This window comes from Solanum dulcamara, chromosome 2 (genome assembly GCF_947179165.1).
Source record: "Solanum dulcamara chromosome 2, daSolDulc1.2, whole genome shotgun sequence".
In the NCBI taxonomy this organism is placed as follows: Eukaryota; Viridiplantae; Streptophyta; class Magnoliopsida; order Solanales; family Solanaceae; genus Solanum; species Solanum dulcamara.
Genome location: NC_077238.1, coordinates 44,021,697 through 44,165,875, shown reverse-complemented (window position 1 = coordinate 44,165,875; position 144,179 = coordinate 44,021,697). Strand labels below are relative to the sequence as shown.

At 36.6% G+C, this 144,179-nt stretch overlaps 1 protein-coding gene, 1 long non-coding RNA gene, 1 other non-coding gene and 2 pseudogenes across 8 annotated transcripts; 3 read left to right on the top strand and 2 right to left on the bottom strand.

The window, feature by feature from the left end:
• Positions 1–25,609: 25,609 nt before the first annotated feature.
• Positions 25,610–125,400, bottom strand: LOC129880536 (uncharacterized). Of its 6 annotated transcripts, none has more exons than XM_055954615.1 (7): positions 125,190–125,400; positions 111,890–111,958; positions 102,176–102,241; positions 71,653–71,716; positions 56,263–56,354; positions 36,087–36,152; positions 25,610–25,895 (listed from the first exon to the last, which is right to left on the bottom strand). In XM_055954615.1, the coding sequence occupies exons 2-7, from the start codon at positions 111,890–111,892 to the stop codon at positions 25,713–25,715; spliced, it is 474 nt and encodes a 157-aa protein (XP_055810590.1). In that variant the 5' UTR covers positions 111,893–111,958; positions 125,190–125,400; the 3' UTR covers positions 25,610–25,712. The 6 variants fall into 6 exon arrangements, 5 of the variants coding, with proteins under 5 accessions (XP_055810590.1, XP_055810591.1, XP_055810592.1 ...); XM_055954616.1 differs by lacking the exon at positions 36,087–36,152 and adding an exon at positions 30,873–30,935; XM_055954617.1 differs by lacking the exon at positions 102,176–102,241 and having other exon boundaries at positions 125,190–125,398.
• On the top strand, positions 45,923–46,044 carry LOC129881329 (5S ribosomal RNA; annotated as a pseudogene).
• LOC129881269 (5S ribosomal RNA) lies at positions 50,366–50,487 on the top strand (annotated as a pseudogene).
• Positions 122,376–122,506, bottom strand: LOC129881194 (U6atac minor spliceosomal RNA). The gene has a single exon (XR_008765528.1). It is a non-coding gene; the product is annotated as a U6atac minor spliceosomal RNA (small nuclear RNA).
• A 406-nt stretch (positions 125,401–125,806) lies between the features above and the next one.
• LOC129876082 (uncharacterized) lies at positions 125,807–128,706 on the top strand. The gene is made up of 3 exons (XR_008763303.1): positions 125,807–126,042; positions 126,122–126,184; positions 128,622–128,706. It is a non-coding gene; the product is annotated as an uncharacterized LOC129876082 (long non-coding RNA).
• Positions 128,707–144,179: the final 15,473 nt, after the last annotated feature.

Genomic DNA, 144,179 nt, shown 5'->3' with positions numbered 1-144,179 from the left:
TTGAGCTAGAAGGAAGGAAATAACTCTACTAGGGTATGAACCGCCAGCACCCTTCCACTCAATCCTTGAGACACTAAGCATCGCTAAGATAACAACCTTAGTATAATGGTCAAGAATCACACAATAAAGAGAGAGCCAATCCATATCCAATATAACATCAAAATCTATCATCCCTAAGATAATTATGTCTACCCAAGTGTCGGACCCTGCTAAAGAAAGAAGACAAGATTGATACACTCGATCCACCACTAAAGGCTCACCCACGGGTATAAAAACATATATAGGCACATGCATACGATCACATATAAAATCAAACCTAGAAGCAAAGTAAGTAGACACATAACAGAAGGTAGACCCTGGATCAAATAACACTAGCGCAGATCGATGACAAATAGGGACGATACCTATGATGAAAACATTTAAAGCCTCAGCCTTGGGTCTCCCCTGAAAAGCATAACACTGGGCACCTCTTCCACCTCCAGTTTGAATAATGCCTCTACCTCTACGTGGAATAATAACACCACTATCGGAAGCCCCGCCACCTCTACATGTCTAACCTCTACCTTGACCTTTGGCTAGAGATGCCGCATATCTATTCAAAATAGTTGAATAAATATGATGGAGTCCTGAATAAGTCTGCAAGAGGCACTAATGGATAATGTGGCCTATATGTCTATACTCAAAACAAGCCCTCAATATGGATAACTACTGCTGCACTCTAAATGAACTACCATGGCCACCTTGTCTAGAACTATAAGACCCAGTGGGCATCTACCTATTATCAGCAGTTGGCTTAGATCTATGTATGGGCCTATGTCGTTGGGATGAACCTCCACCTTTGTGTGAACCCCTGCATCTAAATGAGGTGCTAGAAATATTATACTCCATACTCTTGTACATTAGAATATTTTTTTTATAAAAGGTTTCCATGTGATCCATGAAGTTCGGTGTGAGTAGTGATGGTTAGAAATAGGTTTAGAGGGATTTGGAAGGAGTTGTGGGCCAAATAATGAGTCATGGTAATCAACCTACTTACGTAAGCTACTAACTTGGATAGCTTACATAATTAAGCTACTTGAGTACATATCGAGCTTAAATAGCAAGGATTACTAGGTTATTAAAGTGAAATGAGATTACAAACCCATGAAAAAAGAGTAAGTAGGTGATGTACCTACTCAGAGTAAGTAGGTGATGCACCTACTAAGATGGACCCCACCTCACCATATGGCAGCACCTAGGTGGGTGCATGGGCCGAGGTGGACACCTACGAGTTGGACACGTATCACCCTTAGGGGATGACACATGTCACTCTCAGAGGGGGGGGGGGGGTATATATATCAACTAATGACTAAGGGTTTCATTATCATCTTCTACACTTAGAAATTTGGAGAAAAATAAAGAGAAAGAAAGAGAGAGAGCTACAGTAAGAGCTAGCAGCAAGGTAAGACTCGAATTTTGATCCATAAATTAATTATTTAAGGTATTGTTCAATCAAGTGAAGGTGTTTAACAATGTAAATTAATTATTGGGGTAGCAAGAAAGTTCAACGAGAAGTCCATCAATTTTCAGTCGGGTTATGGAGCCAAGTTGCTAAGGTAGGGTTTCTTCCTTTCAAATTAGAGTTAATGATGTTGTAATGGAAAGATTACTTGTATAAAAAAAGGTTGGAGGTGGGAGAATTACACAATTATTGTTGACGTTGTAAATGGACAGAATTGAGGTCGTTCTAGTTAGATTAAAGATTGGTTAGTATTATCGTTACTATGGTTTTGTATTTGGAGGTAAGTTGTATATGTTGAAGGGATGGAAATGTGGTTATAAATGAGTATAAGTATTGCTGTTTGTTGCCACGTTATGCTCCTTTTCATGTGGTTGTGATTTTACTAAATAAGAATTGAAAACCGTATTTTGATGTTGTAGTTTTGGGTAGGCTGTTTGGAACTTGTTTTGAATAATGTTGACGTAGTTTTATTGTGTATGGATGGTGGTTGTTGTTGTTGGTATGGCTGTGCTAATCGAAGGGTAATTGGATGTTCAGATAGGGCGAGTTATAAGGGAAATGCTGCCCGATTTCCATTAACTTCTCAACTAATCAATATACTAGTCGAGAAGTATGAACGAGGAAATGATTCCTAAGGATAATTGGTTGTAGATTTAGAAGCTAGAAAGTCAAAAGTTATTAATACTAGTATTACTTTCGTGCTACATAGGTTCAACGGGTAATGAAGCAAGCTTGGTTACGGTTGATCCATAAAAGGTATGTAAAGCTATCCCTTCTTTCTTTTGGCATGTATTTGACATAAGTGATGAATGATATGAGCTTGAGGGTAATTCTATTCATAAATGGCGAGTGTAGTTCACGATCCTTATTTACTTCTTGATGTTAGAAATCTTACAATATTTGAGCTATTACCTCTCAAGTCTTCTATACGTTGGAAAGTAGTCAGTATGTAAAGCCTATCCCTTTTTTTCTTTTGGCATGTCTTAACTATAAGTGATATATGATACGAGCTTTGGGGGTAAGTCCATTCATAAGCTCCGAGTATGATTCATGACTCTTATTCACTTATTGACGGTAAAACTCTTAAAGTAGTTGAGATACTGCCTTGAGCCTTTTATATGTTGAATAGTAATTGGATGTATAAACTTCTATTCTTAAAGACTCTACAATGACAAATATGTCTAATTCCATAAGCTGTTTAGCATTGTCTTGATAAATGTCTATGATTCCTGAGGCTCAATTTGATACGATCCCTAATGACATTTAGAGGGTACTTGAGATGATTACTACCTTGATCTTCAAGTGATGATTCGCTTGATTAATCTATTGAGTCTCAAATGATGATTTAATTTGCATATGGTTACAACCTACTCTGCTCGTGCATACTATAACACATCTTTCACCGAGTCCCGGGCCGAGTATGTTATTATGCACAACTTTACTATATCTTCACCGAGTCCCATAATGGGTTGGGTACGGTATAATATATGTATATGATGATATGATGATGCATTTTCATAGTTATGGCACCGAGTCCCATAATAGGCTGGGTATGGTATAAGTGTACACTACATCTTCACCGATTCCCTCATTAAAGGGCCGAGTATAGTATATATATGCATATGATGAAATAATGATGTATTTGTAACACCGAGTCCCATAACGGGTCGGATACGGTATGTGATGGTGATATATATGACTTCATTTCTAAGATTTAGGTATAATAATTTGTTAATTGTTATACTTGTCTCCTGCATCCCTATTTCAGCTGTAATCTCCTTATGGTATTATATGCTTTATATACTCAATACGTATTTCGTGCTGACCCCTTTTTTTGTGGGGCTATGTTTCATGCCTGCAGGTACAGACACATGTTTTGGGGATCCGCCAGCTTAGGCTTCCCACTCAGCCATTTTGGAGTGCTCCATTGTACTGGAGCCTAGCTTATTGGTATTAATATTTTTGATGTATACATTCATTCATTCAAGGGTACGGCGGGGGCCCTATCCCAACAAATGATACCATTGATACTCTTAGAGGTCTGTAGATATGTGTATGTGGGTTGTATGTAAGTTTTGTTCAGCTGTATCTATACGATGTATTGCAAATATTAATATGAGATGTCATACTTATCGGCTTGCGTGTCCCATCATGAGATGATTAGTGACAACTCCTCAAGGGACAAATGATAGAGATGTATTTATATAAAGAGTCATGACCCATTGAAGTTCTTATGTATGTTATCATATTGTCCGTAGTTCAGTTTAACTATATCTGATAAGTATGTATACGGGGGTCCAGGTCGTACCCCAGTCGCGGCCTATAGGGTTGAGTCGTGAAAAGAAAACTGACTGAAAGTACAAGCCTTCTTGGGGTCCCCAAACTCCTCTCGAATCATCAATTCTGCCTCCTTAGCGATGCTCACTATGGATTGGAAGGAGACTCTCTCATGGAATAATCTAAACACATAGGACCTAATGGAGAAAGTCAATCCTATAACAAACCTACGGAATCTCTCCGCCTCATCTAAAACCAAAGCCATAACATGCCGAGAAAACTGACAGAAATATGCCTCATACTCAGTTATAGCCATGCCACCTTAAACCTCAATTGTCTCTCCTCACCATGCACTAAGGGATGAAGCGATCCTAAACAGCATTGGAGAATGCATCCTATTTTATCAGAGGGGATCCAACTAGTTTAGACCTCACATAAGTCCTCCACCACTCCCTAGTGGGTCCACAAATCTGGAGTGCAATAAAAATAACACCATGGGCATCAACCATACTCACCGCCTCTAGCATCTCATGGCATAAAGTCAAGAAGTTGTGAGCATTCTCACTCTTACCACCATAAAATCGGGGTGGTTTCATCTTCTAAAACCTCTCATAACAGTGCTGATCGTCCAATGTCAGGACTACCTCAGGAGCAACCTGTACACCGACAACTGGTTTGGGCACTGTTGGTGATTGACCTACTTGATCATGAATAAGCAGACCCTGAGAAAGGCCCTCTAATACACCCAACACCCTTATAAAAGTATCCTAAAGTGAGGGAGCTGCATGCTCAAGAGGGGCCTGGTCCTCTCCAACCTCCAACCGTGGCTCTAGAGAAGCCTCTTTAGCACGCCCTCTAGCTGGTGCCGCTCCTCAAGCACGACAAGTCATGGTTGTGCGAAGCAAAGTCACACAGGTATCGGATAGTTCACATGCTCTTTGGAATAGAATAGACACAGTCAATATAAAAAGAAAAATAAATATAAGTTTCAAATATCTTTGTATCTCAAATAGAAGAAAGCATAAATAAAAATGGACAAGGGAGATCTTTGGGAACTACCTCTCAAAGTCACCTCGAAGGCTTGGTGGATTAGGAATACTCAAACTCACTGTCTAAGCTCAGAACCTACACAATTGTAGAAGAAAGGAGTGAGTACCAAATAATGCGATACTCAACAAGTCAACAAACAAAGCTAGGAAAAACTAATAGAATACATGAACTCCTTTCATCCCAACCGAACCTCCATAACTCCAACCTGCACAGAAAATCAGCTCGACCTAGACTTCATAATACACAATTCAAAAATATTCCACAATCATAGTTAAGTCATCACAAGACAGAAATCTCAAGTATCACACGAATCAAACACAAGAGTCAATACACCACAACAAGGATGCTCATGCACAATCAATGATCAAGGATCATTACATTCATCGGCAATAACCTCAACATCACACTCTCATCAAAAATAATCTCGGCATCATACTCTCATCGAAAATGACTTCGGCATCACACTCCCACTGAAAATGACCTCAGTATCATATTCTCACGGGAAATGATTTTGGCATCACACTCTCATCGGAAATGACCTCGATATCACACTCTCATAGATAATGACCTCGGCATCACCTTCTTACTGAAATGACCTCAGCATCACACATGTCCAACTCATCACAGTGTCCAAGAATAAAATGCAATTCGACATGTTCACACAACAATGAGAAAATGACAAGTTCAAGCAATTTACAGTCACAATGGGTTTATCAATGCAAATCATAAGATCCACATCAATTTCAATATCAAGCATTTCACACTTTCCAATTACAACCATAGCAACACATTGCCTTTTTATTAACCATGTTCATTTATTAAGATCACCTCATGTGAATAAATTACCCATCACTTCATTCCCATTACTTCCCAGCGCATACAAGAAAGAAAATTTGAGGATTCTTAAGATTTACATAGTTTTAGAAGTTCACTTGCTTTAGTCAAATCACGATTCAATCAACCACTGGAGCTTTACCCTTCTAAGTAGTATCTGAAATACCACAATCTTATCAAAAAATGATTCACAATAAGATTCCAGAACTAACGACATTAAATTCACAAAATTTAAGTAAAAAAACAACTCAAAATTACGATCCTAGAAATGAGGTTCAATTTTGAAAATTTTACATCAAAACATTCCTTAAAGCATTTGGAATCCATTAGAGAAAATCATTTCAAAAATGGAGTTGAATTCAAATCATAATTACCATTTTTCATTTTAAAACCCAAGTTCTTGAAAACCTCCAATTTGACACTAAAAATCTCAATTTTTGATGTTAAACTCACGTTAGATACAGGGAATTAAAGTTTTTTGGGTCAAAGACACTTACCCAATCAATTCACAACAAAATCCCCTTCAAAATCGTCCCAAGAGGTGTTCCAAAAATTAAAGTAGTGAAAATGGGATTTAACTTCGAAATTAGTTCCAAAACCACCTTATGATGTTGCAATCGTGACCACTGTTCGCTTAAGTGAACCCCGCAAAGGGTTGACCCTCAATTTTGCGATGGGGCCTCTCTTAAGTGATGGTTGCTTTTGCGATCGGCCCCTCGCAATCACAAGGTCTGCAGCATCAATGAATTATAGCAAAACAACACATAGCACAAAATTACAAAATGGACCCTCAAAATTTGTTCCGAATCTTATACACATAAATCATATATGATACCCTACTAAAGTCTACATTTCAGACTCAATGAAATTGTCAAAATTCAAATTTGAGGTGATCTTGACCCCAAACTCGTTTAGTCACAACTAAACTAACTTAAGGTTCAAAAACACCAAAACAGACTCGGGACATCTGAAAATTCAACCAAGACCTCACCTAGACCTAAAATTACCTCTCAAATATAGTGGAATCATTGGAAATCTATTAAGAGCTTCCAAACTTTGGATGTTGATCAAAGTCAACTCATAAGTCAAAATCTCAACAATTTTCATTTTATGACCTCTTATAACCCCAAATCTGATTTCAACAACTCTCCTAGACCAATTTCATCATTTTGAAGTTGATGGAATCCATGGTATTCTATTTCAAGACTCAAAACTCTAAAATTCACTAAAAACCACTATTTCACAACTTAAGCTTTTTAAAATTTCAAAACTTCCAAACATCACGACTTTTTAAAGAATTTTCAAAACCAACATCACAAACCAATCAAATATGACTCAAAGAAACTATCGAGAGAGGTAGAATGAATTTTTATGAAAATTTTTAAAAATGACCTTCAGGGTAATTATAGGTTGTTGTCTATTTTATTGATTGTTTGCGGGTTGTTTCGCTGTTGCTCGTCAATCTCTATTCCTTTTCACTCGTTTAGCATTTTACCTTGAGTTTTCTTATTTTTTTGTGGTCATTTTCTTGATTTGTTTATGTCTTGCCTCGATGTTCTGGGTAGCATATAATTTAGTTAGTCAATCTTGTTCCTTTCTTTTCTCTCTTGTTGTTTTCCTCTGCCATTTAAATTAAAATTTGTACTGCACATAGTTATATTTAGCAGATTAAGATTTGCCAATCTTTGTTCCCTTTTATTTTATTTTGTTCATTGTTATAGTTCTATCATTCTTGTCTTTGTTATTAATTCCTTTTTGTCCATTTCAAAGTTATGTTGTTATACGATTTTGATTTAGTAGTCTGTTGTTGTTCTTGATTTAGAGCTGAAGTTTTGTTAGAATCTTATAGTTTTAATTTTTTCATTTATGTTGATTGCTTTATTTCTTGCATATCTTTGTTGCTATATTAGTTGACTTTATGGTCGACCATATTACTGAATATAGTGGTAGATATTATTGCTCGATTATTTGAACTAGTTAGAGTATTTTGATTTAGGGTCTATTTGAAAAACCATCCTGGTAATTGAATTTGGTGTAATTATACCGTCTGATTTGTTTGGTTGGACAAATAATTATTTGGAATTGGGTATAATTGGCAGGGTGTAATTACACTCTTCAATTCACAGGGGGAGGCTGTGAACGGCTAGTAATCACATGGTGTAATTATAAGTTGATTACTTTTGAATTTATTTCTTTTATTTCAATTTTTATTTTATTATTATTATTTTTTTTAATTTTTATTATTATAACATTTTTAAAAATATATATTTTATTTTATAATATTTATTTTCATTTTCTTCTCATTCTCAACCCTTACTTCAGCTGATTCCATGCAATTTTTCATATTTTTTTAAAATTTAATTATTCTATGTTTGCTTTTTTCATTATCATGATTTTATTAGTACTCTGATTTTTAAGTTAAAGTTGAATTCATTTTTAATAAAGTTAGAAACTTATATTTTTTTAAAATCATATTTATGTACGTTATGTTGAAATTTGACATACGAGTATTATGTTAAATTTTTATTTTTAATTTAGAACTTATGTTATATTTTTAGTTTCATTTCTTTTGTAGTATTGACTTGATATTTCATATTACAAGCCATTTATTTTTTAATTAGATTTGATAGATTATCTTTTTGTCAATTATTTTTATAACTTTACTATGATATTATATTTATAATATTTAATATTTTGTCAAACATGCATTTTATGATGTTCGTATAAATCTTGTATTTTTAATTTTTATGATTAATTTAATAAAAATATATTAATTTAAAAAATATAAATTGATTTTTTATAATATTAGTCAAGAACATATGTTTATTAATTAAAATATTTTTAAAAGAAAATATATATCTTAAATATTTAATTTAATATTATTTATAAATATTCATATTTGTCTAATATAAATTTTTAATTTTAGATAATTAACTTTTATTTTGAAAATTTAATACAATCTTGTAATTACACTTGTGCAATCAAACAACACACTTATAATCAAATTGTGATAAACAAACATGTCAGAGTAATTTCTAGATTGTGGAATTACTAGCCTAATAATTACTATCCTAGTAATTACGCCAATTTCAATTAACATGTGACTTTCCAAATAGACCCTTAGTATTCTTGTTTCATTTTTTGTTCGTGGTTTATTGTTCCTATGTAACTGTAATTTAGTCATTCCCTGTATTTTTTTAGCATTTTGATAACTATTTGTTGTACATTTTATTATTTCATCTATTGGTCGTGAAACATTGTTTTGTTTCTGGAATCGAGTTGTTGTTTGAGTTTCTTTACCAATGGTTGTTCATGTTCTTTATTTAATTCATGTTATTGCATTAGATTGGAATATTTACTTCCTTTTGTACCTCCGCTTTATTGATTCCTGCCTTTAATTGTATTTTAGACTCTCCGCTGGCTGTAGTGTAAATCTTGACTAGTTTTATTTATTTGTTTTAGTAGCTCTAGTGATAGATGGTAGACTAGGATCATGTTCTTGGATAAGGTCTCAATCAGAGTCGGGGTCAAGGTCAAGATCAAGATCAAGATCAAGGTCAGGGGCATAGGTCAGGGGTGGTAAGTGGGTTACGAGAGCTTTGAGGCTAAGAATTGGATCCTGGAATATAGGGCTGTTAACGGGGAAGACCATTGATGAGCTAGTAAAAATTCTCAAGAAGAGGAGGATTAATATAGCTTATGTCTAGAAAACCAAATAGGTAGGAACTAAGGCTAATGATATAAATGGGTACAAGTTGTGGTACTCGAGAGGTGTGAGGAATAGGAGTAGAGTAGGCATTCTAGTAGATAGAGATTTAAGAGAGCAAGTGGTAGAGGTCAACAATAGGATCATTGCAGCTAAATTAGTCATTGGAGGATTCTTGAAAATTATTAGCGCTTACACGTTCCAAATGGGCTTGGATGATGAGGACAAGAAGTGCTTTTGGGAGGATTTGATGAGGTGGTAAAAGGTATATCACTCATGAAAAAGCTTTTTTTAAGATGATATTTTATTGGACACATTGGGTTAACCCTGAGGAGTTATGACAATGTATATGAAGGTTTTGGTTGCGGGGATAAGAATGTAGGAGGAGTTTGATATGGGTGTATTTATGCATTCAAACACCATATTTTATCCACATTTTAGCTAAGTTTTGAGTATAATTCATGAATATCCTTGTGTTTATTGAATATATGTTGTGATAAGATAATAGATATGATTAAGATGGATTCAAGCCAAAATCTACAAGAAAAGGTCCAAAGGATGGATTGGAACACTAAGTGAAGTGGCTTGGACTAAACGCAGCCAAGAGAAGGCTAAGATGGAGTCGGTGGCGCGAGGTTGGGTTCATCACCGGGTCAAGCGGACTTAAGACTCCGACCTTACTATTATAAATATGTCTTTTTATGACATATTTAGGCTTATGCATTATTCTGAAGGATCACTAATTAGGCTTATAGATTACAATTCTGTAATACCCCAGGTGTTTATAGGGATCCTTCCCATATGGCTTTATCTACTTCATATCCTTCTTGTATTATCTCTATGTTCATAAATTCTTCTTGTTCTATTTCTATGGTGCTTTTTGTTTCACTATCATCTAGTTCTTTTTGACTTGTATAATTTTAATCAGTGAATCTAATTAAAGTTTCTCCTCTAGAACTAGTATACATTAAATGAGTCTCTGGTGCAAATACTTTTGGTTTGCTTAGTTTGTCTAAGTTTCATTCTAATCCTGCGTATTTTTCTGGGTTTATCTTAGTTGGCTTTATTAATTTTATTCCTTTGTTTCCCATTACTTCAACTACATCGTTTACTTGAAGTTTAAACTTTGTATTACTACTTAAAGTCATTTTTTCTATGAAACCTATGCACATTAGTAAATTATTTCCATTATTCATTTCTTTGCATTCTTTGGTTTGGATTCCTATTTTAATATATTTTTTGAATTCTTTTAGGTTCAGTAGCTGGAGTTGTTCCCTAGAAAGGGCTCGCACTAGTTGAGCTGGTTGCTTTCATTAATTTTTTACGACTGATTATGGATAATATGTCTTCATTTTCTTCATTATCAGAAAGTGTAGAAGTATATTGTGATTCTTCGGTTCTATATGCTAAATTATCATTTCCATCTTTAATTCTCTAAAATATTCTATTGTCTCAATTATATCCATTTTGCCTCCTTTACATCCTTTGCATTTAAAAATTATATAACTATTTTCTTTATATAGCCATTTTGCTTTCCCTATGGCTTTGTCTACTTCGTATCCTTCTTGTATTATCTCTATGTTCATAAATTCTTCTTGTTCTTTTTCTATGGTGCTTTCTATTTCACTAGCATCTAGTTCTTTTTGACTTATATAATTATAATCAGTGAATCTAATTGAAGTTTGTCCTCTAGAACTAGTATACATTAAATAAATCTCTGGTGCAAATATTTTTGGTTTGCTTAGTTTGTCTAAGTTCCATTCTAGTCTTGCGTATTCTTCTGGGTTTATCTTAATTGACTTTATTAATTTTATTCCTTTGTTTTCTATTACTTTAACTACATCGTTTACTTGAAGTTTAAACTTTGTATTACTACTTAAAGTCATTTTCCCTATGAAACCTATGCACATTAGTAAATTATTTCCATTATTCATTTCTTCGTATCCTTTGGTCTGGATTCCTATTTTAATATGTGTTTTGAATTCTTTTAGATTCATTAAGAAATCTGGGTTGCTATAAAATATTCCTCCATTATTTATCATATCTACTTCTATTAATCCTATTATAGATTTGTTTAAGTCTGACCATCTATCTTCATATATATTCATTGATTTGTTCCCCCTCTATGCTAATGAATCTCATTCGAGGACGAATGTTTCCAAGGGGGAGATATTGTAATGCCTTGAGAACTTTCATGTCAAGACCCGAACCATCTTTCATAGGCGTATAGGCTTGAACCCAACGACTTCTAATTTCATATATGAGTTAGGATCAATTTCTAAGTAATTGAAGTGTGTTGGATGTGTTTAGGGGTCATAAGGGATCTCTAACACCAAGCCAAGTCCAAAGAATTCCCATCGATTAAATTTCCGGAATGAGTTCGTGTAAGGGTCAACTTCAAACGACCATATCTCCTGGAATATAATGATCTGGGTGGACCACGACTTACCAAATTAAAGGTCTTTGAGTCTTCTTTCCAACGGCACCAAGATTGCAATTTTTGGAGTTTGGAGTCAAATGTTATGACCATTTTACTACATACTAGTACTGCAGGGATTTCAGGCCTGGGCGACCACTGCAGGATTTTTAGGCCTGGCGCTCCAGTGGCGCGACGCGCCACTATAGCGCCAGAAAACAGCCTTAGTAGTTTGGTCTATGGCGCGACGCGCCAGTATTAGGTTGCAGGGTTTTTAAGCCCATTTTTGCTTGGCGCTGCAGTGGCACGACGCGCCACTATAGCGCCAGCAGGGTCTTAGCCCATTTTCCAGATTTTTAAGGGGCATTTCGGCCTTTCCTTGTGTGTTACCCAAAGTGAGGTCGTTTTGAGAGGAAAAATCACCTAGTAAGAGACTCCTAAGCCTCCTTTTCTCATTTACTCTCACTCACACTCTAAGAACAAAAGCCCTAACCTCCCAAGTACTCTCAAGCCTTCTTCCTCCATCTCCAAGAAGATCAAGCCTCCATTCATTTTCAAGTTTTTCATTCAAGAGTTGACTCCTCAAGGTATGTGAGCTTCCATCCATGGGTCCTTCTACCCATGGAGTCCAAAAGTTCCTTTCAAAATTTATATTGAAATTTTAAGGGTGAATCTTCATGGGATTTTATATGATGATTTTAAATGCATAGATTATGGCGTAATTTGAGTTTATTTACCTATATTGATGTATTTTGACTCTCAATTGCATGAATTGAATGATTTACTAATGTGCCTGTATGAAGGCTTGAAGGAGGGTTTTAAATATGAATGGTGGATTATTTTGAGATGTTTTAAATTGATGCATTTCATCATTCTCTTGCTTGCAATAATTCTTCAAAATACATTTAAAGGTTTTATGAAGAAATTCCACCTAGTTTGCCTCATGATTAAAGTAAAGTGAAATAGAGTTGAATTGGAAGTTTATGAAGCAAATGCCCATGATTAAGGGAGTCTTGAGAAATGATTGAATGATGATGAAAGGGCTTTAAGCCAAAGAAGGGGTTCAACGTGAAGGGATAATTCTCACATAGTTGAATTAAATGAAATGTTTAATGAGCTATTCCACCGGAAATGATTTGATGTCTAAAGTTATACAATGCTTATGTTATTATAATATATATATATATATATATATAAATGTTATTCCGTGGGATTTGACCTAGCACCGAATGTAGCATGTAGATGGGAACTCGACCTAAGGGGTCCTTAAGTAAAGTCTCATGTTGCATTAACTATGTGCCACCATAGGAGCCCTTGTCGGCTAGGCCCTTGTAGCCACCAAATGTTAAATAAATGAATGTAAATTGAATGGAGTTCTACCCGGCAAGTAGACTCCCCGTGCCAACGTAGGGGGTTATGTTGGATTCCATGTAATAGCTCGCATGGTCTTAAATGTCGGTTATGGTCACTTCCCCACAAAAAAATAAATATTTTAAGGTTTCCTATGATGATGTTCAATGCATGCATTCACTCATGCATATTGATTTCTCATGTCCCTCTTATGTTCTTCATTTCATAGCATACTCATATACTTAGTACATTCAAAGTACTAACGCATACTTTTGCCTACATGATATCACCATGTAGGAACCGACGCCGCTCCTCGATCTCTTCCACGTGGCTAACTCTTATTAGTTGAAGATTTGCTAGTGGTGAGTTCCCATGTTTCGGGGACAACATCCCTTTTATTCTAAGCTTTGGTTATGTAGAATAGTAAGACTTTATTTAAAGCATTTCGTGACACATTTATTGAGGATGAGCTAGGGACATGTCTTAGCCCCCGCCAAGTCTATTAGTAGAGGTATGTTTGGACATAAATGGATAAATGTTTTTATTTCCGCTTATTATTATTTATCTTTACTAATGAAATGCTTAATGAATGCTAAGAGGCTCGAGTGAGGTACCTTCGGGTGTCTCATTCACCGTGTCGCGTCTAGGCTCTAGGCTCGGGTCATGACAAACTTGGTGTCAGAGCACAAGGTTTTGAAATGATCCTCGGAGTCCAACATACCGCGTCAAATAGGGTCTTGTTCATGGTTGTGAAGCGCGCCACAATTATGAATGGGAGGCTATGAGACGTTTAGGAAAGTTTTTCACTTCTTTCAAATTCATGTCGTGCCTCAGAGTGTCCTAAGCCTTCCTATAACTAACAACCTGTTTCGTGTTTCTTTAGATGATGCCTTGTGGAAGACCACCTCAAAGGGCAAGGGTACCACCCTGAAGGGCAAGGGTTGACGATGAGGACCAACCTCCTCCGGTTCCGGATATCCCATATTATGAGGAAGGGGTGTCCCATGCCGAGTTCCGAAACGTCATCACATTATTGGCTCAAGCTATGGCCAACCAAGGGCATCAACGTGTTCCCCCTCCCCAAGTACAAAATACGGCCACTAGGATTCGGGAGTTTCAGAGGATGAATCCACTGGATTTTGATGGTTCTAAAATAGATGAGAACGCTATGGAGTTCATTGAGAAGGTGTATCGGATTGTGGCAATCTTGGGTGCCCCATCAAATGAAAAGGCCGAACTAGCAGCCTATCAACTCAAGGGTGTGGATGGAGTGTGGCACGAGCAATGGGTTGTGGAGAGAGGTAAGGAAGTTGGGCCGATTGAATGGGAAGAGTTCAAAGGTGCTTTCTTAGACCGTTTCTTTCCATTGGAGTTGAGGGAGGCCAAGGTCCAATAGTTCATCAACCTCCGACAAGTAAGCATGAGTGTGAGGGAATATGCCCTCAAATTTACAAGGTTGTCCAAATATGCTCCCTTCATGGTCTCCGACTCCCGCGCAAGGATGAGTAAGTTTGTTTCTGGTGTTTCAAGCTTGGTGTCCAAAGAGTGCAAAATGGCCATGTTGGTCAAGGAGATGGACATCTCTCGGTTAATGACTTATGCCGAACAAATCGAAGAAGAGAAGTTGAGGGAAAGGTCTAGAGGGTTCAAAAGGGTTAGAGTGGATGGTGGAGGGTTCAACCCTCAAAGGTCTGGTCATGGTGGCATTAGCAAGGGCCAAGGCAGTCAACGATTCTTGGGGCAAGGTTCTACAAATGCCCCCACTCCCAAATTCAACAAAGACAAGGGTCCTAACTTAATGACCCCAAGAGACAACATTGGTACCTAAGCTTTTCCCTCATGTGGGAAGTGTGGGAAGGCCCACAAAGGGGAGTGCTTGGCGGGCTCAAATGCGTGCTTCAAATGCGGCAAGCCAGGTCATCATGCTCGGGATTGTAGAAGTGGTGGTGGTGGTAGGCCTCAAGGCCAAGTTGCTCATGGCCAACAAGCTCAAGGAAGTGGACAACGCACCAACCGTTTCTATGCATTGCAAGGGAGGCAAGGAGTTGAGGTGGCCCCAAATGTTGTTACCGGTATGTTAAAGGTCTTTACTTTTGATGTATATGCATTGTTGGATCCCGGTGCAAACTTGTCATTTGTTACCCCATTTTTAGCAAATAGGTTTGATATGTCACCCGAAATGTTATTAGAGCCTTATTTGGTGTCTACCCCCGTGGGTGAATCGGTTATTGCTAGGAAGGTCTATAGGGGTTGTCCCGTGTCTGTTTTTCATAAAGTTATTCCTTGTGATCTCATTGAGCTTGATATGATAGATTTCGATGTCATCCTTGGGATGGATTGGTTACATGCATCTTATGCTTCCATAGATTGTAGGACTCGTCGAGTCAAGTTCCAATTTCCTAAGGAGTCCGTTATTGAATGGGAGGGCCATGATTTGGTGGTGAAGGGTAGGTTCATTTCTTATCTTAAGGCTCGAAAAATGATTTCTAAGGGTTGTATTTACCACATTGTGAGGGTGAGGGATGTCGACTCCAAAAGTCCTCCTCTTGAGTCGGTTACCATAGTCAATGAGTTCCCCGATGTCTTTCCTGATGACCTTCCCGGTGTCCCTCCCGAAAGGGAAGTTGATTTTGGTATCGATCTCCTCCCCAACACCCAACCTATCTCTATTCCTCCTTATCGGATGGCCCCAGCAGAACTGAAAGAGTTAAAGGAACAGTTAAAGGACTTGTTAGAAAAAGGGTTCATAAGGCCCAGTATTTCACCGTGGGGTGCTCCTGTGCTATTTGTAAGGAAGAATGATGGGTCGCTTCGCATGTGCATAGACTACCGGCAATTAAATAAGGTAACTATTAAGAACAAATACCCAATTCCTAGAATAGATGACTTGTTCGATCAATTGCAAGGAGCAAGTCACTTCTCCAAGATTGACCTTCGATCCGGCTATCACCAACTAAAGGTGAGAGAGTGTGACATTCCCAAAATGGCCTTTCGAACAAGGTATGGTCACTTCGAGTTTGTGGTGATGAGTTTTGGGTTGACGAATGCGCCGGCGGTTTTTATGGACCTAATGAATAGAGTGTTCAAGCCCTACCTTGATACTTTTGTTGTAGTCTTCATCGACGATATTTTGATTTACTCTTGAGGTGAGGAAGAACATAAGAATCACTTGAGGGTTTTACTTCAAACGTTGAGGGATAGACAATTGTTTGCAAAATTTAGTAAGTGTGAATTTTGGTTGAAGGAGGTGGCATTTCTTGGTCACGTAGTGTCCGGTGATGGAATCCAGGTTGATCCTAAGAAAATGGAGGTTGTGAAGAATTGGCCTAGACCATTGTCTCCTTCGGACATTAGGAGCTTCTTAGGTCTAGCCGGATACTATAGAAGGTTCGTCGAAGGGATTTCTTCTATCTCATCTCCTATGACGAAACTGACCCAAAAGAAAGCGGAATTCATATGGACGAATGAGTGTGAAAAGAGTTTCCAAACCTTGAAAGATCGACTTACCTCCGCTCCTATTTTGACTCTACCGAAAGGATTAGAAGGGTTTGTGGTTTATTGTGATGCTTCAAAAATTGGTTTGGGTTGTGTCTTAATGCAAAATGGCAAGGTCGTAGCCTATGCTTCTAGGCAATTGAAGGTGCATAAGCGTAACTACCCTACCCATGACCTTGAATTGGCGGCCGTTGTTTTTGCTTTGAAGATTTGGCGGCATTACCTCTATGGGGTGCATGTGGATGTGTATACCGATCATAAAAGTCTTCAATACGTGTTCACCCAAAAGGACCTTAATCTAAGATAAAGAAGGTGGCTAGAACTCCTCAAGGACTATGACATGAGTATGCATTACCATCCGGGTAAAGCTAATGTGGTTGCCGATGCACTTAGTAGAGTGTCTGTGGGGAGCGTGGCCCATGTTAATGAAGGGAAGAGGGAGTTGGTGAAAGATGTTCACCGGTTGGCTAGATTAGGGGTGAAGTTATGTGGTACCAATAATGGTGGCATGGTTGTTCAAAATGGGTCCGAATCCTCTTTGGTGGTGGATGTTAAGTCAACTCAAGATCTTGACCCGACGTTTGTTGAATTAAAGAAGTTGGTGAAGGAAAAGAAGGTAGGGGTCTTTTCCCAATGGGGGGATGGGGTGCTATACTACCAAGGTCGATTATGTGTTCCAGATGTGGATGGCATAAGGAGCTTGATTTTGAAGGAGGCCCACAATTCTTCATACTCAATTCATCCCGGTTCGACGAAAATGTACCAAGACTTAAAAGAATTTTATTGGTGGGGTGGGATGAAGAAAGACATAGCGAGGTTCGTGTCTGAATGTCCGAATTGCCAACAAGTGAATGACGAACATCAAAGGCCGGGTGGCCTAGCCCAAGACATTGAAATTCCTACTTGGAAGTGAGAAGATGTGAATATGGATTTTGTAGTGGGTTTGCCTCATACCCGGAAGCGTCATGATTCGATTTGGGTAATTGTTGATAGGATGACTAAGTCGACTCACTTCCTACCGGTTAAAACTTCTTATAGTGCCGAAGACTATGCGAAGTTGTATATTCGGGAGTTGGTAAGGTTGCATGGTGTGCCGTTGTCCATTATTTCGGATCGTGCTACCCAATTTACTTCTCACTTTTGGAGATCATTTCAAAAGGGCCTCGGTACTAAGGTAAGGTTGAGCACTGCATTCCATCCTCAAACAGATAGACAAGCCGAAAGGACAATTCAAACACTAGAAGATATGTTAAGGGCTTGCGTGTTGGAGTTCAAAGGGAATTGGGATGATCATCTACCGCTCATCGAGTTTTCCTATAATAATAGTTACCACTCAAGTATTGAAATGGCGCCATTTGAAGCTTTGTATGGGAGACGGTGTAGATCTCCGGTTGGTTGGTTTGATGTAGGTGAGATGACCTTGTTGGGCCCCGATTTGGTACTTGATGCTATAAAGAAGGTGAAGCTCATTAGAGAAAGGTTGAAAACGGCGCAAAGTCGTCAAAAATCATATTCCGACACCAGAAGAAGGGATCTTGAGTTTAATGTGGATGACTGGGTGTATTTAAAGGTTTCACCCATGAAGAGTGTGGTTCGATTTGGTAAGAAAGGAAAATTGAGCCCTAGGTATGTAGGGCCATATAAAATCTTACGGCGCGTTGGCAAAGTTGCTTACGAGTTGGAGTTACCATTGGAAATGGCCATGGTTCACCCAGTGTTCCATGTGTCCATGTTGAGAAAATGTGTGGGTGATCCTAATTCTATTGTTCCTTTGGAAGTAGTGAATGTTGAAGAAAACTTGACCTATGAAGAGGTCCCGATTGAAATTTTAGACCGGCAAATTAAGAGGTTGAGGAATAAAGAGGTTGCATCTGTTAAAGTCCTTTGGAGGAATCAACAAGTTGAAAGCGCTACATGGGAAGCGGAAACAGATATGATGAAACGTTATCCTCACCTTTTCCATTCTACTCAAGTCTAAGGTACTAAGTTACTCACACTCAATGTTTAAGACTTCTATAATACGGTTCGTTTGAGTCCTCATATTGCATGTTCATGAAGTTGAATTTTAAAGTTATGTTTTATGCTTAAATTTAATGATTTCATGGTTGATGCATTTCAAGTGTCATTGTATATATGTTGGGCTGCTAGTCCTCGTGCCAATTCCCCCTCTATGCTAATAAATCTCATTCGAGGACGAATGTTTCCAAGGGGGAGATATTGTAATGCCTTGAGAACTTTCATGTCAAGACCCGAACCATCCTTTATAGGCATATAGGCTTGAACCCAACGACTTCTAATTTCATATATGAGTTAGGATCAATTTCTAAGTAATTGAAGTGTGTTGGATGTGTTTAGGGGTCATAAGGGATCTCTAACACCAAGCCAAGTCTAAAGAATTCCCATCGACTAAGTTTCCGGAATGAGTTCGTGTAAGGGTCAACTTCAAACTACCATATCTCCTGGAATATAATGATATGGGTGGACCACGACTTACCAAATTAAAGGTCTTTGAGTCTTCTTTCCAACGGCACCAAGATTGCAATTTTTGGAGTTCGGAGTCAAAAGTTATGAACATTTTACTACATACTAGTACTGCAGGGATTTCAGGCCTGGGCGACCACTGTAGGATTTTTAGGCCTGGCGCTCCAGTGGCGCGACGCGCCACTATAGCGCCAGAAAATAGCCTCAGTAGTTTGGTCTATGGCGCAACGTGCCACTATTAGGTTGCAGGGTTTTTAAGCCCATTTTTTCTTGGCGCTGCAGTGGCGCGACGCGCCACTATAGCGCCAGCAGGGTCTTAGCCCATTTTCCAGATTTTTAAGGGGCATTTCGGCCTTTCCTTGTGTGTTACCCAAAGTGAGGTCGTTTTGAGAGGAAAAATCACCTAGTAAGAGACTCCTAAGCCTCCTTTTCTCATTTACTCTCACTCACACTCTAAGAACAAAAGCCCTAACCTCCCAAGTACTCTCAAGCCTTCTTCCTCCATCTCCAAGAAGATCAAGCCTCCATTCATTTTCAAGTTTTTCATTCAAGAGTTGACTCCTCAAGGTATGTGAGCTTCCATCCATGGGTCCTTCTACCCATGGAGTCCAAAAGTTCCTTTCAAAATTTATATTGAAATTTTAAGGGTGAATCTTCATGGGATTTTATATGATGATTTTAAATGCATAGATTATGGCGTAATTTGAGTTTATTTACCTATATTGATGTATTTTGACTCTCAATTGCATGAATTGAATGATTTACTAATGTGCCTCTATGAAGGCTTGAAGGAGGGTTTTAAATATGAATGGTGGATTATTTTGAGACGTTTTAAATTGATGCATTTCATCATTCTCTTGCTTGCAATAATTCTTCAAAATACATTTAAAGGTTTTATGAAGAAATTCCACCTAGTTTTCCTCATGATTAAAGTAAAGTGAAATAGAGTTGAATTGGAAGTTTATGAAGCAAATGACCATGATTAAGGGAGTCTTGAGAAATGATTGAATGATGATGAAAGGGCTTTAAGCCAAAGAAGGGATTCAACGTGAAGGGATAATTCTCACATAGTTGAATCAAATGAAATGTTTAATGAGCTATTCCACCGGAAATGATTTGATGTCTAAAGTTATACAATGCTTATGTTATTATGAGATATATATATATATATATATATAAATGTTATTCCGTGGGATTTGACCTAGCACCGAATGTAGCATGTAGATGGGGACTCGATCTAAGGGGTCCTTAAGTAAAGTCTCATGTTGCATTAACTATGTGCCACCATAGGAGCCCTTGTCGGCTAGGCCCTTGTAGCCACCAAATGTTAAATAAATGAATGTAAATTGAATGGAGTTCTACCCGGCAAGTAGACTCCCTATGCCAACGTAGGGGGTTATGTTGTATTCCATGTAATAGCTCGCATGGTCTTAAATGTCGGTTATTGTCACTTACCCACAAAAAAATAAATATTTTAAGGTTTCCTATGATGATGTTCAATGCATGCATTCACTCATGCATATTGATTTCTCATATCCCTCTTATGTTCTTCATTTCATAGCATACCACATACTTAGTACATTCAAAGTACTAACGCATACTTTGGCCTACATGATATCACCATGTAGGAACCGACGCCGCTCCTCGATCTCCTCCACGTGGCTAACTCTTATTAGTTGAAGATTTGCTAGTGGTGAGTTCCCATGTTTCGGGGACAACATCCCTTTTATTCTAAGCTTTGGTTATGTAGAATAGTAAGACTTTATTTAAAGCATTTCATGACACTTATATTAAGGGTGAGCTAGGGACATGTCTTAGCCCCCGTCAAGTCTATTAGTAGAGGTATGCTTAGACATAAATGGATAAATGTTTTTATTTCCGCTTATTATTATTTATCGTTACTAATGAAATGCTTAATGAATGCTAAGAGGCTCGAGTGAGGTACCTTCGGGTGTCTCATTCGCCGTGTCGCATCTAGGCCCTAGGATCGGGTCGTGACAAGATCTTTGTGAACATTCTCAGGTTTAAGTTACCTATCTAAAGTCAAGTTAAGTTTTCAAGTTTATTTAGAAAGTATATGAGAACTTGTGAGACATTTACACATTATAAGAAAGTGATTACGAGATTATCAGAATAAGAGTACGCAAAAGCCAAGATTAGGTAAATTGTTATGGCATATTGTGTGCATTCAAAGTTCATATCATACACGACATGTTATAATGAAATCTGAGCTATAGTCGGAGGAAAGGGGGCCTATTTTCCCAGAAGACTATATAAATTGTACAGATGGCCACAAGTTGGCAATATGATACCAATTAGCTATCGGAAGAGACCGCTATTGCTAGCAGTTTGTTGGTATATCATGCATGCACCTATATATATGTATTCACTACATATAATTACACGAGCATACCATGCATATTTGATTATTATGAGGTCAAATGTCGGCTATTGAGGCTATCAGAGTTTTAGTTTCAAGTGGTATCTCTTTTACCTTTTTTATTACAACTATTTATGATTCCACTTTCCATCTTATATATCAGTAAATTTTTATTCGTATTAACGTGTCATTGCCTGGGAACTCTGCATTCGTGCTGCAGGTTTAGACAAAGTCCCGATCAGTCTTGCAATAGGGGTGTTGTCTCAAGTGAGGGTTGAAAAGCTCCGTTCTTCCTGGAGTTGTTGGTTGTCTGTAGGTTTTTCGTTCTTGAGTTTTATATATAATTGTTGGAATCCTAGGGAATTTTCCCAACCATTTGAGTTGTATAATTTGTAGAGACTTGTGGACATACTCTATTGGGTCTTCTCAGCTTTCATTTATAGCCTTGTCGGCTTATTATATTTATGGCTTCAATTACAGCCTTGTCGTCTTGCTAGTTCTTTATTAATTAAGTTGGCCTTGTCGTTCATTCATTATGTCTTTGATGTTGTTGTGACCTCGCCTGTCTAATATCTCTTTTCAGTAAGTTATTGTGGCGGCCTAGTCGCCCCTCAATATTTCCTTTCCATTATGTTTCAGTGGCTAAATCAGTTAAATAGGGTACCAAATGCCCGTTGCGCCCCCTAGTTTGGGGTGTGACAAACTCATAGGTTTTACTTTCTTAGAGTTTAATTACAATGTTTAGTAGATTATTATAAAACAAACAAGGTTCTCTTGCAAGAGCTGCATTAATCAAAGTTTTGTTTACTTTCATCTATATTAATGTTCTTTAGTAGTTTAACTTATAATATTTATTGTTACCGCTAGTTATGAGTAGCTAAAATCATAACTAATAAGGTTATGGAACTTAGATTAGGGATGATGATAATAAATTATTTACAATAATATCTTCTTATGAAACGGTGATCATTGTGTATTAAGGTCCTTTCATAAAGATTATTTTCTGAAATGGTTGACAACATTAAGAACTTGCACATATTATAACTTTCTTGACAAAAGAAAATACAATTAGGAGAAATGATCATTAATAGGGATTTAGGACTACCAAACCCCATCTAATAGCTTAAGCTCAAGAGAGGACAGTTAACCTGAGGCTTTTGATGAATTAACAAATTAATTCTACACCCAAGTGCTAGCAAGGACTTAGGGTAATATTCTCTTAATTGGGTCAATAGGCTTTATGAGACTTATAGATTCATCAATTTTGCATAATGAATCCATTTGAATGAGTTGATAGCACAGTATCTTTTTGAGTTTCAATATCTAAGAACTTTAACCCTAGTTCATTTTTTATTGATTAAAATCCAAGTGATTAAATTAGTTAGTAATTTTCTATAATAAAACCCCCAATTTTCCAATAATAGTTACAAATTAGAATTTCAATAGCAAGCTATAAAGATCTCTAACAAGGTTCTCTATGGGATCTGACCTTAACCAATTGGGTTACAATATTTTGTAATCAACTGCTTTAATTAAGTAAAATAGTGTAGTTTGGGTGACATTAAAATTTTAGCATCATTGCAGGAGAGCGTAGTTTAGAGTTTTATAATTTATAAAATTCATTAAGTAGCTATTATTTTTGTTTACAAATTACACTGGATGTTGTTTTTGTCCATAGATGGGATTTCCAAAGTTTTTCCCAATTCTAGGAGTTAAGAATCTCTCTTGGTTCCAATTGACCTAGGAATATAGAAAGAACACTTAGGCGACGAAGGTTAAATTTTGCAATAAATGACAAGAACGGTCCTATGTTGGTAGTTGAGGTTGCCACCACAACAGATGCTATACAAGTGGGCCATGTTAGGGCCATTAGACCTCCACACTGATTGAAAATACAGCTTTCAACATCACCAACACGATGTTGCACTTATTGGGCATGAAAGTATTGTTCAATGGTCTACTTTTTGAAGACCTCAACAAACATCTTAAAAATTTTGCTGGGGTGTGTCTAGCTTATAATATCTGAAGTATCTCTCAAGAAAGACTCAGAATGAAGTTGCTTACATTTTCTCTGATAGTAGAGCAACTACATGGCTTGGAGAGTTACCAAAAACATGCATCACTACTTGGGCAGAGCTTATAAGTACATTCTTAGGGAGGTTCTTTCCCCTCAAGAAGATATATCCAGCTTAGGGATGATATCAACAAATTCAGACAAGTGCTAGGTGAAGCACTACATGAGGTTCTCAAATTTAAAATGAAAGTAGTTTAGTGTCCAGATCACATGCTATCAGATGAAATATTTCTAGAAAGCTTTTGCAAATCTCTAGATGTAATCAACAAGTCCGTGGCCAATAATGATGTAGAGGGTTCACTGATGGACCATACTTATGAGGAGGCCAATGCTATGCTTGATCAGCTGACTAAGACAAACAGATCTTGGCAGTGCATAGAAGCTAAGGTGGTTAGTAGTGCATCAAGCAAAAGTTGTCAAAAGAAGAGATAAGCCATGAAGAGACTAAAAAAGAAAGGATTGCACAGTTGATGACACAAATAGAATTATTAATTAAGCATATGATGGGCTCCCCAACGCAGAAAGTAAATGTGGTGGCTTCAATTGATCAAAGATACTGGTATGAGGACAGTCTCCAATATTATGAAGATGCTCACTATTTGGGACGCCAATGGAAAAGTTCTCAGCCTACTTCAAAGTCCCTGCTTAGGGGGCTTATTGGAGCAAGGCTATGAGAACTAAGCTTGGAACTGGGGGCAACATCAACACAGATAAGGGAAAAAGAGTCTTCAGAAGAAGGGTTGTACAACCACAAGTTTCTTTCCAAGGCAAACCCCATATCTACCCAACTAGATCCAAATGGAGGATATGTTATCCCATGTATTGACAAAGGTAGAATCAACAAATATTAACATACACCAGATTCACAATTATGTAGAAAGTATGGGAAAGATGGTGAACGCACACTCGACAACCATCAAGTAGATAGAAACTTAAATAGACCACATATCAACATCAATGGATCAGATAATGAATGACAAACATCCAAACAATCATAATAATAATAATAAGTGCATGGTGGTAACCACTAGAGGTGAACAAATGAGTGGAAGTGATATAGTGGTGACTTGTGGTATAACTCAAAGAATTCAACCATACGCTAACCAACTCCAAATGATGAGAGAAGTGCCATAAAGGGGAAAAACATTGATATTGAATCGTGAGAAAGCGAAGAAGAAGAACAACAAAGTGAAGCATCTCATGAGAAAGAAGAGAAGGCCTTCCCAGAAAAAAATGCTCTAGTAATACTTATGCTAAAGCCAAAATGTCCCCCCTTCCCACAAAGGTTGATGAAGAAGAAAGAAGATGAGAAGTTCAAGAAATTTGTATCCATACTAAAACAACTATCAGTTAACATCCTATTAGTGGAGGCTCTTGAACAAATGTCAGGCTATGTATAAGACCCCTAAAGTTCGAAAGTTGGAAAATGGAGTTTAAAAGAAGATTCTCAAAAAATTTCAACTTTTTGCACTAGGTAGGATTCACGGGGCCCTTTTGACGAGTTGTAGAGCTTACCATGAGCCATGAAAGGCACTGTGGTAGAAGGGAAAAAGGGGGAAGGGTTCACAAAAGGGTATACAGACTGTGGCTTTGCCCGTGGACTTGACCCCTCAAACCCTTAAAATTGTTGAGTTCCAAGAAGACCTTTTTACGGGACGTTGAAGGTTTCACGGACCGTAATAAGGTCCATATAGGAGAAGTAGTTGGTCCCTAAGGATAGGCCCACTCCATGACTGGTTCCACGATGTGTGGAAAGTTTCACGGACCATAGTGATCTCCGTGGGAGTTGACCCCTCCAGTAAGTTTTTGACCCTCTATTTCATGACCATCACCATGGACCGTGGTGGCCTTGACAATTGTCACGATCTAATTTTTTAAGTCATGATGGCACTTAATATAAACCCACCAGTAGGTAAGTCTAAGCCCACAGTCCGGAACTATAGGCAACAGACCATCACAAGTGAAAAAAAGCGAATAATAATAATAGTAATAATAAGAGAAGAAGAATGAGAAAAATACACCAATATAACTCCCAAGACCTGATATCAGTCGGTAGTCGAGCTACTAAACTAAATAAGGAAGTACAAGGTTTATACAAATACGATAATAGTACAACCATCTTTGAATACAAAATAAATACTAGTCCAATTAAAACAGAGGGAGATAGGCAACTCCAATTGTCAAGAGCTCACCCAAGTCTCCAAAAATCCAAGAGTTTCTCTGTATGATATCCAAATCAGTAGTGAAAACCCATACTTTGATTTGCAAGGTGAGAAAGTATAGTATGAGTACCAACAAGTGGCACTCAATAGGCATTAGCCGAATGAGCTCCTAATATAAAGCAAGTATAAAGAACATGTAAGCAAGGATTATATATCATAAGTAACTATAAGAATAACACGGAAACCTGCAATAAAAAACATCTAATACAAGGAAAGGAGAAGATAGGAAACTAATGATAAACCAGAGGACGTACGTGGTGGCACCAGCCCAGAACCTAAACACGACAACACTCTATGAAAGAGGACAACTAAGTGACAACCTACTAACACAAGTACCAATAAAAGTAAACACAGATATCACATAAAAGCCCAAAGGACCGTATTAACTAAATCCCTGCTAAAAAAGGTTAGATAAATAAGAACAAGGGAAATAACTATCTTCAAACAAGAGACCACCCTTTATACAACTACAAGTTCGCAAATAGTCAGATAATACCTTCCGAGACCCTGTGTGCCTCAGAGGTTCACTCACAAGAAGGTATACCCACAAGGCATCCCATACTACCGACATATACAAATAACTATACTCGTGATATGCAATGCATATATGAATGAGTGTTATGCAATAAAACCAGTTGTGCCATTAGTGCCAAGTGCCTCATACCCAGATATATATATTTACTTCTAGTCACGGCTAAGAAATAGGACACATGCTCCTCTCTAGGATCGCCACGGGGGATCAGAAATGCCCTTATATACCTGCCGAGTCCTGTTCTAGGTCTTATATCAATACAAATATCAATTTGTATATTTGATCATAAAAAATCCGCTCTATCACGGTGACCAGAGATAAATAGTCAAATCAGTATAAAAAGGGTCGGGATCTCTCTTTGACAGAATTAATACAAGAAAATGAGCGCATCCTCGATGCCTCCAGTCCACTGTAAATTGTAGTACTAAAGGTAGTACTACCCCTATTTAGAAAATCCGTATAAAATAGTATGGGTTACAACCCAACTTCCTCAAATCAATACCAACAACCAATGCATGTACCGGGGTCGACTATATCCGTGAGAAAATAAGGATCCAAAGCAATGCATGCCATTACTAGCACCCAAACAACATGCAAAATCACATACAATAATGATGCCACAAGTACCTTACCCTCTAGAGCATAGAAATAGGACTAACACATACAACTGACCTCTAGGGCTCAAATTTACTCCTCTAACTCAACAACAAGACCCAAAAGGGAACTCAACCTTAATTAGGTAACAAAAAGGAGGATATGAGGAAACATGTCCTCAGTTAGTCAATTAATAGCTCCATATTCAACCAAAGTACAACGTCGAGAGTACAAATATAACTAGCCCCGCCAAACTACAACAAGAAAGCATAAAGGATTCTAACTCTAAATCCAGAAATAGGGCCCAAGAGTAATTCACAAATCTAATCAGGTGGAACACGTAAGACCCCAGAAACTTAGAAAGTCTTAAAACAAGGATCAAAAGAGGAAATATCAGAAAGTTATAGAAACCGGCACCAGGGGTTGACTTCTTAGTAGAACCCAGATGAATCGACTATCGAGAACTATGAGCCTCATTCAATATCAAGTCTCATAAACTATCTATATTAGGCACACACAAATGACCTTGATAACGAAGTACACCATCTCTCCCTTAGAAGAATGCTTCAATGGCTTTATCGGTAACTGACTTCTTTAACTCAACCAACATTAGATCATGGTATTTTTTGGCCTTAACATCTCCCACAAGAGATGATTCCGAACCATTATGAATAAGAACACCTCCATCATCGGAGTCAACCAACCGCCACTAATTTAAGATCATGGGTTGGATAATTCCATTCATGCACCTTAAGTTGTGTGGAAGCATCAACTATTACCTTACCATATTGCATCATAACACAACTAATACCCACCGTTGAAGCATCACAATAAATAGAAAAACCATCAGACTAGGAGTGGTAGTGAGATGATCTTTCAACTCTTCTCATAAGCCATCGACTATTGAAACTTTACCTTCTTTTGAGTCAACTTTTTCAAAGATGATGAAATTAAGGAAAACCCTTCCACACTCTCCTATAATATCTGGCTAAGCCCAAGAAACTTCTAATATTCGAAGGGGACAATGGTCTAGGCCAATTCTTCACTGCTTCAGTTTTCTTAGGATCAACCATAATCCTTTTAATGGACACAATATGATCAAGAAAAGCCACCTCCCTTAGCCAAAACTCATACTTGTTGAACTTGGAAAATAATTGCTTGTCCTTGAGAGTTTGCAACATAATCCTCAAGTGATTAGCATTCTCTTCCTCATCCGAGAGAAAACCAAAATATCATCAATGAACATAATTACAAACATATCCAAATATTATTTGAACACCCTATTCATCAAGTCCATGAATTCTGCAGGGGCATTGGTCAAGCCAAACGACATAACTAAGACCTAATAATGGCCATACCTTATTCAAAATGTCATCTTGGGAATATCACACACCCTCACCCTTAGTTGTTGGTAACCGGAATGGACATCGATCTTAGAGAAGTAACTTACCTCTTGCAATTAGTCAAACAAATCATCTATCCTCAAAATTAGGTATTTATTCTTGATGGTTACTTTGTTCAATTACTAGTAGTCTATGCACATACGTAGCGAACCATCCTTCTTTCTAACAAACAAAATGGGTGCACCCCATGGGGATATACTTGATCGAATAAAACCCTTGTCTAACAAGTCTTTCAATTGTTCCTTTAACTCTTTTAGTTTCGCCGGTGCCATTTAGTAAGGAGGAATAGAAATGGGTTGAGTACCCGAAAGAAGGTCTACGCCAAAGTCAATTTCCCTTTCGGGAGGAACACTGGGTAGATCATTGGGAAATACATCTAAAAACTCATTTACAATAGAGACCGACTCTAGAGTAGGGGATTCAAAAATTTCATGCCTAACCCTCACAAGATGATAGATGCAAACCCTGAAAATCATTTTTCGAGCTTTAAGGCACAAAATAAATTGACCTTTAAAGCCATTATATGATTGTCTCATTGGGAAATTGGAATTTAACCACTCGGGTTCTACAAATAATAGAAGCATAACATGTTATAGCCAATCCATACCAAGGATAACATCAAAATCGGTCATCTCAAGCTCAGCTACATCACATAGAGCAACTTTATCGATAATCAAAATTGGACAACTTCTATAGACTCTTTTAGCCATAATAGACTCACCTATTGGAGTAAAACGGAAAAAGGCTCTAAAATATTTCAGGGCTAATATCAAATCTCATGGCCATATAAGGGGAAAAAAGACAAATTTTCACCCAAATCAAGTAAGGCATAAACATCATAGTGAAAGACCCATAACATACCGGTAACAATATCGGGAGTCTTCTCCACCTCCAGCCTACCATGAAGCGCATCAAACCGGTTGTTGCATTGACCACCCTTTGGTTGCATTTGGGCACCTTGAACAGCTTGGCCTTGAGGACAACCATCTTTGGCCTTACACTCTTTATCATGATGGCCCGACTTACCACATTGGTAGCACACATTCAAACTCTCTAAATACTCACCCTTATGGTTGTTGCCACACTTCTTGCATGCAGGGGTAACTTGGCCAATAGGAGCACTTCTTTGAGGATAGGGTTGGTCACCCTATCCTTGTCAAACCTTGGAATAGTGATATTTGAGGATCCTTGGCTGGAGTACCTTTGGATAAAATAAGGATGTCCTCCACCTTTGTACTTACCATGAGAGAATTCACCCTCAACGGTCCTTGACCTCTTGGACTCCGTAGTTTTCTCCTTTAGCTTCTCACTCTCTATTTGATCCGCATAGGTCATAAGTCTAGAGATGTCCATCTCTCGAATTAACATAGTCGTCTTTCACTCCTTTGAGACCATATCCAATACACCCGACATAAACTTGCTCATACGAACTCTTGAGTCGACAGCCATGAATGAATCATATTACGATAATTGGATGAACTTGAGGGCATACTCTCTCACAGTCATTCCACCTTGATTAAGGTTGATGAACTCTTGTACCTTGTCCTTACTAAACTCTAATGGGAAGAAGCAATCAAGAAACACCCCTTTGAACTCATCCCAAGTCACGAGATCCGCCTCTCTAGGCCTCTCACTTTTCCATTGATCAAACCAAATTTAAGCAACGCCCTTCAATTGATATGTAGCCAACATCGCCTTCTCAATCGGGCTAACCCCTATAATATCCACAACCTTATGAATTCTATCAATGAACTCTTGTGGATCCTTTTCCTCCTTGGAAGCCCAAAACTCCAGAGGATTCATCCACGTGAAATCATGAACTCTTATCACCATTGTACCCATTTTTGGGTTCACGAAAGCAACCACTTCAAGATTGGCTTGAGCTGTAACGGCTTGAGCATATACTTAGAAGGCCGCTCAGAACTAGGAATTGGAGTCTTGATCATTCAAGGGATCATGTGTAGCTTGTTTCTCCTCTTAAACTATATTCCTTCTAGCGGGGTATCTTCATGGAGGCATTTTCTGAAAATCGCAAAGACCTAGCATTAGAGGAAAAGACTTAACCGCTCTACCGTATGACATAGATCATGAAAGAAGTGAGATTTTCCTAAGACATTTTATAGCCTCCTATTCATAGTTATGGAGCTTCACACCAATGGATAGGACTCTACTTAATGTGACATGTTAGACTCCCCAAGACTCTTCTAAACCATGTGCTTTAATACAAAGTTTGTCATGACCCAAACTAGGGCTAAGACATAGCATGGTAATCGCGATGTGAGGGACCCCAAGCAAGGCATTTTAACATACATCGTATACATAAGGTAAAGAAACATAGTAAGATAAGTAGAAGTAAAAGCTCAAGGGAATGGGTCTAAGGGATAGAAGTACTCAAATCGACGTCCAAATGGACTACATCAAAACATTGTCTAAACATTCTTCAAGTATAGTGTTTGATGGGGGATTAGGCCAAGCTCCTAGCTCACCCAAACAATAGAAGAAAAGTTAAGTAAATAATGAGAATGAAAGTCATGTCCTCGATAGAATAAGGACTCACCAACTCCTTGATATCTAAAACAACTTTAGCCACGAAGAGGATAACTGTGAGTGTCATCTGTCCCTATATTATGATATAATGTAGGCAAAGTATGTGTTAGTACATGGAAGGAACTAAGTATGTGAAATATGCATGAACAAGTAAAAAAACATGAACAATATGCCATAAGATGCATGACCAATCATAATGAACATGCATAAGGCTTAAAAGCATTTGAGAACATATGAAAACTCATGGTCGATGCATATCATAAAACTTTATCGTAAAACTCATAGTTTAACTTTCAAGATAAGACCTTTAACTGACATCTTAAGACCATGTGAGCTATGACATGGAATCCGATGGAACCCTCACCGAGAAAGGGGAGGCTACCTTGCCAGGGTATACTCCGTCATGGTACTCAACTCAACTCAACTATGCTATGTATGGATCCACTAGTTAGGCCATGAAGGTAATCCTATATGGGCAATGTAGTTTGGGACTTTAGGTTGCTACTAGGATTCCTTTGGATAACTAACTGCGTTACCGAACCGAACCCTACCTAGAAGTCCTCTTGTTGCTTAGTCAATATCTCAAAGAAAACTCATAAAAATATAATCATAACATAATAGGTAAAGATAGTAATTACCTATCAATCCATCTTTATAAAACATATTAGGAGTAGCTCATTACCTTTAGTGATTCATAGAAATCCATAATTTTGTGAGAATTGTCCTTATCACTATCTTTGAACATGATTCTGTGAGGATTGTACTTATCACACCATGATAACTTTCTATGATCATAATTTATCATCATAATAACTTTCATCATTAAATTAGAATCTCAACTTTAAATAATGAAAACTTTATTTAAACAACATTGAACTCATAATCAACTCATGAAAATCATCTTTAACTTCATAATCATAACTTGGAAATAGCTTTATGCATGGGCATTCATAATCATGCAATTCATATGACAACATCCTTGTAAAGATCATTGATAATCATCTAAAATGAAAGTGAAACATCCCAATGCAATTCATCAAATCTAGGGTTAATAAACCAATCAAGATTTAAGGAAACTTGAGAAAAATTTGGGATTCCATAGATGAAAGGAACCCATGGATCAATCCCCACATACCTTAAGTGAATTCACTTAGAATTGAAGAACAAACCTTGAAGAAATCTAAAACCCTAGCTTGAAACTTGGAGAGGAACCTTGAGAGAATTGAGTTCTTGCCTTAGGAGAATTTAGAATGAGGGAAATTTCAAAGAATTTGGTAGATATAGGCTTGAACTTAGCCATAGTTCTGTCTAGCTTCATTGAACTGAACTTGGGAAATGACATAATTACCCTTCATTAAAAACTCAGACTTAGCCCAATGAATTGACTCTATGAGTCGTAATGAAGATGACAAGTCATCAAGATGACTCATTCTCCAGGCTTTGGAAAATTCTAAAAAATCAAGCCTCTGAAGTTTGCAAATGAGTGGTTTCTAGACTCATCTTCACGACTATGAGTCATTATTTGGACTCGTCCTATAAGTGTTGAACCCTACAATCTTTGGACTCACGATTCGTGTCTACGATAATCTAGAAGACTATGAGTCATCATCTTGACTCATCTTATAGGCCTAAAAACCTGCCAGTTCATTAGCCTCTGAAGTTTGATTACGAGTCCACCTTACAACTCGTCAACAGGATGACGACTCATCCTGTTGAGTTATAAGAACTCCTTTAGAAACTTGCCCTGAAGAAGTCCAAGGCAACCTCTACGACTCTCTTCTATGAGTCATCGGAACCTCTACGAATCGTAAAGTGGGTCGTAGATATGAAATTTATTCCTTTTTTGAGGTGTATTTTTTGTTCTAACTTTCCAACTTCTGGGGTCTTACACAAACCAACTTCCAATTCCTCTATTTTGATACTAACTTTCACCCAACAAGAACAAATTCAACTGAACACAATAGGCTAATACGAGATAAACCAAAGCCATACATATACCTTAGAATTAGGCGATTAACAGACATGAGAAGATGTTTAATAACTCCAAAGTCGAATTCTTTGCTTTATACTCCAAACTCAAGACTTTTTAGCCATCTTGGGTATTCTACCCATCCTAAACCACAGTAACAACTTCCAACACCATTTGAACATTTCCCAAATAACAACAAAGGACATGCAAACACCACCTGAACATTGAAGTACGTCAAGAACTCAAAATAAGCAACTCAGCCCGGGGCACAAGCCTAAAATTCTAACCCAATAACTCCTAAAACCAATAATTTGAGCCTGAAATCTATCTTCCAAGATGAATAGGCTGCTCCAAGGGACAACCAAATCCATGGGTAGAAAAAAACCACGCTGAGACCCACTTTAATGCCATTCTGTTGCCAATGAAATTTCTAGAAAGCTAAACCAATATGAGAATCTAACCCAAAAGCAATAAAAAATTAATGCCATGAGTCCATGCACCACTCCCCGAGTATAAATACAAGCTAACCATCCTAATCCATGAGTAACTGAGTTGACAGGTAGTGAATAAACATCTTGACCCCTCAAAAGCAACCCAAATAAAGCTGAACCACCATAAGGAACACTGTCAGCTAATCACAATGACACACACTATCCTCGCACCTTGAACAAGAAATCAGGAGATAATCCCATGAATTACTTTAAGACCATCTTGAGGCTGAGGCTTCTAAGAGAAATTCCACTCATCTATGGAAGCCAATGTTTGAATTAGTCAAAGCACACCACAATAGAATACCCAAATCAATAATCTGACCCTTTGAACCATCGACACACCCGCTGTAGTTTACTGGTAAGACCAAGGCAGAACACGAAATCACCAAGATTGAAAGTAGTCCTGGTTGTAAGGTAAAACAAGCTTGTGAATAAAATTTCCAAAAAATTATTGACTAATAACCTCAAAGTCCAATAATCACAAGAGCAAACCAAGGCAATTCTGATAAATCATGACTCATCCATATGAATTCTTTCACCCCATAATGACCCATTTTTACTAGTTAGTTGTCGTTCACAAGCATAAGTAGACAACCATTTCCATGAACCCACTAGAACCCCTTTTACATGACGTTTCAAGCAAAAACATCACTATACTTAGAATAAACAAAGACAATTCCAGTCCTTGCCTTCCACACTTAAACATAGCCATATGACACCACATCACACAACCAACTGAACTGATAACTTAAACCATCCAACTTACCATGAAGAGACAACCCAGTTAATCGAAAGGAATAGGCTTTAACTTTGCCACCCTAGGAACTAAAAATAGAAGGTCAAACAAAGAAAGAATCGATGAATGAGATCTATGATAGACCTCATGGGCCACAACTACTGACATACCTTTCTCTCGGCACCAACCTCACACCAGCTAAGCTCACTTGGGGGGAGGGGAACTAGGAAGGGGGAAGGACTAAACCAAGAAAACTCTAGAATAGCTAAGCAAAAATCTACCAGAGCAATCAACTAAGCTCAACACCCACAAGGTATAATTCTACCATTAACACAACATAATATCAAAACTAAATAATCCACTACTAAAAGAAATCACCTACGAAAGATAAGCACATACACATAAATCCAAGTAAAGCTATCATAGCAAACAATAGACAAGTAATCAGGCTAAGTAAGAACACTCATATATGTCCAAGTAAAGTAGTTAGTTACCAGAGTTACAAGATGAATCTAACAAGTCAAGTAATCACCGATGGGTATGAAGACCCTAACACCCAAGCACTACAAGCAAGATAGGTCCTAGAAACAAAATTTGCACATATTCAATTGGTACCTAGAGCCTCGTCCTCTGTCTGACATGCAGAAGCATGGGATGAAATGCACCTGACCCCAAACTCTACACATATACCACTAACTACAACACTTGGGGCACCACCTCTAACTGAGTCCTTGGGCCCTATGAGCCCTATTATGTTGAGCTTATCGCTTGCGATGTGTGACTACAGGACAATCCCTAGCCAAATATCCTGAATCATTGCATGTATAACACCTCCTACTAAGTGCAACCAGCTGAGATGACCTGGCCAGTATAAAATGAACCCCATAATCTGAATGCTCAGAAGGAATAATTTTAGAAGTCTATCATGAACTCTGTCCACTGTGGGTATAATATAGGACCACCTAGAACCTGAGGTACTCCTGCCATGGGTCTGGTAGGTCTAGAGTAAGGCTGACTCTCACTAAGATGATGCCTACCTCAAAGCAAGGTGCTACTTTACTACGTTAACGGTGGGATCTCTTATCTCCACCTTTATAAGTCTCCATACATGCAACTCTATAGGCCTCACAAAACTGACCACCTGGGGAAAGGTAGACCCAATTGCTATCAAATTTTGTGATGCTGTCCACTCTAGAAACTCCATCACATACTTAGAGACTGATAAAGGACTCTACTGAGGACCTATAAGTCCAACCTAGGTTGCAAACTGCTCGGTGCACCCAAAACTACTCCTTTCTACCATGTATGCTTATTGGGATACAGGATCTCTAATGCTGGATCCAAAGGAGCTGAGCCATTACTCCATGGTTAGCCAATATATGAGCTAGCATAGTGATAGCGGTCCAAAACTCCTTATTAGTTACTTGATCGGGAAGAGGACCATTAGCTTGAGTGATTTGTCTTCTCGGAGGCATGTTCTGAAAAATCGTAAAGAATAATCATTAGGAGGAAAGGTCTTAGAGTACTACTCTACCGCACGACATGGATCATGAAAGAAGTGAGAATTTCCTAAGACGCCTCATAGCCTCCTACTCATAAGTGTGGTGTGCTTCACACCTATGAATAAGACTTTACTTGACGCGGCATGTTGGACACCCTAGGACACTTGGAAAACCTTGTGCTCTGATACCAAGTTTGTCACGACCCAGCCTAGGGCCTAGTCATAACACGATGATCAAAATACTGAAGGGCTCCAACCAAGCCTCTTGTATATATTATAAGTATACATAAGGTATTATATAAAAGCAGAAGCATCACAAGAGAGTCTAAAATCTTGAATAGAAATATGAAAATGTCTTATGACAACATAGACTCAAACATATGTCCAACTAGATGCCTCTAAATATGAGTATGGGCGGGGGCTAAGACATGTCCATATCTCCCCCTCAATATACAACATAAGCAAAATTCTTTTGAAAAGAAAATAGTAACCAACATAAAACTAGTCCCCGGTCAATAAGGACTCACCACAACACCATCAAATAGAGGATGCCTACTAGTTACGTGGACGATTAGGATCTTCAACCTCAACCCCTATATTATGAGACAATGTAGGCAAAAAGTATGCATTAGTACGTTGGAATATACTAAGTATGTGGGGCAATGCAATGCATGAGAAACCATATTTGTAACAATGACCATTTAAATTAGCATGTTAGCAGAAATAGTCAAAAATCATAAGTAGTCTTTAAGAAAGATCAATGCATCATAACTATAAGAGTATCATGTAAATTAAAAGATAGGATTAGTCATTTAAAACATAAAGAAAAGTACATATGTGGGATAGGAACCATAACCGACAATAAGACCATGCGAGCTATAACATGGAATCCGATGATACCCACATCGAGAAGGAGGAGACTACTTTGCTAAGGTAGACTCCTAATCATGAACATGTGCTATTTGTGGATCCACTATCTAGGCCAAAAATATAATCCTACGGTGGCACGTAGTTATGAGACAAGAGACTTTATATAAGGACCCCTTGCTTTGAGCCCCCACCTCAAGTTCACATTCGGTGCTAAATCAAATCCCAAGGAATACATACATAACATAAGATCTTAAATTTTATATATCATAGTCATGATCATAGGTTTAAAATCATAGAATAGCTCATTTTCATAACATAAGTGAAATGCGGGTATTGTCCTTCCACATTACAAATCATACATACATAGAAATAATTCATGCTTGGAAATTAGGGTAAAACTTGAATGCATAATCAATTTGAATGAGATTCATAATAATACCCTTGAAATCATTAAATAAAAGTTCTCATAGAATATAACTTGAAAACTCATGATAATAGCTTATACTTGAAATTAGGGTATGACATGAATGCATGATCAATTTACTTGAAAATCATGAAATTGACTTGAAAACATGCATGATCATAAACTTTATATTAGCCCATACATAATTCATATAGATAACATCCTTTAGAAGTATAAATCAAAATACTTATAATTTACATCATGAACCCTAGAAATCAAAATAAGAGAATTTATGGGAAAACTCTTCAATTTAATTCAATAACCATTAATTTATATCAAAATAGACTCATGATCATACTTTAAATCAAAATTCATGCAATTGGAATAGAGATCACAAAACCCATAAAACACCATACTTTAATTTGATAGAAAACCTTGAGAAATTGATTGAGCTTCATAGATGAAAGGATCCACGAATCAATACCCACATACCTTGAGTGAGAACACTAATTAATTTGGAAGACTTGAGAATTTTGATGGAGAAATTGAGTGAATTTGCTTGAAGTCTTCAATGGAAACCCTTGAGAGCCTTTTTGTAGAGAGAGAAATATTTGATAGCTGAATTATAGAAGAATGAATAGAATTAGAGGTTTAAGTTAATTTATAGAGTTGAATTAGGTCCTAAAAATGTCTAGGTTCATTAACTAATAATTTATAAAAAGTCTAAAACGCCCCTTAAAAAATCTTAATTCGGCCGGAAGACCTTCCCAGGTCCGCGACGCGGTCCTGTCGCGGGCCACATTATTTTGTGGTTTCTTCGAAAATCTTTCTTCCGTTCTACGGGTCCTAAAAATCCATCGAGACCATTTTCCCGCAGGTTTTAACTCTCTAATCGATATTTCAAAGTCGAATTTTCCAAAAAGATTAAGGATAATGCGTTACATGAGCGACCTATTTTCAAGGCATTCTTAAGGTATTTTGTGGGCATTTTTGAGGGGTGTTAAAGAGAAAATAGGAAACAAATGAGGAACCAAAGGACGTACCTAGTGGCACCAGCCAGAACCTTAACCCGACAACACTATATAAAGGAGGACAACTAAGTGACAACCTACTAACACAAGTAAACACATATATCACATAAAGGCCCAAAGAACCGTATCAACTAAATCCTTACACAAAAAAATTAGATAAATAAGAACAAGGGCAGTTACTACCTTCAAACAAGAGACCACCTTTTATACCGCCACAACTTCGTAAATAGTCAAATAATACCTCTCCCAAGCCCTGTATGCCCAAGAGGTTCACTCACAAGCAGGTAAACCTGAACGGCATCCCATACTACCAATAGGTACAAACAACTATGCTGGTGATAGGCAATACATATATGAATGACAGTTATGCAATAAAACCAGTAGTGACATCAACGCCAAGTCCCTCATACCAAAATATATACACGTACTTCCAATCCCGGCCAGAAAGTAGGACCCATGCGACTCTCTGGGATCGCCATGAGGGGCTCAGGAACACCTCTAGGTCTTATATCTATATAAATATCAATATGCATATCCAATCATCAAAAATTTGCTTTGTTATGATGATCAGAGATAAATTGTCAAATTAGCATAGAAAGGGTCAGGAACTCTCTCCAATCGAACCAATATAAGAAAATGAGTGCATCCTCGATGCCTCTAGTCCACTGTAAATAGTAGTAATAAAGGTAGTATGACCCCTATTTAGAAAATCCATATAAAATAGTGTGGGTTACAACCCAACTTCCTCAAATTAATGCTAAGAACCAATGCATACATCGAGGTCGACTACATCTGTGAGAAAATAAGGATCTAATACAATGCATGCCATCACCAATACCCAAACAACATACACAATCACATACAATAACGAAGCCACAAGCATCTTACCCTCTAGAGTACAAAATCAGGACTAACATATACAACTGACCTCTATCCAATGCCTAGGGCTCAAATCTACTCCTCTAACTCAATAGCAAGACCAAAAAGTGAACTAAACCTTAACTGGGTAACAATGAGGAGAATATGAGAAAATAGGTGCTCAACTAGTCCATCAATAGCTCCAGATTCAACCAAAGTACAACCTTAAGAGTGTAAATACAACTAGCCCCGCCAAAATGTAACTAAAAACATAAAGGATTCTACCTCTAAATCTAAAAATGGGGCCCAAAAGTAATTCACAAGCCTAATCAGGTGAGAACCACTACACCATGGCTCTAAAATAGGTGCTACAATAGCGAAGGAAACTAATTCTTGAAATTCCCACCAACAATGGCTACATCAACTAAGGATCAACCCAAACTCAATTCTAAGGTATAATTCCTCCAAGAACCACAAACATTGCACAAGCAAACTAAAATAGGCTAATCAAGGCCAAACTAAGGCATGATCCATAATCTTACCAACTAGACTGGAAGTCTCATAAAGGCAACCTAGCCTAAGGCTCATACCAGGAAAAAGAAACAAGAAACTAGGAATCGAGCCTGACCCATCGCATATAATCCAAACCACAAACAATTTTTACTATACAACAACTCATAAAGATCAATCAAAAGAAAGAAGACCGTAGCCTACCTCGAAGCTAAACACGCGTGCTCCAAGTCCACTTTTCGATAACTTTTTACTCCAAAAACAACTCCAATTGCCTCCACACTTTCAAAATATTGATCATATTGTTAATATGAATGTTTTGGGGCTAAAATTGTATTCTTTAGAGATGGACCCAAAATTAGGTCAAAAAGAGATTGTGGGACCTGTAATGAGAACCCCAAAATCACCTCTATAAAAAAAATTAAATGCATTATTGAGTTGTATCCCAAAATGGGGGCATAACTTGTTGCTCAAAATGAGAGAAATAAGTCCAACAATAAATTTGACCATGAAAGCTTGAAGCTAAGTTAGGGAAGACCCTTTAGAGCGGAAATTACCTCAAACCACCTTCTTGCATGTTTCCCCGAAATACTAACATGTAGCAAAGATCAATATGAACCTACCAGACTTAGAATCTATAAAATTGGAGCTCTATAGCTCTCAAAATCATAATAAGAGGGAATGGGGTCGGGGCTGTTTGCATTTGGTCTTAAATTAAAAGACCAGACAAATGCTCTACGCGAACGCAGAGGAAAAGGTCACGAACATAGACGCTAAGTCCTTAATGCTCCACAAATATGGCAGGGCCACCAAGAACATGGAGAAAAGAGCCATTAGGGTCCGTGAACGCAGAGGGAAGAGCCATTAGGCTCCGCGAAAGTGACAGGTACCTCGCAAATGTGGAGGCCAATCCCTTAGGACTTCTTAAATGCGGCCCCATGTCTGTGAATATAGAGGATAAGGCCCATAGATTCTCTAAAAATGGCCCTTGTTGCATGAAAGCGAAGAGTAAAATGGGCCTACATCAGATTTTGCTACAATTTTTGATTTGTCAAAGTCTAAAGTCTCCGACGAAGTGCTTGAGATTCTTTTTGTATCCCATACGCACTAACGAACTATGATACCTCACCAAATTCAACACTCCATACTCAACGATGCAGTCAAATTTTCCATCCAAGGTCATCTTAAAAAAAGTGGGTCCCACACCCTTGCACTATTTTTACTAATTTTACAAGGAGGCTCGAAATGAGACCGGAAGCCTCGAGAACTGCATGAAGGATCATGCTAGACTAAAATAAACATTCTAGAGTATATTGCACTGACAAAATTTTAATCTAAGTGCATTTACCATGAATGTTGACCAAAGTCAACCTTAGGCTAAAGCTTGAAAGCAAAAATATCTAATGGCTCAAACTCGCACCGAAATGCTTGGGCTCGGGCCAAGTATGATACTAGCATAATATGACCATTTTGGAGCTGATGGGACCATGAGAATTCTATTCTAAGGTTATATTCTAGAATTTTGATCGAAGTCAACCGATCAAACTCCAAGGGCTCCAAAACAGGGAATCAGGCATAAACCCAAACAAACGACTATGCAACCGAACTGTCAATGTCAGCAAGTCATAAATGGCTTGGGATCGCTACATGAAATCTTTAAACATTGAAAAGATTGGAAAAAAGGAAAATTACATGGAGAGTTATTACAACAGTCCGTGAAGACTTCCCGTCAAGGTGACCCATCTAGTTCTTAAAGAGGTTTTGGTCTTTTCCCTATTAGTTTGTTAATGTATTTGGATGGTTTTTGGGGTCAAATCCTATTGTATTATATACCCCAAATGCTCCTAATTTCATCATTCACTTCCATTCACCCTAAACATAAATCTTCTCTAAAACATCTCTCCCAAAGTTCATATTCTTCCTCAAGCAAGATTTCAAGAGTTTCAAGTTCAAGTCTCCAATTCGAGTGCATTTAGGGCTCTAATTGTCTAAGGTATGTGAGAATTAATCCATAGATACTTCCATCTATGGAGCCCCAAGGTTTTCTTTAATTCTCTTTATGAATTTTTCTTCTATGCCCTAATTCTTATAAAATTGCATTGGGTCAAGTTAATTATCCTTTATTTCATTATCATTGATCTAGTTATGCATGATTCAAGTTAAATTGTGTGATTTCAAGTTATTTTTATGGACCCATATTTTATGCTATTTTCAAATATGATTTTAAGGAATTATGATCATGATTGATAAATGATTTTTATGAGTGATTATCAAAGACTTATGAATGTGTCATGAAAATAATGAATGATGATGAATTATAATTTCAATGATATTTCAAATAAAGTATAAAGGTTGTGATGGGTTTTGATGGTGAAAGGTTGTTACACCCCATACTTTGGTACCTTGGAACGCTTCTTAAGCTTCTTAAGTTTCTGGGAAGGCTTTTAAGTTTCTTAGAATTCGTCATGTGAGTTGGGTAATCTGTAACTCTATTAAATAATCCTAAGGAAAGGAGAAGAAGATACTCCATAAGAGAGAAGATTGGAAATAGGGTTATAAGAATCCGGAAGAAGTTGGATGTTAAGTAGTGAGTCATAGGACTCGACTTACTTGTGAAAGCTATTACTTGGGACATTTTACATACTAAGCTACTTGAGTACACATCGATCTTAAGTAGCAAGGAATACATAGGCTCTTTAAGTAAGACGAGATTATGAGCCCATGAAAGAGAAATAAGGAAATGACGCGCCTACTTGAAGCAAGTAGGTGATGCACCTACTTGGAAAAGAAGGTGATGCACCTACTTAGGGTCAAGTAGGTGATGCAGTAGCTTGGGTGGACCCCATGCTGCCATGTGGCAGCCAATGCTTGGAGGCATGATTGAGGTGACGCCCTAGGGGTTGCCACATGTCACCCCTAGGGGGATGCCATGTGGAACCTCCTAAGGATGCATATATATATATGTATGGATGACTAAGGAGTCATTTTTAGCTTTGGACTTAGCCAAAAATGGGGAGAAAAAATGTGAGACCAAGAGAGAGGCAGCCATAGGTTGCTCCAATTTAAGGTAAGACCTTCAATTTTATTCCGTGAATTAATTATTTAAGGTATCCCACGGCTACATGACGGGGTTTAATAGCGTAAAATTATTGTTTGGGGAAGCAAAGAAGGGGCATGAACAGTCCGATATTTTTAGCATATTAAGGCTTTTTTGTCCGCTTTCAGCTATGCTATATAGATGAGCCACCTTTTGAAATAAAACAGAATATGTAAGTAAGTAGCATATAGAATAGAATCTAGAGCAGCTAAGAAAAAAAGTCTTTGAAACTGGCTCACAAACCAGGAGATCTGGGGGCTTTTGCCAGCTCATCATCAATCCCATTCTACTACCAAGTTAATTTTTACCAAGTTTGGGAAGCCGTTTGTTAAGGTATGGCTTGGTTATCTTCTCCCATGTTTTGTTAAGGGTTTGGAAATTATATGAAGGTGTGAATAATTTAAAATCATTTCTTGGAGCAGCACCAAACGGATAACAAGCAATCTGTGCGATTTTAGCAAGTTTGAAGAGTTTCCGAGGTGCGATTTGGCGAGTTTGGGCCAATTTCGGGTAAGGTAGTGTATTTTATTCCAATTTTAAGTTTATGGTGTTGTTATAGGGTGTATTACACACCTTTTATGCTGATGGAAGTGTAAAAATGTCGTAGAAATGTTTAACGTTTGAAGCTAGCTAAATTGGAGTCGCTATCATTAAATTGTAGTCGAAGCAAGGTGTTGTGCTTGTGGTGTGCTACTGCAGGTGTGTGTAGGTGTGTTTCAGGGAATAAATGTGTTATAAAAGGGGTGTGGTATATGCTGGATTCAGCCACATGGCCCCTCATTTTGTATAATTAAAGATTTTGTGAAATAAAGAATGGAAACCCTATTTTGGTATCGTAATATTCAGCAAGTTGTTTGGAGCTTATGTTGTGTAATGTTGCCATGTTTTATTTGTATATATATGAAGGTTGTTGTTTTTGGTTGGTTGTAGTGGTTAGGGATCTAATTGGAAATTCAGATAGGACATGTTATAGGGGAGGTGCTGTCCGATTTCCGTTAACTCCTTAACTAACTAAGGAACTAGTCGAGAAGGCAAGCGAGGAGATGAGTTCTATGAATACTCATATGTAAGTTAAGACGATCAAAAGTCGAGGGTTTTTGATGCTCATATTGCTTTCATGCTAAATAGTTTCAACAGACGAAGAGGCGAACGTGTTAAGAGGAATCCGTAAGGGGTATGTAAAGCTAACGTTTCCTTCTTTTAGCATGTTTTTGGCATAAGTATGTAAGGCTTAGACTTTCTTTTGGAATGTATTCGGCATAAGTATATTAAGCTTATTCTATCTCTTGGCATGTTTTGGGCACAAATATGTAAAGCTAATCTTCCTTTTTGGCATAGTTTTTACGAAACAAGTATTTGACTTTCATATGATTCCAAAGAAGTTCCTATTCTTAAAGCCTCTAGGATGGCCAATTTCTCAACTTTCAAAAGATATTTTGTTATGCCCTGATACGTGTATATGATTCCCAGAAGTTCTATTTTGATATAGTCGATAGTGACTTTCAAAAGGTACTTGATATGACTCTTGTCTCGATTTTGAACAAAAGCTCATTTTGATTATTCTGTCGAGTCTCAAATATGATTTAAATTGCATATAGTTTCTCACTACTCCACTCATGAATTCCTCAATGCTTCCTTCACCGAGCCCGGGTCAAGTTTTGTTATGGTGCGCACTTCTCTGCATTATTCGCTGAGGCCCAACCTGAGGGGGTAGGTACGACCTATACATGGAATTTATGGAGTTATGATGTGCCATGTACATATATGATATGATATGATTTGATATGACCATCTGATATGATATGATATGTTATGGAGATATTACCTACTCTGGAGTTATGATGTGCTGTGGCTCCGATGATGGGGAGACGACCATGATTTGCTCACTGAGTCCCATAATGGGGATGGATATGACATATGTTTTCTAAATACAATATCTGTGGTTATGAAAAGCATTTTGGTATTCTGGGTAGCTTGCTCATTTGTGCACCTTCTGTTCTGGTAATGGCTTTACTTATTATAGTCCATGCTTTACATATTCTGTATATTTTCTGTACTGACCCCCTTTCTTTGGAGGGGAGGGGGGTTGCGTTTCATGCCTGCAGGTACAAATGTTCATTTCATTTCAAAGATCCTCTAGCTTAGGATTTCCACTTAGCTATGTGGGAAGGGCTCCACTATTCTGGAGCCTAGCTCTTGGTGCTGGCTATTTTATGTCGGCATTTGTTTATTCAGGGGTACGACGGGGGCCCTGTCCTGCCATATAATTATGCTATAATTTTGTAGAGGTCTGTAGACTTGTATGGTGGGTTCTGTATATGTGTTTTAGGCTTGTGTTCAGTGACGGCCTTAACGGCCTCAGTGTGCTATATCTGTTTTCGTACGCCATCTAGTGACCCCTTTTCGATTTCTACTTTTGTTTATTCTGCTAACATGCTAAGTGGGGCTAACAGTACGTATGGGTTCCTAACTCGGGCACCCGTCATGGCCTATGGAGTTAGGTCGTGACAAAAGTGGTATGAGAGCAGTTCGTCCTTGGAGTGTCTATAGACCGTGTCTAGTAGAGTCTATTTTATCGGTGTGTTGTGCACCACATCTATAAACAGGAGGCTACAAGATATTTAGGATGTTACCTTTCTTTCATATCTAAGATTGTGCGATAGAGCCGAGTCATAGGGAATGAAATTCCTTATATTAACTTGTGGTTTCAGCAGAAGGACAACATTAATAGAAGAAAGTAACTGACGATATTGGAGGTTACAGGGCATGCTGGTAAGCAAAGGCACGAAGGAGATATGTCAGGTGAGGTATGGAAATACGATTGACATGTAAGGTTGAAAGGTGAAAGGAAAGTAGACAAGAAGGTGTAACAAATAAAGTTTGAGTTGGACACAAGAGGTAAGTCCATTATTTTCATACGGTTATTGATATTGAAAGCCCTGTGTGGCTATGATATGAATAAATATATGTTATCTCGGTGAGGCATTATTGGTATTTCCTGCGTGCAGGTGTTGAGATAGGGAGAAATACAAAGGAAACTCTGCCCAAATTTTTCTAGAAATAAAAGGAGAATGAGATATATGATTGTAATATATCTTGAAAGGTCGATACTGGTATGGTAAAACGAAGTTGGAAAAGACTTGTGATCCTAAGAAAATGATTTAAAGATGACACATAGATCTGGATAGAATAATATATTAAGGCACCGACTGAGTTGATACACCTAGATAAACGGTGATGAGCTAATTACTGATTGGGACGAATGGAATGTGGCTTTAAATACACTGCTACAGTAAGGATATTACTCGTGTACCAGTGTTCAAGAATGGAGTTTGTAATATATATTAAGGATTCTAAGCACCTCATGATTGTATTAAGGTTTTGTACAGGGGTAACCTAAAATATAGGTGATGTAAAAGAACATATGGAAATAGCGTAGTATACTAAATAAGTTAGAAAGGACTCAGACAATGACATGGATACACCCTAAAGGGGGGAAGTGGACAAGAGAAGTTCAGGCGTAAGAGAAAATCAACTAACGCTATCATATGTAAATGGGAACGCTTAAACTTCAAATGAGATCCCATAAGGGATGGATGCGATCATACCAGCACTAACACACCGGATCCCATCAGAACTCCAAAGTTAAGCGTGCTTGGGCGAGAGTAGTACTAGGATGGGTGACCCGCTAGAAAGTGAAAGAGGAAATGAAACACAAGTATCTGTATCTATTTCCTACGTCTACAAGTAATCCTAACCTTTGGAACTTTGATATTGGTTTCTTGATGAAAGTATATGTTATGGCAACGGGATAGAGGAACTCTCTATATAGTCGGTATAAGATCCGGAGGAAGGTTTTGGTTCACATTCGAGGACGAATGTTCTAAAGGGGGGAAGGATGTTACACCTCGTACTTTTGTACCTTGGAATGCTTCTTAAGCTTCTTAAGTTTCAAGGAAGGCTCTTAAGTTTCTTAGAAGTCATCATGTGAGTCGGGTAATCTATAACGCTATTAAATAATCCTAAGGAAAGGAGAAGGAGATACTCCATAAGAGAGAAGATTGGAAATAGTGTTATAAGAATCCGGAAGAAGATGGAGGTTAAGTAGTGAGTCATAGGACTCGACTTACTTGTGAAAGCTATTACTTGGGACATTTTACATACTAAGATACTTGATTACAGGTCAAGCTTAAGTAGCAAGGAATACATAGGCTCTTGAAGTAAGACGAGATTACGAGCTCACGAAAGAGAAATAAGGAAACGACGAGCCAACTCGAAGAAAGTAGGTGATGCACCTACTTGGACAAGTAGGTGATGCACCTAATTAGGATCAAGTAGGTGATGCAGCAGGTTGGGTGGACCCATGCTGCCATGTGGCAGCTAATGATTGGAGGTATGAATGAGGTGGCACCCTAGGGGGCTGCCACATGTCACCTTAGGAGGCTGCCACGTGTCACCCCTAGGGGGATGCCATGTGGAACCTCCTAAGGATGTATATATATATGTATGGATGAATACGGAGTCATTTTCAGCTTTGGACTTGGCCAAAAATGGAGAGCAAAAATGTGAGACCAAGACAGAGGCAGCCACGGGTTGCTCCAATTTAAGGTAAGCCCTTCGATTTTATTCTGAATTAATTATTTACGGTATCCCATGGATACATGAAGGGGTTTAATAGCGTAAAATTAATTTTTGGGGAAGCAAAGAAGGGACACGAACAGTCCGCAACTTTCAGCATGTTAAGGAGTTTCCGAAGTTAATTTTCAGCAAGTTTGGGAAGCCGTTTGTTAAGGTATGGATTGGTTATCTTCTCCCACATTTTGGTAAGGGTTTGGAAATGATATTAAGGTGTTAATAATGTAAAATCATGTCTTGGAGAAGAACCAAATGGATAAGAAGCAGTCCACGCGATTTCAGCAAGTTTGAAGAGTTTCCGCGGCGCGATTTGGCGAGTTTGGGTCAATTTCGGGTAAGGTAAAGTCTTTTCTTCCAATTTGAAGTTTATGGTATTGTTATAGGGTGTATTAAACACCTTTTATGCCTCTATAAGTGTAAAAATGTATTAGAAATGTTTATGTTTAAAGCAAGCTAAATTGGAGTCGCTATCGTTAAATTATAGTCGAAGCAAAGTGTTGTGCTTGTGCTGTGCTGCTGTAGGTGTGTGGTGGTGTGTTTCAAGGACTAAAGGTTTTCTAAAAGAGGTGTGGTATCTTCTGGTTGCAGCCACAAGACCCCTCGTTTCGTATAATTAAAGGTTTTGCGAAATAAAGAATGGAAACCCTATTTTGGTATCGTAATTTTCAGAAAGTTGTTTAGAGCTTATGTTAACTAATGGTGCCATGTTTTATTTGTATATGAGCTGCAAGGTTTTTTTTGTTGGTTGTCTGTAGAGGTTAGGGATCTAATTAGAAAATTAGATACGGAATGTTATAGGGGAGGTGCTGCCCAATTTCCGTTAACTCCTTAACTAACTAAGGAACTAGTCAAGAAGGCAAGCGAGGAGATGAGTTCTATGAATACTCATATGTAAGTTAAGACGATGGAAATTCGAGGGTTTTTGATGCTTGTATTGCTTTCATTTTAAATAGATTCAAGAGATGATGAGTCGAACGTGTTAAGAGTAATCCGTAAGGGGTATGTAAAGCTAACGTTTCCTTCTTTTGGCATATTTTTGGCATAAGTATGTAAGGCTTAGACTTTCTTTTGGCATGTATTCGGCATAAGTGTATTAAGGTTATTCTATCTCTTGGCATGTTTTGGGCATAAAATTGTAAAGCTAATCTTCCTTTTTGGCATGGTTTTTACGAAACAAGTATCTGACTTTCATATGATTCCAAAGAAGTTCCTATTCTTAAAGCCACTAGGATGGCCAATTTCTCAACTTTCAAAAGATATTTTGTTATGCCCTGATACATGTATATGATTCCCAGAAGTTCTATTTTGATATAGTCCATAGTGACTTTCAAAAGGTACTTGATATGACTCTTTTCTCGATTTTGAATGAAATCTCATTTTGATTATTCCGTCGAGTCTCAAATATGATTTAAATTGCATATAGTTTCTCACTAATCCACTCGTGCATGCCTCAATGCCTCCTTTATCGAGCTCAGGTCAGGTTTTGTTATCGTGCTCACTTCTCTGCATTGTTCATCGTGCCCCAACATGAGGGGGTAGGTACGACCTGTACATGGGATTTATGGAGTTATGATGTGACATGTACATATATGATATGATATGATTTTATATGACCATATGATATGATATGATCTATTACGGAGATATTCCCTACTCTGCAGTTATAATGTGCTATGGTGCCAATGACGGGACGGCGACCATAATTTGTTCACTGAGTCCCATAATGGGGTCGGATATGGCATATGTTTTCTGAATACAATATCTGTGGTTATGAAAAGCATTTTGGTATTCTGGGTAGTTTGCTCATTTGTGCACCTTCTGTTCTGGTAATGACTTTACTTATTACAGTTCATGCTTTATATATTCCGTACATTTTCTATAATGACCCCCTTTCTTCGAGGGGGAGGGGGGGCTGCGTTTCATGCCCGCAGGTATAGATGTTCAATTCAGAGATCCTCCAGCTTAGGATCAGCTATTTTGGAAGGGCTCCACTGTTCTAGAGCCTATCTCTTGGTGCTGGCTATTTGATGTCGATATTTGTTTATTTAGGGGTACGGTGGGGGCCTGTCCCGCCATATAATTATGCTATCATTTTGTAGAGGTCTGTATAATTGTGTGGTGGGTTTTGTATATGTGTTTTGGGCTTGTGCTCAGCGACGGCCTTAACGGCCTCCGTGTGCTATATCTATTTTTGTGCACCCTCTAGTGACCCCTTTTTCAATTTCTATTTTTGTTTATTCTGCTAACACGCCAAGTGGGGCTAAGGGTATGTATGGATTCCCAACTCGGGCACCAGTCACGGCCTACAGAGTTGGGTCATGACAGAAGTGGTATTAGAGTAGTTCGTCCTTGGAGTGTCTATAGACCGTGTTTAGTAGAGTCTTGTTTATCGGTGTGTTGTGCACCACATCTATAAATAGGAGGCTTCAAGACATTTAAGATGCTACCTTTCTTTCATATCTAAGATCGTGCGATAGAGCCGAATCATAGGGAATGAAAGTCCTCATACTAACTTGTGGTTTCAGTAGAAGGACAACATCGATAGAAGAAAGTAACTGACGATATTGGAGGTTACAAGGCATGCAGGTAAGCAAAGGCACGAAGGAGATATGTCAGGTGAGGTATGGAAATACGATTGACATGTAAGGTAGAAAGGTGAAAGGAAAGTAGACAGGAAAGTGTAACAAATGCAGTTTGAGTTGGACACAGGAGGTAAGTCCATTATTTTCATACGGTTATTGATATTGAAAGCATTATATAGCTGTGATATGAATAAATATATCTTTTCCCAATGAGGCATTGTTGGTATTTCCTGCATGTTGAGATAGGGAGAAATACAAAGGAAACTCTGCCCAAATTTTCCTAGAAATAAAAAGAGAATGAGATATAGTATTGTAATATATCTTGAAAGGTCGATATTTGTATGGTAAAACGAAGTTGGAAAAAACTTATGATCCTATGAAGATGATTTAGAGATGACACCTAAATCTGGATAGAATGACATATTAAGGCACCGACTGAGTTGATATATTAGGATAAATGGTGATGAGCTAATTACTTATTGGGACGAATGGAATGTGGCTTTAAATGCACTACTACAATAAGGATATTACTCGAGTACCAGTGTTCAAGACTGGAGTTGGTACTGTATATTGAGGATTCTAAGCACCTCATAATTGTATTAAGGTTTCGTACAAGGGTAACCTAAAATATAGGTGATGTAAAGGAAGATATGGAAATAGCGCAATATACTAAATAGGTTGGAAAGGACTTAGACAATGACATGAATACACCCTAAAGAGGGGAAATGGACAAGAGAAGTTCAAGCGTAAAAGAAAATCAACTGATGCTATCATATGTAAATGGGAATGCTTAAACTTCAAAAGAGATCCCATAAGGGATGGATGCGATCATACCAGCACTAACGCACCGGATCCCATCAGAACTCCGAAGTTAAGTGTGCTTGGGCGAGAGTAGTACTAGGATGGGTGACCCCCTAGAAAGTGAAAGAGGAAATGAAACACAACTAACCGTATCTATTTCCTACGTCTACAAGTAATCCTAACCTTTGGAACTTTAATATTGGTTTCTCTATGAAAGTATATGTTATGGCAATGGGATAGAGGAACTCTCCATATAGTCGGTATAAGATCCGGAGGAAGGTTTTGGTTCACATTCGAGGATGAATGTTCTAAAGGGGGAAGGATGTTACACCCCGTACTTTGGTACCTTGGAATGCTTCTTAAGCTTCTTAAGTTTCTGGGAAGGCTCTTAAGTTTCTTAGAAGTCGTCATGTGAGTCGGGTAATCTAGAACGCTATTAAATAATCCTAAGGAAAGGAGAAGGAGATACTCTATAAGAGAGAAGATTGGAAATAGTATTATAAGAATCCGGAAGAAGTTGGAGGTTAAGTAGTGAGTCGTAGGACTCGACTTACTTGTGAAAGCTATTACTTGGGACATTTTACATACTAAGCTACTTGATTATAGGTCAAGCTTAAGTAGCAAGGAATACATAGGCTCTTGAAGTAAGACGATATTAGGAGCTCACGAAAGAGAAATAAGGAAACGATGCGCCTATTCGAAGAAAGTAGGTGATGCACCTACTTGGACAAGCAAGTGATGCACCTACTTAGGGTCAAGTAGGTGATGCAGCAGGTTGGGTAGACCCCACATTGCCACGTGGTAGCCAATGATTGGAGGCATGATTGAGTTGGCCCCTAGGAGGATGCTATGTTTCACCCCTAGGGGGATGCCATGCTGCCACGTGGCAGCTAATGATTGGAGGTATGAATGAGGTGGCACCCTAGGGGGCTGCCACGTGTCACCCCTAGGGGATGCCACGTGGAACCTTCTAAGGATGCATATATATATATGTATGGATGACTAAGGAGTCATTTTCAACTTTGGACTTAGCCAAAAATGGAGAGAAAAAATGTAAGACCAAGAGAGAGGCAGCACCGGGTTGCCCCAATTTAAGGTAAGCCCTCCGATTTTGTTTTGTGAATTAATTATTTACGGTGTCCCAAGGCTACATGAAGGGGTTTAATAGCATAAAATTACTGTTTGGGGAAGAAAAGATGGGACACAAACAGTCCGCAACTTTCAGTATGTTAAGGAGTTTCCGAAGTTAATTTTCAGCAAGTTTGGGAAGCTGTTTGTTAAGGTATGGCTTGGTTCTCTTCTCCCACGTTTTGGTAAGTTTGAAAATGATATAAAGGTGTTAATAATGTAAAATCATGGCTTGTAGAAGCACCAAACAGATAACAAGCAGTCCGCGTGATTTCAATAAGTTTGAAGAGTTTTCGAGGCGCGATTATGCGAGTTTGGGCCAATTTAGGGTAAGGTAAGTAATTTTTTTCCAATTTGAAGTTTATGGTGTTTTTATAGGGTGTATTAAAAACCTTTTATGCTGTTGGAAGTGTAAAAATGTCGTATAAATATTTACGTTCGAAGCAAGATAAATTGTAGTCGCTATTGTTAAATTGTAGTCGAAGCACGGTATTGTGCTTTTGGTGTACTGCTGAAGGTATGTGGTGGTGTTTTTCAGGGACTAAAGGTGTTTTAAAAGAGGTGTGATAGCTTTTGGTTTCAGCCACACGACCCTTTGTTTTGTATAATTAAAGGTTTTGCAAAATAAAGAATGGAAACCCTATTTTGGTATCGTAATTTTCAGCAAGTTGTTTGGAGCTTATGTTGTGTAATGGTGCCATGTTTTATTTGTATATGAGCTGTAGGTTTTTGTTTTTGGTTGGATGTAGTGGTTAGGGATCTAATTGGATATTCGGATAGGGCATGTTATAGGGGAGGTGCTGCCCGATTTTCGTTAACTCCTTAACTAACTAAGGAACTAGTCGAGAAGTCGAGTGAGGAGATGAGTTCTATGAATACTCGTATGTAACTTAAGATGATAAAAAGTCGAGGGTTTTTTATGCTCGTATTGCTTTCATTTTAAATAGGTTCAAGAGACGACGAGGCAAATGTGTTAAGAGTAATCCGTAAGGGGTATGTAAAGCTAACGTTTCCTTCTTTTGGCATATTTTTGGCATAAGTATGTAAGGCTTATACTTTCTTTTAGCATGTCTTCGGCATAAGTGTATTAATCTTATTCTATCTATTGGCATCTTTTGGACACAAATATATAAAGCTAATCTTCCTTTTTGGCATGGTTTTTACTAAACAAGTATATGACTTTCATATGATTCCAAAAAAATTCCTATTCTTAAAGCCACTGGGATGGCCAATTTCTCGACTTTCAAAAGATATTTTGTTATGCCCTAATTCGTGTATATGATTCCTAGAAGTTCTATTTTGATATAGTCCATAGTGACTTTCAAAAGGTACTTGATATGACTCTTGTTTCGATTTTGAAAAAAAAGCTCATTTTGATTATTCCGTAGAGTCTGAAATATGATTTAAATTGCATATAGTTTCTCACTACTCCACTTGTGAATGCCTTAATTCTTCCTTCACCGAGCTCGGGTCAGGTTTTGTTAACGTGCACACTTCTCTGCATTATTCGTCGTGCCCCAACGTGAGGGGGTAGGTACGACCTGTACATGGGATTTATGGAGTTATAATGTGTCATGTACACATATGATATGATATGACCATCTAATATGATATGATCTATTATGAAAATATTCCCTACTCTGGAGTTATGATATCTTGTGGCGCTGGTGATGAGGCGGCGACCACGATTTGTTCACTGAGTCCCATAATGGAGCCAGATATGGCATATGTTTTCTGAATACAATATCTATGGTTATGAAAAGCATTTTGGTATTCTGGGTAGTTTGCTCATTTGTGCACCTTCTGTTTTGATAATGGCTTTACTTATTACAGTCCATGCTTTACATATTCAGTACATTTTCTGTACTGACCCACTTTCTTCGGGGGGAGGGGCTACGTTTTATGCCTGCAGGTACAGATGTTCATTTCGGAGATCCTCCAGCTTAGGATTTTCACTCAGCTATGTTGGAAGGGCTCCACTATTCTGGAGCCTAGCTCTTAGTGCTGGCCATTTGATGTCGACATTTATTTATTTAGGGTACGGCAGAGGCCCTGTCACGCCATATAATTATGTTATCATTTTGTAGAGGTCTGTAGACTTGTATGGTGGGTTCTGTATATGTGTTTTGGGCTTGTGTTCAGCGATAGCCTTAACGGCCTCCGTTTGCTATATTTGTTTTCGTGCGCCCTCTAGTGACCCCTTTTTTGATTTCTACTTTTGTTTATTCTACTAACACACTAAGTAGGGCTAAGGGTACGTATGGGTTCCCAACTCGGGCACCAGTTACAACCTATGGAGTTGGGTCATGACAAAGGTTATCTCACCGACTCACGGATTCATAAGGATTGAAAGATTTTTCTCATTCTTGTATGAATCAATTCTCTTAATGAGATACTCTTATGATTATTTTATGAGAAGAATTGATATTTATTATGTTCCTAATGATGTTAATGACTATGATATATGATTCCATTGGGATATTGACTAAGCACCGAGAGGACTTTGAAGTGGGGTTCGGTCCGAAAGCTCAAGTAGTGACCCAAGGGAACTCTAGTAACAACCTCTATCCCCTAACTATGTTGCCCATGTAGGTTTGTCTTTATGGCCTAGCTAGTGGGTCCACAAATAGCTCAAGTTTAAGATGTTCTCATAGAGTCAACCTTGGCAAGTAGCCTCTCTCTTCTCGATGTAGGAGCTGCATCATATTCAATGTTATAGTTCACATAGTCTTATATATCGGTTAAGGTCCTATCCCACACAAAGGTATATGAAATGGTATAAGTTCTCATAACATCTATGATGCATTGATTACATGATTATGATATAATATTCAAATATGTTCAAGTTTTACTCATGTTTTAAGATATCTATCGTGTATCCCATGTTCATATTATTTATGTGCTTTTATTATTATTGTTCATGCATGCTTCTCACATACTTAGTGCATTTCATATACTAGAACATACTTTTTGCCTATATTGTATCATAATATACGATCCGATGATCATCGCGCACCTCCTACTCATCGCTACAGGTTGAGCATTTTTTCCTATTGTTGGTGAGTCCTCATGATTCGAGGATGAGACATTTATCTTTTCATTGTCCTTATGAATTTTTCCTTTTATATTTGGGTGAGTTAGGAATTGTCTTATGCCCCCATCTATACTAATAGAGGCATGTTAGATGTTCATGGAGTCTATGTTGTCTTGATTTTTTTGAGTTACTTTCACTCTTATCGAGTTATTCATGTTATGATTGTATTTCTACTTATATGGTTTAATATTATTGCTTTATTTACCTTATGTATGGTCATATATTATATGCTAAGAGTCTTGGTTAGAGTCCTTCGAGATTCTAATTGCCGTGTCACACCTAAGGCGTAGATTGGATTGTGACACTATGTTAAGTTCATGAAAGACTTGATCACCAAGAAAAAAGCAGTAAGTTCAGACAAAGCTGATGATACGCATCACCATAGTGCAATTATATCAAGCTCTCTAAACCAATAAAAGAAATATATAGAAGCTTTCACTATTCCATGAATTAGTGGGGGCATACAATTTGCAAAAGCTTTATGTGAACTTGATGAAAGTATAAATCTTATTCCTCTTACAATATTCAAAAAATTGGGAATTGGATGTCCAAGACCAATCTTATATTAGATTGGGAAAATGTCATCTTATGATCAATGAAGGCATAGTGTTGGGGCATAAAATATTAGAAAAAGAAATTGAAGTAGACCAAACAATTTTTTTCTGAGAGTACAAAGACAAATATGACCCTTTTCGAGTTGCAGTGATTATGGGAAACCTAAGATAAATGCAAAATAACCATGTCATCGATGCAATCTACTAGCTGGCCACCAACGTTGGTTGGGCTCTCATCTTCGTCTCAAATTTCCTAATCTAACTGTTCTTCTTTACCTACCAATGCTAATGAACCTAAAACCAAAAAATTAGATTATGGTAAGGTTTTTAGTGAAAAGGTATTGGAATCATCTTTTGTTATACCCAAATATATTTAACTAATCCCAATTAAATCAATTAGCTATGATGGTGGTGTGCCTACTATTGAATGGATAAAAGCAGAAGTTACAAGAATGAATAAGCTCGAATGCCTACAATATGCGATTGTTGGTAAGTTTGTTCAAAGGTTGCCTGATTTAGATGATTTAAGCAAGAATTAACCATCCCAGTATGGTATAGTTGGAGACTGTAAAATGAGATTTTTGAGGTATATGCATATCTTGATAAGGTTTGCACTGGTTTAATTTTTTATCAATATTCTTTTGAAAAACGTACACTAAGTGAAGAATAAACATCGAGTAGTTTTTCTAATGAGACCTCTCATATATAATCCAAGCTTTAGAGTTGATGCAGAGACCACTCAAGCCGTGACTTGGATTTTGTTTCCTAACCTGCTCCCTACAGACTTCATCAAGGGAGATTTTTTTACTTTGGAATCTGCAATTGGGAAGCCCCTCCACCTGGACATGGCTACAATTCACAAGACCAGGCCCAACTAGGCAAAGGTGAAAGTACAAATTGACCTTTCTGCTGATTTACCTAAATTTGTAGGTATGGTCGTAGTAGATGAATCAACTAGAGCAAGACATACAAATAATATAAGGATTCAATATAATGCTTAACCAAAATATTGTAAGGAATGTTGATTATAAGGGAATAATGAGGAGGGATGTACAAAATTAAATCCTCATTTGAGTTGATACTATAATGATACAGTAGAAAAGGGAACAATGATCGGATGGAAGATGGATCTTATCAAACCTTTGCTTCAAATTCTTTCCCTCCAAGAACCTTAATGAGTGGAAAAATTATTAGAGCTCCAGATGCTTGGGAGATTGTGTAAGACAGAAGTCCTATGAAGGAAATAAAATATGTTAGCAAAGGGAAAAACATTCCAACAAAAGAAAAAGAAGGTGTCAACAAAGAGAGATATCAGACAACAAAAGAAGGCTTGGTCACTTTTAATAAGTTTAAATCATTAATTAATATAGAAATGCAAGTTAGAGAGGAACTAAAGTAATCTCATCAGCAAAACGAGGTTAAGTCCAGTTAAGATAAACTACAAGCCAACAACACTAGAAGTTGGGTACAAAAAGTTTTCCACATTAATGGAAAATGCGGATACAGAGTAGAGAAAGAAGAGGAAGAGAAAGAGGAACAATATTTGATAGAGAAGCTTCATATGGACATAATGCAATTTTTTCAATCAGGTGGCAGATCAACAGATGAGGATGATCCTAATGCAAATATAAAGCAATAACATAATAAAGGAGAAATATCAACAACAATAAATTACAGCAATAACATTTCTACAAAGAAGGAATAGGGAAAGGTGTTGTAAGATCCCGTAAGTCAAAAAGTCAAAATGAAGGACAAATATGTAAGGAAATGAGATATATCAGCTTCTACGACTCAACCTATGAGTCGTAGGTACTTCTACAAGTCGTAGGACTGACTCATAAAAGCGATGTTGAGATTTGGAAGTTGACTAAGTAAGGAAGTGAGTCTACGAGCCAAGTTACAGCTCATGAAGGGGTTGACTAGTCGTAGAAGTGACTCGTAGATAACCTTCAAAGGCCTAGATTTTCAAGTTTTTCAGACCCTGTTGGACGAATAGGTCTAACGACCCATAGAAAAGATGGTGACTCATAAAAATGAGTCGTACAGAAAGATCAGAGGCTCACAGTTTTTAGGGGTTTTAACTCTACAAGACGAGTAGTTTCTACGACTCGTAAGTACCAATCATAGGGTTTGTTCGGTTTTGTTTAAAAAGGGGTATTTTGATCCTTTCCTATATTTTATTAGTAAAGTGTGGTTATTTTAGGACTAAATATACCCTATCTAATGACCCTAATACTTCCTAAGCCCCTCATTTTTCACATTAACTCCCCTACACAAAACCCTTTCCCCTCAAGATTTGTCTCAAGGCTTCCTCATTTTGATTTCTAGGGTTCCTCAAGAGCAAGTTCTCCTTTCAATATCAGGTCAACTTCACCAAGGTATGTGAGTATTTATCCATGGTTTCTTCCATCCATGGAGCCTAAAACCCTTTTAGAACTAAGTCTTTTATTTCAAGTAAGAATCTCTTATGGGTTACCTTAATTTCTATCCAAAAGCATGAAACATGATCAAGGTAATGGTCATTGGTCTATTTTGAACTAATATGTTTTCAAATGTATGTATTGAAGGTTTGCAAGTATTATCTTTACTTAGTTCCTTAAAGGTTCTTGTAATTCATGGTGGGTTATCTATAAGTATGATTTAAATTGATGAGTTTCATGGTATTTATGCATGATTTTAAATAGATACATGTTGGGATATTGAATTGACTTGAACCACCTAGTTTCACTTCATTTTCATAAAAATATGATTTTAAAGTTATGGACTCTAATTCAATGTTTATGGAAGCTACGATTATGATTATGTGAGTCTTGAATGAAAGAATGAATGTTGATGTGAGGCCTTCTCATCTAAATTAATGGATTCTTTATGCAATAAGGACAATCTTGCATACTTGAATCTCTAAAGGTTTTAAGGATCTATTCTACCAAATGATGATTTGATGTCTCAAAGTATATGTGTATATATGTTTATGTTACTAAGATGTGCTATTCCGGTGGGATTGACTTAGCACCGAATGAGGCTTGAGATGGGGTTCGGTAAGAGAATCCTAGTAGCAACTTCTAGTTTCTTGAACTATGTGCCAATATAGGAGCCCTTGTAGGCTAGGCTAGTGTATCACAAATGGCCATCAAATGTTAAAAAAGTGAGTGTTGACAGAGTTCTACCCTGGCAAGTCGTCTCCCTTCTTCCAATGCAGAGATTACATTAGATTCCATGTTATAGCTCACATGGTCTTAATGTTGATTATAGTCATCTTCCCACAAATGAATATTTCAAATGCTATTTACTTGATTACTCTTCCATGCACTTACTCATGTACTTCACTTTATAATGCATTAAGGTTTTTATTGTATTGCATGCTGACATACTTAGTACATTCAAATTACTAACATATAATCATTTTCCTACATGATATTACTATATGGGGATTGGCGTTCCTCGTCGTTATCCTCTACGTGGCTATTTTAGAATTTGCTTGAAGGCAACTTTTGGTGAGTTCCTATGTTCCTGGAGTGGTACTTCTTTATATTTCTAGCTTATGATATGTTGAGACCTTTAGACATTTATTATGACATTTCATCCTATTTTTGACTAAGGGTGAGCTAGGAACTTGTCTTAGCCCTATGCCAAATCTAAAAATTAGAGGTATTGTTGGACATATGTATGTTTAAGCTTGACTATTATGGTTCTTAAAATCATATTTCCCTTAGTCCCTCTTTCCCCTTGTTTTTTGCTTTTTTATTTATTATCATTATCTATGAAAAGCTAAATGAATGCTAAGAGGTTTGGGTGCGGTACTTTTGGGTTCCTCATTCGCCGTGTGATGTCTAGGCCCTAGGTTTGTATCGTGACAAACTTGATATCAGAGCTTGAGGTTTTGAATGGTCCTTAAAGTCCAACATACCACGTCGAATATGGTCTTAATTCATGATTGTGAAGTGTGCCATAATTATGAATAGGAGAGTATGAGGCATTTCGGAAACTTTCCCTTCTTTTATGATTGATGTCTTGCTTTTGAGTTTTCCTAAGACTTCCTTCATCTAACGAATCATTGTGTTCTCTAGATAATTCCTTAAAGAAGATTCCTCCACCTAGAGTAATGGATTCTATCGAGGACTAAGTTCTTCTGGATCCCGAACCTCCAATTGAAGGAGGGGTTGATGCTAATGAGGAATAAATCCCTAATGATCCTCTAGCCAAACAAGTGACTAATCCAGAATTTGGTGATGCCTTCATGTTATTAGCTCGAGCTATGACTGCTCAGTTAAATCAATAAAATGTGACTCCTGTGAACATGAGTTTAAAGAAAAGAAATAGGTGAGCCAAAGGAAGGCTATGTGGGGGAAATAATTTAACCATCAGAGGGTGTCAAAAAGGCAAAACATCTGGCTCGAATTTAAGGGAGATGATAGCCAGGAAAGGCTCTACCGCTCATGCTACTGGTGTGGTAAGAACCATTTAAGGGTATGCATGCTCGGTACACATAGTTTATGGTTATGGCGAGAGTGGACATAGGAAGTGGGACTGTCCGGTGGCTACCAGAAAGGGAAGAGAGATGGCTCGGGCTGCTTCATATGATAAGTTAAAGGTCTTTGATTTTGATATATATGTATTATTAGATCTGGGTGCCACTTTAACATTTGTTACTCCATTCTTTCTAATAGGTTTGATGTATCTCCTGAAATGTTATTGGATTTTTTTTGTGTCTACCCCATTGATGAGTCGTTTGTTACTAGAAAAGTCTATAAGTGGTTTCCCATATCTATCTTGCACAAAGTTGTTCCTTGTGATCTTGTTGAGCTTGACATGGTAGATTTTGATGTTGGGATGGATTGGTTGCATGAGTTTTTTGCTTCTATAAGTTATAGAACTCATAGAGTCAAGTTTTAATTCCCAAGGAGCCTATTTTTGAATGGAAAGGTCATGATTCGGTAGTTAAGGGTAGATTCATTTCTCATCTTAAAGCCCGAAAGTTGATTTCTAAGGGTTGCATCTACCACATTGTGAGGGTTAGGGATGTCAACTTTGAAATTCCTTCTCTTGATTCTCATGATTAATGAGTTTCCCAATGTCTTTTCTGATAACCTCCCTGCTTTCCCCCCGAAAGAGAAGTTGATTTCAATATCGATATTCTTTCCCATACCTAACCTATCTCTATTCCTCGCTACTAAATGGCCTAGAGGAATTAAAGAAGTTAAAGGAACAATTAGAGTACTTATTGGAAAAAGGATTCATAAGACCAAGTATTTCACCATGGGGTATTCCCGTGTTGTTTGTAAGAAAAAGGGATGGGTCGCTTTGGATGTACATAGACTACCGTCAATTGAATAGGGTGACCATTAAGAACAAATATCTGATTCCTAGTTTCGATTTACTATTTGACCAATTGCAAGGGGAAATTTATTTCTCAAAGATTGATCTCCGTTCTGGCTATCATCAACTAAGGGTAAGGGAGTGTGACATTCCCAAGATAACTTTTCGAACAAGGTATGATCACTTTGAGTTTTTGGTGATATCGTTTGTGTTGATAAATGCACCGACAGTGTTTATGGATCTAATTAATATGGTGTTCAAATCCTACCTTGATACTTTTATGGTGGTCTACATTAACGATATTTTGATTTACTCCATGGGTGAGGAAGAACATAAGAGTCATTTGAGAGTTGTGCTTTAAACCTTGAGAGATTAAAAATTATTTGCCAAATTTAGTAAGTGTGAATTTTGGTTGAAAGAGGTGGCATTTTTTGTTCACATAGTATCCTGTGATGGGATCAAGATTGATCCTAAGAAAATAGAGGCGGTGAGGAATTGGCCAAGACCATTATTTCCTTCGAATATTAGGAGCTTTTTAGGTCTAGTCGGGTATTATAGAAGGTTCGTCGAAGGGTTCTCTTCCATCTCATCTCCTATGAAGAAATTGACTTAAAATAAGGCAAGGTTCCTATTAAAAGATGAGTATGAGAGGAGTTTCCAAACTTTGAAAGGTCAACTTACTTCCGCTCTTATTTTGACTCTACCGAAAGGATTACAAGGGTTCATGGTGTATTGTGATGCGTCAAGGGTTGGGTTGGGTTGTGTCTTGATTCAAAACAGCAAGGTTATAGCCTATGCTTCTAGGCAATTGAAGGTGCACGAGCGTAACTATCCTACCCTTTATCTTGAATTAGTGGCCGTTGTATTTGCTCAAATGATTTAGAGGCATTACCTATATGGGGTACATGTGGATGTGTTTACTGATCACAAAAGTCTTAAATATGTTTTCACCCAAAAAAACCTCAATCTAATGCAAATGAGGTGGCTTGAACTCCTCAAGGACTATGACATGAGTTTGTATTATTATCTAGGTAAAGCCAATGTTGTTGCCGATGCACTTAGTAGGGTTTCTATAAGGAGTGTGGCTCATGTTGATGAAGGGAAGATGGAGTTGGAAAGGGATGTTCACCAATTGGCTATATTGGGAGTGAAGTTGAGAGGTTCTGATGATGGTGGTTTGTTTGTGCAAATTGGGTCCAAATTGTCTTTGATAGTATATGTTAAGTCAAAACAAGAACATGACCTGACATTGGTGGAGTTAGAGAAATTGATGAAAGAAAAGACAGCAGAGGTCTTCTCACAAGGGGAAGATGGGGTACTTCACTACCAAGGTCGGTTATGTATTTCGGATGTGGATGGCCTAAGGGTTTTGATCTTGAAGGAGGCTCATAATTCTTCATATTCCATTCACCCTGGTTCGACTAAAATATACCTAGACTTAAAGGATATTTATTGGTGGAAGTGGGAAGATATGAACATGGACTTTGTAGTGGGTTTGCCTCGTACTCGAAAATATCATACTCAATTTGGGTGATTGTTGATAGAATGATGAAGTTGGCGCACTTTCTACCGGTCAAGACATCTTTTAGCACCGAGGATTATACTAACTTGTATATTCAGGAATTGGTAAGGTTGTATGGTGTACGTTTGTCAATTATTTTGGATGGTGGTAACAATTCACTTCTCATTTTTGGAAATCATTTTAAAGGGTACTTGACACCAAAGTGAGCTAAGTACCGCATTCCATCCTCAAACAGATGGGCAAGCCAAAAAGACAATTCAAATACAAGAAGATATGCTAAGAGCTTTTGTGTTGAAGTTCAAACAGAGTTGGGATGACCATCTTATTGAGTTCACTTAAAATAATAGCTACCACTCAAGTATTGAGATGACACCATTTGAGGCTTTGTATGGGAGATGATGTAGGTCTCGGTTGATTGGTTCGAAGTGGGTGAGATGACCTTACTGGGTCCTAATTTGTTTCTTGACGCTTTTGAAAAGGTCAGAGTCATTAGAAAAAGGTTAAAGATGGCTCAAAGTCGCCAAAAGTCCTATTTTGATACTAAGAAGAGGGATCTTGAGTTTAGTGTGGATGATTGGGTATACTCGAAGGTTTCACCCATGAAGTAAAATGTAGTTCAGTTTGGTAAAAAGGGAAAGTTGAGCCCCAGGTATGTAGGGACATATCAAATCTTGAGACGTGTTGGCAAGGTTGCTTATGAGTTGGAGTTGCCATCGGAAATAGCCATGGCTCATTCGGTATTCCATTTGTCTATGGTGAGGAAATATGTAGGCGATCCAAGTTCCATTGTGCCTCTGGAAGTAGTAAATGTTGAAGAAATCTTGACTTATGAAGAGGTCCCGGTTGAAACTTTGGACCAGCAAGTCAAGAGATTGAGGAAAAAGGAAGTTGCATCCGTCAAAGTCTTTTAGAGGAATCAACTAGTTGAAAGTTCTACATGGGAAGCGAAAGCAGATATGATAAAGTGATACCCTCATTGCTTTCACTCTACTCAAGCCTAATGTACTAAGTACGATACCCTCATCTCTTTCACTCTACTCAAGACTAAGGTACTAAGTTATTCATGCTCAATTGTTCAAACCTCCTACGTTCCAGTTTTCTTAAGTCTTTCATATGCATGCATGTTTATGAAGTTGGTTTTCAAGTCATGATTTATGTAAAGTTCAAAAATCTCTTAGTTTTTGCATTCTATGCGTCATTGTTTTCATGTTGGGTTGCTAGTCCTCGTTGCATGTTCTTTTTATCCTAGTCGAATCTCATTCGAGGATGAATTTTCTCAATAGGGAGATATTATAAGACCCCAAAAGTAGAAAAGTCAAAACGAAGGACAAATCTTCAAGGAAATGGGCTATATCAACTTTTATGACTCAACCTATGAGTCGTAGGTACTTTTACGAGTTATAAGACTGACTTGTAGAAGCGATATTGAGATTTGGAAATTGACTAAGTAAGGAAGTTAGTCTACGAGCCAACTTATGATTCGTGGAGGGGTTGACGAGTCATAAAAGTCACTCATAGAGAAACTTCAGAGGCCTAGATTTATGGCTTTTTCAGACCCTACAGCACGAATGGGTCATGCAACCCGTAGACAAGATGATGACTCGCAAAAATGACTCATAGAGAAAGATAAGAGGCCCAGGGTTTTCAAGGATTTTTCACTCTGCAGGACAAGTCATTCCCACGACTCGTTGAGGCATTTACGACTTATTAGGACCAATTGCAGGGTCTGTCCGAGTCAATTTAAAAAGGGGTATTTTGGTCCTTTCCTATATTTTATCAATAAAGTGTGGTCATTTCGGGACTAAATCTACCATATCTAATGACCCTAAGACTTCCCAAGCCCCTTATTTCTCACATTAACTCCCCTACACAAAACTCTTTCCTCTCAAGATTTATCTCAAGGCTTTCTCTTTCACCAAGCTAATTTCTAGGGTTCCTCAAGAGCAACTTTTTGTTTCAATTTCAAGTCAACTTTACCAAGGTATTTGGGTCTTTATCAATAGGTTCTTTCACCCTTAGATACCAAAACCCTTTTCAAACTAAGTCTTTGATTTCAAGTAAGAATCTCTTTTGAGTTACCCTAATATCTGTCCAAAATCATGAAGCATGATTAAGCTAATATCCATTGGTCTATTTTGAAGTAATACACTTTCAAATGCATGTATTGAAGGTTTGCAAGTTTTATCTTTACTTAGTTCCTTAAAGGTTCTTGTAATTCATGGTGGGTTGTCTATAAGTATGATTTAAATTGATGAGTTTTATGGTATTTATGCATGATTTTAAATACATACATGTTGGAAAGTTGAATTGACTTGAACCCACCTAGTTTCACTTTATTTTTATGAAAATATTGTTTTAAAATTATGGGCTCCAATTCGATGTTTATGGAAGCTACGATTAAGATTATGGGAGTATTGAATGAAAGAATGAATGTTGATGTGAGCCCTTCTCACCTAAATTAATTGATTCTTTATGCAATAAGGACAATTTGTGCATACTTGAATCGCTAAAGGTTATAAGGAGCTATTCTACCGAATAATGATTTGATGTCTCAAAGTCTATGTATATATATATGTTTATGTTACTAAGATATACTATTCCCTGGGATTTAACTTAGCACCAAATGAGGCTTGAGGTGGGGTTCGGTAAGGGAATCCTATAGCAACTTCTAGTTTCTTGAACTATATGCCATCATAGGAACCCTTGTAGGCTAGGCTAGTGGATCCACAAACGGCTATCAAATGTTAAAGAAGTGAGTGTTGACGGAGTTATAACCTGGCAAGTAGTTTCCCCTCTTCCAATGTAGGGGTATCATTGGATTCCATGTTATAGCTCACATGGTTTTAATGTCGATTATAGTCATCTTCCCACAAATGAATGTTTCAAATGCTATTTACTTGATTAATCTTGCATGCACTTATTCATGTACTTTGCTTTATAATGCCTTAAGGTTTTTCATTGTATTGATAGCCTATATACTTATTACATTTAAAGTACTAACACATACTCTTTTGCCTACATGATATCACCATGTAGGGATTGGTGTTCCTCTTCATTTTCCTCCACGTGGCTAGTTAAGATTTTCCTTGAAGGCTACTTTTGGTGAGTTCCTATGTTTCAGAAATGATACTCCTTTATTTTTCTAGCATATGATATGTTTAGACCTTTAGACATTTATTATGGCATTTCATCTTATTTTTGATTGACGATGAGCTAGAGAGTTGTCTTAGCCCCCGCCAAATCTATAAGTTAGAGGTATTGTTGGACATATGTAAGTTAAAGCTTGACTATTATGATTCTTTCCATGATGTTTCCCTTATTCCCTATTTTCCCTTGTTTTCCGCTTGTTTATTTATTATCATTACCTATAAAAGTCCAAATGAATGCTAAGAGGCTTGAAAGGCCAAATGAATGATAAGAGGCTTGAAAGGTCAAATGAATGCTAAGAGGCTTGGGTGTGGTACCTTCGGGTTCCTCATCTGCTGTGTCACATCTAGGCTCTAGGCTTGGGTCGTGACAGGTGCTACAGAGGCTCCAGAAGGGATTGACAAGTCAGAGTATAAGTTACTATTAATGCAAAAGCAAGGTTAAACAAATAAGGTTCAAGTTATGGAAGTTGTAAATTTATATGATAAGAGGCTTAAAGAGGCTCATATTTTATAAAAGTTGACAGAAGTCGAACTCCACCAACCTCTACAAGTTGACAATTAAAATATAAATGAGTCAATTGATCATCGAGTATAACTCCCATGTTAACTCAGTCCAAAGAACATGAAGGGCAACTTAGTGTTGGAAAAACTGGAAAGCGAGCGGGAAACCATAGTAAGCAGGCTTCTCCTTCTCAGGTCCTATGTGATTTATTATCACACAATGTAAAGGAGTTAAATCAAATATTTTCTAACAATGATGTTGAGGCAAAGGAGGAACTGGAGTTAACTAAAGATCATGAAGAAGATGAAAATAATGTAAATATGCAGCAAGTCTATAAAGATGCAGGTTTGATACCTGCAACACATGCTAAAGAAAGGAAGAGTAGGCATAAGACTGATGGTAGTAAACCTACTAGAGTGTTACCTGTGAGGAGGTGGAAATAGTATCCAACTTAGTCATAAGGACCTATTTTTGAATATTAGATCTATAAAAAAATCGTCATACTTTTCACAAAGATCAAATATTACATAAACATCATAAGTTTTTCTTCATTTCTTTAATGGAACAATTTCATGAACCAGGTCAAATACACAGTTACAACAGAAGACTAGGAATGAAGTATGCTAATGTGAATTAGAATGGGAAAATTTAGATATTTGTTCCTAATGATATTCAAATTACTATTTTAGTTTATTCTGATCAACAATTGAACACACAATTAACTTTCAAGGATGGTAAAATAATTGTCACAATTATTGTAAGACCTTAAAAGTTGAAAAGTCAAATGATGAAAAATTGCTAAAAAACTGAACTGGTACAAGTTTCTATAACTCTACCTATGGGTCGTAGGAAGACCTACGAGCCATAAGAGGAAGTCATAGGTAGCCGTGCACTTTTTGATGTTTTCATAAAATTGGATAAGCCCTACATACTGTCCATATAAGGACCTACCGACCATAGGTGGCACTAGTAAGAGGGGTCGTGATATTGGAAAATTCAATGAAGTATGAGGTCACTCAACGAGGGTTTCCTACGAATGGTAGAAAGTTCTAAGATCTATAGATTTGACCCGTAAAAGAGATTCTTAGAAATGTAAGTGTCTGTATGAATTATATTATTAATCATGATTTAAGGAACTACTCCTATATGATTTTATGAATGGGGATTGGTATATGATTATTTCCTTTTCTTATGATATGTTTTACCTATTCCATTAGAATTTGACTTAGCACCTAGAGGGCTTGAGGTGGATGCTTGGTAAGAGAGTCTCTTATAACAACCTCTAGTCCCAAACTACATGCCTCCATAGGATTGTCTTAAATAGCTTAGCTAGTGGATCCACAAATAGCTCATGATGATAATAATACGGAGTCTACCTTGGCAAATAACCTCTTCTTTTTCAGTAGGAATTACACCAGACTCCATGTTATATCTCACATGTTTTTATTCTCGATTACGGTCCATATCCCACAAACAACTATGTTTTCTTACAAGCCTTTAAATGATGTTTGATGATGCATTGACCTTATTTCACGACTTTATGATTTACTTTATGCTTTTCAAGATATTTTGGTCATGCATCTCATGTTCATGCTTATTATGCCCTTTTACTCTGGTTATACATATTTCTCACATATCTAGTATATTCCATATACTAACACATACTTTTACCTATATTATTTTATAAGTCATGAAGCTCCTACTCACCTCTATGGCTAGATCTGGATCCTACTAAGTGTTAGTTATTTGGTGAGTCCTCATGACTCGAGGGTGAACCCGCTATGTATTTTTCTTTATGTTCAAACTTATTTACTTCTTCATGTTTGGGTAAGCTAGGGCTTGCCCTACGCTCCCGTCTAGTTTAGTAGAGGCATGTTCAGACTAGAGGAGTATGTTTTCTGTTCATTTTGAATGTTATGTTTTGATTTCTGTTTTATCTAGATTTCCTATATTTTGATACTTATCTTCTGCATTTAAAAATTTATTTTTGATTTCATCATTTGCATGTCTTGCTATGTATGCTAAGAGGCTTGATTGGAGTTCTTTTGGATTCTAATCGATGTGTCACATCTAGGATCTAGCTTGGGTTGTAACAACTGCAGTACATGCAAAGTGTGATGCTGGTAAGAAGACAAGTTTGTGGAATGACATTTACTTGATTAGTCAAGATATGGCTATGCCTTGGTTGATAGGAGGGGATTTTAATGTTATTCTGCATGAAGAGAAGAAAATTAATGGTTTACTTATGTACCCGCAAGAGTATAAGGACTTTTCTTTCTGTGTAAATTCATGTGAGTTGTTTGATATCATATTTAAGGAAAGTCCTTTTACATGGTGGAATGGGAGAGCATCAGAAGAGTGTATCTTTAAGAGGCTTGATAGGGTGTTGATGAATCAGATGTGGTTAGTTTGGTTTATGAATGTTGAGGTTGAACATCTTGCTAGAATTGGTTCAGATCATGCTACATTATTGTTAAGATGTGGGGGACACGTTTCCATTATTATAAGGCCTTTGAAATTTTTGAAATTATGGACAGAACATGTTGATATAAAAGATGTTGTAAAAGAAAACTGAAGGGCTACGGAAACTGTTGATGTTTTCATTAGTTTGAAATATAAGATGAAAAACACTAAAGTTTCTTTAACAAAATGGAGTAAAGAGTAATATGGGGACATTTTCAATCAATAGAAGATAAGGGAGGATATAGTGAGGATTAAAGAAGACATGTTTGTGGAAAATCATTCTTCAGAAAATAGGAAGGTGTTACAACAAACACAAGCTGAATTGAGGAATTACTTGCATTATGAAGAAAAATATTGGAAGCAAAAACGCTGGCATTCAATTGTTTTTTGATAGTGACAAAAATACTAAGTTATTTTCACAACTTGGTAAATGGAAGAATGAAGAAGTTGCAGATTAATAGAATTGAGAAAAATAATAAGGGATTGGGTTGTGGCCCAGGATAAGGTGGCAGCTGAAGCTACCTAGTTTTATCAAAATCAGTTCACTTCTGAAACTGACAATGAGGACTTGACACTGCTAAACAATATAAATTCTTGTAGTACTATAGATGACAATCAGATATTGGACTATACCTTCAGAAAAAGAGATTAAAAGGGTGGTATTTGAATTGATTGGTGATAGTGCCAGTGGCCCTGATAGCTTCACTTTTATATTTTACCAAGTTAAGAATTTCTAATTAAAGAAGAAATAAGAAAAGTAATTAATTTTAAATTCTCCATCTTTAGAGAAAAATACAAGAGAAAGAGGAGAATTTGTCGAAGAGTAATTATTGGAGTATTATTGGTAATGATATTGTCAAGGTAGTGAATAATTTCTTTTCAAATTACACACTTATAAAGTCAATTACTCACACTAATTTAGTCTTATTGCCCAAAAGAGAAATTGTGTAAATATTTTCTGATTTACGATCAATTAGTCTAAGCAGTTTTTGAACAAAGTGATTTTCAATATGATGCATAATATCATGGAGAGTCTTCTTCCTAGAAATATTTCTCAAAATCAATCAGGTTTTGTGAACAATAGAAGCATTACTGAAAATGTGTTATTGACTCAAGATATTGTGGGTGACATTAGGAAAACAGATAACTTGCAAATATTGTAATTAAGATTAGATATGACAAAGGCTTATGTTAGGGTAGACTGGAAATTTCTGATGAAATTGTTGGAAAGATTGGGTTTTGATAATTTACTGGTGGACAAGATTTGGAGATTGATGGCTAATAATTAGTATTCAGTACTTATTAACGATCGGACTCATGGTTTTTTCATTCTACTAGAGGAGTAAAGCAATGAGATCCATTATCACATGTCCTGTTTAGTATTGCCACTGAGGTTCTCTCTAGATCCCTAAATGAATTGTCTCTAAACAAGGATTTTATGGATTTTGGAATGCCAAAATGGAGTGATAGTATTAATCATTTAGTTTATGCTGATGATAGCATTATTTTTGTACTGCTGCGAAGAAAACCCTTTAGTTGGTGATGAAACTTTAAAGGAGTGGTAGAAAATTAACAAGGATAAGACTTTTTTCTTTATTTTTTACAAGACTGCAATATTGAAAATTTAAAAGATTGAAAATTCCATTGGCTTTAGCAAAGAAAGTTTTCTTTTAATGTAACTTGGGTGTCTAATTGGACATGCTAGGAAAGAAAACTAACTTTACAAAGTTAGTGAAGAAGGTGCAGAATAAATTTCAAGCATAAAAAGGTAAACTTTTATCCTTTGGTGGAAAGTATGTTATGATTAATAATGTCCTTAAAGGCATTCTAATATATTTATTTTCAGCCATTGTTCCCCCTAAATGTGTTATTCATGATCTACATAGATTCTTCAGAAGATTCTTATGAAATTTTAGGAAGGAAAGAAAGAATAAACACTAGGTAGCCTAGGATGATATTTGTTACCCAAAGGATGAAGGAGTGAATTGGATTTTAGATATTTATTTGATATATATCAAGCCTTTTTTATAAAATTGTGGTGGAATTTCAGGACCAAAAATTACTATGGGTAAATTTCATGTGGATAACATATTGTGAGAGGCACAGGCCACAAGTTTTTGAATGGAAAAGTGGCTTACAAACATGGAAATACATGATACAAGCAAGAGTTTATATTGATCAAGAGACATGTTGGGAACCAAGAAGTCATTGATGTTAGAAGATAGTTGGAACGTTCCATTGTTGAATGAACTACTACCTAGTGAGGTCGTTACTCCTATCATTGAAAAGGTTAAGATGTTGCAAGTTGAGGATAATTGGGATAAGTCATGGGGGAAACTGACTGGAAATGGTACATTCATAGTTTCAACTGCATGGGAGCTGGTAAGAGATGAAAAGTAAAGACAAGAATTTTTCTCAAAGAATTGGTTTAAGGGTCTGCTGTTCAAGATTTCTTTTCTAATGTGGAGAGTGTGTAAAAGGAGAATTCCTATTGGCGAGGTGCTTATACAGATGAGGGTGGTGGGGACTATGACATGTTGTTAGTGCAACACAGCTATTGTAGAGGATTTTGAGCATTTATTTTGTGATTGTCCTGGTTCTAAGAAGGTGTGGAATTACTTAGCTACTGCAATTGGTGTTCAAGGCCCATTTATTCAGTTGAGAGTAACATTCTTAAGTGGTGGCAAGCTCATTCTATAACAACCTAAAGAAAAATTGAAATTTTGCATCAGATGACCTTTAAGAGTGATATATATGGCCCGTAGAAGCTTCTATGGACCATAAGAGAGGCTAGTAGGTCCTTCCAACACTTTGTGAAATTTTAAAATTCTAGGACACTTTTGCAAATGCCTTCTAGAGACCGTAGAAAGTTCAATGGACCGTAGGAAGAGTCCGTAGGAGTAGCCCTGAGGCCCAGTTGACAGTCCTCTTCCACAAGCCTATTCTACGACCCGTCAAAGGGTCTACAACCTGTAGAATGGACTAATAGACCCAATGTCACATTCCAGTAGATAGTGGAATATGAAATAAGTTCCACGACCAGTTCTTATGATCTGTCTGAGGTCTTATGACCCGTAGAAGGGTTCGTAGACCAAATGCCCAAGGAACCTCAATGCCCTTCCACGAGCCATGTCTATGACCCATAGGTCTATTATACATAAGAGTGATTCTTAGACCCAACCTCACAATTTCCAATAGGTCTAATATTTGGATACCTGTCAAGACCTAAGCCTAAGGCCTAGATGTGACCCGGCGAATGAAGAACCCGAAGATACCTCAAATAAGACTCTTAGCATTCTTTTAGTCTTTCATTGGTAATGACAATAAATAAATAAGAAGAAAAAAGGGGAAAGAGGTACTAGGTGAAAACATTATAAGAAAGCACTATAGTAGTCAAGATTCACCTTACATATGTCCAATAATACCTCTAAATCTTAGACTTGGTGGGCGCTAAGATATGTCCCTAGTTCACCCTCAAACAAATTAAAAATAAAGTACCATAATAGATGTCTAAAAGTCTAAACATAGTATAATCTAGAAAGGAAAAGAAGTATTATTTTCGAAATATGGGAACTCACCAAAAGTAGCCTTCAAGCAATCCCAACTAGCCATGTGGAGGAGAACGAGGAGGAGCAACGGTACCTGCATGGTGATATCATGTAGGAAAAAGAGTATGCATTAGTAATTTGAATGTACTAAGTATGCAGACTTACAATACAATGGAAAACATTAGGAAATTTATAAAGTAAAGTACATAAATGAGTGCATGCATGAGTAACCAAGTAGATAGAATTTGAATCATACATATGTGGGAAGATGACTATACCCGATATTAAGACCATGTGAGCTATAACATTGAATCCAATGTAACCCCCTACATTGGAAGGGGAGACAACTTGCTAAGGTAGAGCTCCGCCAACATTCATTTCTTTAACATAAATTTTCATTTGTGGATCCACTAGCCTAGCCAACAAAGGCTCCTATGGTGGCACATAGTTAATAAAACAAGAGGTTACTACTACGATTTCCTTACCATACCCCACCTTAAGCCTCATTCAGTGCTAAGTCAAATCCCACAGAATAATATATCATAGTATCATAAACATACATATAAAGTTGAGACATCAAATCATTATTCGGTAGAATAGCTCCTTAAAACCTTTGATGATTCAAGTATGTAAGAATTTTCCTATCGCATAAAGAATCCATATCTTGGATGGGAAAACCTCTCAACAACATTCGTTCGTTCATTGAAAAAACTCCCATAATCATAGTCATTAGCTTTCATAAACTTTTAATTGGAGTCCATCACCTTCAAATCATGCTTTAATGAAAGTAGAGTAAAAGGTGGGTTCAAGTCAATTCAACTTTCAAAATATATGTAGATGAAATCATGCATAATACTATGAAGTTTATCAATTTAAAATCACACTCTAAACAATGCACCGTGAATTTTAAGAACCTTTAAGGAGCTAAGTAGAGAAAATAATTGCAAACCATCAATCCATGCATTTTGAAATCATTTTGCATCAAAATGGACCAATAATCATTAGCTTAATCATTATTCATGCTATTAAGTAGAAATTAGAATGACCCATAGGAAAATATTACTTGAAATCAAGAGATTTGATTAAAAAGGGGTTTCGGGACTCCATGGGTGGAAGAACACATAGATAAAGACCCACGTACCTTGATAAATATTTGACTTTGAGATTGGAAAGGGAGACTTAATCTTGAAAAAACCCTAGAATTTGCTTGGTGATGAAGATGACCTTTAAAAGGAGCCTTGGGAGAGAAGGATTTTGTGAATTTGAGAGTTAATGTGAGAATGAGAGTCTTGGGAATACTTAGGATCAGTAAATAGTGAGAAATTATCCCTAAGACGTCCACATTCATTATTAATACATAGGGAAGGACCAAAATACCCCTCATTAAAATATGGTTGAACAGACCCTACGAATTGGTCCTTACAAATCGTAGAGGTTCCTACGAGTCATAGAAATGACTCATCCTGCAGGGTTTGAAAACCCTAAAAACTAAGTCTCTAAAGTTTCTTCTACGAATCAACTTTACGACTCATTAAATGTTCTATGACTTGTCTTGTTGAGTTGTAGAAAAGATACTAAGACTGCAATGTGCATAACTCAGGTTTTGCATCTACAACTCACTTCTATGAGTCGTCTTCACTTCTACGAGTCATAACTTGACTCTTAGACTCACTTCCTAACTTAGCTAAATTTCCAACATCAGCATCAATCCTACGAGTCACTCCTACAACTCGTAAGTTGAGTCGTAATCCTTAAACCAGTCTATTTTTCCCAAGTTTTTCCTTTGTTTCGACTTTTCAACTTTCAAAATATTACAATATCTCCCCCTTGGGAGTATTTGTCCTCGAATGAGAGTCAACTAGCATAGAAAGGACACGGAAAAAGGACTAGCAATCCAACATGCATGCGATAGTGCAATTTAAACATCGTTCAAATACATTTCATAATTATGCAGGTATATGACATGAAAAGTTGAAATGCAAGGATTTTAAGTAATTCGGCAAAAACAAATTAATGCCTTAGGCTTTAGTAGAGTGAAAGAGATGAGGGGGTAATTTTATCATATCCGTTTCTGCCTCCCATGTATCACTTTTGACTTGTTAATTCCTCCAAAGGACTTTGACAGATGCAACTTCCCTGTTAATCAATCTTTGATTTATCGATTCAAAATTTCAACTGGTACCTCTTCATAGTTTAAGTTTTTTTCAACATTCACTACTTCCAATGGCACAATGGAAATTGAATCACCTACACACTTCCTCAACATAGACATATGGAATATCGGATGAACTATCGTCATTTCTAATGGCAATTCCAACTCATAAGACATCTTGCCAGTGCATCTCACGATACTATAAGGCCCCATATACCTAGGGCTCAACTTTTCCTTTTTACCAAACTGAATCACACCCTTCATGGTTAAACCTTCAAATAAACTCAATCATCCACACTAAATTCAAGGTCCCTTCTCCTAGTATCCGAATAGGACTTTTGGCTATTTTGATCCATCTTGAACCTTTCTCTAATGATCCTCACCTTATCCAAAGCATCAAGTACCAAATCAAGACCCAACAAGGTCATCTCACCCACTTCAAACCAACCCACTGAAGACCTACATCATCTCCCATACAAAAGCCTCAAATGGTGCCATCTCAATACTTGAGTGGTTGCTATTGCTTTGAGAGAATTCAATAAGCGGTAGATGGCCATCCCAACTTTTCTTGAATTCAAACACACAAGCCCTTAACATGTGCTCTAGTGTTTGAAATATCCTCTCAGCTTGCCCATCAATTTGAAGATGGAATGCAGTGCTTAGCTTTACTTTAGTATCAAGGCCCCTTTGAAACGAATTCCAAAAATAAGAAGTGAATTGGATACCAAGATCTAAAATAATTGACAACGGTACACCATGCAACCTTACCAACTCCCGAATATACAACTTAGCATAATCCTCGACACTATAAGAAGTCTTGACCAGTAGAAAGTGAGCTGACTCTGTTATCCTATCAACCACCACCCAAATCAAGTCATGATGTTTCTGAGTACGAGGAAAACCTACTATAAAGTCCATGTTCACATCCTCCCACTACCAGGTGGGGATTTTAATGACTTGTGCTAGGCCACCCTTCTTTGGTGTTTGGCCTCGACTTGTTGACAATTTGGGCATTTGGCTACGAACCATGCTATGTCTTTTTTCATTCCACCCAAAAATATATCTCCTTTAAATCTCGTTATATTTTGGTTGAACCGAGATGAATAAAATATAAAGAATTTTGAGCCTTCTTCAAGATAAAATCCCATAGGCCATTCAATTCAGAAAACATAACAGACTTTGGTAATAAAGTACCCCATCTCTCCATTGTGAAAAGAATTCTACTTTCTTCTCTTCCACCAATTTATTTAACCCCACCAATGTCGGATCAAGGTCTTTGTTCACTTAACATCTACTACCAAAGTCAATTCAGACCCATTTTGGACAAATACACCTCCCTCATTAGAACCACTCAACTTCACCCTAATCTAACCAACCAGTGAACATCCCTTACCAACTCCCTCTTCCCTTCATCAACAAGGTCCACACTCTCCATAGACACCCTACTAAGCGCATCGACAATCCTGACTTCAATGCCTTTATTGAAGTGATGAGCTTTAAGATATGATTTTCTCCTTTGGATTATTTGATTGGGCCAGATGATAATATACACTCATGTCATAGTCCTTGAGGATTCGAACCACCTCATTTGCCTTAGGTTGAGATCCTTTTGGGTGAACATGTATTGGAGACTCTTGTGACTAGTAAATATATCCACATATACTCCATAGAGGTAATTATCTAAATCTTTAGGGAAAACACAATGGCCACTAACTTAAGATTATGGGTAAGGTAGTTACGCTTGTGCACCTTTAATTGCCTAGAAGCATAGGCTATAACCTTGTCGGTTTGCATCAAAACACAACCTAAACCAACCTTAAAGCATCAAACTATACGAAGAACCCTTCCAACCCTTTCGATAGAGTCAAAATAGGAGCGGAGGTCAATCGATCTTTCAAGGTTTGGAAACTCCTTACACAGTCATCCGTCCATAGGAACTTTGCCTTCTTTTGGGTCAATTTCGTCAAAGGAGATGAAATGGAAGAGAACCCTTTGACGAACCTTCTATAATACCCAGCTTGACCTACGAAGCTCCTAATATCCGAAGGAGAAAATGGTCTAGGCCAATTCCTCACTGCCTCCGTCTTCTTAGGATCAAGCTTGATTCCATAACAAGACACCATGTGACCCATGAATGCCACCTCTTCCAACAAAAATTCACACTTACTAAACTTGGCAAATAATTTCCTATTCCTCAAGGTTTGAAACACAATTCTCAAATGACCCTTATGTTCTTCCTCACCTCGAGAGTAAATTAACATATCGTCAATGAAGACAGCCACAAACATATCGAGGTAGGGTTTGAACTCTCTATTTATTAGATCAATAAATACCATCAGGAATTTGTAAATCCAAATGACATCACTAAAAACTCAAAATATCCATACTTCGTTTGAAATGCCATCTTGGGAATATCACTCTCATTTACTCTTAATTGATGATAGCCGTACTAGAGATCAATATTTGAAAAATGACTTTCCCTTTGGAATTGGTCAAATAAATCATCTATCCTAGGGATTGGATATTTGTTCTTAATATTCACCTTGGTCAATTGACAATAGTCTATACACATTCGAAGCGACCCATCTTTCTTTCTCACAAATAACATAGAAGCATCCCATGGTGAAATATGTGGCCTTATGAATCCCTTTTCCAACAAGTCTTTTAATTGTTCCTTTAACTCTTTTAATTTTACTAGGGCCATTCGGTAGGAATGAACAAAGATTATTTGGGTATTAGGGAGAATATCGATACCAAAATCAACTTCCCTTTTAGGAGGGACATTGGGAGGTCATCGAGAAACACATCGGATAACTCATTAAATATGGGGACCGACTCAAGAGAAGGACTTTCAGAGTTGACATCTCTAACTCTCACAATATGATAGATGCAACTCTTAGAAATCAATTTCTGGGCTTTAAGAAAAGAAATGAACCTACCTTTAACTACCGAATCATGACTCTTTCATTTGACAATAGGCACATTTGGGAATTGAAATCTGACTCTACATGTTCTACAATCTATAGAAGCATATGACACATACAACCAATCCATCCCAAGAATAACATCAAAATATACCATGTCAAGCTCAATGAGATTACAAGGAAGAACTTTATGCAAGATAGACACGAGACAATCCTTGTAGGATTTTCTAGCAACAACCAACTCACCAATGAAGGTAGACACCAAATAGGGTTCCAATAATATTTCGGGTAACACATCAAACCTATTAGCAAGAAATGGAGTAACAAATGATAAATTGGCACCTGGATCTAATAATGCATACATATCAAAATCAAAGACCTTTAACATACCAACGACGACATCATGTATTTCCTCAACTTCTTATCTCCCATAAAAAACATAAAATCGGTTGGTGCGTTGGTCACTCCCTTGAGCTTGTACACCATGAGCAACTTGTCTGCAAGGCCTACCACCGCCAATACTACAATATCTAGCTTAGTGACCCGGCTTACCACACTTGAAGTATGTATTGGAGCCGGCTAAGCATTTACTCTTTGTAAGTTCTCCCACACTTCTTGCAAGCGGGGAAATCTTGATCATCCACATTCTCTCTTGGGACCATAAGATTGACATATTTGTCTTTTTTAAACCTTGGGGGAGGAGTATTGATGGTACCTTGCCCCATGAATCCTCTCCCACTTTGGCCCTTTCCACCACCACCATAACTGGAATTTTGGTGAGTGAACCCTCTACCATCAACTCTAGCCTTTTTGAACCGTCTTGACCTCTCCCTTGGGTCAGAAACCATAAAACAAGCATACTTAGACAATTTTGTAAATTTGAGGGTATACTCTCTCACACTCATGCTCCCTTGGCGAAGATTGATGAACTCTTGAATCTTTGCCTACCTTAGCTCCAAAGGAAAGAAATGATCTAAGAAGGCACCCTTGAACTCTGCTCACTCTATGGGTTCCATACCTTTACCCCTCATAACCAACCACTGTTCATACCAAGCTCTTGCTATATCCTTGAGTTGAGAGGCCACTAGATCGGCCTTTTCAGTTGGAGGTACTCCCATAATTGTCATAATTTGATAAACATCCTCAATAAACTCCATTAGATCCTCATCTACCTTGGAACCACACAACTCGGGTGGATTCATCCTCTTGAAGTCCTGAATTCCATCATCCAGGGTAGGCACTTGAGTTGGAGGAGGAGCTACGCCTTGATTAGCTTGGTTGGATCCGGCTTGGGCCAATAAAGTGATGATAATTCAAAATTCTGCATGTGTAACTCCCTCCTCAAGTGGAGCCCTGGGAACTTGAGGAACTGGGGCCTCATTAGCATCTATTGCTCTAGGTGGAGTACTCTTCCTTGAGGCATTATCTAGAGAACACGTGTAACATCCCTCAAAAATGCTCACAAGTGCCTTAAGAATGCCTTGGGAATAGGCCGCTCAAGTAATGCATTATCCTTAATCTTTTTGGAAAATCTGAGTTTAGAATATCGATCAGGGGGTCAAAACCTATTGGAAAATAATTTCAGTGATTTTTAGGAGCCGTAGATCAAAAGATAGATTTCTCAAGGAATTGCGCAAACTAGTAAGGTCCGCGACAAGTCCGTGATGCGGACTTGCTTGCCTCCGCATCACAGACCTAGCAATGTGTTTTTGGCCTAATTTAGTTTTTAGTAAGGGCACTTTAGAACTTTTCCTAAATTATTAGATAATGAACCTAGACGTTTTTAGGACCTAATTCAATACTATAAATTAACCTAAACCTCTAATTCTATTCATTATTCTATAATTCACCTACTCAAATATTTCTTTCTCTATAAAAGACTCTCAAGGACTCCATTGAAGACTTCAAGTAAATTCACTCAAGGTCTCCATCAAAACTCTCAAGTTCTTCCAAACTAATTGGTGTTCTCACTTAAGTTATGTGGGTATTGATTCATGAATCCTTTCATCCATCAAGCCCAATCAATTTTTCAAGTTTTCTATCAAATTAAAGTATGGTATTTTATGGGTTTTATGATCTCTATTCCTATTTTATGAATTATGACTCAAAGTATGATCATGAGTCTATTTTGATATAAATTGATGGTTATTGCATTAAATTGAAGAGTTTTTCCATAAATTCTCCTATTTTGATCTCTAGGGTTCATGATGTAAAATATGGGTATTTTCAACTATACTTCCTAATGATACTATCTATATGAATTATGTATGGGATGATATAAAGTTTATGATCATGCATGTTTTCAAGTAAATTACATGATTTTCAAATCAATTGATCATGTATTCATGTCTTACCCTAATTTCAAGTATAAGCTATGATCATGATTTTCTAAGTTCGAATTATGATTATGTATTTCAATTATGATCATGGATTATAAGTATGTTTCGAATGATGATTTTCATGAAAATTATGGAAAGGGTGACTTAGGGCCCAATGTGGTGCCTTAAGGCCTAATGATATAAACTATGTATGTATGATTTGTAATGATGAAAGGACAATTCTCACATTACAAGTATGTTATGAAAATGAGCTACTCTATGATTTCAAACCTATGATCATGACTATGATATATAAAATTATGATTTCTATGCTATGTATGTATTCCGTGGGATTTGACTTAGCACCAAATATGGACTTGAGGTGGGGAATCGAAATATAGGGTCCTTATATAAAGTGTCTTATCACATAACTACGTGTCACCGTAGGTACAAAGTGATTAAAGGTGAATATCCAAATCTCTAAGTGGTGAGTACCCAAAATATCAAGTCTTGGAGGTGAGTAACCGAGTCTAAGAACTAGGGGGTGAGTACCCGATTCACATAATCGCTTAGTGGATCCACTTAGGCCTATAGGATTCTACCTTGGCAAGTATTCTCCCTCTTTCCTCCAATATAGGGGTAATATTGGGATTCCATATTATAGCTCGCATGGTCTTAGTGTCGGTTATGGTTCCTATCCCATATATGGATGGTCCTTTTCATGTTCTAAATGACTAATCCTATCTTTTACTTTATATGATACTCTTATGGTTTATCATGCATTCATCCTTCTTAAAGACTACTTATAATTTTTACTACTTTTCCTATCATGATATTTAAAATAGTCATTTGTACAATCATGGTTTTCTATGCATTGCATTGCCTACATACTTAGTACATTCCAACGTACTAATGCATACTTTTTGCCTATATTGTCTCATAATGTAGCGGTTGAGGTTGAAGATCATATTTATCCACTGTGGCTAGTTAAGCTTTTCTATCCGGCGGTGTTTGTGGTGAGTTCTCATTTATCGGGGACTAGTAATCGAGTTGGTTATTATTTCCAAGACTTTTTGCTATGTTTCATATTAAGGGTGAGATAGGGACATATCTTAGCCCTCACCCATATTCATGAGTAGAGGAATCTAGTTGGACAAATGTAAGGAGTATCATTCCCGAAATATAAAAACTCACCAAAAGTAGCCTTCAAGCAATCCCAAGTATCCACGTGGAGAAGAACGAGGAGGAGCACTGGTCCTTACATGGTGATATCATGTAGGAAAAAGCGCATGCATTAGTATTTTGAATGTACTAAGTGTAAGACCCCGAAAGTTGGGATGTCGAAAAAAAAGGAACAAAAGATAAAATCCCCAAAAACAAATCAAACTAGCACCATGCCTCGTGGTGTGCCACCATGGTGGAGTCCCTAAACTTCAGTCCTATAGGGAAGGGACCATGAAAAGAGACTAAAGGTGAGAACCATAAGCTGTGGTGAGCATCACGATCTATGGTGAGCACTCTCCATGATGACCCCTCCCCTAAGTCTCTCAGAATATTTCCAAAGGCAGGGACCATGACCACCATGGGATGTGTAGCCCTTCACAGACAATGATGGGTCCCATGATGTTCACCCCTGTAGACCCTCCTATAGGTCCTGCACCATACCCATTATTTACGAACCGTGATAACCTTCACGGACCGTCATGGTCTCCATGAAGAAGGTTCTGAAACTATCCCTGCAAGCCCCTAGAACGTTTGCCCAGGAAAGCCACCACGAAAGATCCCTATGGACCATAGTTCTCTTCATGAGCCATGGTGGGCAGTGTTCCCAAGTCCCTTACCACGGACAGTACCACAGACCGTGGTGCCTTTGATGGTTTATGGTGATGACTCGTGATGGGTCCCAATTCTCAGTTAAAAGAAGGGTATTTTGGTCATTTTCTATTCTTTCATAAATGTATGTGGATGTTTTTGGGACTAGATTCATTATGTAGTTATCCTAAATACTCCCAAGTCTATTCTTTTCCCTCATTAGCTCTAAGATCACTTTTAAGACTTCTCTCCCAAGGTTCCTCAAAAGAGCTTTATCTTCTTCAAGTTTTGGCTAGGGTTTCTTCAAAGAACAAGTCTCCTTTCTCAATTAAAATTTCAAATTCATTCAAGGTATGTGAGGATTGATCCATGAGTTCCTTTTACCTATGGAGTCCCAAGGTTTTTACTCACAATCTCATTAATTTTAATTGGGTTTGTAACCCTAGTTTGATGAATTATATATTGGGCTATTTCAATTGTGTTTTATATTGTATCAACAATCATTATAATTATGTTTCCAAATAAATTGCATGATTTTAAGTTGAATTATGAATGCTCATGCATGAAACTCTTTTCAATGATGAGTTACATGAAGTATGATTATGAAATTCAATGATTTCAAGTATTCTCATGGTTTTCATCCAAATTGACTATGTATATGAGTTTTACTCTAAATTCAAGTATGAAGAAGGTGACTTAGAGCCCTATGTGGTCACCTAGGAACCTAATGATATGAATTATGCAAGCATGATATTATGATGTTGAAAGTCTTATACTCACATTGCAAGTATGATATGAAAATAAACTATTCTATGAATTATGGAGTTTATGAACAAGTTTATGATATATGCTAAGTATGATTACTATGTTATGTACTCTATAGGATTTGACTTAGCACCTAATAATGACTTGAGGTGGGGACTCGACCTACTGGGTCCTTGTACAAAGTCTTTTGTCTAATAACTACGTGCCAATATAGCATATGTACATAACCCGCCTAGCGGGGTAGAGTCTACCTTGACAAGTAGATTCCCTTTTCTTTTGTTGTATGGAGAGACATCGAGATTTCATGTTATAGCTCGCATGATATTGTTGTCATTTATGGTTCTATCCCATATATGTATATTATCTCTATGCTCTTTTATAATTTTTGACCATGTCTATTAAATGCTTTGATCATTATGGTTTTCTCATATCTTTACCTATCCTCTTTATCATATACATTGTTTGATCATTGCATACTATGATTCATATTGTATGACATACCTACATGCTTAGTATATTCAAACATACTAAAGCATATTATTGCCTATATTATTTTATAATATAACGGTTGAGGATCATATTCCCACATGTGGCTAATTGAGTTTCCACATCGGTGAACTTTTTGTGAGTCCTCATCTATAGAGGACTTTCTATGAGTTATTTCCTTTCTAAAGACTATGTTATATTTGTATTGAGGGTGATCTAGGGATGTGTCTTTTCCCCCGCCCTTCCTAAGTAGTATAGGCATTGTTGGACATATATTGTGGAGTCTATGTAGTCAAGTTTACATTTATTTTATGATCATGTTTTAGACTCTTCCTATGTTATTTCAACATTTACTTTACCTTATGTATGCTTACGATATGTCAAGAGGCTTGGTCGGGGTCCTTCAAGGTTTTGATTACTGTGTTACAGCTAGGCCCTAGGCTGGGTCATGACAAACATGCTACAAGAATCAGGTTTAAGATACCCTAGGGAGTCCAACATGCTGCATCAAGTAGAGTCTTATTCATGGTTGTGAAGCATGACATATCTATGAATAGAAGGCTATAAGGCATTTTAAGAAATTCTCACTTCTTTCATGATCTATGTCATGCAATAGAATATACTCTTAGACTTCCTCTCCCTAACCATTATTCTTTGCGATTTTTGAAAATGCCTCTAAGATGACAAGTCCCTCAAGATAACGGTCCTCTTCTCGATCAAGTGACAATTCAAGAGTTTCGGACTTCCATCACTATGCTAGCCCAAGTTATGGACAACCAAGGGGTTGCAGCTCCTTCTAATCTCCTACTCCGACTTCTAGAGTGAGGGACTTTGCAAAGATGAACTATCCTGAATTCTATGGTTTGAAAGTTGATGAGGATCCTCAAAAGTTTATTGATGAGATTTATAAGATAGTGAGTATTATGAGGGTGATTTTGGAACAGAAAGCAGGTTGGTGGCCTACCTACTCAAGAGTGTGGCTCAAGTTTGGCATACCCAATGGAAGTTAGAAAGAGTGGGTAAAAGTCCTATTGAGTGGGAGACCTTCAAGCTTATTTTTCTTAATCTCTTTTTCCCTCTTGAGCTAAGGGAGGTAAAGGTGTTGGATTTCATCAATGTTTGGCAAGGCAATATGGGTATGAGGGACTATGCCCTTAAGTTCACCAAGCTATCCAAGTATGCTCCTTCATTGGTTGCCGATCCATGTGCCCGAAAGAGTCAATTCATATCAGCGGTGTCTGATCTGGTTGTAAAGTAAAGTTGTACCGCCATGCTTATTAAGGAAATGGAAATATCTCGACATGACCTTTGTCGAAAAAATTGAGGGAGAGAAATTCAAAGAGATGAGAATAAGAGATTCTAAGAGGGTCTGGTATGAAGGTGGGTTCTCCAATGCTAGGACCGATGGTGGTAGTGGAAGGGGCTGTTCTCAACAAGGCAAGGTTTGGAAAAGAAGTTTGAGAAATATAGGGTGTCATAGCCTAAGGCCTAAGGAACAGGTGTGAATCCTAGTAGCCCTTCATTTTCCAAGTGTGCAAAGTGTAGAAAAAATCATTGATGGAGATGTTTGATGGGAATGGATGCTTTCTATAGATGTGGCAAGGTGTTCTATAGGTAATCTGAGTTCCCTCATGTTGACAACAAAGGTAAAGAAGATCTTCCTCAAGGCCAAGTGCAACAAGGTGCCCAAGCTCAACCTAAGGGTGGCCAATGCAACCGGTTCTATGCTCTTCATGGTAGGCAAGAGGTGGAGGAGACTCCCAATATTGTTACAGGTATCTTACGGGTCTTTCACTATGATGTTTATGCCTTGCTTGAACAGGGTGAAAATTTATCTTTTGTTACTCCTTATGTGCCCATGAGATTTGATGTTATCCCCGAAACAATAATGGAGCCTTTTTCTGTTTATACTCCTGTAGATGAGTTGGTTATGGATAAAAAAATCTATAGAAATTGTCCAGTTAAAGTTTTCCATAAAGTCACCTCTGTTGATCTAGTAGAGCTTGACATGCTTTTGATATCATTCTTGGTATGGATTAGCTTCATACATGTTATGCCTCTATATGTTGTATAAACCATATGGTTAAGTTTCAATATCAAACGAGCCGGTCCTAGAGTAGAAGGGTAGCAATTTCTTGTTTAAGGGTTAATTCATCTCATGCCTTAAAGCTTAGAAAATGATTTCCAAATGTTTCTCCTATCATCTAGTTTAGGTTAGAAATACTAACTCCGAAATTCCTACTCTTGAGTCAGTTTTAATTGATAATGAGTTTTTAGAAGTTTTTCTCGAAGATCTCCCAGGTATTCCTCCCAAAAAGGAAATCAACTTTGGTATCGATCTCCTACCCAATATGCAATCTATCTCTATTCCTCCTTACAGAATGGCTCTAGCATAATTGAAAGAGTCAAAGGATCAGTTGAAGAATTTGCTAGATAAGGGTTTTATTAGACGAGTATCTCTCCATGGGGTGCTCCGGTTCTCTTTGTCAGAAAGAAGGATGGCTCTCTCCGAATGTGTATTGATTATCAGCAGTTGAACAAGGTCACAATTAAGAATAAGTATCTCATTCTAAGGATTGATGACTTGTTCGATCAACTTCAAGGAGCAAGCTTGTAAGACCCTATAAGATGAAAAGCTGAATGAAAGAATTTGTTTTCAAAAAGGATTAAAAGTGACTCACGTCTATGATTTAGTCTATGGCTCGTAGAAGTTGTTATGGGTCTTAAACTTGACTCGTAGAGGTGAAGAAGAGGATTGGAAATTTGGCTAAGTCAAGTTACAGTCTACAAATCTAATGACAACTCATACAATAGTCTACGACTCATAGAAACGAGTCGTAAAGTAGGCCTTAAACCCTTAAACCACTTACCCTCTAAATTTCTTCTACAACTCAATAGGATGAGTCGTAAAGAGGTTTGCAACTCATAGAAATGAGTCATGATGAAACTTCAGAGATTATCAACTTGCAAGTTTTTCAAACCTGCAAGACGAGCCATTTTAACGACCTGTAAAAAGGACGATGAGTCGTAAACACGACTCATAGAAACGTAATAAGGCTTAATTTTTAGGACTTTCTCAAGACCTGCAGGACAAGTCGTAATGACAAATCATCACCATATCTACGATCCGTAGACTCAAGTCGTATGGTAGCCCAATTGGAATTTTAATGAGGGTTATTTTGGTGTTTTCTCTACATTCTAATAATGTATGTAGACGTTTTTAAAGACTATATTCATTATAAATTAGATCCTAAATACTTCTAAACTCCTTATTTTCCCTCATTATTTTCCTAAATAAATTTTAGACTTCTCTCCCAAGTTTCCTCAAGAGTTCATCAAGCTTCAATTAGGGTTTCTTCAAGAGCAAGTCTCCTTTCTCAAATTCAAGCTCAATTTTAATCAAGGTATGTGTGGATTGATTCATGGGTCCCTTCCACTCATGGAGTCCAAGGTTTATTTCATTAATCTCATGAATTCTCATTATTTTTCAAATTTAATTTTGATGAATTGTATTGGGCTATTTCAATTTCAATTTAAATCATTGTTTATGATCATTATGAGTATGTTTCTATGTAAATTGCATGATTTTAATTTGAATTATAAAAGCCCATGCATCGAGCTATTTCCTATGATGAATTATATGCATTATGTTCATGGAGTTCAATGTTTCTAAGGTATTCTCATGGTTTTCAATCAAATTGATTATGTATATGATTTTTACCCTAAATTAAAGTATGAATTACGATCATGAATTACAAGTATGTTCAAGTTATGATTTTCATGCAAGTATCAGGATAGGTAACTTAGGGCCCTATATGGTGACTTAAGGCCTAATGATATCAATTATGTATGTATGAATTGTATTATGGAAGGACAATACTCACATTATACTTATGTTATGAAATGAGCTACTCCATGAATTTCAAACCTATGATCATGTCTATAATATGTTAACTATGATTACTATGCTATGTATGTATTCCATGGGATTTGACTTAGCACCAAGAGGACTTGAGGTGGGAGCCCTACCAAAAGCCTTAGTAGCAACCTGATGTCTCTTAAACTACGTGCTACTGTAGGTTGCCTTATGGCTTAGCTAGTTGATCCATATATAGCATATGTAGATGACCCGCCTAGTGGGATATTTGGCTAGTAGATTCCTTTTTTTCTCTATTGTACAGGGAGAAAATAGGATTACATGTTATATCTCGCATGGTCTTATTATCGGTTATGGTTCCTATCCCATATATGTATATGAGTATTATGTTATTTTATGATCTTCGTTTATGTCTTTTAAGTGCTTGGATCATTATGGTATTCATCATGGTTTTACTTATCCTCTTTATCATGTATATTCTAAATCATTGCATCTTATGATTTATATTGCATACCATGCCCACATACTTAGTACATTCAAACGTACTAACACATATTGTTTCCTATATTGTCTCATAATATAGGGGTTGAGATTGAGGATCGTATCCATACATGTGGCTAGTTGAGCTTGTTTGTCAAAGGAGTTGTGGTGAGTCCTCATCTATCGAGGACTAGTTTTGAGTTTTTTTTCTTACATCCAAAAGACATTTATTTCATTACTATAAGGTTAAGGTAGGGAAATGTATTATCCCCCGCCCATATTCATGAGTAGAGGCATCTAGTTGGACCAATGTTTTGAGTCTATGTTATCAAGTGACATTCTCCATTATGCTCCATATTGTAGACTCTCTTATGATCTTTCTGTATTTACTTTACCTAATGTATGCTTTATGATATGACAAGATGATTGGTCGTAGCCCTTCAGGGTTTTGGTCACCGTGTTACGACTAGGATCTAGATTAGTTCATAACAAACTTGGTATCAAAGAACAAGTTTTAAGATATCCTAGGGCATCCAGCATGCCGCGTCAAGTAAAGGTTTAGTCATGGTTGTGAAGTGTTCCACATCTATGAATAGGAGGTTATAAGATGTTTTAGGAATTGTCACTTCTTTCATGTTCTATGTTATGATATAAAGTTGACCTTAAGACTCCCTTTCCCTAATGTTCTTCCTTTGCAATTTTCAGAAATCATACCTCCAAGAAGACCACCATTGCCAAGGGGAAATAATGTTAATGAAGTCCAAGTTCCCCCATCTCCTCAAGACAATGGTCTCCTACCTAACCAAGTGACTAGTGCAGAGTTTCAGACTGCCATTACTATGCTAGCCTAATTAGTGACCAATCAAGGGGTTGCAGTTCCTCAAAAGTGAGGGACTTTGCTCGAATAAACCCTCTGGACTTTTATATCTCAAAGGTTGATGAGGACCCTCAAGAATTTATAGATAAGGTCTACAAGATAGTGAGCATTATGGGGGTGTCGTCCAAAGAAAAATGGAGTTAGCAGCCAATCAACTTAAGAGTGTTGCACAAGTATGGTATAACCAATGGAAGATAGAGAGGGTGGATGAAGGTCTTATTGAATGGGAAGCCTTTAAACTTTCTTTCTTTGATCATTTTTTCCCTCTTGAACTAAGGGAATCTAAGGTGTTGGAGGTCATTATCTTTGACAAGGCAATATGGGAATGAGGGAATATACCCTCAAGTTTACTAAGTTATCCAAGTATGCTCCTTTATTGGTTGATGATCCACGTGCCCGAATAAGTCAATTTATATTGGGGATGTCTGAATTGGTTGCTAAGGAATATTGTACTTCCATGCTTGATAAAGAAATGTACATTTCTTGGCTCATGAATTTGTCGAACAAATTGAAGGAGAAAAGCTCAAGGAGATAAGGATAAGGGATTCTAAGAGGGCCCAGTATGAAGGTGGGTTTCTTCATGCTAGGATCGATGGTGGTAGCAGTGGCTGCTCTAAAAAATGACAAGGCTTGGGGAAGAAGTTTGCTAATGATAGGGTACCATACTCTAAAGCTCAAGGAGGAGGAGTTGTGAATGCTAGTAGCCCTTGTTTTCCTAAGTGTGCAAAGTGTGCAAAGAATCATGGAGGTAGATGTTTGATGGGAACGGGTGCTTGCTATGGATGTGGTAAGATGATCTATAAGCAGTCCGAGTGCCCTCATATAGCCAACAAGGGTGGAAAATGCCATCCACAAGGAGGCCAAGTGCAACAAGGAACCCAAGCTCAACCTAAGGGTGGCCAATGTAACAACCGATTCTATGCCCTTCATGCTAGGAAAGATGTGGATAAGACTCCCAATGTGGTCACAGATATATTATGGGTCTTTAACTTTGATGTTTATGCATTCCTTCATTCGGGTGCCAACTTGTCTTTTGTTACTCCATACCTTGATATGTGATTTAATGTGTGCTCGGAAGTGTTATTGGAACCTTTTTTGGTTTATATTCCTGTTGGTGATTCAGTATTAGCCAAGAGATCTTATAAAAAAATTCCCATGTCGGTCTTGCACAAAGTTATTTCATGTGATCTTGTTGAACTCTACATGATCGATTTTGACATCATTATTGGTATGGATTAGTTACACACCGCTTATGCATCTATATGTTGTAGGACCCGTGTGGTTAAGTTTCACTTTCCTAATGAGCCTATTCTTGAATGGAAGGGTAACAATTTAGTGGTTAAGGGTTGATTTATCTCATGTCTTAAGGATTGGAAAATGATTTCCAAAGGGTGCATTATCATATTGTGCTAGTTAGGGATGTTGATTCCGAAACTCCCATTCTTTAGTTGGTCCCTATAGTTAATGAGTTTCACGATGTGTTTCCTCATGACTTGCCCAGTAGTACTTCCAAAAGTGAAATTGATTTTGGCATATATCTCCTTCCTGATACCCAACCTATTTTTATTCCTCCTTACCGTATGGCTCTGTCTAAACTTACGGAGTTAAAAGAAGTAATTGAAGGATTTGTTGGATAAGGGTTTGATAAGGCCAAGTATTTCACCGTGGGGTGATCCCGTGTTGTTTGTTAGGAAGAAGGATAGGTCACTCCGAATGTGTATAGATTACCGATAATTGAACAAGGTCACCGTAAAGAACAAGTATGCAATTCTGAGGACAGATGACTTGTTTGACCAATTACAAGAAGAAAGTTACTTTTCTAAGATTGATCTCTAATCCAGTTATCATCAACTAAGGGTAAGGGAGTGTGATATTCCTAAAACAACATTTTGAACAAGGTATGGTCATTTTGAATTTAAGTAATGTTATTTGGTTTGACTAATGCTCCCGCTATCTTCATGGATTTGATGAATCAAATTTTTAAGCCATACTTGGACATGTTTGTTGTGGTGTTCATTGATGACATCTTGATCTATTCTCGAAATAAGAAAGATCATATGGGTCACTTGAGAATTGTATTGCAAACATTAAGGGAGAAGCAATTATTTGCCAAATTTAATAAGAATGAGTTTTGGCTAAGGGAAGTTGCATTTCATGGCCATGTGGTGTTCGGTAATGGAATTAAATTAGATCCAAGGAAAATGGAGGCGATTAAGAATTGTCCTAGACCAATATCCCCTTTGGGCATTAGAAGTTTCTTGGGTCTAGTCGGGTACTATAAAAGATTTGTTGAAGGGTTTTCTTCTATTGCTTCGCCTTTGACTAAGTTAACCCAAAAGAAGGTGAAATTTTAATGGTCGGATGAATGTGAAAACAACTTCCAAATATTGAAGGATTGTCTTATGTCGGCTTCTATTTTGATATTGCCAGAAGGTTCGGATGGATTTGTGGTTTATTGTAATGCCTCATGTGTTGGTTTAGGTTGTGTATTAATGCAACATGGTAAGGTAATGGCATATGCTTCAAGGCAACTTAAGGTACATGAAAGGAACTATCCATCCCATGATCTTGAACTTGCGATGGTTGTGTTTGCTTTGAAAATATGGCTTCACTATCTTTATGAGGTGCATGTTGATGTGTTCACTGACCATAAATGTTTGCAATATGTGTTTATCCAAAGGGACTTGAACCTTAGACAAAGGAGGTGGCTTGAACTTCTAAAATACTATGACATGAGTGTAATGTACCATCTGGGTAAGGTAAATATTGCAATCGATGCTATTAGTCGATTATCCATGGGTAGTGTTGCATTTGTTGAGGAAGATAAGAAGGATTTGGTTAAATATGTTCATCGATTGGCACATTTAAGTATGCATTTGGTTGACTCCAATAATGGAGGTGTCCTGGTACATAATGGATCGGAATCGTCTCTTGTGCCGAATGTTAAGGCTAAACAAGATAATGATCCGGTGTTGGTTGAATTAAAGAAGTTAGTTTTCGAAAAGGAAATTGAGTCTTTCTCCCAAAGGGAGATGGGGTACTATGTTACCAAGGTCGTTTGTGTGTTTTTAATATTGATGGACTAAGAGAGCTGATATTGAATGAGGCCCATAGCTCTCAATATTCAATTCATCCGGGATCCACCAAGATGTATTGTTATTTGAGGGAAGTGTATTGGTAGAATGGCATGAAGAAGGCCATAGTGGAGCTTGTGGCTAAGTGTCCTAATTGTCAACAAGTTAAAGTTGACCATCAAAAACTAGGAGGTTTGGCTCAAGATAATGAAATTCCTACTTGGAAGTGGGAATATGTGAACATGGACTTTGTAACGGGTTTGCCTCTAACTAGAAAAAAACATGACTCTATTTGGGTCGTTGTGAACCGAATGACTTAATCAACACATTTTCTACCGGTGAAGATTAGTGCTGAAGATTATGCTAGGTTGTACATTTGTGAACTTTTAAAACTTCATGGTGTTCCTTTGTCAATTATAACGGATAGAGGTACTCAATTCACTTCACAATTTTGGAAGTCATTTAAAAAAGGTCTTGTCACTAGAGTTAAGCTAAGTACCGATTTCTATCCTCAAACTGATGGACAAGCCAAAAGAATGATCCTAACTTTGGAAGATATGTTAAGAGCATGTGTGATTGATCCTAAAGGAATTTAGGATGAGCATTTTCCATTGATTGAATTTGCCTACAATAATAGTTATCACTCTAGCATCCAAATGGCTCCTTATGAAGCCTTGTATGGGAGAATATGTAGATCTCCGGTTGGATGGTTTGAAGTGGGTGAAATGGCATTGATTGGTCCATATTTAGTTGTTGATGCTATGAATAAGGTAAGGCTCATAAGAAAAAGATTGAAAATGGTCAAAGTCGTCAAAAGTCCTATTTGGATACTAGGGGAATAGAGCTTGAATTTAATGTGGATGATTGGGTGTATTTGAAGGTTTCACCTATGAAAGGAGTAATGCAATTTGGGAAGAAAGGGAAGTTGAGTCCTAGATATGTAGGACCCTATAGAATAGTGAAACGTGTTGGTAAAGTGGCATATGAGTTAGATTTTCCATTTGAGTTGGCTATGGTTCATCCGGTATTTCATGTATCAATGTTGAAAGAATTTGTGGTGATCCAAACTCTATTGTGCCATTGGAAATTGTGAGAATTAATGAGAATTTGACTTATGAGGAAGTTTCGATGGAAATCCTAGACCGGAAAATGAAGAGGTTAAGGAATAAAGATGTTGCGTTAGTCAAGGTGTTGTGCAGAAATCAACAAGTAGAGAGTGCTACATGGGAAGTGAAGGCAGACATGATGAAGCGTTATCCATACCTCTTTCCTTTTACTCAAGCCTAAATTTACTAAGTTTCTCTCCTACATTTTAGTTTCATATGTCATTCTTATTTATGTATGATTCATGAAAGTGATTTTTTTTCAAAAGCCATGTTTTATGATAAGTATGATGCTTACATGTTCTACGCATTTTAAGGTGTCCTCCTGTTCATGTTGGTTTCTAGTCCTCTTTCCATGTCTTTCCTACACTAGTTGAATCTCATTCGAGGAAGAATGTTCTCAAGGGGGAGATATTGTAAGACCCCATAAGACGAAAAGACGAACGAAAGTAATTTTTTTCAAAAAGGATTGAAACTGACTCACGTCTATGAGTCAGTCTATGACTCATAGAAGTTGTTATAGGTCTTTAACTTTACTCGTATAGGTGAAGAAGAGGATTGGAAATTTGGATAAGTCAAGTTAGGGTCTATGAGTCTACAATAGTCTACGACTCATAGAAATAAGCCGTAGAGCAAGCCTCGAACCCTGCGAACCACTAACCCTCAGAATATTTTCTATGAATCAACAGGAAGTATTGTAGAGAGGTTTATGACTCTTATAAATAAGTCATGATGCAACTTCAGAGACTATCAACTTGTAGGTTTTTCAGACTTACAAGACTATCCTTTTTGATGACCCACAGAAAGGACGACGAGTCGTAAACACAATCCATAGCAAAAGTACTGAGGCTTGATTTTTAGGCCTTTATCAAGACCTGCAAGACGAGTCATCATTACGACTTGTCACCATATCTATGACCCGTGGGCTCAAGTCGTAGGGTTGCTAGATTAAAATTTTAATGAGGGGTAGTTTGGTATTTTTTCTACATTCTAATAATGTGTGTGGACGTTTTTAAGGACTAGATTCATTATGAATTGGATCTTAAATACTCCTAAACTTTTTATTTTCCTAAACAAATTTTAAACTTCTCTCCCAAGATTCCTCAAGAGTTCATCAAGCTTCCATTAGGGTTTCTTCAAGAGCAAGCCTCTTTTATCAAATTCAAGTCCAAGGTTTATTTCAATAATCTCTTTAATTCTCATTACTTTCCAACTTCAATTTTGATGAATTGTATTGGGCCATTTCAATTTTTATTTAAATCATTGTTTATGATCATTATGAGTATGTTTCTATATAAATAGCATGATTTACTAGACTATCCATGAATAGGGAGATTCCCTTGGCAAGTAGATTTCCTTTTTTTCTTCGTGGTATGGGAGACAACAGGATTCCGTGTTATAGCTCGCATGGTCTAATTGTCGGTTATGGTTCCTATCCCACATATGTATATGAGTATTATGTTATTTTATTATCTTCGGTTACGTCTTTTAAATTCTTGGATCATTATGGATTCCTCATGGTTTTACTTATCCTCTTTATCATGTATATTCTAAATCATTGCATCCTATGATTTATATTGCATACCATGCCTACATACTTAGTACATTCAAATGCACTAGAACATATTGTTTCCTATATTATCTCATAATGTAGGGGTTGAGATTGAGGATCGTATCCATCCACGTGGCTAGTTAAGCTTGCTTGTCAAAGTAGTTGTGGTGAGTCCTCATTTATCGAGGACTAGTTTTGAGTTGTTGTTTTCCTACTTACAAAAGAAATTTATTTCTTTACTATGTGGGTGATCTAGGGACATGTCTTAACCCCGCCCTATATTCATGAGTAGAGGCATCTAGTTGAACAAATGGTTTTATTCTATGTAGTCAAGTGACATTCTCTGTTATGTTTCATATTCTATACTCTCTTATGATATTTATGAATTTACTTTACCTTATTTATACTTTATGATATGACAAGATGCTTGGTTGGAGCTATTCAGGGTTTTGATCACTATGTTAGGACTAGGCCCTAGGTCGGGTCGTGACAAAGCTACTTTAGAAAGATTGATCTCCGTTCGGGTTATCATCAACTTTGACTAAGGGAATGTGATATTCCGAAGATGGCTTTTATAACTTGGTATGGTCACTTTGAATTCTTGGTTATGTCTTTTGGACTAATGAATGTGTTACACCCCGTACTTTGGTACCTTGGAATGCTTCTTAAGCTTCTTAAGTTTCTAGGAAGTCTCTTAAGTTTCTTAGAAGTCGTCATGTGAGTCGGATAATCTATAATGCTATAAAATAATCCTAAAGAAAGAGAAGGAGATACTCCATAAGAGAGGAGATTGGAAATAGGGTTATAAGAACTTAGCGAAAAATGGAGAGCAAAAACATGAGAACAAGAGAGAGGCAGCCATGGGTTGCTCCAATTTAAGGTAAGCCCTCTGATTTCGTTTCGTAAATTAATTATTTAAGGTATACCAAGGCTACATGATGGAGTTTAATAGTGTAAAATATCTATTTGGGAAAGCAAAGAAGGGACACGAATAGTCCACAACTTTCAGCATGTTAAGGAGTTTCCGAAGTTAATTTTCAGCAAGTTTGGAAAGCCATTTGTTAAGGTATGGCTTGGTTCTCTTCTCCCACGTTTTGGTAAGGGTTTGAAATGATATGAAGGTGTTAATAATATAAAATAATGGCTTGGAGCAGCACCAAATGGATAACAAGCAGTCCGCGCGATTTTAGCAAGTTTGAAGAGTTTCCGAGGTGCGATTTGGCAAGTTTGGGCTAATTTCGGGTAAGGTAAGGTCTTTTATTCCAATTTGAAGTTTATGGTGTTTTTATAGGGTGTATTAAACACCTTTTATGCTGATGGAAGTGTAAAAATGTCGTAGAAATGTTTAACGTTCGAAGCAAGCTAAATTGGAGTCGTTATAGTTAAATTGAAGTTTAAACAAGGTGTTGTGCTTGTGGTGTGATGCTGCAGGTGTGTGGTGGTGTGTTGCAGGGCCTAAAAGTATTCTAAAAGAGGTTTTTGGGCTTATGGTTGCAGCCACATGACCCTCGGTTTCGTATAGTTAAAGGTTTTACGAAATAAAGATTAAAGACCCTATTTTGATATCGTAGTTTAAGCGAGTTGTTTGGAGTTTGTATTGTTTAATGTTGCCATGTTTTATGTTTATATGAGCTGCAGGTTGTTATTTTTAGTTGTCTGTAGTGATTAGGAATGTAATTGGAAATTCGAATAGGGCACGTTATAGGGGAGGTGCTGCCCGATTTCCATTAACTCCTTAACTAACTAAGGAACTAGTTGAGAAGGCGAGCGAGGAGATGAGTTCTATGAATACTCGTCTGTAACTTAAAGATGATGGAAAGTCGAGGGTTGTTGACGCTCCTATTTCTTTCATGTTAAATAGGTTCAAGAGACGATGAGGCAAACGTGTTAAGAGTAATCCGTAAGAGGTATGTAAAGCTAACGTTTCCTTCTTTTGGCATGTTTTTGGCATAAGTATGTAAGGCTTAGACTTTCTTTTGGCATGTCCTTGGCATAAGTGTATTAAGCTTATTCTATCTCTTGGCATATTTTGGGCATAAATATGTAAAGTTAATCTTCCTTATTGACATGGTTTTTATGAAGCAAGTATATGACTTTTATATAATTCCAAGGAAGATCCTATTCGTAGAACCACTAGGATGGCTAACTTCTTGATTTTCCAAAAGATATTTGTTATGCCTTGATAGGTGTATATGATTCCCAAAAGTGCTATTTTGATATAACCCTTAGTAACTTTCAAAAGGTACTTAATATGATTCTTGTCTTGATTTTGAATGATAGCCTATTTTAATTATTCCATTGAGCCCCATAATATATATGGAAATATGGAAAATGATTTTAGAAAGACTATTTTGACATAGACCATCGTGACATCTGAAAGACATGCACTATGATTATCACTCAATTTCTCTTATATGTCTTGGCATCAGAGTTACGCTATTGAGTCTCTGGAAATATTTTGTATTTTATATTGCATATAGTTTATCACTACTCCACTTGTGGATGCCTCAATGCTTCCTTCACCGAGCCCGAGTCAGGTTTTATTATCGTGCGTACTTCTCTGCATTATTCACCGTACCCCGACATGAGGGGGCAGGTATGACCTGTACATGGGATTTATAGAGTTATGATGTGTCATGTACACATATGATCTGATATGACTATCTGATATGATATGATCTGTTACGGAGATATTCCCTACTCTGGAGTTATGATGTGCTGTGGCACTAGTGATGGGGAAATGACCACGATTTGTTCATTGAGTCCCATAATGGGGCCGGATATGGCATATATTTTTCTGCATACCTTATTTGTGGTTATGATAAGCATTTTGATATTTCTGGATACTTTGTTCATTTTTGCACATTCTACTCTGGTAATGACTTTACTTATTACAGTCTATGCTACATACTCAGTACATATATCATACTGACCCCTCTTTTTTCGGGGGGATGCATTTCATGCCTGTAGGTACAGATATTTATTTTTTGGGGGATCCACTGGCATAGGATGTCCACTCAGCTATGTTGGAAGTGTTTTACTATTCCGGAGCCTAACTTGTAACGCTGGTCATTTGATATATATATTTGTTTATTCAGGGGTACGGTGGGGGCTCTGTCCCACCATATGATACAATTATTACTCTTAGAGGCCTGTAGACATGTGTATGTGGGTTATTTGTAAGTATGTCATGTTATACACGTTATTGTGTTATGGCAGCCTTGTCAGCTTGAGTGCCTTTTTAGGATATGGTACGAATAAAAAAGGTCATACGTACATGAAAAAGTTTTAATTCATTAGGATATTTGTGAGTAGTATCACTTTTTTTATAGTTCGATTTGACTACAGTTGATAGGTATGTATATGGGTGCCCAACTCGGGCACCAGTCATCGCCTACGGGGTTGGGTCATGACAGAATGCCCCTGCAGCTTTCATGGATCTAATGAACAGTGTGTTGATGCAATACTTGGATATGTTTTTGATTGTGTTAATTGATGATATTTTGATCTATTCTCGAAGTGAGAAAGAACATGCCGATTATTTGAGGATTGTGTTGCAATTTCTCAAGGACCGTTAGCTGTATGCAAAGTTTAGTAAATGTGAATTTTGGTTAAGGTCATTTGTTTTTCGTGGTCATATTGTTTCTATAGAAGGAATTATGGTTGATCCAAGTAGACCAGGCAGTTAAGAATTGAGCTAGACCATTAAATCGTTTCGACATTCAAAGTTTCTTGGGCTTAGGAGTTATTATAGATGGTTTATGGAAGGTTTTTCTTCCATTGCATCACTTTTGATTACTTTCACTCAAAAAAGGTGAAGTTCCAATGGTACGAGGCATGTGAGAAAAGCTTCCAACAGTTGAAGGATAAGCTTACTTCCACTCTGGTGTTGACTTTATTGGAAGGTTCTGATGGGTTTGTTGTGTATTGTGATTCTTCACGAGTTGGCCTTGATTGTGTTCTACTACAAAATGGTAAAGTGATAGCTTATGCTTCAAGACAACTCAAGGCACATGAGAAGAATTATTCGACTCATGACTTGGAGGTGGCGGCGGTGGTATTTTCTTTGAAGTTGTGGGGACACTATGTTTATTGTGTTCATGTGGATGTTTTCACTGATCATAAGATATTGCAATATGTGTTCACTCAAAAAGACTTGAACCTTCGACAAAGGATATGGTTTGAGTTATTGAAGAACTATGATATGAGTATGCAATACCATCCAGGTAATGCAAATGTGGTTGCCGATACTCTTATTTGACTATCCATGAACAGTGTTGCTCATATTGAGGATGAAAAGATAGAGCTAGTTTAGGATGTGCATAGATTAGGCAGTTTTGGTGTTCGATTGGTTGATTCCAAAGATGGTGTGTTACTGTGCAAAATGATTCTGAATCATCTCTTGTGGTGGATGTAAAGGTAAAGCAAGACGATGATCCCTCTTTGGTTGAATTGAAGAAAGTAGTTGCCCAAAAAGCCATTGAGGCTTTCTCCGAAGGTGAAGATGGTGTTTTGACATATGAAGGACGAATTTGTGTTTAGAATGTTAAAAGAAAATATAATGGAAAGTTCCTTGCCTTAGACTTCGAGTTGACAGAGAGGAATGATAGAACTCTTGGCCTTACGAGACGCGGGCAACTTTTTGTCTTTAAAGAAATGTTATTGTCCGTAGCTCATAGTTTATGGTATTATATTCATCCTAATTCCACAAATATGTATCAAGATTTGAGAGATGTGTATTGGTGGAATGTCATGAAGAGGGTTATTGCGGAATTCATGGCTAAGTGCGCTAATTACCAACAAGTAAAAGTTAAGCATCAAAAATTGGGAGGTTTGGCTCAATACATTGATAGTCCTACCTTGAAATATGTAGCCTTGATTATGGACTCCGTTACAATTTTGCCTCATATTCGTAAGCAATATGATTTCATTTGGGTAATTGTTGACCAAATGACTAAGTCGGCTTATTTTCTCCTAGTTATGACTTCATATTTCGCTGAGGACTATGCTAGATTGTATATTCAAGAGTTGGTTAAGCTTTATGGTGTTCCATTATTCATTATTTCGGATCAAGGTACTCAGTTTACATTCCAGTTTTGAAGATCCTTCTAAAAGGGTCTTGGTACTAAGGTGAAGCTTAGTACAACTTTTCATCCACAAATGGATGGTCAGGCCAGGCATACCTTTCAGACATTAGAGGATATGTTGAGATTATGCATTAATGATTTTAAAGGAAATTGAGAAGATCATTTGCCATTAATAAAGTTTGCTTATAATAATAGTTATCACTCTAGCATTGAGATGGCTCCATTTAAAGTTTTGTATGACAGGCAGTGTAGATCCCCTATCGGTTGGTTTAAGGTGGGTAAAGTTGCTTTGATAGGACCTGATTTGGTATTTGAGGCTATGGAGAAGGTTAGACTCATTAGAAAAAGATTGAAAGTAACCCAAAGCCAACAAAAGTTCTATGCAGATGTGAGAAGAAGGGAACTTGAATTTGAAGTTATGACTGGGTTTTCTTGAAAATTTCACCCATTAAGGTTGTTATGCATTTTGGTATGAAAGGGAAGATGAGACTTCGCTATGTTGTCCCATATCAGATTTTAAGACAAATTGGTAAGGTGACTTATGAGTTGGATTTGCCTTTAGCTTTGGTATCGGTGCATTCGGTGTTCCATGTGTCATTATTGGGGAAGTTTGTTGGTGATCCTAGTTCCGGTCGAAATCTTGGACCGGACAGTTAGAAAGTTAAGAAACAAAGAAATAGCTTCAGTTAAAGTGCTATGGAGGAATCAAGAGGTTGAGGATGCGACATGGGAAGCCGAAGTTGATATCATATCCCGATATAATCATCTCTTTTCTTCCATGCCTAGTTGAGGTACTTAGTTCCTCTATGATCTCACCAGCCGAAATCATGTGTTTCAGTTGTTCTCTTGGTGTCATACGCATTCATGTTCATGAAATTAGTTTTAAAGTTATGTTTTAGCTTGAGATTTAAGATTTCATATTTTTATGCATTATCGAGATATTTTTCCTTCATGTTGGGTTGTTATGCTCCTTTCCTATTCCATTCATTCTTGCTTGAGTCCCATTAGAGGATGAATATTCCCAAAGTGGAGATATTGAAAGACCTTGGAAGTTTGAAAGTCAAAAAACGAGGAACAAAAGATGAAATCTAAAAAAATATTTAGAATTTGGCACCAGGTGATGACCACAAAGGCCTTCGCATGCCGTGGTCCGCACCACACCTCGGTGTGTCACCGTGGAGGAGTCCCTAAACTTCAGTCCTACAGGGAAGGGACCACGATACGGGTCGTGGTGCCCTCCATTGTGACCCCTCCCCTAAGGCCCTCAGGAAATTTCCAAAGGTAGGGACCACGCTTGACCACTACGGGCCGTGTATCCCTTCATGGACCGTGGTAGATCCCATGGTGTGCACCCCTGTAGACCTTCTTACAGGTCCTGCACCATGCCCATTATTCACGAATGTGATAACCTTCACGAACCATCCTGGTCTCCGTGAAGGAGGTTCTAAAACTATCCCTGCAAGCCCCTAGAACATTTTCCCAAGGAAACCCCACAAAAGATCCCCACAGACCGTGATGCCCTTCAAGAGTCGTGGTGGCCATTCAAGTCCATTACCCCGGACAGTACCACGGACCTTGGTGCCTTTAACTTTCTATGGTGATGACTCATGATGGGTCCCAATTCTCAGTTATATGAAGGTATTTCAGTCATTTCCTAATCTTTCATTAGTGTATGTGGACATTTTTGGGACCATATTCATTATGTAATTGTCCTAAATACTCATAAGTCTATTCTTTTCTCTCATTAATTTCAAGATCATTTTTAAGACTTCTCTCCCAAGGTTTCTTAAGATATCTTCATTATCTTCAAGTTTTTGCTAGGAATTCTTTAAAGAACAAGTCTCCTTTCTCAATTTCAAGTTCAAATTCATTTAAGGTATGTGGGATTGATCAATGGGTTCCTTTCACCATGGAGTCTCAAGGTTTTTACTCTAAAATTTCATTAATTTCAATTGGGTTTGTAACCCTAGTTTGATAAATTGCATTGGGCTATTTCAATTATGTTTTATCTTGTATCAACAATCATTATAAGTATATTTCCACATAAATTATTTGATTTTAAGTTGAATTATGAATGCACATGCATGAAGTTATTTTTAATCATGAGTTACATGAAGTATGATTATGAAATTCAATGATTTCAAGTATTCTCATGATTTTCATCTAAATTGACTATGTATATGCTTTTTACTCTAAATTCAAGTATGAATTATGATCATGGGTTACATTTATGTTCAAGTTATGATTTTCAAGAAAGTTATGAAGAAATATGACTTAGGGCCCTATGTGTCGACCTAGGAACCTAATAACATGAATTATGCAAGCATGATATTGTGATGTTGAAAGGGTTATACTCACATTGCAAGTATGATATGAAAATAAGCTATTCTATTAATTATGAAGTTTATGAACAAGTTTATGATATATGCTAAGTATGATTACTATGTTATGTATTTCGTGAAATTTGACTTAGCACTAAATGATGACTTGAGGTGGGGGCTCGATCTACAGGATCCTTATATAAAGTCTCTTGTCTCATAACTACGTGCCACCATAGCATTGCCTTTATGACCTAGCTAGTGGATGCACATATAGCGTACGTACATGACCCGCCTAGCGGGGTAGAGTCTACATTAGTAAGTACATTCTCCTTTCTTCCGTTGTATGGGGAGACATTGGGACTCCATATTATAACTCACATGTCTTTTGTCGGTTATGTCTCTATGCCACATATGTATATTATCTCTATGGTCTTTTATGATTTTTAACCATTTATCTTAAATGCTTTGATCATTATGGTTTTCTCATGACTTTACCTATCCTCTTTATCATATACATTATTTGATCATTGCATCCTATGATTCATATTGCATGGCATGCCTACATACTTAATACATTCAAACGTACTAACACATATTATTTCCTACATTATGAAATAATGTAGGGGTTGAGGATCATATTCCCACACGTGGCTAGTTTAGTTTCCACATCAGCGAACATTTTGTGAGTCCTCATCTATTGAGGACTAGTTATGAGTTGCTTCCTTTCTAATGAATTTATTATATTCATATTGAGGGTGAGCTAGGGACGTGTCTTAGCCCTTCGCCTGTCTGAAGTAGTAAAGGCATTATTGGACATATGTTGTGGAGTCTATGTAGTCAAGTTTACATTTACTTTATGATCATGTTTTAGACTCTTCCTATGTTATTTTCTACATTTTCTTTACCTTATATATGCTTATGATATGTTAAGAGGCTTGATCAGGGTCCTTCGGGGTTTTGATCATTGTGTTACGGCTAGGACCTAGGTCGGGTCGTGACACTAAGTTAGAAGGCATGCAATACAATGGAAAAAATTAGGATATTTACAAAGTAAAGTACATAAATGAGTATATGCATGAGTAACTAAGTAGATAGCATTTGAATCATACATATGTGGGAAGATGACTATAACGGATAATAACACCATGTGAGCTATAATATGGAATCCAACGTAACCCCCTACATTGGTAGGGGAGACCGCCTGCCAAGGTAGATCTCCACCAACATTCATTTCTTTAACATTAGATGGACATTTGTGGATCCACTAGCCTAGCCTACAAGGGCTCGTATGGTGGCACAAAGTTAATGAAACAAGAGGTTGTTGCTAGGATTCCCCTTCCAAACCCCACCTCAAGGCTTATTCAGTGCTAAGTCAAATCACATGGTGTCACGACCTAACCTAGGGACCTAGTCATAACATGGTGATCAAAACCCCGAAGAGCTCCAACCAAGCCTCTTGTACATATCATAAGCATACATAAGGTGAAATATAAAACCTAAAACCGGAAACATCATAAGAGAGTATAAAATGTTGAATAGAAATCTAAAAATGTCTTATGACAATATAGACTCAAACATATGTCCAACTAGATGCCTCTAAACATGAGTATGGGCGGGGGCTAAGACATGTCCCTAGCTCACTCTCAATATACAACATAAGCAAAAGTCTTTTGAAAAGAATATAGTAACCAACTTGAAACTAGTCCTCGGTCAATGAGGACTCACCACAACACCACCGAATAGAAAGTGCCTACTAGTTACATGTACGATTAGGATCTTCAACCTCAACCCCTACATTATGAGACAATGTAGGCAAAAAGTATGCATTAGTATGTTGGAATGTATTAAGTAGGAGGGCGTGACATGCAACGTAAATCATGGAATACAAAGGTCAAGTAAAACACATGATAAGATGGAATATGTAAAGTCATGAGAAAATCATATTGACCAAAGTATTTAAAAACATAAATTCAAGTCATAACATACTTAAGAAATCATACATATGTGGAATAGGAACCATAACCGACAATAAGACCATGCGAGCTATAACATGGAATCCGATGATACCCACATCGAGAAGGAGAAGGCTACTTTTCCAAGTTAGACTCCTAATCATGAACATGTGCTATTTGTAGATCCACTAGATAGGTCATAAAGGCAACCTACGGTGGCACGTAGTTTATGGGACATGAGGCTGCTACTAAGGCTTTTGGTAGGGCCCCCACCTCAAGTCCACTCGGTGCTAAGTCAAATCCTACGGAATACATACATAACATAATATCATAATATCATATATCATAGTCATGATCATAGGCTTGAAATCATAGAGTACCTCATTCTCATAACATACTTATAATGTGAGAATTGTCCTTTGATCATTACAATTATTTTTGCATAATTCATATCAATAGGCCTTAGGTCACCACATAGGATCCTAAGTCACCTTAATTCATAACTTGCATGAAATTCATACCTTGAAACATACTTATAATTCATGATCATCATGAAAACACATAGTCATAATTCATACTTTGAAAATTCCTGACCATAGCTTGAACTTGAAATTAGGGTATGACTATAATGCATGTTCAATTGACTTGAAAATCATGAAATTTACTTGAAAACATTCATGATCATAAACTTTATATCATTTCATACATAATTCATATAGATAATATCCTTTAGAAGCATGAATCAAAATACTCATAATTTACATCATGAATCCTAGAAATCAAAATAGGAGAATTCATGAGAAAACTTTTTAATTTAATTCAATAACTATCAATTTATATCAAAATAGACTCATGATCATATTTTAAATCAAAATTCATGCAATTGGGTTGGAGATCACAAAACCCATAAAATACCATATTTTAATTTGATAGAAAACCTTGAGAAATTAATTGGGCTTCATGCATGAAAGGATCCATGAATTAATACTCACATGCCTTGAGTGAGAACACCAATTAATTTAGAAGAACTTGAGAATTTTGATGGAGAAATTGAGTGAATTTGCTTGAAGTCTTTAATGAAAACCTTTGAGAGACTTTTTATAGAGAGAGAAATATTTGATAGATGAATTGTATAAGAATGAATACAACTAGAGGTTTAGGTTAATTTATAGAGTTGAATTAGGCCCTAAAAATATCTAGATTCATAACTAATAATTTGGGAAAAGTCTAAAACGCCCTTAAAAACTTAAATTTGGCCAGAACTGCTTTTCAGGTCCGCGATGCGGTCCTGTCGTGGACTACTCGGCCGGAAAACTATCCTCAGGTCTGCGATGCGGTCTTGTCGCAGACCAAATTATTTTGTAATTTCTTCAAAAATCCTTCTTCCATTCTACGGGTCCTTAAAATTCACCGAGACTATTTTCCAGCAGGTTTTGACCCCCTGATCAATATTCCAAATTGGGATTTTCCAAAAAGATTAAGCATAATGTGTTACATGAGCGGCATATTTCCAAGGCATTCTTAAGGTATTTTGTGGGCTTTTTGAGGGATGTTACACATGGAATAGTATATCATAGTATCATAAATATACTTATAAATTTAGACATCAAATCATCATTCAGTAGAATAGCTCCTTTGTTATACCTCATATGTTTATACGTCAAATTATTCGCAAGCAAGTCGACTCAAGTTAAAGGCGGTGTTATAGTTCATATTTTTATATATTGGACTATTCGTGAGATAATGGACATAAATTCAAGGACTCTTAATTTCAAATTTTAAAATGGCTCGACTTATTTGTAAATTTCAATCAGTGTAGATATATTAATTGAGGTTAGGGATTAATTAACCATAATTGGATTATGAAGTGGGAATTTGGGATTAATTAAGATGAATTAAGCCATTAGTGGGCTGAAAAGTAGTCCACACTGCCACATGGCCAAATCTGATTGGCCCATGCTTTAGTAGGGGACAAGTAGTCACCTTGGGCAGCACATATAGTCTTCTTGTTGACCAAATTATCAGCACAAAATCACTCCAACTCTAGAAAATTCTTAAGGGAAAGAGAAGCTCTCATCTTTACCAAGCGAGGGGTGAAGTTCGGACATGGTTGACCATGGAAGGTCTCAAGTTTTGTCATCAAAACAATTAGTATTACAAGGTAATACAACCCTTTAGAAGGTCCATAGCAACGTGACTGACCATTGGAGCAGCAAGAAGGCCTAACGTTTCAATTCATAGATTTCAGCAAATTAAGGAGTCAAGGTGTTAAGGTAAGAGTTGATCATTTTTTATACATTTTAGGGTGAGTTTGGACGTGTTGTTAGTGTATAAATGTGAATTGGATTTATGAAATTATGTATGTTGATGTTGGAAAGTTGTTCAAGCCGTAGAGGGTTATTTTATGTGCAAATGGTGCAAGTCATTATGGAATCTGCCCAAATTAAACTTGAGGTAAGGTTTTTCTTTTGTCATAAAAATTGGAGATGATGATGTTGTAATGAAGAGATTAACTTGTATTAAATGGAATTGGAAGTATGATTAGTGTTAGTGTTGAAATGGATAGAATTGGAGTTGTTTGAATTAGATTGGATTGATTGTTGTTGTTGCTATTATTATTATAGATTATGTGTTAAAAGTGAAAAAATTGTATATGTTAATTTTAAATCTCCATTTGGGCCGTGTTGGGGTTGTTCTAATCTAAAAATGGTGTATTAATTTCGATTAATATTGTGGTTGTTGTTGTCATGGATTATATGATGAGAGAGTGAAGAAATTTGATGGTTAGAGTTGAAATCATTTTTGTTCAATTAGTGGGCTGTTTTGGGTGTGTTATTGTTCTTGTTGATTGGAGGGATTAAGATTTAAAATTTGCATTATGTTGATTGTAAATAATGGGCTGCCTTAATTCAGAAATGATGGAATTAATTATAACTATTGTTGATGTTATTATTGTGGGCTGTTGTAGGAGTTAAAATGATGTTAATGTAATTTTCTTGTACATAAGAAGGTGATGTTGTTAACGTGTGGTTGCTGGTATAGTTCATGAACTTGGATGGAAAAAATGTATTAAGTAATGTATAATGAACGTAGATGGTTCATTTGGCATGTTCGTAGGTGTTCATGAGATTATCGTGCATCTCTTTACGTTGTTAGTTGGGGGGTTATTTTGATATATTGTTGTTGTTCTTCTTGAACTTGGAAGATTAATGATAGTTAAGATGATACGTTGTGTTATATGTTGGTTAGGTTGTTGTAGGGTTGTTTCGATGAAAATGTCAAGATTATGGATCATTAAAGATAAATTGAATAATTAGTAGTCGTATGTGGATGGTTATCAAATGTTATGTGGGCTGTTTGGAGTATTCTTGAATCTCGTCTTGTCTAGTCTTAACATGGCATTTAAACGTGTGATTGAGGATGCTGCTTGGTGATTGTATGGATGGTTGGATGTAAGGAGAGTAAGCATTATGGGGAAGGTATTGTCCAATTTTTTAGAAATAACCTACTAACGATAAAGTACATTTTATGCCTTTCTATATCTTAACCATAGTGCTTCACGTCTTAATATAGGTTGAGAGACTATTGGGCAGCATATACATATTGTGTGCGAATAAATGCTAAAGGTATGTAAAGCTATCCCTTCTTTCTTTTGGCATGTCTTAGATGTAAGTGTTGAATGATATGAGCTTTGGGGTAATTCTGTTCATAAGTTCCTTATATGATTCATAATTTTTATTCACTTATTGATGTTAGAACTCTTGGAATAGTCGAGCTACTACCTCCAATACTTCTATATGATTGGATAGTAAATGATGCATAAAAGTTTTTTTAAAAGGCTCTATAATGAACAATGTCCTTAACTATCATAAGTTGTCTCGTATTTTTTTGATATATGTCTATGACCCCTGAGACTTTATCTATATAGTTCATAATGATAGTTGGAGAGAACTTAACATAACTATCATTTTGATATTCGAGTGTTAGCTTATTTTACTCGTTCTATTGAGTCTCAGATGATAGTTACACATGGTTGCTAAGGATACCCTATTTGTGCATATTAATATTGTATTATCCACCGAGTCCCTTATTAGAAGGTCGGATATGTTATCATGTATGGTTCTACTACATTATTTATTGAGTCCCTCGCTGGAGGGATGGGTACGTGAGATGATGATATAATGATATGATTATGGCACCGAGTCCCATGATGGGCCGGGTACGGTATATATGTACATGATTTTATTCATCAAGTCTCATAATGGGCCGGGTATGACATATGACAATGACATGTATGACTTTATTTATAAAATACAGGTACACTGATTTCTTGATTACCATACTTGTCTCCTAAATCTCTACTTCGGATGTGATCTTCTTTATGGTATTTTATGCTTTATTTACTCAGTACATATGTCGTACTGACCCCCTCTCTTTGGGGGACTGCGTTTCATGCCCGAATGTACAGATACTCATTTTGGGGATCCGTCACCTTAGGATTTCCACTCAGCTATTTTGAAGTGCTTCATTGTCCTGGAGCCTAGACTTTTGGTACCGATCCTTTTGATATATAGATTTATTTATCCAGGGGTACGATGGGGCCCTATCCCATCATATGCTACTGTTAATACTCTTAGAGGTCTGTAGACATATATGTGGGTTGTATATAGATATTGTCCATCTATGTTAACATGACTTATGTTTTGAAGATGTTTTCTATTGTAGTGGCAGCTTTGTCGGCTTGCGTAAATGTATATTTTAGAATGTTGTGCATAGTGGCAGCCTTTTCGGCTTGTGTTTCATGTTATCTGTTGATGTTGTAACTCCTCAAGAGACAGGTTGTGTTAATTTATAAATATGTGACAGTTTTGAGATGACATTCTATTTCCTTAAATTCTATATTATGTGTGGTTTGATTATAGTTAACAGGTGTGCACACAAGTGTCTAGTTCGGGCACTAGTCACGGCCTATGAGATTGGATCGTGACATCCTTAAACCTTTGGTGATTCAAGTATGAAAGAATTGTCCTTATCGCATAAAGAATTCATAGCTTGGGTGAGAACCTCTCACCAACATTCGTTCTTTCACTGAAAAACTCCCATAATCATAGTCATTAGCTTTCCTAAACTTCTAATTGAAGTCCATCACTGTCAAATTATGCTTTAATGAAAATAGAGTAAAACTAGGTAGGTTCAAGTCAATTCAAATTTCAAAATGTATGTAGATGAAATCATCTATAACACTATGAAGTTCATCAATTTAAAACCATGCTTTAAGCAACTCACCATGAATTGCAAGACCCTTTAAGGAGCTAAGTAGAGAAAATACTTGCAAACCATCAATCCATATATTTGAAATCATTTTGTATCAAAATGGACCAATAATCATTAGCTTAATCAGGATTCATGCTATTAAGTAGAAATTAGAATGACCCATAAAAAATCTTACTTGAAATCAAGAGATTTGATTAAAAGGGGGTTTTGGGACTCTATGGGTGGAAGAACTCATAGAGAATGACCCTAAAACCTGAGTCTCTAAAGTTTCTTCTATGACTAAACTTTACGACTCATCAAAAGTTCTATGACTCAACCTATTGAGTAGTAGAAAAGGTACTGAGACCTACTATTTGCAGAACTCAGGTTCTGCAACTACGACTCACTTCTAGAGCTTCTTCACTTCTACGAGTCGTAACTTGACTCATGGACTCACCTCCTGACTTAGCTAAATTTCCAAACTCAGCATCAATCATACGAGTCACTCCTACGACTCGTAGGATTTCCTACAACTCATAGATTGTGTTGTAGACCTTGAACCAATCTATTTTTCCTAAGTTTTCCCTTCATTTTGACTTCTCAACTCTCGAGGTCTTACAATACCATTTTCTATGAGGTGTCTTCTATGGCTCATAAGAGTTCCTATGGTCCTTAGAACAACCCATAGATAACTCAATGATAGTTTTAATGAAGGATAGTTTGGTCTTTTTTTACCCTTTTCAAACCAAAATATTGATGTTTTGAGACTGATTTGAGTCCCTTATTATTACTCTGCCTGCGTTATTCCTCATTAATACTTATAATATTCAATATCAAAGATTAGGGAGGAGAAAAGCTAGGGTTCAAGCATGGGCATTGAGTTCTTCGATTTTCACAAGATCATCATTCTTCCAGGTATGTAAGGCTATTCATAGAGTTGGACTGAGTTCTTCGTCGTGCTCTACATCTTAATTCCATAATTTAAGAGTTCAAGCTTGAGTTTTAATCTAGTGAAATTGAGTTTTTGAGTTAGTTATTTAATCTCTTATTCAGTTCTCTACGTATTTGATTCTATTGCCATTATTTCCATACTGTGAGTTCTTGAATTGTTGTTCACGTTTACATTCACATGAACCCTAGTTGAGTATTTATAATTTTTCTTACTATGCATTATTTTTAGTTGAATTATGATATATTTTCATGATTTTATTATGAAAGGAGTTTCGAGTACATTATATCAATTGAGTTATAAAGTTCTACCTTTTTGAGTTATGCATGATTTTACCAAGTATAAAAGAGTATGAGTACTGAGTATAAATGACATTTTTGAGAAAGAGTTCGAGGAGATACAAGTAGTCCTAATTGTATTTTGATTTTCAAGAAAAGGTATAAGAGTTGAGAAACGAGTTTGAGCATAATAAAGTAAAGTCCAATGAGACTAAATGAGTTATATGTTGAGTATTTTCACTCACTTGAGTATATAAGCATTATATATAATTTTTGAGAGTAGTATTGAGCGCTAATTTGAGAAGAGTTTAGATAACTAAAATCCCATAAACTACGTAGCAGTGTAGGATAGGATCGTGTCGTTAGTTCGGGCGACTCCTCACTTCAATCCCTGATACGAACTTTATTTGGATCCATGAGATGAGTTTGTGTCCCTTACTCTAGCAAGGTATTGAATGACTTTAGCAACGAGATTAGTTCGTAGTATCATCACGAGGCTTATAGTAATGGTTGTCGGTTAGAAAAACTCTTCAAAGAGTAAATATTATTTTTATACTGAGTTGCATTAACTTACTTATATTTTGTAAAGCATTGATTTTTTTTATAATTTCATGCTTTATTTTAAGTTGAGATATTTCAGTATTCATTCCCTTGAGTATTCTTTGAGTACGTTTTCTTTTAACTATTTTACATACCGTACATTTCATGTACTCATGTCTTTTGATTCTGCTTCATTTCATGATACAAATATAGGTGCTACAGATCTTCAACAGGCGCATTGTTGAAGATCATATTCCTCCGACCTTTGGTGAGACCTCCTTGCAATCGAAAGAACTCTTCTAGTCATTTACTTTTTAGTATTTTTTTGGTAGTCGTGGGCCTGTACCGATACTTATTCAGAGTCAGTTTAGAGGCTTCATAGACATAGAAAAAGTTTATAGTTCATTCAGTTTTGTTTTCAGAGATTATGTTTTAAACATCCTGTTATCTATATGTTGAGTATTTAAGGCTAATAATTGAGAAAAAATATTTATATTCTTTTATATTCCCATTGTCTTAAATTGTTGTATTTTGAGTTGAGTCTTCCAATGAGTAGTTACCCAGGCCAGGGGTCCACTTGAGAGCCAACAATAATTTTTGAGTACCAGCTACGTCTAGGGTGTAGACTCGGGGCATGACAATATATGCCATGGTAATAGGGCACAATGGAAGAGAAGGAATGTAATATATCATGGAGGGAGGATGTCAGTTCACTATTTATTAACAGAGATTAGTAGGAACATTTATTTGTTTATTATCACTAGGTATCCTTGGCTAATCCTAAGAGCTGACCTTTCATTTTCAATATCTAGAGGAGTATACTCCAATCCTAGTTACAAAAGTAGTTACTTGGAATTCTCCTAACATGGGGAATTTCGAATGTAATTTTCATGGGGCTTGTAAAGGAACCCATGGGACCTATGTCCAGTGCTTTTTGTGTGATGAATGACAGTGGAGAGTTTGTGTATACTGAGACCAGAACTATAGGGGAAGGTTCAGTACTTGTAGTTGAAGTAATAACAATGAGAATGGGGATGAAATTCCGGCATAACTCATAATTTACTGCCAATTACTTTAGGAAAAAAAATTCATTAACTCTTAAAAAGATTATTGATAGGGCGTGGGAAGTCCCTTGGAACATATCGATGGAGGTGAAGAAAATCAATTTTCTAAGAGAGGCCCCTAATCTGGTAGAGGTGACTCTAAGTTGCGGATTTTTTGCCAATATTGTTTTTTGTTTTGTAGGTACAAGTCACATTAAGTACTCTAATATTGAATAGGTACCAAAAAAGGAAGAACAATCATGCAAATGGAAAAATTACAAATATCAAATTTGCGCACAAGGAAATACCAAAACAAGAGTTATTTAACTAGAGCAGCAAACATTCGAGGAAGACATCACACAAGGCTGACATGATAGAAGAAATAAGGAAATGCTAATCAATGAAGGAATAGCAACATACTAGTTTCTACAGCAGTTTAATTTCATAAATTTGATAAGATTCATCCCTGAACTGGTAGTAGATCCTTTTGGAGCTCAATCTGTTAGCGGTAGATTGATTCAGATCATATGAAGTTATCTTTTGAATAAGAGGATTATGGTATAGCATTACTCACTGATACAATGTTATTCTGGTTCTATGAAGCTATGTTAAAGGAGCCTTTAGCGACCTAGAATCATGACGCTCGTGAGATTTGAAGGGTCCTCAGTAATTTCTACTTAAGCTAGCTTTCTCTTTGAAACATTTGTGACTAGGATCTTGTGATTCCTGTCGTTATTAACCTCTATGTTCCACCAGATAGGAGCTCCTCATCAAATAATATGAGCAAAGTGAAGGGTGGTGTATTTTCCTAATTTCCCTTTCCCCTTTTTTTGACCGATTGATTTTGTTTCTTTTGATTTTTGATTCTGGACTCTTTTGGGCCTGGACCTATTATTTGGTTGTATTTGTTTTCATTTTTTTATTTATAAAATGGCCTACATGACCTGTTTAATTTTTTAAAAAAAATAGAAGTAATACCTAAGCTGCTCCGCCCATCTCTATTAAACGTATTCGAAGTTTTCTTGACATGCAAGTTTCTAAAGAAATTTCATACAAAACTTCTCAAAAATTGCAAATCCTATAAGAAAATTATTAGAGAAGGATGTCAAGTATGTTTTCAATAAGGAATGTCTCAAAGCATTTGAGCATCTGAAGGAAAAACTCATAGTTGCCCTAGTGAATATAACACCTGATTGGTCTAAGCCATTCAGACTAATGTGTGATGCAAGCAGGTTCACTTTGGGAGTTATTCTAGGTCAAAGACGTGAAAACATGTTTCATCTGATTTATTATAATAGCAAAGCACCTAATGGAGCATAAAAAAATTACATAGTGATTGAACAGGAATCATTAGCAGTGGCATATATATGCTATTGAAAAATTCAAATCATACTTGTTGGGTACAAATGTAATTGTCCACTGACCATGTTGCACTTTGATATCTAATGATCGAAAAGAATGCTCAGCCTCGGTTAATTCGGTGGGTGTTATTACTGCAAGAGTTTAATTTTATGGTAAAAGTCTAAGAGTATGTGAAAATCAAGTGGAAGATCAGTTATCTAGATTAGAAGATGTATGTATACACAAGTAAGAGATTGACATTAATGACTCATTCCCAACTGATCAAGTACTAGCAGCATTGCATGATTTGATCTCTTGATTTGCAGACTTTGTGAATTTTCTTGCTAGTGACAAAACGCTTGATAACCTGAACTATCACCAAGAAGAAAGTTTTTATATGAAGTGAATGGCTAAGAGGAGCTTTATTTATTATTTTCTAATTCCTTTATGCTACATCTATTGTGACGCCCGGTAAGGTTTGTATATATTTGCTTCTAGTTTGCTGATAGGTTTTGAATAGTCCTATTCACAAAGGAAATTCTATCAAAAATTGAAAAGTCCTAGAGTTAAACATTTTCTAAGTTATAGACGAATGATCCTGGGGGAAGCATAATATAACATACCCATATATCCCAACATGTGTCCGCCTAAGTTGATGTAAATGAGAAATTTGAACTCGAAAGAATAAGGTTGTATTTGAGCCTAAAAACCTAAGATCTAAGGGGTCATTAGATACAAAGATTACTAAGGCAGGGATTAGTAATGTAGAGGAATTAGTAACCAGGAATTAATAATGAAGGGATTAGTAATGCATGGATTATTTTTTATCAAGTGTTTGATTCATTTCTTTCCACCTATTTTTGTGTTTAGTTTAAAACTCTACAAAAAGCTTCTTCCCAATTATACCCTTGAATTATTATGGGATTTTCTATTTCATACTTTGCCTAATATATTGTATTTGCATCATTTTATTATGAGCGAGTTTTTTTACTTGTATTCTAACCTTTTTTTGGCGTAAGAAAAATGGGGAAAGAATTTATAGCTTTCTTGTCTATGCTATTAACTGTCAGACGATATTATTTTTTTATGGCCTTTTAACTAGATAGGAGAAGAATAATTTTATCACGTGTTTGTTATTTTTCTTTAAAAAATTATAGTTGAAGACAAAAAGTATTGAACCTGACAACAACAATAACATTCTCAATTGAACAACCAACAATATCATACCCAGTTGACTCACAGGCCTTACTGCTACCTTGAGAGTAAGGTTATCTTTGATAGACCCTTGGCTCAAAGAAACAAATTTCAAAGGAGGCCGAAAAAAGAAAATCTTGAATAATACACAAAAACATCAAAAATTTACAAGGCTCATTTGTCTATTAGACTTCCATTGTTCATTTACATATGAATATCTTTATTATTTCTTTTGGTTGTTCCCTTTCGAAGAAGCGCATAAGCACATCAGTATGTATGCAAAATGAAGAGGCACATAATTTGGAAAGCAAGTCACATGTCCCATCCAAATGGTCCATGACCAAACTAACATATTTCCATGCTTTTACTCCATTCATTCACATTTTGGTATGTCCAGAGAAAAGTTGAAGCAAGAATCAAGTACATCTATTTACAAACGCAAACCAAATAAACACATTTACATACATCATTTGAGATTATCACAAGTGATACCACATTTAAGTTTTTCCATAGATTCTAGTTACACAAAAGCTATTATCCTCAGGTCCGTATTACACCAATCATTTTCAATATAGGACATAACTCAAGGTATCGAAAAGTGACACTGCAATCAAACCTTTGAAGGTCTCCACTTAGCAAAACTAGCAAAATGGACTCTCCAATTATCGTGAAGTTTACAGTACTTTAAAGTTTATAATTGATGATCATAATCATCATAGTTCGGTGCTAAAGTTCACCCACGCTTATAAATAATTCCATCTTTTTGACGTCATCACAAAGAACCGTTATTGCTTTGATATGTTGCTCTTTGGAGTACAACTCAAATATAGGGGATTCAATGATGGAAAAAATCTGATCACGAAGATCAGATTGGTCACGATTTCAATTTTGTTAATCAAGGCACCCATTCATTTATCTTGACTATCATAAACTTTTTTTTATATAACCTCCATCACATCCTTAAGAAATGTCTCGAGGATCTTTTTTCTTTTCTTGTATTTTTGTAAGACCCCAAAAGCTGAAAAGTTAGAAAACGAGGAACAAAAGATAAAATACCAGAAAAATATAGCTTTTGGCACCCGGTGATGACCACGAAGGCCATCATGGGAAGTAGTAAGCACCACGGATTGTGGTGAGCCACCATGGTTGTTGTTCTAAAACTCAGTCCTACATGGACGGGACCACGACAAGGGAATACGGGACGTGGTGAACACCACGAGTCGTGGATCCCTCCGTGATGACACCTCCCCTGAGGCCCTCAGGAACTTTCCCAAGGTAGGGACCATGACTCACCACCACGGGTCGTGTTTCCCTTCATGGACCGTGGTGGGTTTCATTGTGTTCTCTCCTACAGACCCTGCTATAAGTCTTGCACCACACCTATGCTTCACGGATCGTGATGACCTCCACGGACCGTGATGACCTCCGTGGAGGAAGTACTAAAACTCCTCCCTACAACCCCTGAGATTTCAAGTTGAAGGAAAGCATCACGAAAACCATCACGGACCGTGGTGAGCATCACAGATCATGATGGGTCCTCCGTGTAGTCCCAATTTCTAGTAAAATGAAGGATAATTTGTTCGTTCCCTTTTTATTAATGAATGTTGACAGTTTTTGGGACAAGATTCATTATGTAATAGTCCTAAATACTCCTAAGTCTATTCTTTTCCCCCATAAACTCTAAGATCACTTTTAATTCTATTCTCCCAAGGTTCTTAAAGATATCTTTAACTTCTTTAAATTTTAGGCTAGGGTTTCTTCAAGAACAAGTGTCGTTTCTCAATTTCAAGATCAATTTCATTCAAGGTATATGGGGATTGATCCATGGGTTCTTTTCACCCATGGAGTCCCAAGGTTTTTACTCAAAATCTCATTAATTTCAATTGGACTTTAACCCTAATTTGATGAACTGCATTGGGTTATTTCAATTATGCTTTTATTTGTTATCAACAATCATTATAAGTATATTTTTACATGAATTGCATGATTTTAAGTTGAATTTTGAATAACCATGCATGAAGTTATTTTCAATGATGAGTTACATGGAGTATGATTATGAAGCTCAATGATTTTAAAGTATTTTCATGGTTTTCAATCAAATTGACTATGTACTCAAGTTTTACCCTAAATTAAAGTATGAACTATGATTATGGATTATGATTATGATCAAGATATGAATTTCATGTAAGTTATAAAGAGAGGTGACTTAGCAACCTAATGATATGAATTATGCAAGTATGATACTGTGATGTTGAAGGCTTATACTGACATTGTGAGTATGACATGAAAATAAGTTAATTTATGAATTATGAAATTTATGAACAAGTTTATGATATATGTTAAGCATGATTATGTAAGACCCAGAAGTTGAAAATCAAAACGAAGGAGCAAACTAATGAAAATAGACTGAATGGGCTTCTACGACTCAACCTATGAGTCATAGGACTGACTCGTAGAAGGGGAGTTGATGTTGAAAATATGACCAAGTGAGGGGGAAAATTACAAGTCGAGGTTATGACTCATAGAAGTTTAGATGAGTCGTAGCAATGACTTTTCGAAGAACTTCAAAGGCCTAGACTTGTATGGTTCTCAAACCCTATGGGATGATTGGGTATTAAGATCTGTAGACAAAATGAAGACTCGTAGAAATGAGTTGTAAAAGAAGTTCAGAGACTCAGTCCTCAGGGTATCTCAGACCCTGCAGGATGAATCCCTTTTACGACTCGTAGAAATGAGTCATAGAGAAACTTATGAGGGTCAATCCTATGGGTCTTTCTCAAACCTTGCAGAACGAGTCCTCTCTAAGACTCGTAAAAACTCCTACAAGTCGTAAGGACCAGTCGTAGGGTCAATTCTGGCCAATTTTTAAAGGGGCCTTTTTATGATTTCCCACATTTTAACATTAAAGTAAAGTCATTTTGGGGATTGAATCTAACCTATCTAAGGAACCTAAGCTATCATAAACCCCTCATTCTCACACTTAGTCCCAAATTCACAAAACACTCATCCTAAGGTCTCCTTCATCTTAAGAAAAAGCTAGGGTTCCACCTCAAGGTCTTCTAGTCTCCATTTTAAACTTGCATTAGGGATTTATTCCACAAGGTATGTAGGTCTTATTCATGGGTTCTTCCACCTATGTAGCTCAACTATTTTTCAACTTACTAGTTCAATATCAAATGCCAAATGTTATGGTTTTCATACAATGTTTCCAAATATACAGATTATTGAATATTTGAAGTTTATTTACCTATTTTAGCTCATATTGGTTCTAGATTTCAAGAAATGGCTGATATATTAAAGATCCTTATTTGAAGGCATGAATGAATTTTAAAGTGAATTGATGGGTTGTTTTAAGTATGTTTTAATTGATTGCATTCTACTACTCTCATGCATGTTATCATTGATTTTAAGGATTTGAAAGTTGGATTGAATAGAACCCACCAAGTTTTACTATGTTTTCAATAAATTTTGAATTGAAAGCTTTTGATTGCAAATGAATGTTTATGAAAGAAATGTCTACGATAAAAGGAGTCTTATTAAATGAAAGAATGATTATGAAATGATGGATTCTACTTCTAAAAGGCAAATTCTCACTTGTATGAATCAAACAAAGGTTTTCAATGAGCTATTCTAGCGAATGATGTTTTGATGATCTAAAGCTATGTGAACGATTTTGTTTTTATGTTATATTAAACTATTCCATGGGATTGACATAAAACCGAATAGGGCATTGAGGTGTGATTCGGTAAAGGAATCCTAGTACCAACCCCTTGTCTCATTAACTATGTGCCAACATAGGAGCCCTTGTAGGCTTAGGCTAGTAGATCAACAAATAGCCCTAAATGTTAAAGGAATGATTGAAGTTGATGGAGCTCTACCTAGAAAGTAGTCTCTCTGTGCCAACATAGGGGGTTATGTTAGATTCTATGTAATAGCTCACATGGTCTTAAATGTCGTTTATGGTCATTTTCCCACATAAATGAACATTTCTAATGTTTTCATATGGATTGCTTATACATGTATCTACTTATGTACTTGACATTATAATGCTTTAATATTTTCATTGAATTTCATGCCTACATACTTAGCACATTCAAAGTACTAACGCATACTTTCTTGCCTACATGATATCACCATATAGGGACTAGCGTTGCTCCACATGGCTGGTTGAATTTGTTGAAGGCTACTATTTTGGTAAGTTCCCATGTTTCGGGAATAACATTCCTTTCCTTTTCAAGCTTATAATACATAAAGAATTTTGAACACATTTCATTATACTTATTTCTATTTGATGGAGTGTGAGCTAGGGACATGTTTTAGACCCCGCTAAATCTTCTAGTAGAGGTATGTTTGGACATAAATGTATGACAGTTTGAAGTCGATAACAAATCTAATTCTATGATGTTCTACCTTAGACCCGTCTCCCTTTCTATTTTCCCTTATTGTTTATTATCATCACCTATAAAAGGCTAAATGAATGTTAAGAGGCTTGGGTAAGGTACCTTCGAGTTCCTTATTTTTTGTGTCATATCTTGGGCCTAGGCTTGGTTTATGACAAACTTAGTACCAGAGCTGAAGGTTTTGAATGGTCTCAGAATACAACATACCATGTTGAATAGGGTCTTGTTCATGGTTGTGAAGCGCGCTACAACTATGAATTGGAGACTATAGGACATTTAGGAAAGTTTTCCCTTCTTTCATGATTTATGTCGTGCCCTAGAGTTCTCCTAAGATTTTCTCTAACTAACAAACCATTTTATGTCTTCTAGATCATGCCTCTAATAAGGGTACACCAAGATCAAGGATTGATGATGAGGACCAAGCTCCTCCGGTTCCCGAAGATCCATATCATGAAGAATGAGTTACACATGCGGAATTTTAAAACATCATCACTTTGTTTGCCCAAGCCATAGCCAACCAAACTAATTAAGGCATTATTCCTCCTCTTCCTCAAGTGCTTACTCCATCTTCTAGGATCCAGGACTTCAAAAGGATGAATCCACCCGAGTTTGATGGTTCCAAGATAGGTGAGGACCCTATGGAGTTCATTGAGGAAGTCTATTAGATTGTGGCTATCATGGGTATACATCCACATGAGAAGGACGAGATAGTGTCCTATCAACTCAAAGGCATGACAAGGGTTTGGTATGAATAATGGGTTGTTGAGAGGGCTGAAGATATGGTACCCATAGAATGGGAATAGTTCAAGTGTGCCTTCCTAGGCAGCTTCTTTCCTTTGGAGCTAAAGAAGGCAAGAATCCAAGAGTTCATTAACCTTCGCCAAAGGAGCATGAGTGTCAGGGAGTATGCCCTCAAGTTTACCAAATTGTCTAAGAATGCTCCTTTTATGGTCTCCGATCTATGGGCAAGGATGAGAGACTTAATTTTCAGTATTTCTAGTTTGGTGTCCAAAGAATGCAAAACTATTATATTGGTTAAAGAGATAGACATCTCACAACTCATGACATATGCAGAACAAATTAAGGAAGAGAAGTTAAGGGAGAGGTCAAGAGGGTTCAAGAAGTCTAGAGTTGATGGTGGAGGGTTCAATCAAAGGTACGGTTATAATGGTAGTGAAAAGGGCTAAGGTGGGCAGTGATTTGTGGATCAAGGTTCCACCAATGCTCCTCCTCCAAGGTTAAACAAGGACAAGGGTGCTAATTCGATGGTTCCAAGGGAGAATATTGGTGCTTAAGCTTTCCCTGCTTGCAAGAAGTATGGAAGGACTCACAAAGGGGAATACTTAGCCAGCTCCAATGCATGCTTCAAGTGTGGTAAGCTAGGTCACTAAGCTAGAGATTGTAGAGGTGGTGGTGGTAGGCCTCAAGTTCAAGTTGTTAATGTTCAACAAGCTCAAGGAAGTGGCCAATGCACCAACCGTTTTTATGCCTTGCATGGGAGACAAGAGGTTAAGAAAGCACCCAATGTTATTACTAGTATGTTAAAGGTCTTTGCTTTTGATATGTATGCATTATTACATATGGGTGCTAATTTGTCATTTGTTACTCCATTTCTTTTTAATAGGTTTGACGTGTTACCTGATATGTTGTTAGAACCCTACTTGGTATCTACCTCCGTTGGTGAATTGGTTGTTTCTAGGAACGTCTCTAGGGGTTGTCCCATTTCTATCTTGCATAAAGTTGTTCCTTGTGATTCATTCAGCTTGACATGGTAGATTTTGACGTTATTTTTGGGATGGATTAGTTGCATGCATCTTATGCTTCTACATATTGTACAACTCATAGAGTCAAGTTTCAATTCCTAAATGAGTCTATTCTTGAATAGAAGGGTCATGATTCGGTAGTGAAAGGTAGGTTCATTTCTTATCTTAAGGCCTAAAATTTGATTTCTAAGGGTTGCATCTACCACATTATGAGGGATAGGGATAAGTTTCTCGATGACCTCTCTAGTGTCCTTCCTGAAAGGAAAATTTATTTTTGTATTGATCTCCTCCCCGATACCCAATCTATATCTATTCTTCCTTACCGAATGGCCCTGGCAGAATTAAAGGAGTTGAAGGAACAATTAAATGACTTGTTTGAGAATGGATTCAAAAGGACAAGTATTTCACCATGGGGTACTCTGTGTTGTTTGTGTGGAAGAAGGATTGGTCGCTTTGGATGTGACAATTGAACAAGGTGACTATCAAGAACAAGTATCTAATCCCTAGAATAGATGATTTGTTTGATCAATTGCAAGGGACAAGTTATTTCTCAAAAATTAATTTCCAATTCGGCTATCATCAACTAAGGATAAAGGAGTGTGATAATCCTAAGATGGCATTTTGAACAAGGTATGGTCACTTTGAGTTCTTAGTTTTGTCATTTGGATTGACCAATGCGCCGATAGTGTTTATGGATCTAATGAATAGGGTGTTTAAACCCTACCTTGATATATTTGTGATGGTATTCATTGATGACATCTTAGTTTATTCTCGGGGCGAGGAAGAACATAAGGATCACTTGAGAGTTATTCTTCAAACCTTGAGAGATAGGCAATTGTTTGCCAAGTTTAGAAAATGTGAATTTTAGTTGAAAGAGGTAGCATTTCTTGGTCACATAGTGTCCGGTGATGGGATCAAGGTTGATCCTAAGAAAATGGAGGCGGTAAGAAATTAGCCTACACAATTGTCTCTTTCGAACATTAGGAGCTTTTTGGGTCTAGGCGGGTATTATAGAAGATTTGTTGAAGGGTTCGCTTATATTTCATATCCTATGATAAAGCTGACCCAAAAGAAGGCAAAGTTCCTATGGACGGATGAGTTTGAGAAGAGTTTCAAAACATTAAAAGATCGACTCACCTCCGCTCCTATTTTGACTTTGTCGAAAGGCTTAGAAGGGTTCCTATGTATTGTGATGATTCAAGGGTTGTTTGGGTTGTGTCTTGATGCAAAATGGTAAGGTTATAGTTTATTTTTCTAGGCAATTGAAGGTGCATGAGTATAACTACCCTACCCATGATCTTGAGTTAGCGGCCATGGTTTTTGCTTTAAAGATTTTTCGTCATTACCTCTATGGGGTACATGTGGATGTATTCACCAATCACAAAAGTCTCCAATATCTATTCACCCAAAAGGACCTTAATTTAAGGCAAATGAGGTGTCTTAAACTTCTCAAGGACTATGATATAAGTGTGAACTATCATCCGAGTAAAGCCTGTTTGGTTGCCGATGCACTTAATAAGGTGTCTATGGGGAGTGTGGATCATATTGATGAAGGGAAGAGGGATTTTGTGAAGGATGTTCATCTGTTGGCTAGATTAGGGGTAAAGTTTAGTGGTTCTAATGATGGTGGTATGTTTGTTCATAAAAAGTCTAAATCATCTTTGATGGTGCATAACAAGTCAAAAGAATACCTTGATCCGACATTTGTAGAGTTAAAGAAGTTGGTGAAAGAAAAGAAAGTAGAAGTCTTTCCACAAGGGGGAGATGGGGTGCTTTTCTACCAAGGTTGGTTATGTGTTTCGAATGTGGATGGGATAAGGGGTTTGATCTTGAAATAGGGTCACAATTCTTCATACTCTATTCATCTCGATTTGACAAAAATATATCGAGACTTAAAGAAGCTTTATTTATGGATTTGAAAAGACATAGCAAGGTTCGTGGTTGAATGTCTAAATTGCCAATAAGTTATGGCCGAACATCAAAGGCCGGGTGGCCTAACACAAGAAGTTGAAATTCCCACTTGGATTTAGGGACCTCATTTCAAATATATCATATGCAATGGCTAAGGGAAAACACAAAAAAAACTTTTTACCGGATGGGCTAATTTTCCAATAGGTCCAACAAACTCATGTAACTCTCTCAACTCCACTAGTGCATAGGATATGAAGGAATCAACATGGGCTGCATGTCTGGTATAAAATTAATAACAAAATATATTTGTCTTATAAATGGTAGTCATGGATACTGATATAGTCCACGTAAAGCATATTCAACAAATTCACTCACTACAGAAAAAGTGCAGAACTTTACAACTAAAAACATTAGGAAGATAGTGTAAAAAGATTATAATAACTTTAATAAAGTATTAATTACCTTTAGAAATTCATCCCAAAATCTGGGATCATCAACTATTATAGCTCCATCACTGTATTGAAATCCCAATCCACTTCGACTCTTTAGCGTAGTTATACTCGCATAACATTTCTTCCAATATCTTATTTTAGATCATGAACATGGTTAACCATTCAATCCACTATTATGATGATGTTTACATAAATAGGATTCCAACTCCTTTAGGTATCCTGGCCTAAAGGTTCCATTATCACCTCTTCAACCATTAACATATAACTCTTTTATTCCATCTTTAAGAGTCTATTCTTCTACTGCAGTCCATGTCCTTAGAGTTGAAGGAGTTGAATTATTTGATCTTTTTGATGTGTGTGAATATGTTTACTGCTCATTTTGTCTTTATATTCTTGTGGAATAGATTATAAACAAACAGGAAGAAGATTATATTAATAGTAATATTAAATAGTTAAACAAATCTATAACCTTGTCATGGGGTAAGAATAGATTCTGGAAACACTAGATATAAAAAATAAAATGCAGGAGATAGAACATACAAAATTAATGATCTAGTTTTGCAGTAGATGTAACCAACAAATAATTTTGTCAAAGATGGATATCCCTTTTAAGTGAATCGTGACCTTTTTTGTAAAGTTAATTTACACTAACAAATGAAATGTAAAGGATAACTTGTATCATTGAGTTCACTTACTATACAAACAAAATTGACGTAGGTCCTCGTTTGAACTTAAGGGAACAACACAATTTTGTAGCCCAAGAAAAGAACACATTATTGTAAATAGGACTTGAAAACACATTATTGTAAATAGGACTTGAAAACATACTTCATATCTTAATATGAATTAAAAAACATATTTCGATCATATTATGTGGATATATTGTCTATGATACAAATAATCTGTGAAAAGGTAAAGTCCAAAGATTGTTTCCATCCCTCTCGGGAAAGATGTCAACTATCACTCCCTTCTAATCAAGCACTACATGTACAATGAGTGCATCTGGGTTGCTATATCTTTATATGTAAACGTTATCAATTTTTCCCTTTCTGTAACCATATTGAGGGATGCTGACAATCAAAAATAGGAAAAGAGATACTAATTTTTGTCTCTCTATGTGCTTACTTATCATTTAGTTTCTTTTCCTCTATACAATTTCAAAATTATAATCTAAATTAGTGTTGCAGGGGTTCTTTTAGTGTCGGATAATGGACCAACAAGTTTAATGGGCTTAAAGGAGGAAGTTCAAAGAGATATTTCTCAAACATCTTTTGTTATTAATAGTGGCTCTAAAGATAGAAATTATGAAGTGCTAGAGATACTCAAACAAATGAACTCTTCCGGTCTTTTGACTAGTTTGGTTACTTTCCTCCCTTTTGCTGCTACTAATAGATCATGGTAAATTATCTTTGAAGTTAATAGGAGAAGTGAAGGGATTGAAAATATCTATGTTGGAACTAGACTTAAAAATGATATTTCTGGAGCAAGAGTTAGTATGTTATACTCTGTCAGACCTAATATTTTTTATGTTGTTGGTTCATTTTATGCTCAACTAGCTTGTCTAGAGTCATTTTTGCACCTTTGACTTGGAGATGAAGTCTTTTTTGGGGGATCTAATCCTTTCTATTTAGAGAATGAATAATTCATTTGGATCGTAATTCATAATTTAGTAAGCCTAAGATATGCAGTATAGATGTTCTCTTGTAGTGAATTGGAAATTATTTCCAGAGGTGATCTTTTATCCTTCTTATGCAACTTTTTCTATTTCATTCCTAGAACACACTAATGACTCAACATATTTCTTACTGATAATAAGCAATCTAAATTTTCCTGCATAAATTTTAGTAGCCATAGTTCTTCAAGAAAGCATAATTAAAAAATATACAAAAAATCAAAAAATTGATAATAACATATTCTAAAAGCTTTAAGTACAAAAAGGAATCCAAACTCCCAATTAACTAGTATGAGATCACTGAAACAGAAGAGAGATTCTAACTTCTGATAAAAATTTTACCTTAAAAGCTCAAACTAGCTTAACTCATCATAAAAAATAAAAATAATGCGTCATCACTGATTAGATTTTGCATCCCACATTGATTGAGCCAACTCATCACTCCAAGTGGTCCACTCTTCAGACGACTCAACAACATCAGCATTTTCAGGTTGATTCTCTACTTGTTCTTCCATATCCATGTCTAAAGGATCCAAATCCATCTCTCTATTGATAAGGTTGTGAATCAAACACTAAGTAGTTATTATCCTGTTATAAACTTTAACAGAGTAACACGAAGAGCTCCTAAGAATTCCCAACACCCTTTCAAGAGACCAAACGCCCTTTCAATACCATTACAAGCCCTAGATTGTTTCATATTAAAAAGTTCTTTTCGACATCGAGGTGGGGGGTTGTCACCTTGCCAATTCCTTAACCAATATCTATACCCTCTATAAGGCAAAATAAAACTTTCTCCATCTGTATATCATCCATCACATAAATAATAATCACCTATAATATTATAAACATAAAATTAAGTTACCTTTCTATTATTTTTTTCACAAAATAAAATACATCATTCTTCTTGTGTTCTAATATGAATATATAAGCATATGCATGGTATATCCTCACGAATTTTTAAACCATTGTGTCACACTACAAAATAACGTAATACATGGCCATTTGCAGCTGATTCTTTCAAACCAAGTAACACATAAGTAAAATTGAGATTTCTATCACAAACTCCCAAGACATTAGTAGCTATATCTCCCTTCCTTGTCATGTATCTTGGTTTTTACTCGGATGGAACTCTAATATAAATGTAAGTATCATCTAGTGCACCTAAACAACCGTATAGAAAATATAGAGTTATCTCACACTAAAATAAATATTTGGTAAAATTATATTATTTAGTCATATATAGATGCTCAAATTAATCTCACCTATCTTAAACCATTTCCATTGATCTTCAATTCATCCTCAAGCACTGGTTTAGGATTCACAAGTAACAATGGAGTTAGTTTGAGTATATCTCACAAGCATTCATTAAAAGATTGAGTTACGCTCCGTCCAGTTCTAATGTAATCAACCGTGATAGGTATATTCTTCTCACAATGAGCCAATATGTTTAAGAACATTGCTATCTTTTCACTACTTCACATATATTTACCATCAGTCAAACCTCCGATATCCTTGGTTAATAGAACTAAATTATGAAAGGAATTTCTATCCATTCTTAACTTAGCAATACATACACTATCACTATCGTTTATGATACAATTTAAATGAGAAATAGTTTTTGTAATTCGGACACCCATACGATACCTAATCTCACTCCCATTTCTATATCGTCTTCTTAGAGAATGACCATGAATAGTCATAAAAAGGAAAACAAGGGCTACAAGAAATTGTTGGCATATTATCTCCTCAATAATGATATATTCAGTACTCGAAAGATGTTGAAGATCCATAATAACACCTAATTTTGTCATAAAAATAGAAAAAATCAATACAAACAATATGAGCAGAAATCTATAAATTTTAAACATAAAAAGTTTTAACCCACGGGATACTAATTTCATTTTCAAGCATATAAAGTTTCAATACACCTATATAGAACCATTTGGGACAAAAGTGAAAGAAAAGAAGAAAACCTTGATAAAAGTTCAAACCTTGTTAGAAAAGCAAATAGTTGGAGGCTAATAGTGAAGATGTTGTTCAGTTAACCCTACACGGCTTACACCTTCTCCATCACCAAAGAAGACAAAATCCGTCAAATAAAAAGGGAAGGTGTCAAAGAGCAGAATAGTGTGTTTCTTTACCAATTCTAAAGAGTATATAAAGAAATTGAGGGGCAGTTCAGACATTTGTTTGCCTTATCCAAGTATTATTAAACCTGATATTAGTAATACCTTTATATCCTTGGTATTAGATAAGACCACATATGGTATATTAAGTTATTCATTTATTAGGTGTGTTTGAGTTGAACTGTGCAACCAAATGTTGTATTGGGTGGACTGAATTTTAATACAAGACTATTTTAATTAATACATCCTACCAAATCTCTCCTAAGTGTACAAAATTATTAAGTAAGTTTACAGTAGAATAAGAATTGAAAAAGAAAAATATTGCACAAAAGGGGATAACCAATGGTGGGACATACTATTTCATGTGAGATACGGACCATATGTCAAAACATAAGTCACATGCAGTGGAACATTCAACCACTTAAGCCTCAACCACATAGAGAAACTTTATGTCTCAAGTATGGAAAAGTTATCATGCCAATTATGAAGACCACATACAGTTTGTTCATGGCCATGTATGGTGGGTGTGGATGAGAGACCCCCAAGTTGAGGTTCTGGATAAGGGTCCATGCTCCACATATGGCCGTATGTGGGGCGTAAGTTAGAGGAGGTGGCGGCCTTTTAAAGACCCAAAATCAATTTAAATCCTAGTTTTTTCACATCTTTCTTTCAGAATTGATCCCTCCTAAGTCTATTTTTCATCCCTCCAATATTCAAGGTAAGTTACATCTAAGTTTTAGCATGGATAATTCTTCGTAAATCACATGATGCTAATACGGATTCTTCTCTAATTCTAGAAAATTGAAGTTAGCTTTTCAAGGATGCTTAAGTGAAGAAATTGTAAGATTTTGGCAGCCAAGGTGAGACCTTACTTCCCTCTTCATCTATGAGCTTATAGGGCATTCTAAGGAGTCCAACCTAAAAGCATTACAAAATTGATTAAAAATTCCAAAGGGGCAAACAATTTGAGAAAGAAACCAAAAGGGCAACAATGCATGGGCTCATGTGCTACGCCTTTAACGGTGTTAAGTTATGAAGGCACATGATTTCATGTGCCTGGTAAGACACATGACATCATGTGCCTTCCCTTAAAAAAAGATTAAATTCCCTAGATGGTCACCCAAGTTTGGGGAATTGCCTTCAAATATCATTTTGTTTCATTTAGGACCAAAATATCACTCAACTATCACTATTTTCATCCAAATATAGTTAACACTTCAAAAGTCTCATTCTCTCTTAATTGGCATGCCATGTCATTAAAGCCTCTTTTTTTAATAATAAAATTATTTAATTCAGCAAACTCATTTAACTAAAATAATAATCGTACTATTTTAAAAATATATATATTAATTTATCAAGAAAAACTTTTCATACTTAAGAATCTTTTATCATATTAAACTTTTTCTTATGCTATGAAAAATAGCTTTTTAAAACTTATTATAATGTAATCAATTTTGAATACTTATAAACATATATATTTAAAAAATATTGATATACAAATCACTCATGAACGTCAACTTACATTGAATAATTATATACTATATATGTAAGACCTCGAAAGTTGAAAAGTCAGAACAAGAAAGAATTCCAAGGAAATGGACTGTTTCTGATATAAGGAGTCGACCTACGAGTCGTAGGAACTCCTACGGATCGTAGGAGTGACTCGTAGGGTTAGAAATGAGGTTAAACATTTGACTAAGTGTTCGAGTAGGTTTAAAAATTGATTTACGACCCCGCGAAATTGTTACGACCCATAGAAGTGAGTCATAGGGTCAGTGCCTGAGTTCTGCACATACCAAGTTTTAGAATCTTTTAAATGACTCGACAGGATGAATCTTAGAAAAAATGATGACTCATAGGAATGAGTCGTTGGAGAAGTTCAGAATCTCGGGATATTTTAGACTTAACAAGATGAATCATTTCTATGACTTATCGAAATATCTACGACTTGTAAGGACCTTTCGTAGGGTCTTCCGGCTAGATTTAATGAAGGGCATTTTGGACATCTTCTATGCTTATAACTCCTAAACTACGCTGTTCTAGGATTGTTTAGGGAACCTATAAGTACCTAAACCCTTTTATTTCAAGTCATTATCTCCCAATTCACCCTCATACAATATTTCTCTCTCTATAATTCTCTCCCAATTGATTAAGCTTCTTCTCCAAGTCAAGACTAGGGTTCAAGGATCTCCAAGTCAAGTCTCCTAATTCAAACTACATTCTAGGGCTTTGATTAATCAAGGTATGTGGGACTTGATCCATGGGTACTTTTCACCCATGGAATCCCAATTTTTCTCTCTAAAATTCCTTATGATTTTTCATCAAAAAGCCCTAGTTTTATGATAATGCATTGGGTCTTCTTATTCATGGTATATTATATGATTATTATTTAATTAAGTATCCAATTGTTACTGTTTTGATCAATTATATATGGATTGATATAAAGGATATGATCATGCATTTTTTCAATTTAATTTCATAATTTTCAAGTAAATTATTCATTTATTCATATTTTTACTCGAATTTCAAGTATAAGCTATGATCATGAATTTCAAAAATGTTCAAGTATGAAAACAAGTTATGACAAGAGGTAACTTAGGATCCTTAAATAGTGACCAATGTTAGTTTTCATACAATCTTATGAAAGAAAGGGATGACTTAGGATCTTTAAATGGTGACCTAAAATCCTAATAATATTTCTTATGATGATATAATGTATGAAAGTGAGCTATCCTATGAACTATGACAATTATGAACAAGCTCGTTAATGTATATGTTATGTATGCTTTTTAAGATATGAATTTCGTGGGATTTGACTTAGCACTGAATGAGGATTGAGGTGGGGAATCGACCTACAGGGTCCTTATATAAAGTCTTTAGTGTCATAACTACGTGCCATTATAGGTTTGTCTTATGGCTTAGTTAGTTGATCCACATATAGAACATGTTCCTGACCCATCTAGCGGGGTAGAGGCTACCTTGGCAAGTACATTCTCCTTTCTTCCATTGTATAGAGAGACATCGGAATTCCATGTTATAGAACACATGGTCTTATTGTTGGTTATGGTTCTATCCCACATATGTATACTCTCTTTATGTACTCTTTATGATTTCACTTATGTCTTTCAAATGCTTTGATCAACTATGGTTTTCTTATGACTCTACTTATCATCTTATATAGCATGTATATTATTTGATCATTGCATCTCATATTTTATATTGCATAGTATGCTTGTATACTTAGTACATTCAAATGTACTAATAAATACTTTTTGCCTACATTTTATAATAATATAGGAGTTGACGAGCACATCCACCCTCCACATAGTTAGAGTTGAGTTCCTACTTCTGCTATTGGTGAATCCTCATTTGTTGAGGGACGGATTACGGTTTCTTTCTTTTATTTCAAAGACTTTGGTTATGTTACATTGTGAGCTAGGGACATATTTTAGCCCCTGCCCATATTGATTAGTAGAGATTTGTTGGACGTAAATGTAGAGTCTATGTTGTCGTACTTTATACTCCTTATGATAGATGTTCTTGGAGATTTTGTTATATTATTTCTGCTTTATTGTACCTTATGCATGCTTATGATACTTCAAGAGGTTTTGTTGGAGCCCTTTGGGCTTTCGATCACCGTGTACATCTAGGTCCTAGCTTGGGTCATGGCAAACTTGGTATCAGAGTACAAGGTTTTAAGAGTGTCCTAGGGTGTTCAACATGCCGCTTCAAGTAGAATCTTATTCATAGATGTGAAGAAAGCCACATCTATGAATAGGAGCCTATAAGGCATTTTTAAGAAATTTTCACTTCTTTCATAATCTATGTCGTGCCATAGAGTGTACTCTAAGACTTTCTCTCTCTAATGATTGTTCTTTGCGATTTTCAGAAAATGCCTCCAAGAAGAGAATCTATGCAAAGAGGGGTCAATGGTAATGGAGACCAAGCCCCTTGGTCCCTCAAGACAATGGTATTTTTCCTGACCAAGTGACTAATGTAGAATTCCAAACACTATCACTATGCTAGCTCATGTTATGGCCAACCAAGGAGTTGTTGCTCCTCCTAATGCTCTTACTCCAACTTCTAGAGTGAGGGACTTTTCAAGGATGAACCCTCCTGAATTTCATGGATCAAAAGTGGATGAATATCCTCAAGAGTTCATTGACGAGGTCTATAAGGTGGTGGCTATTATGGGAGTGACTTCGGAAGAAAAACCAGAGTTGGCAGCCTACTAACTCAAAGGGGTTGCCCAAGTGTGGTATTCAATGGAAGTCCAAAGGGTTAATGAAGATCCCTTAGGTTAGGAAGATTTCAAACTTGCATTTCTTGATCGCTTTCTTCCAATTGAATTAAGGGAAGCAAGGACGACAAAGTTCATTAATCTGAAGCAGGGAAACATGAGTGTGAGGAAGTATTCCCTCAAGTTCACCAAGCTATTCAGGTATGCTCCTTCTTTGGTTGTTGATCCTCGTGCTTTAATGGGCCAATTAATGTCGATTGTGTCCAATTTGGTTGTTAAAGAATACTGAACCTCTATTCTTATGAGAGAAATGGATATATCTCGGTTCATGAAATTTTTTTGAACAAATTAAAAGAGAGAAGTTTAAGGAGATAAGGGTGAGAGACTCCAAGAGGGCTCGGTTTGAAGGTGGATTCTCAAATTCTAAGATCGGTGGTGGTATTGGCCATTTTCAACAAGGACATAGATTCAAAGGCCAAAGGTTTGACAAAGATAGGGTGACATACCCTAAAGGTCAAGGTAGAGGTGGAAATGTTAGTGGTACTACTTTTCCCAAGTGTACTAAGTGTGGGAAAAATCATGGAGGAAAGTGTTTGGTTGGAACGGGTGCTTGCTATGGATGTGGTAAGATGGGCCACAAATAATCTGAATGTCCTCAAGGCCAAGTTACCCATGGAGAGAAAGTGCAACGAGGTGCCTAAAACTCAACCAAAAGGTGGTCAATGCACATAACCGATTCTATGTTCTTCATGCTAGGCAAGATGTGGATGAGACTCCCAATGTTATTATAGGTATGTTGCGGGACTTTGACTTTGATGTCTATACTTTGATTGATACAAGTGCCAATTTGTCTTTTTTTACTCCTTACCTTGCTTTGAGATTTGATATATGCCTGGAAATTTTGTTAGAGCCTTTTTTGGTTTATACTCCCGTTGTCCTATATCGGTTTTGCATAAAGTTATTCCTTATGATCTTGTTGAACTTGACATGATCAATTTTGACATTATTCTTGGTATGGATTGGTTACATGTCTCTTATGCATCTATTAATTTTAGAACCCTTAAGGTAAAATTCCTGTTCCTTAATGAGCAGGTTCTTAAATAGAAGGGTAATGATTCGGTGATTAAGGGTCGATTCATCTCATGTTTAAAAGCCCGGAAAATACTTTCTAAGGGGTGTATCTATAATATAGTGTGGGTTAGATATGTTGATATCAAAACTCCTACTCTTGAGTCAGTCCCTATTGTCAATGAATTTCCTGATGTATTTCTCAATGATTACCTGGTGTTCCTCCCAAAAGTGAAATTGATTTTGGCATAGATCTTCTTTTTGATATCCAATCTATTTCTATTCCTCCTTACCATATAGCTTCAGCGGAACTTAAGGATTTGAAAGAACAATTGAAGGACTTATTGAATAAGGGCTTCATAAGGTCAAGTATTTTGTCATGGGGTAATCCTGTATTGTTTGTTCGGAAAAAAGATGGCTCACTCCAAATGTGTATAGACTATCGACAATTGAATAAGTTCACCATAAAGAACAATTATCCAATTCCAAGGTTAGATGATTTGTTTGACCAATTGCAAGGGGCAAGTTACTTCTCTAAAATTGATCTCCATTTTAGTTATCACCAATTAAGGGTAAGGGAGTGTGATATTCCCAAGATGGCATTTTGAACAAGGTATGAACATTTTGAATTCTTAGTCATGTCATTTGGATTGACTAATGCTCCCGCTATCTTTATGGATTTGATGAATTGGATATTTAAGCCATACTTAGATATGTTTGTGGTGGTATTTATTGATGATATCTTGATTTACTTCTGAATTGAGGAAGAACATGTGGGTCACTTGAGGATTGTGTTGCAAACTCTAAGGGACGAGCAACTATTTCCCAAGTTTAGTAAGTGTGGATTTTGGATAAGAGAAGTTGCATTCCTTGGCCATGTGGTGTCCGGTGATGGAATTAAGGTTGATCCAAAGAAAAAGGAGGCGGTGAAGAACTTGCCTAGACCATTATCTCCTTTGGATATTAGAAGCTTTTTGGGCTTAGCCAGATACGATACATGGTTTGTTAAAGGATTTTCTTCTATCGCTTCGCCTTTGACTAGGTTTATCCAAAAGAAAGTGAAGTTTCAATAGTCGAATGAATGTGACAAGAGTTTTCAAATATTAAAGGATTGTCTTATGTCGTCTCCTATTTTGACTTTACTGGAAAGGCCCGATGGTTTTGTTGTGTATTGTGATGCCTCAAGGATTAGAATTCGTTGTGTGTTTATGCAACATGGAAAGGTTATAGAATATGCCTCTAGGCAACTCAAAGTACATGAACGGAACTATCCAACTCATGATCTTGAACTTGCGGCGGTTGTATTTGCATTAAATATTTGGCGTCATTATCTTTATGGGGTGCATGTTAATGTGTTCACCGACCACAAAAGCTTGCAATATGTGTTTAGAAAAGGGGATTTGAATCTTAGGCAAAGGAGGTGGCTTAAACTACTAAAGGACTATGATATGAGTGTGTTGTATCATCTAGGTAAAGCTAATATTGTTGTCGATGCTCTAAGTTGGTTGTCCATGAATAGTATTGCCCATATTGAAGATGATAAGAAGGATTTGGTTAAGAATGTGCATAGATTGGCTTGCTTAGGTATTTGGTTGGTTGATTTTAATGATGGTGGTATTCTTGTTCATAATGGCTCGAAATCATCTCTTGTGGTAAATGTTATGGACAAACAAGACCATGATCCAATTTTGGTTGAATTGAAGAAGTCGGTTGCCAAAAAATTCATTGAGGCTTTCTACCAAGGGGGAGATGGAGTACTTCATTACCAAGGTTGTTTATGTGTGACTAATGTGGATGGTCTAAGGGAATTGATATTGGATGAATCCCATAGTTCTCGATATTCAATTCATCCAGGATCCACTAAGATGTATCGTGATTTGAGGGAAATTTTCACACCCCAAAATAGGGAGATGCAACTGGCACTCAATACCATAATTGTTGAGTTAGCCACAAAACATACTAGCTAACTAAACTGAGGGCCTAAAAGATCATGCAGCATAACATCTGAAATATTAAGCCTGGGTCGTTAAGGTCATGACCTGAATAAAAGTAAATCATATAATCAAAGGTAGATAAGCTAAGATGATAAAGTAAAAGCTAACCAACGAGGCAGCAGCTGAACACATACATGCATACACACACATATGTACATGTCAAGCCTATGGGCTGGAGACTAAAATCTGCAAAAAGGAAACCCAAAATACTATGTCCACAATATACTTTAAGAGTGTCATAAGTATTATTGGGACAAGGCCCATACTATACCCAAATTGTACAATAAAATTAAACACCTTATGAAAGCTCCAGGAAGAGGTGGAGTTTACCAACTCACAGCTGAATCCCCGAATCCTAGTAGAGGGTTGGATCAGAATTCCTACCTGGACCTACACCCATGAAAAAAATGTAGTGTCCCTAGGCAATAGGAATCAGTACAAATAAAATGTACTGGTATATAAGGCAGAAAGTATAATCACAAATAGCTGCTGCAAAAAGGGTAATTGAGATACCACCTAACACTAAAACTCTGATAGCCTCCATGGCCGACATCCAATCTCATAGTAATCAGATATGCATGGTATGCTCGTGTGATCGTATGTTGTGAATATATATATATTGATGCAAATACATAACATACTCAACCAAATGCTAGCAATGGCGGTCTCTTCTAGTAGCTAACCGGCATCATATTACCAACATGTGGCTATCTGTACAATATATATAATCTTCAGGGCAAATACGCTCCTTACCTCTAATTATAGCCCGAAGACCATGTATGATATAAACTTTGAATGCACCTATTAGGCCATAACAAGAACTTAGCCAATCATGGCTCATTAGTACTCTTATTCTTATAATCTCGTAATCACTTCCGTATAACATGTAAACACCTCGATGAACCTCATATCTTTTTCAAATAAGCTCGAACACTAAAATAAACTTTTTAGAAAGATAACTTAACCTTGAAGATGTCCATAAGGAGCTTAAGGTACTTCACGTAGTTCTTATACTTGATTCCTTGATAATTAGTAAAAGAAAGCATTTTAAAAAAATAAGTGTTTTAGTAGTTTAAACATACAAATTATATTTGAGATTTTTGGAAATCGACATGTCACTTTAAAGTTTTTAAAATACACTTTAATGATGAAGAAGGACTGATTGCCAATATTAAATGTCTTTCCTAATATTTTTAAGTTACATCACCCAAAGACGAATAAGATTCACACATATGTGCAAATAGTCAAGAAAGCCGATAAAAGGACATATATGATATCGAATACCCTATTTAACCGAACAAGTGGAGTATCAACCTAATAGAATCATTAAAATACTTCAACTTTGATCCCAATGCCTTTCACAGAAGGTCTTACTAATAATAAAATAGTAAAATATCATATTTGGCATTTTAGGAATTTTCCTAGAATTTGTGCTAAAAGGAAGGACGAAGCTTCACCTTAACATACCTTTCCAACGAACGTCCGAATGATGGTAGTTCCTTCACGAAAGTTGTTCCTTATGCCCTAATATTCATAAACACTATATATGCAACTTATACGCACCTATAAATAGTTCATAATTGAGCTTTAATCGGCAAATTATCCATAGGATTATAACTTGGAAAAACTTCCATAAAACTTTTTAAAAACGATCATAAAAGAGTCCCAAGATGATCACTTAGCAAAAAAATGTAAATCTTGAAAACAACAATACAAACTACAAAGTACTATCTTCCAAAAATAGCTCCAAACGCAACTAATAAAAGGGGAAAATGATTGCCACACTTAGAGATCGCGTTTCTAGGCACAGGGACAAACTTTAAGGGTAGAAATCATTAAAACTCACTTTGATCATCCAAGAACACCATGGAACCCTAATCTTCACCCTGCTTACTATTTTGGGACAAAAATGAAATGTTTTGATGCTTTGAAACGTCCAAAGGCCGACTTAACCACATTGTTTACCCGACCCAATTCGTGACCTGGTTTCAGCCCAGACAGTCCATGGTAAAATAATCATAACTCTTTACTCTAATGTCGGATTGACATGCCATATTTTTGGTTGCAAACTAGACTTATATACCTTTTATTTGATAGGAGTGCGTCCCCTAATTTTATATATATTGGGAGAAATGATCTGAGACTTTTGATCCAAAGTTTAAAAATAATTATAAGAGAAACTTACGATAACTTTTGCCGACCTTTATTTTGCAACTAGCTTTCTCCAAAACTTAAAATATGACCATTGTGATAATATAATACCTCATAACACATTATTCTTAGCAAATTAGACACTCTTGGTCTTATCCCAAAGGTGCAAGTTATTTTAAACCTTCAGAATGGGCGAGGTGCTACCCGAATCATTTATTTAACCAAGAACCTTTGTTTAAGGGATTCCTTTGACCTAAAATTTTAGTTTGTTGATATTACAACACATTTGCAATATCATTCTCCTAATGTACTATACCAATTCATATACACTTTATAAAACCACGCCACGCTACGTATATTATGCAAAAATAAAAAACATAGGATTTCACATTCTCCCCCCTTAAAAACATTCATCCACGAATGGATTGACTCAATTCCTTGGTCAAACTCTTTTCCCGCTAATTCATTATTTGTGAGGCTATAGTTGTTGCATTTGCAAATTTTAAATCAAATTCTAAAAATTCCAACTACTAAGCTTTGTATAGTTATATTGCAATAAGATATATAAATTGCACTTTCAAGTCATTTAAAATCCGATTAAGTTGTAAAGAAATAATTGCACATTATTGAAATGTGACTCACCTTAAGTCGTAAATAGATGGAGGTACTTCTTCATCATTTTCTCCTCAGCTTTCCAAGTCATTTCCTCGATGTTGTTATTTTGTCATAACACTTTCACGGAAGCTACTTCTTTAGTTCAAAGCTTCCTTACCTGCCGATCTAAAATAGCTAATCGTACCTCCACATAAGACAAGTCTTCAGCAATGTGAATATCTTCAATGGGCGTAATACATGAAGGATCTTCAATACACTTCTGCAACATAGATACATGAAATACAAGATGGACTGCCTCTAATTCTGAAGGAAAATAAAGCTCATACGCCACCTTACTAATCCTCCGAATAATATTATATGATCCAATATACCTGGGACTGATCTTCCCTTTCTCTCCAAATCACAGAACACCCTTCGTAGGCGATACTTTCAAGAAAACCTAATCTTCTACATTAAACTCTTAGTCTTGTCGTTGAAAATCTGCATAAGACTTTTGTCGACTCTGTGTTGTATGAAGTCGGTCTCTAATAAGCTTTACCTTTTCAATCCCTTACTGGACTAGATTAGGACCTAGCAACTCTACTTCTCCAAACTTGAATCAACCGATTGGTGACCTACAGTTTCATCCGTATAGTGCTTCATAAGGGGCAATCTGAATGCTAGCATGGAAGTTATTATTATAAGTAAAATCAATAAGAGGTGGATGATCATCCCAGCTTCTATTAAAATCCAACGCAAAAGCACGTAATGTATCTTCAACGGTCTGAATAGTACGCTTTGCCTGTCCATCAGTTTGCGGATGAAAAGCGGTGCTAAGATTTACCTGAGTGCCTAGACCCTTATGAAAAGATCTCCAAAAATGCATTGTAAATTAAGTCCCTCAATTAGAGATAATAGATACTGAAACTCCATGAAGGTGCACAATCTCTCGAATGTATAACTTGGCATAATCCTCGACTGAATATGTTATCCTGACTGGCAAAAAATTAGTAGATTTTGTCAGCCTATCAATAATTACCCAAACAAAATCATACCTCCATGGTGTGTGAGGCAAACCAGTGATAAAGTCCATATTTATCATGTACCATTTCCATAATGCAAGCTAAATATAGTAAGTTAGGCCCCCAGGCCTTTGATTTTCCGATTTAACTTGCTGGCAGTTAGGACATTGGGATACCATCTCCGCGATATCATTTTTCATGCCATTCCACTAATAATTTTGTTGAAGATCCCTGGTACATCTTCATTGCTCTATGGTGAGCTGCATATCTAGAATAATGGGCCTCTAAAAGAATCTTGATACGAAGCTCTCTGGCTGTTGGTACACATAAGCGACCCTAGTTCTAAGGACTCCATCTCTAGTTATCTTAAATAAAGGTTGTCACTATTATGGAATACTTTCCCTTAATTTCATAAGCAAGATCCTCGTGTTTTCGCTCTTTCACTTAAGTAACAAAGGAGGATTCTGCTGTATTATGAATGAAAACACCTCCACCCTCTATGTCTACGAATCACACCTGCAAATTAGATAGTTGGCATAGATCTTTGGTCATTTTGATCTTATCAGCTTCAACATGGCTTAGAGTACCCATTGACTTTCGGCTAAGCGTATTAGCAACAATGTTAGTTTTGCCTGGATGATATAAAATATCAATATCATAGTCCTTTAGCAATTCTAGCCACCTTCTTTGCCGTAGATTCAAATCCCTCTGCTTAAAAAAATACTAAAGAATCTGGTGGTCAATGAAAACATCAATATGCACTCTGTATAGATAATGCTGCCAAATCTTTAGGAAAAATACAACTGCGGCTAACTCAAGATTATGCATAGGATAGTTTTGTTCATGTTTTAGCAATTGCCTGGAGGCATATGTGATAACCTTACCATTTTTCATAAGAACACAACCTAGGCCTATTCTCGAGGCATCACAATCTACAGCATAACCCTAGTGCCATTCGGAAGAGTTAAAATAGGTATTGTAGTAAGGCTTTTCTTAAGATCCTAAAAACTTTGTTCACATACCTCAGTTCATTGAAACTTAACTCCTTTATGTGTCAATTTTGTTAGTGGTGCAGAGATAGAGGAAAATCCCTCCACAAACTTTCAATAATACCCTTCGAAGCCTAAAAAGCTACAAACCTCCATTGAATTTAGGGGCCTTGGCCAAGTCATCAGAACTTCAATCTTTTGGACATCAACTTTGATACCATCACAAGTAATAACATGACCAAGAAAAGCTATAGAAGTTAGCCAAAATTCACATTTGGAGAATTTAGCATATAACTTGTAGTCCTAGAGAGTCTGCAATACAGTTCATAAGTGGTCTGCATGCTAGGCTTTCAATCGTGAATATATTAGGACGTCGTCAATAAACACAATCACAAATTCATCAAAGAATGGTTTGAATACCCGATTCATAAGATCCATAAAGGCTTTTGGGGCATTTCTTATCCTGAAAGACATAACAAGTAATTCAAAATGGTCATACCACATCCTAAATGGTGTTTATGGGATGTCAATATCCCTGACTCATAGCCGATTGTACCCAAATCACAAGTCGGTCTTTGAAAAGCATTTTGCACCTTGTAACTAGTCAAACTAGTCCTTGTGGTCAATACACATCTACAAGGAGCCATCTTTCTTTCAAACAAAGAGCACCGAAGCACCCCATAGGGATGTACTTGGCCTAATAAAGCTTGTATCAAGTAAGTCCTTCAGTTGTTCTTCGATTCCCTTAGCTCCGCATGAGCCATTCTATAAGGAAGAATGGATATAGGCTGCGTATCGAGAAGCAAATCTATAGAAAAATTAATTTCCCTTTTGGGGAAATTCCTGGAAGTTTGTCGAGGAATACCATTGCAAATTCATTCACAATAGGAACTGACTAAAGAGTCGTTGGCTCCTTATCTATATCCCTGATATGCAACAGATAGTATATATAACCTTTAGCTATAAACTTTTAGATACCTAAGATGTGAAATAAACTTAACCTTGGGTGTGGCTGCATTACCTTTACATTGAAGGAAAGGCTCACCTGGAAAATGAAATTGGATGTAAGTCCCCCTAAAAACATTATATATGGTGTTTCAATTTTCGATGAAAATTATACTACTTCTGTATTTTAGGCATACCTTTTTATAGAATGGTCTAAATTAGGTGATTTGGTATGAAGTAAATTAACTTTGCAAAATAAGGTAAGAATAAAAAGGAAAATTAGAAGATAGAAAGAGAGTTGAGAGAATTGAGAAAGCAGTGTATAAGTTCTTTATCAGTGTATGTAATTTACATTGAAGAATAAGGCTATATTTATAGTCATATATATGAAAGTGGAGGAAAATATTAGTAGGCAATTTACCCACTTAAAAAGTAAATGGACTATCCATCATTGTAAAGTGGACATCCAATTAACTTAGTTGATAACACTCCCCCTTGGATGTCCACGTGAAATGTGTCTCATTAAAACTTTACAAAAATAATATACATAGTTATTCTGAACATCCATAGATGTTGTGCCTCGTTAAAACCTTACTAGGAAAAAGCCAGTGGGAAAAAGCCTAGTGAAGGAAAAAGAGTACACACATCTGGTAATACACCTTGAGTGATGCCTCATTAAAAACCTTATCAGGAAAACCCGGTGAAATAAAACCTTGGCTAAGAGAAAAAGAGTACAACGCGTATTTTTCTCCCCCTGATGTAAACATCACTTAACATCTCGAAGATGATGCATTCTAATTTTGTATCTCATTTTCTCAAAGGTTGAAGTCAGCAATGCCTTGGTAAATATATCTGCTAAATTTTCACTTGAACGAACTTATTAGACATCTATTTCACCCTTCTTTTGAAGATCATGAGTGAAAAAGAATTTTGGTGAGATATATTTTGTTCTATCTCCTTTGATGTATCTTTTCTTCAGTTGAGCTATACATGCAGCATTGTCTTCATACAATATTATTGGAGCATCTTTTGTCAAAGAAAGGCCACATGTTTCTTGAATGTGTTGAGTAATTGATTTTAACCAAACACATTCTCGACTTGCTTCATGAATGGGTATTATCTCTGCATGATTTGAGGGAGTGGCAACCATAGTTTTCTTTGTTGAATGTCATGATATAGCTGTACTACCACATGTAAATAAATAGCCTATCTGCAATCAACCTTTATAGGGATTAGATAAATATCCCGCATCTATGTAACCGATCAATTATGATATGGAATCATTTGACTAAAATAATCCCATATCAATGGTACCTCAAAAGTATCTAAATATATGCTTAATTTCATTCCAGTGTCTTCGTGTTGGGGAAGAACTAAATCTTGTTAACAAGTTTACAGAGAAAGCTATATCTGGTCTAGAATTGTTGACAAGATACATTAATGCACCAATTGCACTAAGGTATGGTATTTCAGCACCAATAAGTTCTTCATTATTTTCATGAGGTCGAAATGGATCTGTATTAGTATCAAGAGATCTCATAACTATTGAGGTACTCAATGGATGTGCTTTATCTATATAAAACTTCTTTAAAATATTTTTAGTATATGTTGACTGATGGACAAATATCTCATTTGTAAAATGTTCAATTTGTAGACCAAGATAAAATTTTGTCTTTCCAAGGTCTTTCATTTCAAACTCCTTTTTCAGATATTTTACTGCCTTTAAAAGTTCTTCCGGAGTTCCAATAATTTTCAAATCATCAACATATACTGCTATTATGACAAATTCAAATCCAGACCTTCTCATAAAGACACAAGGGCAAATTAGATCATTTTTATATTCTTCTTTTAGCAAATATTCGCTAAGATGATTGTACCACATTCGCCCTGATTGTTTCAACCCATACAAATATTTTTGAAGCTTTATTGAGCAATTTTCTCAAAAATCCTTGTATGTTTCAGACACTTTGAACCCTTCAAGAATTTTCATAAAAATGCCATAGTCCAATAAGCCATATAAATAGGTAGTGACCACGTCCATTAAGTGCATTTTAAGCTTTTCATGAACTGCCAAATTCATTAGATACCTGAAGGTAATCGCATCCACCACAGGGGAATATATTTCCATATAGTCAATTTTAGGTCTTTGCAAAAAACCTTGGGCTACAAGTCGTGCTTTATATCTTACGACTTCACCCTTTTCATTTCGTTTACGCACAAAAACTCATTTGTGCCCTACTGGCTTGACACCTTCAGGTGTTCGGACTATTGATCCGAAAACTTCACATGTTTTAAGTGAAGTTAACTCTACTTGAATTGCATCCTTCCATTTTGGCCAATTATTTCTCTGTCTGCATTCATAGACAGATTTTGGTTTAAGATTCTTATCTTATTGCATTATTTCAATGGCAACATTATAAGCAAAAATATTATCGACCACAATATCATTTTGGTTCCACCATTTTCCTATCGAGACATAACTTATTGATATTTCTTCATTTTCATTATTTTCAGGTACTTGGACCTCCTTGGTGGTATCACCATTTTTTGTGTTTCTGGGCTCTTCTTGAGTACTTTCCTCCAAATTATAATCATCTTGATCATTTATTCCTTTCCTTTTCCAAGGATTTTTGTCTTTGGAACCAATTGGTCTTCCACGTTTTAAGCGTGGTCTAGACTCATTTTCCTAAACAAGTTGTCCTATCAGGACATCAACTCGAACTTGAACATTAGCAGCTGAGATATGCGATTTAGTAACCCGTGGAAGGTTAGTAAATGTATCCGGCAGTTGATTTGCAATATTCTGTAAATAAATTATCTTTTGAACTTCTTGCTCACATTGATTTGTTCGAGGATCTAAATGAGATAGTGATAATGAATTTCAATCTATCTCATTTTTCAACTGCTTACATTCTTCCCCTAATGTTGGGTATATTGATTCATCAAAATGACAATCAACGAATCTTATCGTAAATAAATCTCTAGTCATAGATTCTAAATTTTTTATAATAGAAGGAAATTCATACCCAATATATATTCTCAACCTTCTTTGAGGACCCATCTTTGTGCGGTGCGGTGGAGTAATTGGAACATATACCGCACACCCAAATATTCTAAGATGGGATATATTTGGCTCCCTTACAAAAGCCAACTGTAATGGGGAAAATTCATGAACCTTTGTTGGCCTTATGCGCACAAGTTCTACTACATGCAAAATAGCATGCCCCCATACCGAAATAGAAAGTTTTGTCCTCATTAGCAATGGTCTAGCTATCAATTGGAGGCGTTTAATAAATGATTCTGCTAGACCATTTTGAGTATGGACATGAGCGACTGAATGCTCAACTTTTATTCCAACCGATATATAATAATCATTAAATGATTGGGATATAAATTCACCAGCATTATCAAGACGAATTGTCTTTATTGCATAATCTGGAAATTGTGCTCTTAACCTTATAATTTGAGCTAACAATTTCGCAATAGCTATGTTGCAAGTTGATAATAAGCACACATGTGACCAACTTATAGATGCATCTATCAAGACCATATAATATTTAAATGGTCCACATGAAGGGTGAATTAGTCCACATATATCACCCTGTATATGTTCCAAAAACATAGGGGATTCAATTCCAACCTTAGTTGCTGATGGTTTAATAATCAGTTTTCCTTGGAAACAAGCAACACATGAGAATTCTTTAGATTGAAGAATTTTCTGATTCTTCAACGTGTGTCTATGTGAATTCTCAATAATTCTGCACATCATATTATAACCGGGATAGCCCAAATGGTCATGCCAAATGATAAAATCATGAGAATCAGTAAAACTTTTGTTTATTATGGCATGTGATTCAACGGTACCAATATTTGTATGTTACAATCCATAAGAAAGTGCAGGTAATTTTTTGTGCACAATTTTTTTTTCCATATTTATTGTAGTAATATAAAGGTATTCAATCTTTTCTTCATTCACAGTCTCAATATGATAGCCATTTTGGCGAATAACCTTGAAACTTAACAAGTTTCTTTGAAACTTACTACAGCACAATTTTCTTTTCCATATTTATTATAGTAATATAAAGGTATTCAACATTTTCTTCATTCACAGTCTCAATATGATAGCCATTTTGGCGAATAACCTTGAAACTTAAAAAGTTTTTTTGAAACTTACTATAATACAATGCATTATCAATTACCAATATCGTTCCTCCAGGTAGTAATAAGGCCGCTTTTCCAGAGCCTTCAATCAATTTTGTATTACCAGATATTGTATTGACATAGGTCTTTTTCATAATTAAATGACAGAAATATTTCTTTTATTTTAATATTGTATGAGTTGTGGCACTATCCAAAAGGCACATATCTCCATTACTCATCTTGGATCCAATTGAAGACTGAAGAATTTATTTATCTTCATAAAATAAAAATACATTATAAGAAATAAGTAATAAAAATAATATTCACATAAGTTAAGTTAAAAGGTATGATATATTAACATGTAGTAACATAATAAAGAATGAATCATGAATTAATGTAGTAGAGATAAATGTAATGGTTATATAGATATAGATACAAATATGGTGGTATATGAGTGGTTCAGCATAAATAGAAATATATAATAATATGGTGTGCAATTGCTTGCACACGTAATTCAAAATCATGTATAATTCAAAAGCAATAAACCAAGTTTTAGCAATAATTTGCATATGTTGCTATTAATATCACATCAATAAGTAATATAACAATGTAAATCAGTATTTTATAATAAACTAACTATTCAAATATCATGTGGTGTGTTGTATTAACAATATTATGATATAATTCAAAACACCAAAACATATGCAAACTTGTATTATAATTACATCTAAGTAAATCACGTTATGTACTGATCATTCATACAAACATAATGGTGATTGAATTAAAACACTGATTACTATCATATATGAATGACATATTCTTTATGAACACTAACATACTGATAATAAATACACAAATCATGAGTAGTATTTATTTCATTCAATAATAAATGTTTGTTATATACTTTATTATATCAAATCCACATCCTTATGACTAACATGATTAATAGGTAGATGTAGATGTGTAATTATAACTGTCAAACTTATTAGGTTGTATATTAAGTGCATAATTAAATATAACTTTGAACATCACTCAAATTTTATTCCATAAAGAAATTCACATTATTGTAATACCTCACCACTGGTTAACTTCCTTTTTTTTCCAGTAGATAAACGTAAAAATACGATAATTCAAAGTACATATATTAAAAATCATACAATAAACTTAAACATCAATTATAATCCTTAAAGAAGTCTTCAACATCCAAATGAGTAATATCATTGAGATCATTAAAACCGTCATTCTTCAAAGCCAGATTTACTTCAATATTATTATTATGCGAAGGTCCTGCTTTAACATTATTTTCAAACGTCAAGTGTGACTCTATCTGAACATTAGAAGAAGAGGCACCACCTCTATTTTCCATTCTTTTGAATGAATTTTGATAAAGCCTTACAAAATGCTCAGACATTCGACATTCATTTTTCCAGTGGCCTTTCATGCCACAACGATGATAGTTACTTCCTGAAGGGCCATTTTGAGAACTGATATTGTTCTCCCTTTTATGTTGACCATCACCACGACAATTATTAAATCATCTTCTGCCATTGCCACGCCCACGCACATTAATGTGGCCATGATTTTTATTTTGTCTTCTTTCAGACTGGTCATGTGCTTTTATCATATTTTCTTCCGGTAACGGAGTAGTTCCAATAGAATGGGCTTCATGATTTTTTATTAAAATGGCATTATGTTGCTCAGCCACCAGAAGG

Bases quoted from the DNA above. Each gene is read 5' to 3' on its own strand.
- LOC129880536 (XM_055954615.1), bottom strand. The intron at 71,717-102,175 runs GTGAGTCCTCAT...ATCACCATGCAG, and splicing joins TTCTATTCGGTGGTGTTGTG to GTACCGTTGCTCCTCCTCGT. The intron at 36,153-56,262 runs GTTTGATAAGAT...CTCATAATATAG, and splicing joins GGAAAGAATTTGAAGCAAAG to GGGTTGAGGTTGAAGATCCT.